General features: G+C 39.4%; 3 protein-coding genes across 3 annotated transcripts in view; 2 read left to right on the top strand and 1 right to left on the bottom strand.

The window, feature by feature from the left end:
• Positions 1-11,694: 11,694 nt before the first annotated feature.
• On the top strand, positions 11,695-44,562 carry ddx19b (DEAD-box helicase 19b). The gene is made up of 13 exons (XM_061985657.2): positions 11,695-11,910; positions 12,786-12,825; positions 15,775-15,864; positions 16,028-16,163; positions 19,756-19,848; positions 19,930-20,032; positions 21,798-21,912; positions 21,975-22,152; positions 25,166-25,403; positions 38,431-38,593; positions 38,777-38,968; positions 41,990-42,057; positions 43,886-44,562. Exons 1-12 carry the CDS (start codon positions 11,851-11,853, stop codon positions 42,049-42,051), a joined length of 1,470 nt encoding a protein of 489 aa, XP_061841641.1. The 5' UTR covers positions 11,695-11,850; the 3' UTR covers positions 42,052-42,057; positions 43,886-44,562.
• On the bottom strand, positions 44,482-73,784 carry pusl1 (pseudouridine synthase like 1). The gene is made up of 8 exons (XM_061985658.2): positions 73,461-73,784; positions 71,241-71,301; positions 65,044-65,231; positions 57,208-57,345; positions 49,545-49,715; positions 48,606-48,660; positions 48,287-48,449; positions 44,482-44,629 (listed from the first exon to the last, which is right to left on the bottom strand). The coding sequence occupies exons 1-8, from the start codon at positions 73,514-73,516 to the stop codon at positions 44,571-44,573; spliced, it is 891 nt and encodes a 296-aa protein (XP_061841642.1). The 5' UTR covers positions 73,517-73,784; the 3' UTR covers positions 44,482-44,570.
• Positions 73,785-89,152: 15,368 nt separating this feature from the next.
• Positions 89,153-133,263, top strand: part of LOC133622743 (arf-GAP with coiled-coil, ANK repeat and PH domain-containing protein 3-like) — a 129,738-nt gene continuing 85,627 nt past the window's right edge. Inside the window, exon 1 of the mRNA XM_072915884.1 lies at positions 89,153-89,296. Within this exon, the coding sequence (XP_072771985.1) occupies positions 89,250-89,296 (47 nt within the window). The 5' untranslated portion in view covers positions 89,153-89,249. The remainder of the gene's footprint in view (positions 89,297-133,263) is intronic.

Here is a 133,263-nt window from a genome sequence, read left to right as displayed (position 1 = left end):
CTACAAAAATGTGTCTCCTCAGTTCCCAAACCTTTACTGAGTGTTGTTAAAAGGAAAGGCCATGTAACACAGTGGTACAAATGCATTTTTTGCAATGTGTGGCTGCCATTAAATTCTAAGGTCATGATTATTTGAAAAAAAAAAAGAAGTTTCTCAAACATGAAATATATTTTCTTTGCAGTCTATTCAATTGAATATAAGTTGAAAAGGATTTGCAAATCATTGTATTCTCTTTTTATTTACCATTCACACAACGTGACAACTTCACTGCTTTTGGGGTTTGTAGTACATTATCAACACACAGTTCATAACAGTTTGAAAAAATGTTTTGGTTTATGATGAAGGTGCTTCATGTTCCAACTTGAAATATGAGATTGTTGACTGTCAAACTCTGCTTTGAAATTGTGGCAGGGGTGTGACCACCCCACCCTCTGTGGTGTTTCTCCGGTGTCCCCTAGTGTGCCCTCGTTTCGGGTGTTTCCACTACTAGCCCCTCACATGTGCTTTGTAGTGCAAGGTCTGTACACTGCACTCTCCCCAGGGAAGGGATGAGGGTAAGACGATCACAGGCTCCTCTCTCCCTCAGGTGAAAAACTGAGATGACAAACAAGATCGACAGTATACTGTAAATCTATATTAAAATGTATTAATTTATATATATATATATATATATATAATTATTTATATATATATTTATATATATATGTATATATATGTACATATGTGTATATATATATATACTGTATATATATATATATATATATATATATATATATATACTGTATATATATATATATATATATATATATATATATATATATATATATATATATATATATATATATATATATATATATATATATATATATATATATATATATAAAGGGTGTGACAAAAATCGATTGTCGAATGAATCGCGGTTCTTATGTTGTGTTTTATCATTCTCCTGCCTTCTCCTTTATTGTGATGTCTGCATTTTTGTCTTCAGTTCATTCGTCCTCGACGAGGGGCGGACCTTGAGGCACACCTGCTACTAATTAGCCCGCTAGTATTTAGGCTCGTCACTGACAGCTTGGCCTTGCCGGTTATTATCTCCTGAACTTCTCACGTTCATGCGCTTGCTTCACCTCGCCAGTCCTGGTACGTTTTCGCTCCTTAGTCCTGTAATCCCTAACCTCTTTGTGTTTGCTTCCTAGCCTCCCTGAGGTAAAGAGGATTCTTTGTTGGACTTTTTTTGCTGTGCTCAGTACGCCCTGGCCTTTTCCCCTGCTGACCACTGAGGAACCTGTTTTTGTCTGTGACACATGGTGTTCCGATGATCATTTTATCGATGAGTCAGTCATTAAAAGTTTTTCCATACCCGTCGCTAAATTACACAGACCTAGAGTTGTCCGATCCCTCGACGGGGACCACCTGGCGAGCGTTACTCATCAGACTCATCCGTTATCTCTTCAATTATCTGGAAACCATTTTAAGTCAATCGATTTTCTCGTCATTCCTTGTCGTTCTGCTCCTGTTGTGCTCGGGCTTACCTGGCTAGCTAAACACAATCCCCATATTGACTGGGCCAAGGCTACTATCTTTAACTGGGGGATCTTTTGTCATACCCACTATCTGCCCTCGCACAGGGTCCTCACATGTCGTAACCCAAGAAGTCATTGATTTGTCGGTTGTGCCCACTGCTTACCACGACCTTAAAGAAGTCTTTATCAAGGACCGCGCTTTGTCGTTACCTCCACACCGTCCCTATGATTGTTGTATTAATCTCCTCCCTGGTGCTACACTCCCTTCTTCCCGTCTTTACAACATTGCTAAACATGGAAGAGATTCACTTGAGGAATACAATCCCATTTCGCTCGCTTCTGGTCTCATCCGTTCCTCCAACTGGGGCGGTATAGCTCGGTTGGTAGAGTGCCTGTGCCAGCAACTTGAGGGTTCCAGGTTTGATCCCCGCTTCCGCCATCCTAGTCACTGTTGTTGTGTCCTTGGGCAAGACACTTTACCCACCTGCTCCCAGTGCCACCCACACTGGTTTAAATGCAACTTAGATATTGGGTTTCACTATGTAAAAGTACTTTGAGTCTCTAGAGAAAAGCGCTGTATAAATATAATTTACTTCACTTCACTTCATTTCTCCTCTAGCCGCCGTTTTTTTTTTGTGGAAAAGGATAAGACACACCGCCCTGGCATCAATTACCGTGCCCTTAATATTATTACTGTTAAAAATAAATATCCTCTCCCACTTCTCAACTCAGCTTTCAACCCACTACACACTGCTACACACCAAACTGAACCTCCGTAACGCATATCACATAGTCAGAATTAAGCAAGGAGATGAATGAAAGACCACATTTAACACACCACTAGGACACTTTGAACACCTGGTCATGCCTTTTGGCCTTTCCAATGCTGTTTTTCAGGGCCTCATCTATGATGTCTTGCATGACATGCTTGACTGTTTTGTGGTGGTCTTCTTGGATGATATCCTCGTTTTCTCACCTTCTCCCAAACTTCACGTCCAGCATGTTTGTTTAGTTATCCAACGTCTTCTCGTAAATTATCTTTATGTCAAGGCAGAGAAGTGTGTTTTTCCACTCTGAGTCCATTCTGTTCTTGGGTTTTATTGTGGAGAGGCGTCAACTCCGAGCGGATCCCGCGAAGATCCAGTCGGTAGTTAAATGGCCCACACCCATTTCTAGAGAACACCTCCAAAGGTTTTTAGGTTTTGCTAATTTTTATCGTTGTTTTATACGTAATTTTAGTCAGGTAACTGAACCATTAACTAGACTTACTTCCACTAAGCTTCCCTTTTTGTGGACCTCAGAAACGCAGACTTCCTTTGATAAACTCAAGTTATTGTTCACTTCTGCACCGGTTCTTGTTCACTCTAATGTTTCCTCTCAATTTTTTGTCGAGGTTGACGCATCCGACTCCGGCGTGGGGGCTGTTCTCTCCCAGCGCTTCACCTCCGACCAGAGACTGCACCCTGTGCCTTCTTCTCAACCCGCCTGACTCCAGCGGAATGCAATCATGACATTGGCAATAGAGAGCAACTCGCCGTTGTCTTGGCGCTGCAAGAATGGAGGCACTGGCTGGAGGGCTCGGAGACCCCGTTTGTGGTGTTCACAGACCATAAGAATCTGGCCTAGATTCGCACTGCTCAACGGCTCAACCCAAGACAAGCAAGGTGGGCGCTATTCCTCGCCCGATTTAACTTTACCATGACCTCCCGCCCCGGCTCCCAGAATGGTAAACCAGACGCCTTCATACTTGCCAACCTTGAGACCTCAGAATTAGGGAGATATTCAAAAGGCCCGCTGGGGGTCATATATATATATATATATATATATATATATATATATATATATATATATATATATATATATTTACACATATATATACACACATAATACTCCTCTACATGTGGTTGTATTTGAAGTTGCAATCATACTTGCCAACCTTGAGACCTCCGATTTCGGGGGGTGGGGGGGTGGGGGCGTGGTCGGGGGTGGGTCGGGGGCGTGGTTAAGATATATATATATATATAAGAAATACTTGACTTTCAGTGAATTCTAGCTATATATATATGTATATTTTATTACATATATATATATATATATATATATATATATATATATATATATATATATATATATATATATATATAAATAAAATAAATACTTGAATTTCAGTGTTCATTTATTTACACATTTACACACACATAACACTCATCTACTCATTGTTGAGTTAAGGGTTGAATTGTCCATCCTTGTTCTATTCTCTGTCACTATTTCAGAACACACACATTATACAAATATACATTATAAAATCAATAAGAAAACGGAAGCTCTAATTTGGGAGTCTGAATTAGGATCAGAAGTTCCTACATAAACATTGCGCACTCACGTCGCCTTTTTGTATTGATTACTGCAGCTGTGCACTGGATTCATTCACAAATACAAACTACAACTCACAAACACTTTAGAGTTAGGCTCCACCATCAGAATGTGTACTTAAACTTATAAAGATCACATGGATATTATTCAGTGAGTTGATTCACCAAAACTAACCTGTTATACAGGAGGAAAAAGCACACAGGACGTTTCAATTGTTCACAGACTGGTCGCGCTCATCAGAATGACAAGACACTTCCGGTCTGCAGGTGATAGCATTCAATTGGGAAGAAACGCCCTACCGCTCCCTACTGACCAATGTGAATACTGATAAATCTGCAATGACAGCTCCAAAAACGAATTCAAACCACAAAATGAAATAAATAAATCAACACAAAAATGTGACACATTATGGGTGGGTCACATATGCATGTACAGTAGATGGCAGTATTGTCCTGTTTAAAAGTGTCACAACATTGCTGTTTACGGCAGACGAACTGCTTTACTGTAGACAAAAACTTGACTGCTGTTGTTGTGTGTTGTTACCTGTCAATAATTGCTTCCCGAGGAAGATCTTCCCTGCCAAGCACTTGGTACTCCACTACTTCTTCCCTAAGGCTATCCAGGTCCAACCGCAGCTGCAGCAGACTTTTCCCTAGCTCTATAACTGCAAATGAAAATGAGCAAATTAAGCACAAGTGAGCTGGGGATATAAGTGTTTTCTCTGGTCTTATCCTCTATAACTTCTGAAGTTGATTATTAAACAACTACCACCATCAATTAAAAAAGGGGATGCACCTGAGTTTGGGGAAAATTGATGCCATGACTCTGGGTCCAACACGATCAGGTTTTGGAGGATGATGTTGTCGAGGGGGAATGCAGCCATCATCTCTGTGGTCACAGCTACAAAGAAGTCTCTCTCAAGTCTCTCACTGCCCTGTGATCAAAAATGACAGCCACTGTATGATGGGATATCAGTTAGTTAGCTCTTAGGAGGTAAGCTGATTTGGATAACACAATAATCATAATCTTTACTTGATCATCATTGGGACAGAGGAGGAAAGTTCATCCATGTTGTCCTCCAAGAGGCTTTGTCCAGCTGCTCCACGAAAGAGCTCGCTGTCTGGCAACTGTAGGCTCGCATCCTTAAACTTGATGTCCTTCAGTGGGACATCAGCAATAACCCTGGCAGGGAGAAATCTTCCCATTAATCTTCTCACCAGGCTGGTCATCTCCTGGTGCAGCCTATGAACCATCACTCCTTCAGCCTAGAAACACATGATGGATTATCAGCTATAAAAAAATGATGATAACAGCATTATTTATTATCATAATTATTTAAGTTTATCTTTTGATAGGCTGGCTGACCTGAAACATAACATTGAACTCTGCCAGTGGTTTCAGAGCCTGGGAGAGGAAGAGAAAGAAGAACTTTGTCTTCTTGCTGGTTAAATGCTCTGCCAGCATCTTCACCTTGCCAGGCTTCTCCACATCCTCATGTCTGGCAAAATATGCCTGCAGTGCATCCCACTGGTTGAGCACCCGGTTTATGCAAGTCAGCAAGCTGAGCCACCTGGTTGCACGGTATCGGAGTATCTTCAGAGTTTCTGAGTCTGTGAACTCTACAAACTCTTTGAAGATTTCACTACACTTGGCACTAAAGTTGAGAAAGGTTAAAAAAAAAGAAAAGAAAAAAAAAAAAGGAAAGAAATTGTTAAATAATGAAAATCCAGGGAACCAAAATGACATCCAATAACTGTCAAATTGTGGCACAGAGGCTCTCTTTTAACTTATGTGCAAGAGTAACGTGCGGCATATCAATATGCTTACCTGATGTCAAAGTGAGCATATATACTGCTGAGGATGTCTTCAATAGGCTGGCGTAGAGCCCTAATGCCACATCCTGTGGCCAGTTGGACAGATGCATCCCATTGTCATGATCCGTGGTCCAGATCATGTTTTGTTTAGTTATGTTCTGTTAGTTTTGGACTCCATACTTCCTGTTTGCGCTTCCTTGTTTGTTTTGTCACCATGGCAACTCATTAGTTTCACCTGCCTCATTTGTGCGGATCACACCTGTTGCTAATCATGAGATCACTATTTAAGTCTGCCTTTGTTAATCACTCGTTCTGGCTTCATTGTTTGTGTCACGCCTTTACCAAGTAAGTTTTCTTGTTCCATGCCATAGCTTCTGTTAAGTCTTAGCTTCACGTGTGTTAGGCACGCTTGCCTTTTTGTTGTTTTGCCTGTATGTTGGTAGTTTGGATGATTTGCAAAGATTAAGTCATATCCTACCTTCACGCTGTCGTCCGGAGCCGTCAGTATTGCATTCCGGGAGAACAAACCGCAGCAAGGTGCACCCCCGATCGTGACACCCATGTCAATTAGGGATGGCTGCATGTCTTTGATTCTGCTGACAACAGAATTGCGCTTCCCCTTCATGACACTGGCATTATCACTACTAAATGCCACAACGTTTCTCCAGTCAATTTTTCTGTCACTAGGAATAAACAAAGTACAACATTACTTATTAGTGGTCTGTCTCCTAGCATATTGCATACTTGCCAACCTTGAGACCTCCGAATCCGGGAGGTGGGGGGCGTGGTTGGGGCGAGGCTAAGAGGGGAGGAGTATATTTACAGCTAGAATTCACCAAGTCAAGTATTTCATATATATATATATATATATATATATATATATATGAGAAATACTTGACTTTCAGTGAATTCTAGCTATAAATATATATTTATTTTATTGTATGTATATATATATATATATATATATATATATATATATATATAAAAGAAATACTTGAATTTCAGTGTTCATTTATTTACACATATACTTGTTGAGTTAAGGGTTGAATTGTCCATCCTTGTTCTATTCTCTGTCACTATTTTTCTAACCATGCTGAACCAACAAACTCTGATGATGCATTGCTGTGTGGCACGCACAAAAGTGCTTTCATCAAATGCACTAGATTTTCGTATCGCAAACCCTGGCCAATATCACAAACTCCTTTAAGAAATATATACATATATATTTAGAGAGCAATTTTCACTGACAGCAGTCACAAAATGACTTTACAAGAGAAGTGCAAATACAAAATACATACTTTATCCGTGTTTCTGCTTGTGCTTTCATCACACATCAGACCAAAGGGTTGGTTTTGGCACAGTGCGATCGCTTCCTTGTCCAATTCCGGGGCAATGGCACCTATCAAATACACAGTAATGAAAACACAGTTGTTCTACTAACTGTTCTGTACTTGCTGCTTACTTAAACAAATATATATATATATTTAACAATTTAATCTTAAAATACGGGACATTTTAAGGGACGGGTGGCAACCCTATACACTCACCTTTCACTATTTGAGTAGCCTTTGTTCTGCCATTTGCGTACTGGTGAGCGATCTCTGAATCCGGGAACAAATCCTTCACGGATTTGTTGAAATTACCATGAATTGATTTACGTGGACCCCGACTTAAACAAGTTGAAAAACTTATTACCATTTAGTGGTCAATTGTACGGAATATGTACTGTACTGTGCAATCTACTAATAAAAGTTTCAAACAATCAATCAATCAAAACATCCGCAAATGAGAACGGGATGTAGCTTGTAGCTATCAGCATAGCCATCTTTGTCTCGGCATAAGTTACACCCTTAGGTCTCCATTTAGCAAGGTGGCCATAATACTGGGCTGTGACCGGCTTTGTGCTTCTCTGACCGTTCACGAGTGACTATATCCGTTCGGTCACCGTGTTCAATGGAGAAGTCTGATCTACAAAATTTGCAAGCAGCATACCTCTTCCCCTTCGAGCTGTCCTGGATGAACTGTAATTCTTTTTTCCAATCATTTTGGAACTTGCAAGCGTACTTCTTCTTCTTACTCGTCGTCGCCATGTCTCTTCTTCTGCTTCGTCTTCTTCATCTTCTGTTTTGATTGCCGCGCTTGACTTCGAGGTGTAACCGTTACTATTGTCCGGCCGGAAACGGCGCCCAGTGAAGGATGGTGTAGCAATATCGTTGTCCGGGTGGAAATCGGGAGAAATTCGTGAGAATGGTGGCCCCGGGAGATTTTTGGGAGGGGCACTGAAATTCGGGACTCTCCCAGGAAAATCGGGAGGGTTGGCAAGTATGGGAATGCCACATTTGGATCACATAGAACACATGCAGCTTTAACGGAACAAAATCTATAAAAATGGTTTACTTTCGAGAGCTGGGTCCAAGAGCCGGCTGGTGTTGGCTCCTACAATAGGGTGTAATGAAGGTCATAGCTTGTAAATGGAGCTTTGTTGGCAATTTGTTAAATGGCTTTATAGGGCTTTATTTATAGGAGGAACTAATGCATCCCCATCACCTGCATTGTTCGCCACCTCTTACTAACAGTTGTCCACTATTTAGAATGCAGATCAAAGGAAAATATATGTGTTTTTGTCTCAAGTATGGGTTGTAATTGATGGGCTAAATTTAAAAAAAGTGCAGTTCCCCTTTAAGAAGGACCCATCACTACTACAGTATGGTCTATTTCAATGACAAATTTGAAAAACAAGCAATACTGACAGAAAATATGACAGTCCATTGTCAAGTTAGCGGAAAAAAAAGCTAAGTCGTCAATTAGAAAAACAATTATGAAGACGTGACAAGACCGTAATGGAGGAGATGTTTTCATGATCAAGCTGCAAGTTGCTCCAAGATGTCTGGATGCAGAAATGAATGACTTGGTTGAGATTAGGACATAATGTGTTCTATAAAAAAATGTTTTTATTAGGCAAGCACGAGCCTGGGAAATGTGACAAATTTAATCAAACAGTAGAACATCTTATTTTATATTGCACCAAATGTGAAAAACAAAGAAAATGAATATGAATGAATATATTATATATATATATATATATATATATATATATATATATATATATATATATATATATATATATATATATATATATATATATACACATACTATGTATCAGTGACGTGCGGTCACTAGAGGCAGGTGAGGCGGGGCCTCACCTGCCATCATGGAAAGAAAAAAAATGTAAAAAGAAAAAAGATTAATTAAATTGTTATATCTATCCAGTGATTATACTATAAAGTTATTTTCCATTTAACTTCACCAGTTTTAGATTATTTTTATTCAAAATCGCTGAATTTTCACATTTGCCGTTCAAATACTGAGAAGAGACGGTGCGGTGATCAGCAGCCAGTTGAGGCACGTCACTCAATTGTGCCTCACCATAGATTGTGGACTCGACTAACTGCTGGCCTGCTGTGCAGTGAGACCGTATTGCTATATGAATTATATTATACATTTCCATAGTTTAGTTAGCTGAGGTATATAATGTACAGTGTATTTTGTCAACAACTGTATGTGTGTAACGTATTTCTTGTGCTGGGCGATCATAAAACTGCTGCGAAGACGCACTGGCTGAGGCTCGCGTAACCCCGCCTCCTGGTGCCGGTTAAGGCACCTAGCTTCGCCGCAGACTGCACCCCCCGACGGGAGCGCCACACCAACCAAAGCCCACACCCAAACCCTCCACGTGCAAGACCGAATCCACCCAAAAAAAGTCACTTAACAAGAAGCCAAAAAGTGCAAAAACAACTATGCTCGCGCCGGAGGAGCCGTGAACGAGGGGACACAACATTAGGTACACCTGCAGACTGCAGCACGGATTTCATATTTCATTCATTCACAACTCCTCCAACACGAACACCACTGTTCCCGCACTTATAAGTAAAGGTAAGACCATAATAACGTATTTTTATTAAATGTGCTTTTTTGTGTGCTACAGTTTGTATGTGTAAAGTTAAAGTTAAGTTAAAGCAGGGGCGTCACTAGCTTTTAAGGACAGGGGGGGCTTTGCCCCCAGGAGATGCACAGGATGCGAGCGAATGTTACGCACGAGCACAAAACTTCACAAACGGCTAACAAAGACTTAGAAATTATTCATTGTTATTATTATTTTTTTTTTTAAATGCACGGGACGAAATGAAATGCTCCCCGGGACGATGGCTTTTAACCATATATTTTCTTTTTCTTTTTATGTATTTATTCATTTTACATTTTATAGTAAATGTCTTGGTTTTTCCTCCCTCTGAAAATCCTATTAAATGTTTAACAAGCCATCCTATAATAATAAAACAGCTATTAATGTAACAATACAATAAAACAAATATATTTAATGATGTTTTTTTTCATTATTTTAACAATAGGCTTATGTATATTACTTTATATAGATTCTACAAGAAACACAAAACTTAAAAAATAAATGATTTACAATTGCACACACAATGTTTTGTGCAGCTTCACTCATTGTAAAGATAATGTGCTTCGTACACCTGCAGGACCGCAAGCAAGGTCGCAGAGAAAATGCGGGCTGGAATTTGAGTGATGTGGGCATTTTCTATATGAACAAGTGGAATGGATTGGATACCGACGCACGAAAGGGGCACTCTACCTTACGAAGTGAGGGGAAACTGAGTGAATAATAACAGGTTATATGATTATTTATTTAAACTCATATTTGGGCCACTTTATAATGAATATGTCGGCATTTATTTGTAAAAAAAAACAAAAAAAAACACCAAATTATTTAGGGGGGCTTAAGAATATTTTAGGGGGGCTTGAGCCCCCCTAAAATAGGCCTAACAACGCCAATGAGTTAAAGTACCAATGATTGTCACACACACTAGGTGTGGTGAAATTTGTCCTCTGCATTTGACCCATTCCCTTGATCACCCCCTGGGATGTGAGGGGAGCAGTGGGCAGCAGCGGCGCCGCGCCCGGGAATAATTGTTGGTGATTTAACCCCCAATTCCAACCCTTGATGCTGAGTGCCAAGCAGGGAAGAATGCTGGTATGAGCTTTTAAACATAACCCGTTAACTGCTGCCAATCAAATGGTGAATAAGATACTCTTTAGGGTTCATATGTTTGTAAATCTGACTGTGATGAAGTCAGTGCCTCACCAGTCATGAACCTCACCGCTTGTCACTGCTATGTATATATATATACATATATGCAGTATATGTATATATACAGTATTATACACGTCTAAATTTAGTCTAGCTTCAAGTAACAATATTCAAATACTAACATTGTTGGGTAAGACAGAATTTGGTTTTATTCTGAATCCAGTGAAACAGATTGGTGGTTTTAGCTGATATAAAGACTTCCAGGTGTTTCTGTATGTTTATGTTTAAGTATTTGGCAGACGCTTTTATCCAAAGCGACATACATAAAAAATGCATATAAAACAATCACTGTAAACATGATCATTTAAGGGAAAAATGTAATACAAAATATCAATACAAAGTGTCAAGACAGAATAAACTCTTTCCTGTTGCAGCAACAGAGATACAGTCTATAGATATATAGATATCTAATGTATTCATACATTGTTTATGTAGGATATACGCATGTATATAAAACCTAATCATATTGTTTCTTTAACTTCTAAATAGCTGACCGTTTTGTCCCCCCTTCTCTGGGATTATATTCCCAGTTTTGATCTCGGACGTCTGGTCACTTATAGCATATAAGAATATTCAAATACTGTTAAGCAAACTATGAATAATAAAACATGTGTCATTTATCATAGCTACACGTATGACAAAAAATCGCGTGAAAATCAGTGGTATTCAGTGAGGTAAAATTAATTAAATGTGCTGACAGTTCATTGCAGCGGATCACCACTCCAAGATGGCGGCCCCGCGTCTCGTCAATGCCAGTAGGCAGTAGCGCTCCATGCTGCGTACCCTTAGAACATGTCTATGGTAGGAACTCTTTCGCCTGCTTGGATTTCTCCTCGGTCGACTGAGTTGGTTGCACAACATCGCAAACGTTTTTCCATCCGCCATTGTGAGACTAGTCCTACTTCGCTAGCGAGGCGCTCGCCTTTTGTCACATCCTTTTAATTTCTTAACTATATCAACTAGCAAATACATAATGGCTTCAGACTCCTGGGCCCAGGCGGTTGACGAGCAAGAGGCGGCGGCGGCGGAATCGGTAAAGAATATGCTAGTTCTGGTTTGTTAGTAAAGAATATGCTAGTTCTGGTTAGTTAGTAAATAATACGCTAGTTCATGGTTAGCTAGTAAAGAATATGCTAGTTCTGGTTAGTGAATGAATAATATGCTAGTTTCTGGTTAGCTAGTAAATAATATGCTAGTTCTGGTTAGTTAGTGAATAGTATGCTAGTTCCTGGTTAGTTAGTAAATACTATGCTAGTTGTGGTTAGTGAGTAAATAATATGCTAGTTCTGGTCAGTTAGTAAAAACTATGCTAGTTCCTGGTTAGTGAGTAAATACTATGCTAGTTCTGGCTAGTGAGTGAATAATATGCTAGTTCTGGTTAGTGAGTGAATAATATGCTAGTTCCTGGTCAGTTAGCCCTTATAGACTATATGTTGTAGTCAGGGGCGCCGAAAAGGGGGGGTAAAGGAGACGGATTCTAGGGGCCCATGATGGAGGGGGGCCCAGAGAGGCCCCTAATGATGATGAAATTATAATACAGAAAAAATAATGACACTGTGTTGGGGGCCCTGTAAAGATTATTTTCATGGGGCCCAAAATCCCTAGCGGCGCCCCTGGTTGTAGTCACGGGCCTTGCTTTAGTGCAATGAACACTTAGTCTTGTGACGTGTAATGTCTATCCATTAGAAGGTAGAAGCATAACAAGCAAGTTGACTGTAAAGATGTGATGCATGCTTTTATCCTTGCTAGTTGAGCGGCTATTGGTCAGCTTTAACAGCGCACCATTTAAGCAGCTCCAAAATAGCTAAGCCGTTTACTTCTTAGTGTCTGCCACTCCTTTTGCCTTCCACAGGACTTAAATGTTCACAAGGTGTGTAAAATGTCTCCTCCATTTCTTCTTCTTTACAGATTGGCAGCCTTCAAATAAAAGAGAAGCCTGAGGAAAACGGTATGAAAACGGCTGTGACAGTTTGACTAAGTTTAAACATGCTCATTGTGTCAAATAAAGACAAAAGGAAACCAACCCGTATTATTCTTGCCAAGACGATTAGAGGTATCATTTTCTGTGATATACATTGTCTCACCCGCTGAAAATTTACTCATTTATGGTCAACCTCTTTTATACCAAGTCAATGGGGCTCAAGATTTTAGTTGTGACCTTTTTGCTACAAATGTCATAACTTTCTTAATATTTACTCCATTTTAAAAGTTAGCATTGTTAGAAAGCTTGTTAGACTAAGTAACAGAAAAAGAGGTTTTACAGTTAAAGGGGACTGCACTTTTTTGGAATGTTAGCCTATCGTTCACAATCATTATGAAAGACATGACGATAAACCAGTGTGATTTAAAAAAAAAAATACATTCTTACTCGTAAATAAAAGTCCGCTTCAATTACAAATACAAAAAATCCCCAAAACAACAGCTTTAAAACTCCCGACGGTTAGTATAACTGTATTGAATTAAAATGATCAAAGAACCGTCATTCATAACTGCACTTTGATACAGACTGGCGCTCGCTCGCCTAAATGTAAACAATTAACGTCATTCCCCAATCTAAACTTGTACAAACACATTACTGTTTGAACAAGTGAGCGACAGTATTCACATTAAACATAAAGGATGTGCTGTTTTTGCACAAGGTGATCAGTAAACTCGACAGTGTCAAGTTGAAACAACAGGAAGTGAACTCACGTGACGTCACACTAACAGGAAGTAGAACAACTGATCGCCCTTACAATTTACAGGAACATATTTAAACACACAAATACAAATATTGTGGCTCTTAAGAAGCCAGAACAATATTTTTACGGTTTCCTCTGCCAAAATATCTTCAACCGCTTATCCGGAATCGGGTCGCAGAGAAAGTGTATTGTCTTATTTATTTTAGTGATTAAAAAAATAAAACTTGGTTAAAAGATTTTAATGCATGTATGAGTACTTTTTGAGCACATTCAATAAAACCGTCATCTAGGGCTGGGCGATATACTCGATATATCGCGGGTTTGTCTCTGTGCGATATAGAAAATGACTATATCATGATATTCGAGTATACGTTCTCACGCAGTTGCTTTTAGCTGCGGGGCTTTAAACTGCATGCGTTTCTCACTCTTTCCTGTCTCTCCTTCTCACAGAGACTTAAAACAGGCACACCTTCTTACATACGTCACATAATGTCACGTGAGCAACGTCACACGCACCCGCGGAGCAGACAGGTAGCGACATGGTAACGTTAGCTGTGATGCTAACGGTGTGGTTTGAGTGGTAATACAAGAGAAAGAAGGTGCGAATCTGGTAACAAATGGAGGAATAATTAATTCCAAAGAAAAACAGCACGGGGTCCATAGTCTGACGGTGGTTTGGCTTCAAGCGGGAATATGTCTTTACATGTCAACATCTCCGTTCGGGGCCAAACCAACTAAATGCCGAAGCAACTATTTCCACATCAACACCGTAGGACATATACTATTTGATATGCAGCTCATTTTTATGTGACACTTATTGAAATATCTTGTGTGTCATCATGCACAAAAGTGCACTAATAGCTTGTTTTAAAATGTCTCTGACAATCTTGCACTTTCTGTTTTAGAAATGACATGAATGTTTGTGCCACTGCTTAATAACTTTAATAAATACACTTTTGCTAAATTGACTTAGTTGTGATTTCCCTCTCTGCATGAAAGTTTAAAATGAGCATATATTAATTAGGGCTGCAACTAACGATTCATTTGATAATCGATTAATCTGTCGATTATTACTTCGATTAATCGATTAATAATTGGATTAAAGAGACAAACTACATTTCTATCCTATCCAGTATTTTATTGAAAATAAACAGCATACTGGCACCATACTTATTTTGAATATTGTTTCTCAGCTGTTTGTAAATGTTGCAATTTATAAATAAAGGTTTATTAAAAAAAAAAAAAAAGAATAAATTAAAAGGCCTCTGCGCATGAGCATAGCATAGATCCAACGAATCGATTACTAAATTAATCGGCAACTGTTTTTATAATCGATTTTAATCGACTTAATCGATTAGTTGTTGCAGCCCTAATATTAATACAGTATGAACAAGAATGTTTTAATGTAGACACATAGAATCATCATACTGCTGTGATTATATGTATCAAGTGTTCATTCAAGGCTAAGGCAAAATATCGAGATATATATTGTGTATCGTGATATGGCCTAAAAATATTGAGATATTAAAAAAAGGCCATATCGCCCAGCCCTACAGTCATCATTTCGGTCATAATAACCTTATTCAGCCATTTTGTTGTTTATATTTGAGGTTCTCCCACCCCCTCCTTAACACAGACAGAACCTATTATATTGTGTTTAGTTGTACAATTTTGCTTTCCGACAGTATATTTCATTTTTTAATATGTTTTATTTAACTTCGTATTTAAGAGTCTACATTTCAATTAAGATATACGAGAAATACAAGTTTATTGCATTTGTAATGGTATATTTCCAATATTATTATGTATTGTCATTATATCAGTGGTTAATTTGGTCTCCGAAAATATTGGCAATAATATTGTTTATCGACAATAATTTGTAGGTCAATATATCGTCTAGCAAAATGAGTTATTAGCCCAGGCCTACATGTTGGTAGGTCAAACAAAGATAATTTTTTGATGCATCAGCATAGCCATTAGAGACATGATATTTTTAATCTGTGACAATATTAGCGCCACCATTTTTTAATACAGCAACAGAAGTGAATCTTTAAGGGAAGAATGAGCTGTGCCTGATTTTCCAAGACAAATGTCCTTACGACGATATGCGATTTTCCACATTTAATAGATTCTATTTTACTGGCCAATTGCGGGATTCTGTCTGTGATTGGGCTGCCTGTTCACCACTGTATTATTGTCATGAAATGTTTGTGCAGGCACACCGTCACTGTCAGCAGAAAGTGCAGCTGAAAACTCAGAGGCTGGAGGAGATAAGAAGACTACAGAAGAAGATGACACTGGTGTTGGTGAGATTATTTGACTGTCATCATTTCTCTTCGCATTGTTTCTCTGAGCTTGTGCATCAAAAGTTGGGAACTGTTACATTTTGCAGCACTGACCAATGTTGGTCAGTGCTTGATAATTTTTTAATGGGATTGTATTTTTTGTTGTCTATTTTTGTTTCCTCAGATGACAAAGCAGCTCAGTCGTTGTTGAACAAGCTGATCCGTAGTAATCTTGTCAACAACACTAATCAAGTAGAAGTTCTTCAAAAAGATCCTAACTCTCCGCTCTTCTCTGTGAAGTCCTTTGAGGAGTTACGACTGTACGTATCTCATTTATAAGCCATGCCAGTGGTTTTAGATCATCTGTAAATAATCATGTGGGCTAACAATCATATTACACTTATTGTGGGCAAAGTTATCGCTGTATTGTTGATAGTGCTCAAAAAGTACTTATAAACACACTGAAATCTTTCAACCAAGTTTTATTTTAAAAAATAGATATGAATTGACACACAAAATACTCTCTTAGCAGATTAAACATTACATATTGTTCTGGCTTAAGGGCCTTTTATTTTTATTTTTAAAGGGGAACTGCACTTTTTTTGGAATTCTGCCTATCGTTTATAATTATTTTTGAAAGACATGACGACGGATGTATTTTTTAAATATATTCTAAATGTTATATAAATGTCATTAAAGGTCAGTTTACAACAAAGCCTATTAAAGTAGCACTATTCTGCCTATAAATCCCTTAACAAAACATCCAAACACCTCCATTAAGGTTTTATATACATGATGTAAGTATATAGGTAATGTAGTAACATTCATAATAACATGTAATATATACATGATGTAAGTATATATGTAATGTAGTAACATTTATAATAACATGTAATATATACATGATGTAAGTATATATGTAATGTAGTAACATTTATAATAACATGTAATATATTCATGATGTAAGTATATAGTATGTCATGTAGTAACATTCATAATAACCTGTAATATATACATGATGTAAGTATATATGTATTGTAGTAACATTCATAATAACATGTAATATATACATGATGTAAGCATATACATGATGTAAGCATATACAGGTATGTAATGTAGTAACATGTAATATATACATGATGTAAGCATATACAGGTATGTAATGTAGTAACATGTAATATATACATGATGTAAGTATATATGTCATGTAGTAACATTTATAATAACATGTAATATATACATGATGTAAGTATATGTCATGTAGTAACATTCATAATAACCTGTAATATATACATGATGTAAGTATATATGTCATGTAGTAACATTCATAATAACATGTAATATATACATGATGTAAGTATATATGTAATGTAGTAACATTTATAATAACATGTAATATATTCATGATGTAAGTATATAGTATGTCATGTAGTAACATTCATAATAACCTGTAATATATACATGATGTAAGTATATATGTATTGTAGTAACATTCATAATAACATGTAATATATACATGATGTAAGCATATACATGATGTAAGCATATACAGGTATGTAATGTAGTAACATGTAATATATACATGATGTAAGCATATACATGATGTAAGCATATACAGGTATGTAATGTAGTAACATGTATAATAACATGTAATATATACATGATGTAAGTATATGTCATGTAGTAACATTCATAATAACCTGTAATATATACATGATGTAAGTATATATGTCATGTAGTAACATTCATAATAACATGTAATATATACATGATGTAAGTATATATGTCATGTAGTAACATTTATATTAACATGTAGTATATACATGATGTAAGTATATATGTCATGTAGTAACATTCATAATAACATGTAATATATACATGATGTAAGTATATATGTAATGTAGTAACATTCATAATAACATGTAATATATACATGATGTAAGTATATATGTAATGTAATAACATTCATAATAACATGTACGGTAATATATACATGATGTAAGTATATATGTAATGTAGTAACATTCATAATAACATGTAATATATACATGATGTAAGTATTTATGTAATGTAGTAACATTCATAATAACATGTAATATTTACATGATGTAAGTATTTATGTAATGTAGTAACATTCATAATAACATGTAATATATACATAATGTAAGTATATACTGTATGTCATATAGTAACATTCATAATAACGTAATATATACATGATGTAAGTATATATGTCATGTAGTAACATTCATAACATGTAATATATACATGATGTAAGTATATATGTAATGTAGTAACATTTATAATAACATTTAATATTTACGTATTTTGATCATTTTAAGCATACACAACGCATTAATTTCAAAACCACATCAGGACGTTCGTTTTTTTTCATCATCACTAATCACTGCTAACTGCAGATTTTATGAGAGCCAACAAACATACAAATCACTGACTGTACAAAGTCTGCTGTCATTAGGATGCTGACTGCTAGGATGTTCATATATTCCTAGATGAAGAATGACCTTTCCTAATCTTTGCCAAGAAAAAGGGGGTGGAGCCAAGACTCTCTTTGTGTAGTTCTCGCCATTACCGGGTCTAAATTGGCTGTCAAAGTGTACCAACTTGTCGGAATACATCTTCATCCTTCTGCTATTTAGGTGAGAGGCATAATTATGATCTAGAATAAAGTTTGACGAGCAAGGGAATAAGGAAGCAGCTGATAAGTCAATCATGTCAACATTGGCACACAGGAAGTGATCATGGCACTGCTATAAGTAGTCTGTGTTAGCGCTTATAATAACAATATCACTAATAGTTAATAATCAAGTCACCAAATGTATTGAGTATTGTTGGCCCTTTTGGATGTTTTTTATGGATTTTATGGCCAGAATAGGGGACCTTCAATTGGCTGCACTCTAAGCAGATTTTTATTTACGTTTAAGAGTTAGAATGCATTAAAAAAACATTCGTCATGTCTTTCTTAACGGTTGTGAACGATAGGCAAAATTCCCCCTAAAAAGCAGTTTCCCTACAAATATGTTAAGACTTAGACTTTATTGACAGTTTATTAGACTGTGTGGCTCAGATGGTAGAGCGGCTGTGCCAGCAACCTAAAGGTTCCTAGTTTGATCCCCAGCTTCTGCAGTCCAAGTCACGTCTGTGGTGTCCTTGAGCAAGACACTTCACCATTGGGCCTTGCATGGCAGCTCCCGCCATCAGTGTGTGAATGTGGAAAAAATCTCAAAGTGCTCTGAGTACCTTGAAGGTAGAAAAGTGCTATACGAGTATTTACCCTTTATTACTCCCCAACGGAAATTGATACAGTAGCTCAATTACAAAAGGAATGGATAATTCAAAGACTCACAAAAAGAGGAAGAAATAATAAAAATATCAACGCCTACAATATAAAAGCAATAGTATATCACAACAACAGCAATAGTATATGACGACTAAAAAATAGAATAAATTATAAGTAAATACAACTTAAATATACACTGAGCTAAATAACCTAGCTTAAATAACTAAGCTTCTTCTGTTTTAATTTGTAACGGTTTGACTTTTTATTTTTATGATAAAGGCAAAGTGAACGTTGGTTTATGCATGTGACTTTCTGTTGTAAACAGCGATGACGTATTCCCCTGCGTAAAGGTGGATCACTCAATGTGCAGTTGTTAGTTGCTCAGGCAGCAATGTGCATACAGCTTTTACATAGGCATGTAAGTCTGTAAGTTTATTCAAGTGCAGTTAGCAAGTTTTTTTAATACCTTTGATTTAAAACTAATACTATTTGTTTTACAGTTTATCATTGATATGGTTTATGTGGGCTTTATATAAATAATATTGATAATGTACATCTAGAAGATTGAGAATACATGTTTTAAATCAAGACATTTATTATTCTGGGTGCAGCAAACCACAGCTCCTTCAAGGTGTCTATGGCATGGGATTTAACCGGCCATCCAAAATCCAGGAGACTGCCTTACCCATGATGCTAGCTGAACCGTGAGTGTCAAAAATGTTACCTTTTTCTGTAAATGTACTGATGTTAGGACATTTGATACAAATTTTTCAATTTTTGCTTAGTCCACAGAATCTGATTGCCCAGTCCCAGTCAGGAACAGGCAAAACAGCTGCCTTTGTTCTCGCCATGCTCAGCCATGTTAATCCTGACCACAAGTATCCCCAGGTTGGTTTTTACCACATTTTTCGGTCATCTTTAATTGAGGTCTGGTATCAAGATTGCTTTGTGACTTACTGTATTTTCCCGACTATAGAGCGCACCAGTATATAAGCCGCACTCACTCAATTTTAGAAGAAAACAATATTTTACTAAACATTAGCTGCACCTGACTATAAGCCGCAGAAATATACATTGTGAAATTAGTTATTTACACAGAAAGATTTTTACATACCTTAATGCCGTTTGTTAACAATCTTGTACCAAATCTTGTGCTTGATTAGTCAATGTCTTTGGAGGGTCACTGTCGTCAACTGACCAAAAACTGTTTTTATCATCTCAGAAATATTTCTAAAGTGAGAAATTTGTTGTCAAAATTGGATCTCGAAATGATCATTCACGCGTTCATATAATCTCGCATTGATTATTGCAGTTCTCTCTTCACTCTTTTCAACAAGTCAACGCTAAAGAGACTTCAGACGGTACAAAATGCGTCTTCCCCTACTCTGCAGGGCGCATCCTCCGGTCTTCAGGCCAGGGTCTTCTAAAGATCCCGAAAACTCATTTTAAAACCCGTGGAGACCTGGCATTCCAGACTCTGGAACAATTTGCACCAGTCCCTCTGTGATCTTGACTGTATTGAAACTTTTAAGAAACATTTGAAAACTTCTCTTTTTAGTAAAGCTTTTAGTTAATGCACCTTTTAACTATAATTTTTAATCCACTTAGTATGCTTTTTATGATGTTGCCCCTGTTGTTTTAAATTGAATTGTTTTACTTTACCTATGTTTTGTACAGCGCTTTGTGATCTTATCTGTGAAAAGCGCTTTATAAATAAAATGTACTTACTTACTTAAAACGGCTGATGAAACAAAACAGAAGTCATGGACTTCTGTAGAAGCTAGCTCTCCAATCAGCTAGACACGGTCTCAATAACTCCACAGTGACGTTTCGCTGAATCTACTGAAGAATTTACGAAACTAAAACAATACAAAAAGAGTGCCGTTGTAAGTTAATAATACGAACACAGACACTCAACACTGGTGAATGAATTACAGGTGGTGGTCGGAGGGACCGTAGGCGCAAATTGGCAGCCACGTTTACCCCAGGGCAGCTGTGGTTACCAATGTCGTTTACCACCACCGAAGTGTGAATGTGAGCGCTTTGAGTATCTAGTTGCTAGAAAAGTGCTATATAAATCTAATCCATTATTATTATTATTAAAATTACTGGTAAACATGTTAACATTTTAACTAACGACGCTGGCATCATTACATGACGATAGCACATACAAATATGCATGAAAACACTCCTACAGACATCATACATGGGACGGTTTAGTAAGTATGAATAGTTTTAGTCATCTTGAAAAACTTGCCGACGTTGCTTTGAGTGATGAACGAAGAATCCATACGAATAGAAACGCGATTAGAAGAGGGAACGGCACTCGCACTACCTGTTCCAAGCTTTAAACAGCGGGGAACACAGTAGCCATTTATTAACCTGGCAGCAGTTGCAATGAGCGAACTAGTCCAAAAGATGGTGCCACAGCACAAACAATTTCAAAGTATTTGCATAACTTTTATGAAAATTATTTGCGTTATGGCCATCAGCGAAGAAAAATTCATAAATTAGCCTCACCATCTTATTATCAGCAGGGTTCAAAGCGTAGTGGCTTATAATGTAGGGTACTTTTCTGTCTTCGGGAGTTTCATTTCAATATGATGGCTTCAGTGTTTGACTTTGAAATCCCTTGTATCCTTTCCACCATCAGTGCCTGTGCTTGTCACCCACCTACGAGCTGGCGCTCCAGACTGGTAAAGTCATTGAGCAGATGGGCAAATACTATCCTGAGGTCAAGTTAGTCTATGCCATCCGAGGAAATAAACGTAAGCTTCATTGTTGTTCCTGACCTGGTACCTTTAGTTGATTGTCTGTGGGAATGTTGCAGTACAGCGAGGCGTGAAGTTGCAGGAGCAAATAGTCATCGGCACACCTGGCACCATGTTGGATTGGTGCAGCAAGTTGAAGTTCATAGATCCCAAGAAGATCCGGGTGTTTGTGCTGGACGAGGCTGACGTCATGATCGCAACACAAGGTCACAAAGACCATAGTATCCGGATTAAGAGGTAGGAATCTTTTTGTTTTCTGAAATATTGTATTTGCACACACAGAGAGAGAAAACAATATACAATGTAAAGCAAAAACATGTGGGAAAGGTTAAGAAGACCCTTGGAAATATAGCTCCCCCAAAAAGTCACAATTTTCACAGCTGCAAAAAAACAAGAGACAAAAGACAACATATATGCAGCAAACATCATCATCATCAGTTGGGGTAGAACCTTTATTGTCTAAAACAGGGGTGTCAAACTCATTTTAGCTCGGGCTGCATGGAGGAAAACCTATTCTCACTGATAAAATCATGGCATAATCATTTAAAAATAAACACAACTTCAAAATTGTTGTCTTTGTTGTACTTCGAACAAAAATAGAAGAAGCACATTCTGAAAATGTACATGTTACAAATAATCCTCTTTGTAAAACACTTGAAGTTAGTTGAAAATTCTGAGTAGATAATCAAAACACCATGAAGAACACAATGAACAGTGTATTTACAAAGCAATTCAACTTGAAGCACTTTCTGTTTAGCATTCTCATATTGACAGTTCAACATTAAAGATGTGCTTGGAAAAGCATCTACCTACCCAGTGGCCTAGTGGTTTAGAGTGTCCGCCCTGAGATCGGTAGGTTGTGAGTTCAAACCCCGGCCGAGTCATACCAAAGACTATAAAAATGGGACCCATTACCTCCCTGCTTGGCACTCAGCATCAAGGGTTGAAATTGGGGCTTAAATCACCAAAAAAGATTCCCGAAGGCGGCACCGCTGCTGCTCACTGCTCCCCTCACCTCCCAGGGGGTGATCAAGGGGATGGGTCAAATGCAGAGGACAAATTTCACCACACCGAGTGTGTGAGACAATCATTGGTACTTTAACTTTAACTTAACTTAACTGCCACAACACATTCATTTATTATCATTCAAATATTACAATATAATCAAAACAATTGTCAAAATGACACCATGATAGCCAAATGAAAGGAAATTTAACTACAAACATAATCAATTTGAACATAGTAGATCTAAGCATACAATAAAATAGAAGTACAAATGTAAAAACAAGGGATCAGGGTGTGCATCGTGCTGTCAATAAATTGTGAGTGCTGCACATAATTTTAATTCCAAAGATGGTCATGTTGACTTGAAGTCTTTGCATTTTACCCTTTGGTTATTTTATCTGTTGAGTGAATAATTTACAATAAAATGGATCGCACTGTAATTGCTATTGCGACATTTAGAACAGCAGTTTCTTTCATTCAAAAATTGCAATTAATTTTTATACTTAGCAAACTCATTTTGCAGGCCGAATGAAACCTGTATACGTTTGACACCCTGGTTTAAAACAATCTGGTCCTCATTTCACCATTGTGTCATACCAGACTTCTATAATTAAACTTTTTGTATTCAAACATCAATTCAATTTGATGCATGTTAGGCTCCAGCACCCCCGTGACCCCAAACGGGACAAGCGGTAGAAAATGGATGGATGGATGGATGGGTTATGTACTAAACAAATTCATGGGAAATTGGTAAATATGCATTAAAATATTTTTAAACATTTTTTAAACCTAAATTTGCAATCCTTTCTGACACAACTCTTGACCGGGGATGAAACCCAGTACGACTGACTTCTACGACCAACTTTATCAGTGTGCACCACGGGAGACATATCTAGTGAAATATAACTGTATACTTGTTGAAATCATTCTCTTTACTTGAGAATTTTATAAGAATTGACATTTTACATGCACTTCTTCACGCAAAACGCCCCCTCAATTGGGACTTTGGGCCCCAAACACAGCGTGTGATTTGCGTGTCGGGAGGAGCGGCTTTGCAAAAAATTCTCAAGAACAAGTTAAAGGTTTTGTTGGCAACATTTACACAGATGCACTGCAACAACGTCATTTCCCCATTGTGGGATAAATTCAAGTTTATCGGGAAGAAAGACGTCTCTGTGCATCGCTCTCAGCACCTGAGCGTGTTTAACAATAGAATTAACTGAACACAGTGAGCCCTCTTTTCATTCATTAACAATCTTTGTCTCGGTGGGCGGAGAGTAGGGCGCCAACTCTGCGCGCGCGCGCACACACACACACACACACACACAAACACACACACACGGGAAGCAGTAAGAAGTGCCGCAAAGTAACAGAAATTAAGAGGAGAAAATATGATTACAAAGCCGTTATTGGGGAATATTTCAGCTTCAAATCAGATGGGCAACATAAGCCCATCAACACGAATGAACGAGCAACAATGCCGCGATGGCAAGAAACAAAAAGCCAACGTCTGACCTTGTTTTTTTCCAACTGGGAAAAAATGCACTTTAAAATGTTCATTATTTATTACATTTTTGTTTACAGAAATTAAGTCCATTTGATTTTTTGTTTGATCTATTTAGAATAATTAACAGTTATTTACTTTCCAATTACAGTACAATGGTAAACAATTCTACAGTAATGAGAAATAAAAGTTTATATTATTACTTACGATATTATTATATAATATGATAACACTGTATAGTATTTATCGGTGGTTTCTTCAGTTTAAGGGCATGATGTAAACAAAAGCTCTGAGTGTCTGCATAAACCCAAATATTTTTCTAAGTAAATTATTGCAAATTGTTGTAATGTGTGGCACCTTGAGACAAAAATATGTTCATCATAATTTTGGAGAGAAAAATCCCGTTGATGTTTTTTCTCAATTGTGCATAACATGTTACAACATGACTGCAAAATTGTTTGTTGCTTCTCTCTGACACCAATCATTTTAGCTGGGCAATGTAATCCATTATTGTTTTTTACATCAACCTGGTAATTGTGAAAAATGTCGGACAACTGTTAAACAAATGTGTACTCTTAACCACCAATAGTAACACAAACTGGCCAATTTTGCTTAGAAAAATCTAACTGTGAGGTCCTTTTAATAAACTGAAATGTAGTCACTGTTTTCTTTCCAATTTGCCTTTGAATTTGAGGTTCTAATGTACTTGCATGCCATGTTTGTTTATCCCCTGCCACACAGGATGGTGCCCAATAACTGCCAGATGTTGTTGTTCTCAGCCACATTTGAGGAGACCGTGTGGGACTTTGCCAAGAGCATCGTGCCCGACCCCAACATCATCAAACTGAAGCGAGAGGAGGAGACCCTGGACACCATCAAACAGTACTATGTGTTGTGTAACACCAAGGAGGAGAAGTTTGAAGCCCTGTGCAATATCTACGGCGCCATCACCATCGCCCAGGCCATGATCTTCTGCCATGTGAGTTCCACCCCCAGGCACTTTCTCATTTAGACAAATAACACGTTTCCCAGACATGAGTTTATCTGTGGCGGCCCCAAATGGATTTGCCGCTGCCTGTTCGCCCTTGAAGGCATACGTCACTCCCCATATCCCCATTCGTTAAAAAGGTGGCAGTCGATGGGAACGTCTACGTGTAATAACTGCTATCATGGCCGAAGCTCCAAAACATACCAACGAAACGAAAAGTTTTCTCTGAAGAGACAAAATAGAAAAACAGAGCTTACTCAGTTAAAAGCACAGTCAAGATCAACATTGCCTCAGCTTTCACTCGCTGGCGTGAGTTCAAAGACTTCTTGGCTCTGTTCCCGCTAAACTACATTTTGATTTGTTCCATGCTCAAATCAAAATGATAATGCTAATGTTAGCTATCAGAAATGTGCGTGGTAGCAATAAATAGCCACCAGTGTGATAGTTTCACACTACTTCTTTCAAAAAAACTCTCCTGCCGGTCTTTCCTTGCTCCTGACCTGCATCCGTCCCGATACATTCTTGGTAGCAGCGTCATGTTTGTAGAACAATCCAAGATCATTTCTTGATAGTGTCTGCTATTTAACATCAGCATAGCCATTAGACACCTAATATTTGTGACAATATTACATCATGTCAGTGTGACGCTATAGGCGCTAGTTCTCATGGGAAATGTGGTCTTCTTCTGGCGCCGCCAAAATCAACCAAAACTGAAAGTTCCTAAGTGGGGCTCTTAACACCGCTCATATTCACCTGGTCTGCCAGAGAATAAGAAGACATAGCAGGAGAAATTGGTGTTGTTACATTTAGGGAGTATTCAGACCCCACTGGATAGTTTTTCAAAAAAGCGACTTGTGACAAATATAGTGACGTTCTCTGTTCTTATTGGAGACTAGCATTAAAGTACACTACATTGCCAAAAGTATTTGGTCACCTGCCTTGACTCACATATGAACTTGAAGTGCCATCCCATTCCTAACCCACATGGTTCAATATGATGTGGGTCCACCTTTTGCAGCTATTACAGCTTCAACTCTTCTGGGAAGGCTGTCCACAAGGTTGCAGAGTGTGTTTATAGCAATTTTCCACCATTCTTTTAAAAGCGCGTTGGTGAGGTCACACACTGATGTTGGTGGAAAAGGCCTGGCTCTCATTCTCCAGTCTAATTCATCCCAAAGGTGTTCTATTTGGTTCAGGTCAGAACTCTGTGCAGGCTAGTCAAGTTCATCCACACCAGACTCTGTCATCCATGTCTTTATGGACCTTGCTTTGTGCACTGGTGCACAGTCATGTTGGAAGAGGAAGGGGCCTGCTCCCAACTGTTCCCACAAGTTTGGGAGCATGGAATTGTCCAAAATGTTTTGCTATCCTGGAGCATTCAAAGTCCCTTTCACTGGAACTAAGGGGCCAAGCCCAACTCCTGAAAAACAACCCCACACCATGATTCCTCCATCACCAAATTTCACATACGGCACAATGCAGTCCGAAATGTAGCATTCTCCTGGCAACCTCCAAACCCAGACTGGTCCATCAGATTGCCAGATGGAAAAGCGTGATTCATTACTCCAGAAAAGGCGTCTCCACTGCTCTAGAGTCCAGTGGCGACGTGCTTTACACCACTGCACCCCACGCTTTGCTTTGGACTTGGTGATGTATGGTTTAGATCAGTGGTTCTTAACCTTGTTGGAGGTACCGAACCCCACCAGTTTCATATGCGAATTCACCGAAGCCTTCCTTAGTGAAAAATAAAATGTTTTTTTTTTTTCAAATTCAAGACAAAGTTATACGGTATGTTTTTGGTAACACTTTAGTATGGGGAACATATTCTAAGCAACAAAGACTTAATTTAGAGTTTTTTGGACACTAGGGGAACATATTCTAAGTAACAAAGACTTAATTTAGTTATTGGGTTAGGGTTAAGGTTAGAGGGTTAGTATAATAAGGCCATGCCGAATAAGGCATTAATAAGTAGTTAATAATGACTAGTTAAGAGCCAATATGTTACTAATTTGCATGTTAATAAGCAACTAATTAAGTGTGAATATGTTCCCCGTACTAAAGTGTTACCATGTTTTTTACTGGTGCACAAAATGAACCGTGCATGAACATCACCTTGTTCAAAGAACAAAACCAACACAGTGCATAAACTCACAACAAATTACACACCTGCAAATCAGTCTGACCTCTGCTGTTGCCGTATCCGTAATACGCAGATAGGGAGAAGTTTTTATTTACGCGATGAGTCGGGTGTGTCTTGACCTCCGCCGAACCCCTGAGCCCGACTCACCGGACCCCTAGGGTTCGATCGAACCCAGGTTAAGAACCACTGGCTTAGATGCAGCTGCTCGGCCATGGAAACCCATTCCATGAAGCTCTCTGCGTACTGTACGTGGGCTAATTGGAAGGTCACATGAGGTTTGGAGTTCTGTAGCAACTGACTGTGCAGAAAGTCTTAGCACTATGCGCTTTAGCATCCGCTGACCCCTCTGTCAGTTTACGTGACCCACTACTTGGTGGCTGAGTTGCTGTTGTTCCCAAACTCTTCACTTTTCTTATAATAAAGTTGACTTTGGAATATTTAAGAGCGAGGAAATTTCACGACTGGATTTGTTGCACAGGCGGCATCCTATGACAGTTCCACGCTGGAAATCACTGAGAGCGGTCCAATCTACTCAGTGGCCTAGTGGTTAGTGTGTCCGCCCTGAGATCGGTAGGTCGTGAGTTCAAACCCCGGCCGAGTCATACCAAAGACTATAAAAATGGGACCCATTACCTTCCTGCTTGGCACTCGGCATGAAGGGTTGGAATTGGGAGTTAAATCACCAAAAATGATTCCAGGGCACGGCCACCGCTGCAGATCACTGCTCCTCTCACCTCTCAGGGGGTGATCAAGGGTGATGGGTCAAATGCAGAGAACGATTTCGCCACACCTCGTGTGTGTGTGACAATCATTGGTTCTTTAACCTTTAACTTCTGTCACAAATGTTTGTAGAAACAGTCTCCATGCCTAAGTGCTTGATTTTATACACCAAGTGATTAGGACCCCTTTTTCTTATTATTTGGATTGTTCTTTTTGGATGGGTGGCCACCATACTTTTGGCAATATAGTGTATGTTTAATATAGCACATCTCAACAAGCAGCCAGTGCTGTTTCTATCTGCACGGTTGATTGTAGTGGCCTTTTTTTCTACTGCTTGGCAAACTTAGTCATAAAGTGCTTTTTGGATGTGGATCTACTCCTTGGGATGGATATTCTGTGTTCTGTCAAGGTTCTTATAACCCCTAACTTGTGTTCTACTGGGCAATAAGAGTCAAAGCCTAAATGCTGGGCTGTGTGGGTAGGTTTTATTTACCGTAAACGTTAACATAGATTCAACATTGAGGGTTGAATTACTGTACTGCAATAACCTAACTGCAAGAGGCTGAGTTTTGTTTTTACTTTCCGTCTTTTGAATTCAAATTGTCGAGCCTCCCGTCTTTGGCCTCCTGGCCAATCACAAGTGTTTACACTGCAAATCTATGTGCACTGCAGATGTGTGCTAATAACTTGTGTTGTTTTACTGTTGGGGATGTAACGATAAAAATGATAACCCCGGTAGAACTCCAAACAGTTGATATACTCCAAACAGTCGCCCAGGGGGGGTCCTCACATCTGCGGTCCCCTCCAAGGTTTCTCATTGTCATCCCATTGGGTTGAGTTTTTTCTTGCCCTGATGTGGGATCTGAGCCGAGGATGTCGTTGTGGCTTGTGCAGCCCTTTGAGACACTTGTGATTTAGGACTATATAAGTAAACATTGATTGATTGATTGATAGATACTGTATTAAATTGAAATTATCCAAAAAAAGTGATTGATATCTGCACTTGACTCATGGACCAACAAGCGCGAGCTCGCTAGCTAACTTAAATGCTAACATAAATACAAGACAAATTGGCATCTTACCACTAAGAAAAAACACAATTTTAAATGTGTATATACACATTGCTGTCTTTTTGTCCTGTCCAGCTTCCCAGGCAAACAATATAGATGATGTAGATGCCCATATCGACTGTACACATTTACTTTACAAAAGAGAAGTGTGTGATACTTCTCTTGTTGCCTTATTTGTATTTGACTTTATTTAAATGGATTTATATTACTATTTGGTGCAGCCGGGACGGAGCAGGAGGGGATAGAAAGAGGAAAAAAAGGAAGACGGGGGGAAATTGTGGGGACAAGAGGGAGATAAAATAAAGATACAACAACAGCAAACACAACAACAACAATATAACAATATCAGCAAATAGGATATGTACATATATAATGGTAAAAGTGATAGCAAAGAAGCAGTTAGTGAAATAAATAATAATACAGGAATGACAATGAACATTATTACACTACAAAAGGATCAATACAAATACCATTAGAAATAGCACTATTGATAATGAATAATAACAATAATTACCTCTATTGTCAACAATACAATTGTTCAGATGCAACAACACATATGTAATGATAAATTGAAATACAAAAGAAAGCAGATAAATGAAGGAGAAGAAAGAGAAGCAAACTATATTAACCTTGTAGATTGTTATAATAACAATAGGTTAAGCTTGACACATTGCTGTCTAAGCAACTAAGATATTTAATTGTGTACATTGAACCTACAGCTTGAGCTTCTAGAACAAAGTGATCATTATATACTCAAAGGAATCAGACTTTTAAAACAGAAAAGCACATCATGAACACAGATGGTGGTGTCTACAACAGGAAGTGAAGCCCTCTTTTCAGTCATTCACAATCTTTGTCTAGGTGGAAGCACGAGAGAGAGCCTCACAAGTAAGAAGTTCTATAAAGTCACAGAAGTTACATTATAAACTGTTTAGTTTTTATCGATTATTTCTTCACTTTAAGAGTCTGTCTGCATAAAGCCAAATATTTTTCTAAGTAAATGATTGCATTCTGTTGTAATGTGTGGCACCTTGAGACAAGAATATGTTGGGTTTATGTCTTCCTTTTACTTTCCCAGTTGTATGCCCTTTCATGTATAAAATCACAAATCCAATTGCAATTTTGAAAAGAAAGATCGCAATGAGGTTTTCTTTCTCAAAATGGTGTACAGCCCTTCTGCAGACAGTAGGCCTGAGTGGAGCTCGGTTCTTGTGCTGAAGAAGGTGAAAGGTCTTCAACAGGAGGAACTCTGTAAAATTACATAACACTACATATAGTTGCACTACAAATTATTCAAAGAGAACTGCACTTTTTTTCATATTTTGCCTAGTGTTCACAATCATTATGAGACACAAGAACACACGTCTTTTCTTCTTTTTTTTACGACTTTAAAGATGATTAAAAAAACTTTTGAAAGAAAATGCAAATGAAAGTTACCGTTGTAGCCTTCAAAGTCTCTAAAACAACTTCAAAACCCTCCAACGTTTTATATACACACTGCAAGTATATATAATGTAGTAAAAGACACCCTCATAACAATATGTAGTAATATGTACAATATACACACTGCAAGTATATATATAATGTAGTAACAGACACCTTCATAACAATATGTATTACCGTATTTTTCGGATTATAAGTCGCAGTTTTTTTCATAGTTTGGCCGGGGATGCGACATTTACTCTGGAGCGACTTATGTGTGAAATTATTAACACATTACTGTAAAATATCAAATAATATTATTTATCTCATTCGCGTAAGAGACGAATCAAATGTCCGCAATCGTCACACACGTCAACCAATAAGAATTCGGCAGAAGTGCATTGTTCGTCATTGGCAGAAGTGCATTGTGGGTCATGGGATGCTAACTGCTGCTACATCCGTAGCTATTAAAATGGATTATTTCCACTTTATAAAAACTGACAAGTGCTGAACTAAAATGGCACTAAAAAGGAAATCATATACTGCAGATTATAAGCCGGACGTAGTGAAATATGCTGCAGAAAACGGTGATCGAGCAGCAGAAAGAAAGGGAACGGCACATATCAGAGGCGACACTGGGGAGGAAGATTTCATGGGATTTAGCGATCGGGAGCGACAGATTGTTCGGTAAACGTATAGCATGTTCTATATGTTATAGTTATTTGAATGACTCTTGCCATGATGTGTTGCGTTAACATACCAGGCACGCTCTCAGTTGGTTATTTATGTGTCATATAACGTACACTTATTCAGCCTGTTGTTCACTATTCTTTATTTATTTTAAATTGCCTTTCAAATGTCTATTCTTGGTGTTGGATTTTATCAAATAAATTTCCCCCAAAAATGCGACTTATACTCCAGTGCGACGTATATATGTTTTTTTCCTTCTTTATTGTGCATTTTCGGCCGGTGCGACGTATACTCCGGAGCGACTTATTGTCCGAAAAATACGGTATGTACAATATACACACTGCAAGTATATATATATAATGTAGTAACAGACACCTTCATAACAATATGTAATATGTACAATATACACACTGCAAGTATATATATATAATGTAGTAACAGACACCTTCATAACAATATGTAATATGTACAATATACACACTGCAAGTATATATATAATGTAGTAATAGACACCTTCATAACAATATGTAATATGTACAATATACACACTGCAAGTATATGTATAATGTAGTAACAAACATCTTCATACCAATATGTTATATGTACAATATACTGTACACACTGCAAGTATATATATATAATGTAGTAACAGACACCTTCATAACAGTATGTAATATGTACAATATACACACTGCAAGTGTGTATATATATATATAAATGCAGTAACAGACATCTTCATAACAATGTCATATGTACAATATACTCACTGCAAATGTGTTTGTATATATATATATATATATATATATATATATACACACACACTGCAAGTATATATATATAATGTAGTACGAGACACCTTCATAACAATATGTAATGTGTACAATATACACACTGCAAGTATATATATAATGTAGTACGAGACACCTTCATAACAATATGTAATATGTACAACATACACACTGCAAGTATATACTGTATATAATGTAGTAACAGACACCTTCAAAACAATATGTAATATGTACAATATACACACTGCAAGTATATATATATAATGTAGTACGAGACACCTTCATAACAATATGTATTATGTACAATATACACACTGCAAGTATATATAATGTAGTAACAAACATCTTCATAACAATATGTTATATGTACAACATACACACTGCAAGTATATATACCGTATATATAATGTAGTAACGGACACCTTCATAACAATATGTAACATGTACAATATACACACTGCAAGTATATATATACAGTATATATAATGTAGTAACAGACACCTTTATAACTGTCACGACTTGATCTTGGGAGTTTGCTTTTCCAGGATGCAACGGAAAGTTGGCACGGGCGAGACGGGAATTAAGGTACATTTTTTTATTGAAACACTAGAACTAACTATAAATACAAAAAAAGGATCAAACAAAAAGCGCGCACAGTGGCGGAGAATAAACTATGAAAAAACAAAAAGACTATAAACATGGAACCAAAACTTACTGTGACAAGGGACATGAAGCAGGATCATAGAGGAATGGACAGAGCATAAATGTGGTGCGGTATGGGGTGCGAGGTCGTCAGAAAAACAAACTGAAAAACACTGAATTTAAATACTACAGACATGATTAACGAAAACAGGTGCGTGACTCAAGACGTGAAACAGGTGCGTGACTCAAGACGTGAAACAGGTGCGTGACGTGACAGGTGAAAACTAATGGTTGCTATGGTGACCAGACAAGGGAGTGAAAAGACGGAAACTAAACAAAACATGACTTAAAACAAAACATGATAATACAGACATGACAGAACCCCTCCCTTAAGGACAGATACCAGATGTCCAAGAAAAAAAAACTTAACAAAAGTCATGGGAGGGCGGGAGGGGGACATGGCGGTGGGTCGCCAGACCACGTGTCCCCGTATCCACCGGGGCAGTTAGGTGGCGGCGGCGAGTGGAACGCCGCTGCCGCAGGCGAGGCGGGCGCCCAGGGAATGGCCACATTCGTGGCCGACTGGGAGGTGGGCGCACTTGGCGTGGCGGGCGACCAGGTAGCGGCCATATCCGTGGCCGACGAGGGGGCAGGCGCGTCGTCATCGTGGCAGGCGTGGCTTGGCGTGGTGAGTCAGGCGGCGAAGCTCGGCGTGGGTCTTGGTATAGGTCTTGGTCTTGGCGTGGGTGTTGGTCTTGGTGTGGGTCTTGGCATGGCGGGTCTTGGTCTTGGCATGGCGGGTCTTGGTCTTGGCATGGCGGGTCTTGGTCTTGGCATGGCGGGTCTTGGTCTTGGCATGGCGAGTCTTGGTCTTGGCATGGCGAGTCTTGGTCTTGGCATGGCGAGTCTTGGTCTTGGCATGGCGAGTCTTGGTCTTGGCATGGCGAGTCTTGGTCTTGGCATGGCGAGTCTTGGTCTTGGCATGGCGAGTCTTGGTCTTGGCATGGCGAGTCTTGGTCTTGGCATGGCGAGTCTTGGTCTTGGCATGGCGAGTCTTGGTCTTGGCATGGCGAGTCTTGGTCTTGGCATGGCGAGTCTTGGTCTTGGCATGGCGTATCTTGGTCTTGGCATGGCGTATCTTGGTCTTGGCATGGCGTGTCTTGGTCTTGGCTTAGCGGGTCTTGGTCTTGGCTTAGCGGGTCTTGGTCTTGGACTTGTTGAGCTGGTACCGGAGCTTGGCGTCGTGGAGCTGGTACCGGAGCTTGGCGTCGTGGAGCTGGTACCGGAGCTTGGCGTCGTGGAGCTGGTACCGGAGCTTGGCGTCGTGGAGCTGGTACCGGAGCTTGGCGTCGTGGAGCTGGTACCGGAGCTTGACGTCGTGGAGCTGGTACCGGAGCTTGACGTCGTGGAGCTGGTACCGGAGCTTGGCGTCGTGGAGCTGGTACCGGAGCTTGGCGTCGTGGAGCTGGTACCGGAGCTTGGCGTCGTGGAGCTGGTAGTGCAGGTGGAGGTGGTCTTGCTGGGGGTTGCGGCTTGGCATGGTAAAAGACTGGTAAGGGCGGTCGTGCTGGAGGCTGTGGCTTGACAGGTCGGAAGACTGGTGGTGGCGGCCGTGAGGGAGGCTGTGACTTGACAAGGTGATGCTGATCCACCCCACCTGAACAATTCCCAGCCCTAGCCCCCCCCTCAAGGGGCGGATACCAGACGCGCTCCCTGCGGTCTGGAACTCTCTGTAGGGGTGGGCGGAGGAGGGCAGAAACTTCCCCATTAAATTGTCCAAATTGTTTTGTTTTTTTATCCCCCACCTGGGGTTGTGTGGGCGGAAAAAAAGAAAAAAATTGTGACGGGGGCGGGACTTGAGTCTTGGGGGGCGGGGCATGAGTCTTGGGGGGCGGGGCATGAAATATGGGACGTGGCTTGGACTGATTAGACCTGATCTCTAAAAACATGTTTTGATAATGATTTATCAAAGTCATGCCATTAGTGTCTTTTGTTGGAGGCGGGTGTTCAAAAGAAAAAGAGTTGGAAAAAAAATCCTGGGCTGTGATGTCATCCTGGGGAAGCCGGGCAGACTGCTGCTTGCTTCCGCCCGGAGGGGGAGGGGCTTGTGGGAGTGGCGTGTCCTGCCGGCTCGCGGAAGTCTTTCCCCGTCCTTGGTGACGTTTCCGGGACGGGAGCGACGCGCCGATCGGCACCAGCTTGCCTCCATTCCCCCACATCATCCCCCTGCGCTCCCTGGGGGAATAGCGAAGCGTCTCGGCTTCCATGGCGCGCAGGACCTCCCACGTTCCTTCGTCCAATCTATCCAACTCGGCCAACTTAGGTGGGGAAAAGCGGGTCTGCTGACGACCTACTGTCACGACTTGATCTTGGGACTTTGCTTTTCCAGGATGCAACGGAAAGTTGGCACGGGCGAGACGGGAATTAAGGTACATTTTTTTTATTGAAACACTAGAACTAACTATAAATACAAAAAAAGGATCAAACAAAAAGCGCGCACAGTGGCGGAGAATAAACTATGAAAAAACAAAAAGACTATAAACATGGAACTAAAACTTACTGTGACAAGGGACATGAAGCAGGATCATAGAGGAATGGACAGAGCATAAATGTGGTGCGGTATGGGGTGCGAGGTCGTCAGAAAAACAAACTGAAAAACACTGAACTTAAATACTACAGACATGATTAACGAAAACAGGTGCGTGACTCAAGACGTGAAACAGGTGCGTGACGTGACAGGTGAAAACTAATGGTTGCTATGGTGACCAGACAAGGGAGTGAAAAGACGGAAACTAAACAAAACATGACTTAAAACAAAACATGATAATACAGACATGACAATAACAATATGTAATATGTACAATATACACACTGCAATATATAATGTAGTAACAGACACCTTCATAACAATATGTAATATGTACAATATACACACTGCAAGTATATATATAATTTAGTAAGAGACATCTTCACAACAATATGTAATATGTGCAATATTTACTGTATTTTGATCATTTTAATCATTTCCAGGACTGATTTCTTCCACACATTGATTTCAGTTTCCATAGCAGCGCATGTCTGACAATGTGTGTTCCTACTTCCGGAATCAAACACCAGTGTTTTTTAATTATGCCAGACTTGGTAACAGACAACAAAGACGACTATTTTGGGACAAATGAGGATATACAACCTTATACTTTTGAAGCCGAGTATACTGCTGCTTCTAGAAGCGAGCACGAAGGAAAAGTGAAACGTTGGAGCAGATGGAAGCTGAGAGAGTGAGGTAAACGCGATTGTGACGCTATAAATATGGAACTTGAAGCAAAGTTATTTTGACATATATGGCGTGCTTCAACAAAATCAACTGGAAAAGTCCTGGGCCAGCTGTACCAGACAGACAACTGTCCATTGAGTGAGTCACTTTAATATCCAACATGATACACACAGCACGTCATGTGTGTTATTACAACTACACTGTCTGGCTAGCTGTGTACCAACAAAACATGAAATAATACTTTACAAATACTGTAATGTGATTGTTAATGTTTTTTACTCAGTACAGATTGGTGTTCTATCACAGTGTTGTGTTACAAACTTAAACGTGTTTCGTGTTGATGTAGAACAGGGGTGTCAAACTCAAATACAGAGTGGGCCAAAATTTAAAACTGAACAAAGCCAAGGTTGAACAAATTAACCTTTTAATAGGGACCCAAACAAGTTTTGCATTGAATATTGAACAAGCAAGGCATATATAACTTTATAGTGACATGCAAAATCGAGTTTCAAATAATAATAATAATAATTCTAAAATATCAATGGCATATCAAATACAATTTAAATAAAAATGGAATGCCTCTTTTCTATTTGCAGCCTTCTGAGGTAAATATCAACATTAACTTTATCCACAGGCTAATAAATTTGAAAATAAAATAACAATGAATAAAACAACCATTCAGGACTTTAAACTGCTCAGTTTGCAACACACTGATCTAATCTGATGTGCCCAAGCCAGATACCTGCCATCTTTTCTTGGTAGCTAGTTCATTAATGTCGGAGCTCAGGCTTTGAGCTGAGGCAACCTTCATTATCGAACAAAGGTGTTCATCAGTCATTATATCTCGTAGTCCACCCGGACCACAGTCTTGGGGGCGTGCCTTAAAGGAACTGCCTTTAACGTCCTCTACGAGCTGTCGCCACGTCCGCTTTTCATCTATTCTAACAACGTGCCGGCCCAGTCACAAGTTATGTGACTGGGCCGGCACACGCGAATGCAACGCATACTTGATCAACAGTGATACAGGTTACACTGAGGGTGGCCCTATAAACAACTTTAACACTGTTAGAATTATACGCCACACTGTGAATCCACACCAAACAAGAATGACAAACAAATTTCGGGAGAACATCCGTACCGTAACACAACATAAACACAACAGAACAAATACCCAGAACCCTTTGCAGCACTAACTCTTCCGGGACGCTACAAAACACACACACACACACACCCCACCCCACACACCTTGTAGCGTCCCGGAAGAGTTAGTGCTGTTAGTATATACGCCCACCCTCAGTGTAACCTGTATCGCTGTTGATCAAGTATGCGTTGCATTCACTTGTGTGTGCGTGCAGATGCCGCACATATTATGTGACTGGGCCAGCACTTGTTGGACTGGATGAAAAGCGGACGTGACGATTTTCAGGAGGGGCACTGAAATTTGGGAGTCTCCCGGAAGGGTTGGCAAGTATGAGAATTAGCGGTGAATGCGGTGTTACCGCGGCACCGCCGCTGTATATAATCGGCGGGCCAGTTCTAGTGTTAATTTGATATTGCCTCAAGGGCCAAGTGTATTACACGTAGGGCCAATTTTGGCCCGCGGGCCAGAGTTTGACACCATGATGTAAAAGCTAGCTTATCTCTTTATGCAGCTAGCTTTTACTGCTAATACCGTAGCATGGCGATGTGTTAGTACGCTAGAAAAATAGTTCCTGAGTGTTCACTCTTACAATAACAATGTTGTACAGTTTGGTTATTATACAGGTTACATACATGAAGTATTGTTGATAGTTTTTGAATACATTTTAAAGTGATTTCGAGGTAGAATTGATTGCTACCATTAGATGCATTGCTAGTCACCCAAAAAGAGACGATTTTTACATGTTAGAAAGCGGGGGGGGAAACTTTTTCTTCTTGTCTGTCATAATGATTGTGCACGACAGGCAACATTCCAAAAAAGTGCAGTTCCCCTCTTAAGCCCTCAGTAAATATAGAACTGTAAACAATTTACATTTTTTGTCACATTTAATTGTACGAATGCTCACCTATGAATGTACTGTATATTTTGTAAATAAATGTAACAAACAATGGAGTTGAATCATATCAAGTGTAAAATGTCCAGTGATAGCTGAAGTACTTGTAAAAATCCTTTCAACATTCCGGACTCTTACTAATTCAACTATTTAGTTTGTGTGTGTTAATGACTGTGTTTTTTACACAAATGTCAACTGCATGCCAAAGTGCTAACACTGCTTCCTTTTGGGTGGTCCAGACAAGGAAGACTGCAGGCTGGCTGGCAGGGGAACTTTCCAAAGAGAACCACCAGGTAGCACTGCTGAGCGGGGAGATGCAGGTGGAGCAGAGGGCTGCAGTGATCGAACGATTCCGAGACGGGAAGGAGAAGGTTCTTGTCACCACAAATGTCTGTGCTCGAGGTGAGGAAGACAAAAAGTAAATGGTAAATGGGTTGTACTTGTATAGCGCTTTTCTACCTTTTTAAGGAACTCAAAGCGCTTTGACACTATTTCCGCATTCACACACTGATGGATGAAGTAGATTCACATCATTTGAATGTCTCCTTCTCATGATGTACTCCTCTTTTCATGCTTGCCTATTAGGTATTGATGTGGAGCAGGTATCGGTGGTGATCAATTTTGACTTGCCAGTCGACCGGGATGGTAACCCAGACAACGAGACGTATCTCCACAGGATCGGCCGCACGGGCCGATTCGGCAAAAGAGGGTTGGCCATCAACATGGTGGACAGCAGGATGAGTATGAACATCCTCAACAGAATCCAGGATCATTTTAGTAAGTGTTACTTTTTTACAAGACATGCAGCTTCTTTAAATAATTGCGATGTTCAGAATATTGAACTAGCATATCAAATAAATGCTTATTGATATATTAGGGGTGTCTCATTCCAATATTGATATTGGTTCGATACCAGCATAAAAAGCAATATTTTTTATATACGCTGCGATACCCCGCCTTCCGCCCGATTGTAGCTGAGATAGGCTCCAGCGCCCCCCGCGACCCCAAAGGGAATAAGCGGTAGAAAATGGATGGATGGATACAAGCAGCCCTGCGGCACGCTGCTTGTGCAAAGCTGGACAGCCAGTTAACGTCTAAGGCAGGGTGTCACATTTATTTGAGCTCAGGGGCCGCATGGAGGAAAATGGGGTAAAATCATGGCATAATAACTTCAAAATACAACTGCAGACTGTTTTACTTGCGCCCAAAATAGAACAAGCACATTCTGAAAATTTTCATCCCGCAAATACCGTATTTTTCGGAGTATAAGTCGCACCGGCCGAAAATGCATAATGAAGGAAAAAACATATATAAGTCGCACTGGAGTATAAGTCGCATTTTTTTGGGGAAATTAATTTGATAAAACCCAACACCAAGAATAGACATTTGAAAGGCAATTTAAAATAAATAAAGAATAGTGAACAACAGGCTGAATAAGTGTACGTTATATGACACATAAATAACCAACTGAGAACGTGACTGGTATGTTAACGTAACATATTATGGTAAGAGTCATTCAAATAACTATAACATATAGAACATGCTATACGTTTACCAAACAACCTGTCACTCTTAATCGCTAAATCCCATAAAATCTTATACGTCTAGTCTCTTACGTGAATGAGCTAAATAATATTATTTGATATTTTACGGTAATGTGATAATAATTTCACACATAAGTCGCTCCTGAGTATAAGTCGCACCCACGGTCAAACAATGAAAAAAACTGCGATTTATAGTCCGAAAAATACGGTAATCCTCTTGACAAAACACTTAAAACTTAATCTCAGTGTATCTACAAAGCAATTCAACTTGAACTCACAGCCCATCTAGGATTGAACACAAAAAACCTCTTCTAATTTGTCATTTCCCCACACCTAGTGTGTGAGAGACAATCATTGGTACTTTATCTTTAATTTCTACACATTCATCCTGTGCTAACTCAACAAACTATTCAAGAGTTACTCCCTGCCTTCTAGGCATCACTGTGTACTGATAGAAAAATAATAGCTGTGTGTGAACAATTTCAACAAAGCAAAAATAAAAACCTCAAAGACTGACAGTATTGCAGTCAATCACACTCTTCAATTTCTTGACATTTTGCACATAACTATATCAATGTGTCTCATGCAGCATTTGAAGTTACCAATTGTTTATTTTACGTCGGGTCAAGGGGGAGGAGTCACTCTACTGTGTAACTCTTGCTCGCCCCGGTATCAACTATTTGCTTGCCTAACAGAATTGTTATTGCGACATCCAGTGGACACATTTAGAACAGCAGTTTCTTTCATTTAAAAATGCAGCTCAATTTGACACTTAGCTTTTACACTCATCTGCCATTGAACCTGTTCTATTTGACATCCCTGATTTAAGGCCTTGTTCACACTGCAGTTCAATTCCATATGCGACTGTATCACATTTGTTTATCAAATCAAATCAAATCAACTTTATTTATAGAGCACATTTAAAATTTACCACAGGGGTAGCCAAAGTGCTGTACAATGAACAGGTTAAAAGATAAAACGAGTACCGAGCAAACACAACACAACACAAACAGAACACGATAAAAAAATAAATAATTAAAATAGAATTAATAAAAACATAAAAACAGGATCACAGCAGGTGTATTATGGGGCGCCATTGCAGGATGGATATCACTCAGTGTTAAAAGCCATGGAATAAAAGTATGTTTTTAAGAGAGATTTAAAAACAGGAAGAGAGGAGGCTTGTCTAACACTCAGGGGTAGGTCGTTCCAGAGCTTGGGAGCAGCAACGGCGAAAGCTCTGTCACCTCTTATGTACAATTCTGATTTTTTTATATCTGACCGAGGCCTCTTTCGTATGTGGAAATATCCGAAATAAATCAGGTATAAATGCAATGCGTCCTCAATGCAAACGCTCTCGCGCTCAGGTCGCATTCATCCGACCAGAACGTCTTTAAAAAGCGATAAGCACTATAATTATTTGCCTAAATAGACTGTTGCAAAATAAGTAGTTGACAATGGAGCAGAAACCAGGTGAAAATAAAATGTTTTATATACTTGCAGTGTGTATATTGTACATATTACATCTTGTTATGAAGGTGTCTGTTACTACATTATATATAGACTTGCAGTGTGTATATTGTACATTTTACATATTGTTATGAAGGTGTCTGTTACTAAATTATATATATACTTGCAGTGTGTATATTGTACATATAACATATTGTTATGAAGGTGTCTCTTACTACATTCCAATTAGCTGCATCTTCCAAGCGTTTTTTTTTTATCATTAAAAAAAAGGGGTGTGTTCTTATCTCATAATGATTGTGAATGATTACAAAAAAAAAAAAAAAAGTGCAGTTCCCCTTTTACTCTTTTAGGTTCTACTTATATTTGATTTATTTAATAGAGACTTGCCGAGTTTCAAGAACTCGTAGACAATATAAAATGCAAATAATGTCAAGATAATAGTTAAATGGAAATAATAAACGTTAAAATTATATCAAACAAAGTAATCACTGCAAACTTCTGCGTTCTTCCACTCTGCTCCCTTGGACTAGAATGCGTCCTACTTTACTTTTTTGGTCAAATCTTGCACTCTTCCGAGGAACTCTGAAGAAACGTTTATCCTTTTGACCATTTGAACGGTTCCAACAGCCTAAAACAACGCAAGCATAGGGCATATTTCTTGGAGAAAGGCTAAATGGTGCCTTGAACACTACGACACTCCCTTGATACCACTTGGACCTGTCATGTTGCATTTTGTGTGATAGCAAACAAAGGACACCACTAACGCTGCACTTTGTCTTTGCAGATAAGAAAATTGAAAAGCTGGACACTCATGATCTGGACGAAATAGAGAAGATCGCCGGCTAAAATAAAGCAAGTGATGTACATTTCTACTATGTTTTAGGTTTCTCTTTTAGTTTCTGCACATTCACACATGACGGGGACTTGAGGCTACAGGTGTTTGGTGTGTGAAACATACCCCATTTCACTCTTTTTACATCTTGGAATAAAGTTGTAATCATACCTGCCAACATTTGAAATCAGAAAAACCTAGTAGCCAGGGTCCAGGGGCCGCAGGCCCCGGTAGGTCCAGGACAAAGTCCTGGTGGGGGGGTTCAGGCTTCGCCCCCCGACGCAAAATGATTATTAGCATTCAGACAGGTTAAAATGTTGCTAAAACCATCACTTTTCTATCAGTCACAGTGACTTTTCAAAACAAAAATATTACAGCAAAAATCATATGGGTTGATTGACATGTTTATTCTGTAAGCTAACTTCAATAGTTTGACATTATTTTGACAGTTAATGCCATTTATCACAAGACTTCAATTTGTTAATTGAAAGTATAAACAGTATAAACACTTTTTACAGTAAACAAATGGTAAAACAGTACTAAACAATTCCATTAAAAAAAAATTGGTGTCATTATTAACTTTCTGTCCAAGCTTGTATAATCTACTGCCTTGTTCAATTGTAAAAAATATTCTGTGCCTAAAATTCACATTTCTATCACAATTATCATACTGTAAACATGGTAAGCTAACTTCATTAAAATTAATAGTCCTGTCAATAGCATGGAATTACAATTCAAATGTAGTTTTTTTGTAAGCCTTTCAAAAGAATTCAAAATATGAAAAATTAATGAAAATTAATTTAAGCCATCAGACACTTGAAAAGTGGCACATCACATCTCTAATGTACCGGTAATCATTTTAACTTTTCAACAGAAATAGCACTGCAAAAATATTAAGGACATACTTCTGTATTTTGGTAGTTATGCTGTCAACATTTAACAAGATTTCTTCAACTTGGACTTGAAAGCATAAATAGTATTAACACTTTTAACAGTATAACAGTACTAAACAATTCCAATAGATAACATTGGTGTCATTACCTTTTTGTGGCTAAAATCCGAAAAACGTTGAAAGTTTTCCACTTGTATCGCTAGCAACGACATTAGACTTGTGTTTTTTTGTCCCAACGTGGTCTTTTACATCGCTAATTCCTCCGTGTCCGATCGAAAAATCTTGTCTGCACAAGGTGCAATTCGCGTAGTTTTCACCCTTTTTGGAACGGATAATTATTCCCGGATAGGCTCTTGAATATTCTTCACGGAATGACTGCAGTTTTCTTTTCGGTTTAAGACTCGTTTGCGATTTTTCTCCGGCTGATTCCACGATCGTTCGCTCGTTTGGAAACAATGGCAACAAGTGCCTCGTGCTTGGCAGCGGTGCTATAAATAGCCTCGCGCATTTAAAAAAAATTTTTTTTTTTTTAATTAATGAAAAACCGTATTTTTTATCACTGCAACCGTAACCCGGAATAGGTTGATGAAAACCGTACTAATTACGGGAAAACCGGAGTAGTTGGCAGGTATGTGTAATGCTTAAAAAGCGATGTATTTTGTACACGTCAAGATTCCCCCATCCAAAAAAAAGCAATTAGACACGGCGGTTCCTTTGGAGTGAATGTATCCTCCCTCCCAGGGCCACAGTAGGAAGGGTGAAGTTGGGTATGCTGCTGCTCGTACACCTGTGCTCACACCACACCAGATTCAGGGTGCATAGCCTCTTGTCAAAAAAGCTGCCGATAGAGATCACATTTCTGTCTCCATAACTTTATGCTAGCTTTTAGCTTTGAAACATTTTGCACATAAAGCTTTGGAGCATTCAGGTCTGATTTGTTTTCTCTCCTCAACCAGGGTTGGACTTTTCTTATTCACGCAACAACGACACACTTCGTGACCATTGTGAGAGATAAATACACCACTCAAGTGCATTATTTATACATATGATTTTTCTTATTGATGATCTCAAATATCGGGCTGAATAGGACTTAGTGTTTTCAATAAGGAATTCTCTTGAGACCAATGCTGATTTGAGGGATGTACCACACGGTCGTAACAAAAGCTGACATGTCGGCCTTTGAAATGATACAAAGTGTGATTGATTTATCCATTGGGTCACTTCTGAGAAGTGCAAAATAAGACCCACATTCAACTTTAATGGACATCAATTGTTCAAAGTGGGTTACTTAAAAGAGTTGCGGGTGTGAGTGAACCTTCAACAAACCTCATTTGACCATGGTGGTGGTCTGCTTTTATTCTATTCACTGTTTACGCTAGCAGGATTATCTGTGAACTCTTTTTAGGTGAGGAAAGTATGCAGTTTTATTGGCATGTATACTTTGTGAACAACTGTCTTCATGGTAGACAAACCTTTGCTAGTGTTACACTCCTTGTTTTGGTATGACAAGACACACCTATACGTGTAGCGAGGATGCACTCGTGTATGCTTTTAGTAGCAATGAAACATGTTTATCTGTGTCCTAAAACACATGCAGTATTAACCAATAAAGTGGCGTATACACTTGAAAGAATGACATTGTTACTCATCTGAGACTCCTGTGGAAGGATGAGTGGACCTTTGTGGGGACGAGAGGAGATCTGATGGGACATGCAGAAGTTAGTATCGCTTTATTGTACAGTATGTATTGTACACTTAAAGAGGAACTGCACTTTTTTTATTCACAATAATTGCACAAGAAAAGACTAAAGTTTCTTTTTTTTTTTGCATTCTAACATGTAAAAATCAGCTCTTTCTTGGTGTCTAGCAATGCAGTTAATGGTAGCAATCAGTTCTACCTCATAATCACTTAAAAATGCATTCAAAAACCCTCAACAATAATTTATAGGAAGTGTGGCTCGCAATATTAAAGTTGAGTTGTAAAGGAAAAAAAGATTTGCAAACCCCCCAAAATTATTTGCAATCAGAAGTTTTTGTTTGAATTTTTTTGTTATTTTTTTATTATTGTTTCGGGCTGCAAATCCATTATTTTAGTTTGGTTGCAAAAAAGACATGAGGAATGCTGATTGTATACAAACATTACCAGTAGTCAATTCAAAAAGAGAATAAGATAGACTTTTTTTTGTAATTATTTGTTATAAGTTCTTACTATTAAACATTTTCTGCCATCGGATTGAGCGCCTCACCAGCCATGAACCTCACAGCACGTAAAATAACTCCAGAATATATAGCCACATAATTATTTCCCCTCGGGGATTAATAAAATATTCACACCACTTTTGAATGTTTCTTTGCAGCCATTTGCTAAAATCTAAAAAGTTAATTTTAGTTCTCATTCATGTTCACTCAGATCTCAGCAAACAGAAATCTTTGCAAATGTATTAAAAATGGTAAAAATGACATGTACTTGAGTATTGACAGCCTTTGTTCAATACTTAGTTTATGCATCTTTGGCAGCAATTTCAGCCTATTTTTTTAACACAATGCCACCAGCTTGGCACACCTATCTTTGGACAGTTTCAACAGTTCCTCTTTCAGCACCTCTCAAGCTTCATCAGGTTTAATGAAGTGTTGGTTTTATCCAGGAACTCTCCCAAGTGTCTGAGTTCTTGCCGCTGAAAAGCATCCCCACACCATGATGCTGCCACCACCATGCTTCACTGTAGGGATGGTATTGGTGGTGATGAGCGGTGTCTGGTTTCCTCCAAACATTCACGCCAAAGGCTTCAATCTTTGTCTCATCAGACCAGAGAATTATACTTTCTCATGGTCTGAAAGTCTTTCAGGTTCATGTTGGCAAACTTTTGACTAAGAAATGACTTCCGTCTGACCACTATACCATACAGGCCTGATTGGTGGATTCCTGCAGATATGGTTGCATACCTGCCAACTACTCCGGTTTTCCCGTAATTAGTACGGTTTTCATCAACCTATTCCGGGTTACGGTTGCAGTGATAAAAAATACAGTTTTTCATTAATTAAATTTTTTTAATTTTTTTTTAAGTTTTATTCACGAAATCGCGTAACAACAATCACAATCGACACTGCTTCCCGTAACTTCCTATCGAGCCATTCCGAATGCCATGCGCGAGGCTATTTATAGCACCGCTGCCAAGCACGAGGCACCTGTTGCCCATTGTTTCCAAACGAGCGAACGATCATGGAATCAGCCGGAGAAAAATCGCAAACGAGTCTTAAACCGAAAAGAAAACTGCAGTCATTCCGTGAAGAATATTCAAAAGCCTATCCGGGAATAATTATCCGTTCCAAAAAGGGTGAAAACTACGCGAATTGCACCTTGTGCAGACAAGATTTTTCGATCGGACACGGAGGAATTGGCGATGTAAAAGACCACGTTGGGACAAAAAAACACAAGTCTAATGCCGTTGCTAAATTTGGATTTTAGCCACAAAAAGGTAATGACACCAATGTTATCTATTGGAATTGTTTAGTACTGTTATACTGTTAAAAGTGTTTATACTATTATTGCTTTCAAGTCCAAGTTGAAGAAATCTTGTTAAAAGTTGACAGCATAACTACCAAAATACAGAAGTATGTCCTTAATATTTTTGCAGTGCTATTTCTGTTGAAAAGTTAAAATGATTACATTAGAGATGTGATGTGCCACTTTTCAAGTGTCTGATGGCTTAAATTAATTTTCATGAATTTTTCATATTTTGAATTCTTTTGAAAGGCTTACAAAAAAACTACATTTGAATTGTAATTCCATGCTATTGACAGGTCTATTAATTTTAATGAAGTTAGTTTACCATGTTTACAGTATGATAATTGTGATAGAAATGTGAATTTTAGGCACATAATATTTTTTACAATTGAACAAGGCAGTAGATTATACAAGCTTGGACAGAAAGTTAATAATGACACCAATTTTTTTTTTTAATGGAATTGTTTAGTACTGTTTTACCATTTGTTTACTGTAAAAAGTGTTTATACTGTTTATACTTTCAATTAACAAATTGAAGTCTTGTGAAAGGTTGACAGGATAACTGGCATTAACTGTCAAAATAATTTCAAGCTATTGAAGTTAGCTTACAGAATAAACATGTCAATCAACCCATATGATTTTTGCTGTAATATTTTTGTTTTGAAAAGTCACTGTGACTGATAGAAAAGTGATGGTTTTAGCAACATTTTAACCTGTCTGAATGCAATCAATCATTTTGCGTCGGGGGGCCCCTGAACCCCCCACCAGGACTTTGTCCTGGACCTACCGGGGCCTGCGGCCCCTGGACCCTGGCTACTAGGTTTTTCTGATTTCAAAAGTTGGCAGGTATGTGGTTGTCCTTCTGGAAGGTTCTCCTCTCTCCACAGAGGAATGCTGTAGCTCTGACAGAGTGACCATCGTGTTCTTGGTCACCTCCCTGACGAGACTAAGATGAATGCAGCAATGTACGGAGACATCCTGAATGAAAACCAACACTTCCCATCCAACCTGATGGAGCTTGAGAGGTTGGGCAAAGATAAGTGTGCCAAGCTGGTGGCATCATATTCAAAAAGACTTGAGGATGTATTTTCTGCCAAAGGTGCATCAACAAAGTATTGTTTAAAGGCTGTCAATACTTACAGTCGTGGTCAAAAGTGTACATACACTTGTAAAGAACATAATGTCATCAATGTCTTGAGTTTCCAATCATTTCTACAATTCTTATTTTTTTGTGATATATTGATTGGAGCACATACTTGTTGGTCACAAAAAACATTCATGAAGTTTGCTTCTTTTATGAATTTATTATGGGTCTACTGAAAATGTGACCAAATATGCTGGGTCAAAAGTATACATACAGCAATGTTAATATTTGCTTATATGTCCTTTGGCAAGTTTCACTGCAATAAGGCGCTTTTGGTAGCCATCCAAAAGCTTCTGCTTGAGTTTTTGACCACTCCTCTTGACAAAATTGGTGCAGTTCAGCTAAATGTGTTGGTTTTCTGACATGGACTTGTTTCTTCAGCATTGTCCACACGTTTAAGTCAGGACTTTGGGAAGGCCATTCTAAAACCTTCATTCTAGCCTGATTTAGCCATTCCTTTACCACCTTTGATGTGATAAAATAAGAGTTGTATAAATGATTGGAGACTCAAGACAGCCATGACATTATGTTCTTTACAAGTGTATGTAAACTTTTGACCACTTTTGTGATTTTTTTAGTTTGTAATAAATGAGCAAAAATGTCAGTGTATTTTCTATCAAGGTGGGTGCTGAGTGCACATGACTGATAAATGAAATTAACTTTTTTGATTTTGGCAAACAAAGTGGGTAATGTTCCCATCCGACTTACCGGACTCTTTGTAGTTGACCCTGGTGAGGAAGAGGCCCTGAGGTGGAGCAGCCATGTTGGAAGGATAGACCAAAGAGTGGCGTGCCTCCATCATCTCTTTCAGTTTGGGAAGAGTGAGTCTCCCCTGGCCCACGGCCACCAGAGCACCGGTCATGCGACGCACCTACCATGACCACCAAATTTAATACGAGTCACATATACAACATGGACAGATTGTGTCTGGAAACAACTGATAGTGTTGTCTTAAGCACAACATGAAGACAACTCTGCCATGTATACCACCTAATATTTCTCATTTTCAGCAAATACTTGAACATACCTGCTTGTACAGAAAGGACTGGCTTTGAAAGGTCAGCTCCCACACTGGAATGTGTCTGCAAAACAATGTTCAGTTACGCTGCAGTACATAGTCAATATGAATATTATCTTTTAAATACCTTGATCACTCAACATTAGGTACACCTATTCAATTAATCTCATTCAAGTCGGCCTTTATAGACTTGAAATAAAAGTGATCATTTTAATCTACATTTCATTCATTTGCTTGTGTAGCTACGCTTTGCTGTAAATGTTGCTCACATTTATAGCCTACATGTTGACGGTGGAGGCCTTTTATACCGCAAATGAAACCACCTCCCTCTCCAGAAGTATCAAATACATTTTGATACAATAATTGATCACTGTTTAAATATATATCTTGTTGCTACTTTTTTCCCCAGACAAAAAACTTTATAAATGTTATATAGATTCACCCGGTCACAATTTTAGCAAAAAAATAGCATGTATGTATATTGCAAAACCATCACAATTTTATTTTAGCACAGCATAATTGTATGTTCATGTATTTTGGCCGAATTGTTTCTTAGTCCCGTTCTTATGCAATATATTTGGTTATTTGTTTTCTTATCAGCCTGACCAAATCCCAAGATTATGTGTCAAATCATCTTTGTGATTTTGACTGGGTTGAAGTACTTAGAAGTAGGTTAGATTTTAAATGTGATTCAAATGAAGAGTCAGATGACTAAATTCAGTGTTAATATGTGAGTGGGTCTTTATGTAGTGGAAACATTCATCATTCCTTTAGTTCTCAGGCTCCATGCACTCTCTCTCTCTGTCTGTCTGTCTCCCTCCCTCCACTGATTTTTATTCCAGCAGCTCTTCTATCACATTTGGACAACAGCACAGTTAGTGAACATTCAACACGCCGTGGCGTTGACCTTTGTCCAAAGAAAACAAACCTTCATGTGGTCAGTCCTACCTGTGGTAATGCTCACAGACGAAGGCCCTCCCGGGGTTTATCCTGACCACTTCCAGCGTCTTCACAGGGTTTTTAGAAGCTATGTCGGAGTTGATGGCCTGGAAGCTGCTGAAGTCGTGAGTCCCGACCAACATGGCAGCCGCCTCCCTCATGGCTCCGACATCCAGCTCCCTGAAGACAGACACGCTGGTAAGAAACACCTTTGACTTTTGGAACAGTTTGCACAAATAAGGTTGGTTGTCACACCACCAGAGGGTGCTGTCTCTCAGATTGTGCTATAAAAACCTACATAGTCCTTTCTACAGGGAGACACCAGAACATTTTCATCTCCTCAGTATTTGTCTTCTAGGCTTTTACACAAAAACAAGTTCTTCTGAAACAGTGCCAAGGGAAAGCTATAGTTTAGTTGATTATTAGCCAGCTAACTAGTTCTTACACGACCTTCATGCTATAGCAAAACAATGACAGTTGTCACATTTTCTTTGGGGTTGGTTGTCACATATATGTCTCATATATTCATACATATATACACATATACTTGCCTAACATGTGGTTCCTGGATGTAACACATCTCACGGTATGATACTATTGTGGTATATGTCCCAAAAATAAAACATATATACATAAATATATATACATACACATATACTATATATACATTTTGGATAACAAATATACGTATGTATATATATGTACTGTATACTCATTAACATATACTTGCCTAAAGATGTGTTTCCTGGGATGTAACGATATCAATATCAATAGTACGATACGATAATAAGTCCACGGTATGATATTATTGTGGTGTATGTACCCCAAAAAAACATATATATTTATAGATATCCATAAATATATATACATATAAATACATACGTATCTACATTTTGGATAACAAATATACATGTGTACATATATGCAATAAATTATATACTTTTGACTTCAGAGAAAGTGGAAAATGCTGGTTGCCTTAAAAGTTAGCAGACAATTTAGTGTTCAATAATGTAAGTACCTCACACATTGATGCTCGGCCCCTTGGCATCAAATATATATTCCAGGTAGCTTCTTATGTTACCTTTGTTGCTCGCAGTGCAACCAAACTTTTTCTTTGTCTGCTACTTCAAGCATAGGTAACGAATCCATTTGAACCAGGATTGATAGAATGTTGTTCAAAACAAATGTGGGTTCAAACTTGACAACTTCTGACTGGCTCTATGTGCAAACACTGCAGACGCAGACCAAAGAGGTTGTGTTTGTTAGCAACATCACTCAAAAAGTTACCCACAGATTTGAATGAAAACAATTCTTCCTCTCTCCTTTACGACCTCCCACACACGGACATGTAGAAAATGGATGGACGGCTCGTTAACTTCCAGACGGGCCAATTCAAAAGTATCAGCCAAGTTTTCCTTTCATGCCGTCACACGTCACGGGATTATTGGAGGACAACAACCATAATAAACACTGTTAAATATTTTTGGCATAATTTTGCCTCACCAGGTATTGCAGTTAAACAATCATTTGTTTTGGTCATTCTATTCTTACATCGGAAAAAAACTATAGAAAAAAAAGAAGAGAAAAAAATAGTATGTAATGAGAAAAAGTTGAAATGTTCTAAATGATAATAATGATTTACTGTAGTTAGTCACCTATAATACACATCTGACACAATATCTGTAAATGACAAACATATCAAAATAGCCCATGCATACTTTGACTTTTCACTATACAGACTTGGTGGAATAAGAGTCGATATGTTCATTTGAGAATTGATATTAGAGCGTAAAGATTTGATATCGGCGGTATCGATATCCATCACTAACCACCATGTGATGGCGTTGGTTGTCACAATGTGACTTTTATATTTGTTGCAATAGCATACCTGCCAACTACTCCGGTTTTCCCGTAATTAGTACGGTTTTCATCAACCTATTCCGGGTTACGGTTGCAGTGATAAAAAATACGGTTTTTCATTAATTAATTTATTTATTTATTTTTAAGTTTTATTCACGAAATCGCGTAACAACAATCACAATCGACACTGCTTCCCGTAACTTCCTATCGAGCCATTCCGAATGCCATGCGCGAGGCTATTTATAGCACCGCTGCCAAGCACGAGGCACCTGTTGCCCATTGTTTCCAAACGAGCGAACGATCATGGAATCAGCCGGAGAAAAATCGCAAACGAGTCTTAAACCGAAAAGAAAACTGCAGTCATTCCGTGAAGAATATTCAAAAGCCTATCCGGGAATAATTATCCGTTCCAAAAAGGGTGAAAACTACGCGAATTGCACCTTGTGCAGACAAGATTTTTCGATCGGACACGGAGGAATTGGCGATGTAAAAGACCACGTTGGGACAAAAAAACACAAGTCTAATGCCGTTGCTAAATTTGGATTTTAGCCACAAAAAGGTAATGACACCAATGTTATCTATTGGAATTGTTTAGTACTGTTATACTGTTAAAAGTGTTTATACTATTATTGTTTTCAAGTCCAAGTTGAAGAAATCTTGTTAAATGTTGACAGCATAACTACCAAAATACAGAAGTACTGTATGTCCTTAATATTTTTGCAGTGCTATTTCTGTTGAAAAGTTAAAATGATTACATTAGAGATGTGATGTGCCACTTTTCAAGTGTCTGATGGCTTAAATTAATTTTCATAAATTTTTCATATTTTGAATTCTTTTGAAAGGCTTACAAAAAACTACATTTGAATTGTAATTCCATGCTATTGACAGGTCTATTAATTTTAATGAAGTTAGTTTACCATGTTTACAGTATGATAATTGTGATAGAAATGTGAATTTTAGGCACAGAATATTTTTTACAATTGAACAAGGCAGTAGATTATACAAGCTTGGACAGAAAGTTAATAATGACACCAATTTTTTTTTTAATGGAATTGTTTAGTACTGTTTTACCATTTGTTTACTGTAAAAAGTGTTTATACTGTTTATACTTTCAATTAACAAATTGAAGTCTTGTGAAAGGTTGACAGGATAACTGGCATTAACTGTCAAAATAATTTCAAGCTATTGAAGTTAGCTTACAGAATAAACATGTCAAACAACCCATATGATTTTTGCTGTAATATTTTTGTTTTGAAAAGTCACTGTGGTTTAGCAACATTTTAACCTGTCTGAATGCAATCAATCATTTTGCGTCGGGGGGCAAAACCCCCCACCAGGACTTTGTCCTGGACCTACCGGGGCCTGCGGCCCCTGGACCCTGGCTACTAGGTTTTTCTGATTTCAAAAGTTGGCAGGTATGCAATAGGCCATAAAATTATATATTTCAAGCCATCACTAAATGTAATGGGAGAATAATGATGGTACAGTGGAGTAAAGAGTGTGTACAAGTACATTGATAAGAGGAGAAGATGCTGATGTTGCACAAATGAGAATGAAGCCAAGGTGCATGTATTTGGGATGCGGGAGGAAGTCCAAGTGTGCCCACAACAAACCCAAGCTGGGACCAGACTTGTAAACTCCACATGAAGATGTTTGAGCTCACAGCTGTGCGGCCAAAACAATGTGACCTTATATTCAAGCTTGGTTGGCGGTTAAATAATGCTACATCATGACGCAGTCTTTCTTACCCCCACCAGGGTTAGTCTGTCTATTAGGAACATAAGTCAAATAGTTGTGTTTTTAGGAAATGTCCAAAGAAACAATTCCTCTTATCGAGTACAAACACATTTCACTTCCACACCCCCACCTTGGAGGATTCTGGGAGATGTAGTCTATTTTCAGGCCCAGCCAACGATAAAGCGCCAGAAAAAAAACTACACCAAGATTTTTTTTTCCGTCCTGTCCAGACTTAGACAAATCCTATTGTTGATGTAGATCATGTCAAACTCTGGCCCGCGGGCCAAATTTGGCCCACCGTGTAATTTCACTTGGCCCTTGAGGGGATATCAAATTAACACTAGAGCTGGCCTGCCGATCATATACATGGGCGGGGCCACGGTAACACCGCATTTACCGCTAATTATCATACTTGCCAACCCTCCCGGGAGACTCACAAATTTCAGTGCCCCTCCCGAAAATCGTCCCGTCCGCTTTTCATCCAGTCCAACGAGTGCTGGCCCAGTCACATAATATGTGCGGCTTCTGCACGCACACACCATTGAATGCAAAACATACTTGATCAACAGTGATACAGGTTACACTGAGGGTGGCCGTATAAACAACTTTAACACTGTTAGAAATATACGCCACACTGTGAACCCACACCAAACAAGAATGACAAACACATTTCGGGAGAACATCCTCACCGTAACACAACATAAACACAACAGAACAAATACCCAGAATCCTTTGCAGCACTAACTCTTCCGGGACTCTACAAGGTGTGTGTGTTTGGGGGGGGTGTTGGTGGTAGCGGGGGTGTATTTTGTAGCGTCCCGGAAGAGTTAGTACTGCAAAGGGTTGTGGGTATTTGTTCTGTTGTGTTTATGTTGTGTTACGGTGCGGATGTTCTCCCGGAATGTGTTGGTCATTCTTGTTTGGTGTGGATTCACAGTGTGGCGTGTATTTCTAACAGTGTTAAAGTTGTTTATACGGCCACCCTCAGTGTAACCTGTATCGCTGTTGATCAAGTGTGAATTGCATTCACGTGTGTGTGCGTGCAGAAGCCGCACATATCTTGTGACTGGGCCGGCACGTTGTTATAATAGATGAAAAGCGGACGTGACGACAGCTCGTAGAGGACGTTAAAGGCAGTGCCTTTAAGGCACGCCCCCAAGACTGTGGTCCGGGTGGACTACGAGATATAATGACTGATGAACACCTTCGTTCGATAATGAAGGTTGCCTCAGCTCAAAGCTTGAGCCCTGACATTAATGAACTAGCATCCAAGAAAAGATGGCAGGTATCTGGCTTGGGCACATCAGATTAGATCAGTGTGTTGCAAACTGAGCAGTTTAAAGTCCTGAATGGTTGGTTTATTCATTGTTATTATATTTTCAAATTTATTAGCCTGTGGAAAAAGTTAATGTTGATAGTTACCTCAGAAGGCTGCAAATAGAAAAGAGGCATTCAATTTTTATTTAAATTGTATTTGATATGCCGATTGTAGCTGAGATAGGCTCCAGCGCCCCCCGCGACCCCAAAGGGAATAAGCGGTAGAAAATGGATGGATGGATGGATGGATGCCATTGATATTTTTTAATTATTATTATTATTATTATTTGAAACTCGATTTTACATGTCACTATAAAGTTATATAAGCCTTGCTTGTTCAATATTCAATGCAAAACTTGTTTGGGTCCCTATTAAAAGGTTAACTTGTTCAACCTTTGCCCGCGGCTTTGTTCAGTTTTAAATTTTGGCCCACTCTGTATTTGAGTTTGACACCCCTGATGTAGATTATCTATATCTGCTGTACACATTTACCGTATTTTCCAGACCATAGGGCGCACCGGATTAAAAGGTGCACTGCCAATGAGAGGGTTTTAGTCAGGTCTATTTTCATACCAAAGGCGCACCGGATTATAAGCCGCATTAAAGGGGTGGTTATTATGATTATTTTCTAAATGTAAAAGACTTCATTGTGGTCTACATAACATGTAATGGTGTTTCTTTGCTCAAAATGATGCATAGATGATGTTTTACAGATCATCTTCAAGTCACTTTCTGACAGTCTCTTCAGGATGCACCGTTTTGTGGGCGGTCTTATTTACGTGGCTCACCTTCGACAGCGTCTTTTCCCCGTCATCTTTGTTGTTGCGGTGTAGCGTGCAAGGACGGGAGTGGAAGAAGTGTCAAAAGATAGAGCTAACTGTTTTAATGACATTCAGACTTTACTTCAATCAATAACAGAGCAGCATCTCCTCATCCGTGGCTTACTAGTGCAACAACAACGCCCGAAATGTGTCCCGTGAAAAACTGTCCGAACGGAACTCTCTAATAACTAAAGTTCTTTGGGTGAATTATGTAAACTCACTACACCGGTATGTTTTAGTGCTTTCATGGTGAGTTTACTATCAGATATAAGTAAGAACTTTACTGTCAGGGTGTGTAGGTGACGAACCCCAAGATGCAGAGATGGCAGGCTTTGTCCAGGAAAACATGATTTAATGTTCATAAAATAAAAGTAAAAACACAAACCAGGAATTATGAATAGCCAAAACTGAAAACAGGAACCAGCAAACAGAAAAAACTGGAAACAGCTAATGGCTAACAAGAAAACACGAAACAAAAGAGCTAGGAGAAAGCAAACTACAAATAGCTAACAGGAACAGCTTACAGCGAAAACGACAGGTACAAGGACAAGTAGTAGCACGACAGGTAGTAGCTGTAACGATATCGACAGGTAGGAATGACAATAATCCAGCACTGACTGGAGGGGAAGGCAGGTTTAAATAGCAGCTGGCTGATTGACACCAGGTGTGGCCAGGTGCCAATCAGCCGCAGCTGAGGGGAAGCAGCACTGAGGAAGACAATCAGGAAATAACCAAAATAAGAGCGCTGACAGGAAATGACAGAGGAAAATCCAAAACATAACTAAACTGTCAGGGACAAGCCTGACATTTACACTACTTTATATTAGAAATGGCAACAGCGGAGGATGAATGTCCCATAACGAGAAGATAGATCATCACGGTATTATTGTGAAGACTTTGAAACTGAAATACCACGGTAGATACGATACCGTTACACCCCTAATGAAGAATCCATATGAGTAGAAACGCTATGGACAGCTAAAAGATGGAGCGGCAATTGTACTTCGAGTTAAAAGCTCTAAACAGAAGGGCACTGCAGCACCTGAGTGAGCAGACTTGTCCAAAAGATGGCGGCATAGCACAAACAATAACATACCTTTTTTTAAACTATTTGCATTATGGGCGTCAGCGAAGAAGAACCCATAAATTAGCTGCACTGTTTTGAAGCCGCAAGGTTCAAAGCATAGGAAAAGTAGCAGATTGCCAGCCATTTTAAGTCCTCAAATCAGCCATTAATAAAACAGTGCACAAAAATATTACTATCAGACTATCAAATTGAATCACTTTCCACCTTAATATTGAGTTATATAAACAGTTTACTTAGTTTTCCAAGGCTCAAACTGACTTCCTGAAATCTAAACAAATCAAGCGTAGTAATTTTCTATCGCCACAAAGTGTCAGTAAGAGTCTACAATCAAATGGCCTTCACATTTTGGAAGAAGAATCCATAGATTAGCTGCATTCTTTTGAAGCCGCAAGGGACAAAGCGGAGGAAAAAAGGTGATAGACTGGAATCTATGGTAATTCCTATTCTATTGTAATCATGCATATGGACCAAAGTTGTGTTGTTTTGTGTGATGCTGCCAAACAACACATCAATGGTGGAGGTAACAATATGCTTTGAGAGAGTATTTTTGAGTAGATGAAAGAGAGGTGGAAGGTGAAAATGTGAGGCGACACCAACATGTTCGCCACAGGAAGGAGCTCTGCATGAATATGAGCCTGCAGCTTCTCGTGGCCTACTTTCCCTCCTTCAAAACAAGAAGAAGACAAATGTGTTTCTTCACGCTCCTCCTTCCCATCACATCATCTCATCTCTTCTAGTCTCTGCTTTTTAGGACCTGGACTCACATCAAACTTGACTGGCCCTAATTTGCAGTTAGGACTGGCACATGTGGATTATTCGTGTGTGTGTGTGTGTGTGTTTGCGCACTCACGTGTGGTGGAGATTCCAGCACATGTTGCGCTCCACAAGGGGAAGCTGACAACCTAGGGCCACGCGATAGACGTAAGTGCGGGAAAGTGCGCGGTAACGGGCGCTGAAGTCAGCTGCCACTCGATAGGCTTGGTTGATGCTGGTGGAGGAGAAGACATATTTCATACATGTGAGTATGGTTGTCCCCACAACAATCATTTCCTACCACTACCAACATGTACATTCTTACTTTTACAAATAAAGGGAACTACTATTTTAACAGAAAATCTTACAATACAATAAACATATGTTTCCTATTGCATTTAAAGAACAATTGTACAAAGTTGGACAAAGTTTTGCAATTATGGAAAGGGAAATCCTTAACCTTGTATGGTAAAATATCTATTGTCAACTCGTGAATTATTCCTCAATTTATTTATTTGTTTTTGTCATTACCAGCTCCATCACAAAACTTTTTTAAGATTTATGAGCGGAGGGTCTTCGATTTTGTCTGGGACGGCAAACCAGAAAAGATTAAAAGAAAGGTTTTGAACGATGAGTATGAATATGGGGGCCTGAAACTTCTCAACCTTGAAGCTCTTTAAAAGCATCAATTGTTCCAAAGATGTATTTAAACACTGAGTGGTACACAAGTGTCCTGTTGGACAAAAAACATGTACTGTATCAAAAGAAATTGTATCCTTTTTTACAAGTGATCCCCTCCCATTTTTCTTATGTAGAGAGTCTGCTGGGAAACATGGCTGGGTTCATAATGGAAACAATCCACTCATGGTGGTGTTTTCAATTTTATGTGCCAGAAAAGAGACGATATTTTGCAGCAGATAATATGGATGAACTCTAATATTGTAATAGACGGAAAGCCTTTTTTTTGGAAAAATATGTTTGAAAGAGGAATCATTTTTGTCAATGATATTGTCAATGAGAATGGTAAGATTATGAAGTATGATGAATTTACAACTATGTATGGTGATGCTTGTTCAAGCTTTTCATTTAATCAACTAACTGGAGTCATTGGGAAAAGATGGAAACAAATAATTAATTATGGAACTACTAAATTATTACTTTGTAAACCTCTAATAAGAAATTCTTGTTGGCAAAAAGGAACTAAAATAAATAGAAAAATATATAATTTTTATTTAATAAAGAAACCTTTGAAGGCTGCCCCATACAACACAAATGGAAAATGGGAGGATTTTTTTGACTGCCCGTTGCCGTGGGATGCCATATTCAAACTAATCTATAAAACTACTATCGATGTGCAAAATCGTTATTTTCAAATTAAAATAATTTATAACTTCTTACCCACGGGGAGAATGTTAAAATTATGGAATATGACAGAATCAGATGACTGACGATTTTGTGTGATTTTGTGTTCCCTAATTTGAGTGACCTGGACATAATCTGGACAGTACATAAATGCTTTTTCTGAAAATGCAAATTTGTTTATATATTATATGCAATCTGTTGTGTTCCCTAATTTTTTATTTTTTTATTTTTTTCATTGTACATGAATGAAGGTGTGTGTTGCTGAGCCCGACTTGGACATTATCTGGACTGGACCTGGTTTTAAGAATCCCTTTAAACAAATCTAATTTCATTTAAAACCTGGTCTGGTGAAGATGGGGTCCTTTTCTTTTTTAAATAAAATAAAATAAGATAAATAAATAAATATTTTCTTGGATAAAAAAGAAAGTAAAACAATATAAAAATAATTACATAAAAAATAGTAATTAATGAAAATGCTAGTGTACCAGCAACACATACAATCATGTGTGCTTCAGGGACTGTGTCCCTTGCAGACGTGTTGTCCATGTTGTGGGAACCAGAATATTGGTAGCAGAAAGAAACAACCCCTTTAGTGTGAGTGGGTGTGGATGAGTGTGAATGGGGGAGGGAGTTTTTTTTGGGTTGATGCACTAGTTGAAAGTGCATTTTGTGTTTTTTCTATGTTGATTTAATAAAAAAATTAAAAAAAGAACAATTGTAGAAGGTTACAATATAAATTAAAGGGCATTAAACACATTCTTGTTGCACTGAAAGAACAATAGACAATTTTCCATATCACATATAGTCTGCCATAATCAAGGATTAGATACAAATATAATAAAACGCTTTATTGACATTATATTAAATGCTTCATGATTTATGGTTGCCACTCCTGGTCTGTGCTTTAAGAAAAATACAATTATTAGTAAGTACTAAAAACAAAACCATGGATAAATGTACACAGATAAGCCATGGAGCAGGTAAAACACACTTTTGTTACAATTTGTTACCAAATATAGTCATTCCACTTGCACTAGTTGACACTAATTGGGCAGTTTTAACTCCGCTAATATTTGGCATCAAGCCAAGCAGCTGTGTGTGTGTTACGTATCTACATGTTGCGTATCTACATGTCGCGTATGTACATGTCGCGTATCTACATGTCACGTATCTACTTGTTACGTATCTACATGTTTGGTATCTACATGTTAGGTATCTACATGTTGCGTATCTACATGTTACGTATCTACATGTTATGTATCTACATGTCACGTATCTACATGTCGCGTATCTACATGTTCGGTATCTACATGTTAGGTATCTACATGTTGCGTATCTACATGTTACGTATCTACATGTTACGTATCTACATGTTACGTATCTACATGTCACGTATCTACATGTTAGGTATTTACATGTTACGGAGCTAGCTACATGTTATGTATCTACATGTTACGTATCTACATGTTACGTATCTACATGTTACGTATCTACATGTTACGTATCTACATGTTACGTATCTACATGTCACGTATCTACATGTTAGGTATTTACATGTTACGGAGCTAGCTACATGTTATGTATCTACATGTTATGTATCTACAAAGCAGTGAAGTTGTCACATTGTGTAAATGATAAATAAAAAGAGAATACAACAAATCCTTTTCAACTTATATTCAATTGAATAGACTGCAAAGACAAGATATTTCATGTTCACACTGAGAAACTTTGTTATTTTTTGCAAATATGATCTCATTTGGAATTTGATGCCTGCAACATGTTTCAAAAAAGCTGGCACAAGTGGCAAAAAAGAGTGAGAAAGTTGAGGAATGCTCATCAAAGACTTATTTCGAACATCCCACAGGTGAACAGGCTAATTGGGAACAGGTGGGTGCCATGATTGGGTATAAAAGCATCTTCCATGAAATGCTCAGTCATTCACAAACAAGGATGGGGCGAGGGTCACCACTTTGTCAACAAATGCCTGAGCAAATTGTTTAAGAACAACATTTCTCAACCAGCTATTGCAAGGAATTTAGGGATTTCACCATCTACGTTCCGTAATATCAAAAGGTTCAGAGAATCTGGAGAAATCACTGCATGTAACATTGAATGCCCGTGACTTGGATGCCTCAGGCAGTACTGCATCAAAAAGCGACATTAGTGTGTAAAGGATATCACCATATGGGCTCAGGAACACTTCAGAAAACCACTGTCAGTAACTAAAGTTGGTCGCTACATCTGTAAGTGCAAGTTAAAACTCTACTATGCAAAGCCAAAGCCATTTATCAACAACACCCAGAAACGCTTAGCTGGGCCCGAGCTCATCTTAGATGGACTGATGCAAAGTGGAAAAGTGTTCTGTGGTCTGACGAGTCCACATTTCAAATTGTTTTCGGAAACTGTGGACTTTGTGTCCTCCGGACCAAAGAGGAAAAGAACCATCTGGATCTGGTTCTAGGGTCAAAGTGTAAAAGTCAGCATCTGTGATGGTATGGGGGTGTATTAGTGGCCAAGACATGGGTAACTTACACATCTGTGAAGGCACCATTAATGCTGAAAGGTACATACAGCTTTTGGAGCAACATATGTTGCCATCCAAGCAACGTTATCATGGACGCCCTTTTCAGCAAGACAATGCCAAGTCAGGTGTTACAACAGCATGGCTTCATAGTAAAAGAGTGCAGGTACTAGACTGGCCTGCCTGTAGTCCAGACCTGTCTCCCATTGAAAATGTGTGAAGGCTAAAATTGTGACGACCGGGGCGCATGGTGATGCGGGGGTTTCGTTCTCCCAGGATGCAACGGACTTCGGACACAGCGTGAAGGTAAAAGAAATGATTTATTTACGGAATAAATCAGAAGAAACAAAGAAAAGGGTGCTCATAGCACATAAGGTAAAAATTAAGGATGGCTAGCGTGGGAGCTAGCGAGTAACAGAGCCTAGCGTGGAAGCTAGCAGGTACAGAGCAAGAACAAAAGTCGTCTACTGTTGCAAAAAGCAAACTAGGAAGCAAGACAGAATGACAGGGAAGACAGGCTTAAATAACAATGTCAGTGATGACCAACAGGTGCGCGTCGGGAACACACGCGGCAGGTGAAAACAATAAGCAGCCATGGCAACAAACTCAGGTGTACAAAACAGGCACTCAAGGAGTCCAAAACTAACAAAAAACACAAGTACCTTGAAAACGTAAACAAAAATATGATCTGGGCAGCGGATCATAACAGTACCCCCCCCCCCCCCCCTTAAGGGACAGATTCCAGATGTCCCCTGGAAAAACTAAACCCCCCCAACTATTACAAAGTTCAAGAGTCAAGGGAGGGTGGAGGGAGGATTTGGCGAAGGGTCGCCAGGCCACGTGTCCCCGAATCCACCGGGGACGAGTCAGGTGGCGGCGGCCGGGGGTTGCGGCTTAGCACGCCGAAGGACTGGTGGTGGCGGCCGGGCAGGGGGTTACGGCTTAGCATGCCAGAGGACTGGTGATGGTGGCCTGGCAGGAGGTTGCGGCTTAGCACGCCGAACGACTGGTGGCGGTGGCCGAGCAGGAGGTTGCGGCTTAGCATGCCAAAGGGCTGGTGGCGGAGGCCGGGATGGAGGTTTGGGCTTGGCTGGGCGCAGCTGTGCCCGCCCACTAGCAAAGCACCCAGTACTAGCCCCCCCCCCTCAAGAAGCGGATCCCAGACGCGTCTTGTGCAGTCTGGAACAGTCTTTAGGAGTGGGTGGGGGGAGGTAAAGAGGGGGATAGACTCTTCGTCTTTTAATTGTCCAAATTGTCTATTCATCTCCCCAATATGGGACTGTAGGGATGACCAGGAGGGAGAAAACAGAGGAGTGGGTGGAGCTTGAGCCTTAGGGGGTGGGGCCAAAGTAATTGGGGGCTGAGCTTGAAAGTCAGAAGGTGAGTGGGACTGACTAGACCTAGAATTAACAAAAATGTCCTGATAGTGTTTAATTGTCGAATTAAAGTCATTAGGAAGTGGCTGACAGTAAGAATGAACAGAATGCAAAAAAATGTATTTTTCTATGACGTCATCAAAAGTGGACGGGGGCGTGTCCTCGGGGGGCGACAAGGGAATGACGTCATAGCTGCAGTCCCAGTGATTGACAGGCCAGTAGGAAAAATCTTTGGCAAAGTGATCGATTGAATTACCAGATAATTGAGGAGGGGAATCCTGGGCTGCTGGTAGGTGGCTGTGTTCCGGAGGGAAGAATTGCGGGGGTGGCGCGTCTATGTCGCGAGCTGAAGCCGTTTTGTGCGACTTCCGCCTTCGCTGACGCGTGCGAGCGGGCTGAGAGCGGACCTCTCCGGGCCAGATGGAGTCGATCGGGACCAGAACACCTCCAGGTCCCCAAATCATCTCGTCATCTGGATTACAGCGGAGCGTCTCTGCCTCCATCGCTCGGAGGACCATCCACGCACCTTCTTCATCAACCTCCGTCATGCCCGATGCGAGAGAACTTTTTCTTGCTTGCTTCCTACTGTGACGACCGGGGCACATGGTGATGCGGGGGTTTCGTTCTCCCAGGATGCAACGGACTTCGGACACAGCGTGAAGGTAAAAGAAATGATTTATTTACGGAATAAATCAGAAGAAACAAAGAAAAGGGTGCTCATAGCACATAAGGTAAAAACTAAGGATGGCTAGCATGGGAGCTAGCGAGTAACAGAGCCTAGCGTGGAAGCTAGCAGGTACAGAGCAAGAACAAAAGTCGTCTACTGTTGCAAAAAGCAAACTATGAAGCAAGACAGAATGACAGGGAAGGCAGGCTTAAATAACAATGTCAGTGATGACTAACAGGTGCGCGTCGGGAACACACGCGGCAGGTGAAAACAATAAGCAGCCGAGGCAACAAACTCAGGTGTACAAAACAGGCACTCAAGGAGTCCAAAACTAACAAAAAACACAAGTACCTTGAAAACGTAAACAAAAATATGATCCGGGCAGCGGATCATAACAAAAATATCAGAAGGGAGACTGTTGAACAACTTAAGCTGTACATCAAGCAAGAATGGGAAAGAATTCCACTTCAAAAATGTGTCTCCTCAGTTCCCAAACCTTTACTGAGTGTTGTTAAAAGGAAAGGCCATGTAACACAGTGGTAAAAATGCCTTTTTTGCAATGTGTTGCTGCCATTAAATTCTAAGTTCATGATTATTTGCAAAAAAATGAAGTTTCTCAGTGTGAACATGAAATATATTGTCTTTGCGGTCTATTCAATTGAATATAAGTTGAAAAGGATTTGTTGTATTCTCTTTTTATTTACCATTTACACAACGTGACAACTTCACTGCTTTTGTACATTGGTTTAGAAAAATAAGTAAATTACTAACATCCTGTAATTTGATTTTGATATTAATATTTGTCATCTTCTGATAGATTCAAAGTTAACACCAATGGGAACATTTTAAATCTCTGCCAGACTCAATTGCACCTATTTATTTGGCTGATGAACATTATCACATCATATATTCAGAAAGTATAAACAACCACAAATAAAGATAGGATACTATTAACATCTAAGTGTAAGAAAAAGCCATTATGATTTGTACATTTTCAGAATGTGCTTGGTCTATTTTTAAACAAAGAACACAACCTGAAGTTGTCTTCATTTTGAAGTAGCCATGCCATGATTTTAACAATCCGGCCCACTTGGGAATAGATTTTTCTCCATGTGGCCGCTGAGCTAAAGAGTTTGACACCCCCATCTAATTGCTGGAAAAAACAACAACAACCGCGATATTCAAATTTTTTGAGTTTCACCTGTATTTAGCCAGTACTATACCATTCATGCGTCAAATAAATCACCTGTATTTAGCCAGTACCATACCATTCATGTGTCAAATAAAGGGTACTTTAATGACCAGCACATTGTAAGTGCATATTGACTTAGACTTAGACTTCCTTTTTATTGTCATTCAAATTTGAACTTTACAGCACAGATAAGAACGAAATTTCGTTACATAAGCTCATGGTAGTGCAGGATAAAAAAGCAATAAGGTGCATATATAAATAAATAAATATACATAAATAATATATAAATATATATATTAAATAAATAAATATACTGTATATAAATATATATAAATAAATAAATAGATTACTGTACAGATAAATATATTGCACTTTTTCACATGCGTCCACATTTATGGATGTATGTTATATTGTCTTATATTATATATAATATATTACAGCTCTACATATGTACTAATGTAACAAACAGGGTCAATTATGTCTTGGAAATATGTATTATTGTTATAATTACACAACATGTGTAAAAATATTGTCAATATGTGGAAGCTGAACCTTGTTCCCCTACTGCATTAATTGTTGTGACACCTGCCTCTTTATGTGTGTTGGACACACCTTTCTACTTCCCTTTGTGTCCACCACATCTACCTGAGAGGTAGGCGGCCATGTGATGACAGAAAAGAGTATTTATGGAAGAACTCTAGCCATTATTCCTTTTTGTTTAGTATTGATTGTGGTGTTGTTGATATGATCAGATGCATGGTAGAAGTCAAACATAAATGTGTGTCATCCAGCATGAGGACTATTGGAACACTTACCTGATGTGCTCCCTGTCCAGCTTTAAATTGAGAGCCTTGACAAGGACATCTTCGGTAAATGGTGGCTTATCGTTTTTGCGTTGAAAATCAAAATGGGCGGAGTTGGAGAGGGCGTGGACGCCTGAATCTGTCCTGCTGGAGATGTAGAGGCGTACTGGGTGGAGTGGCTTCAGCCTCTCTATGGCATCCTGCAGGCATGGGAGAGTGAAATGAAGTATGTGAGCTTGGCCTGCAAACTTTTCTGTCCAACAACAAGCGCTGCACAGGCCTTAAAGGGGAAGTGCGCTTTTTTGGAATGTTGCCTATTGTTCACAATCATTCTGCAAGACATGACCACGGATGTATAACTTTTTTATGTATTCAAACTTCTAAATAAAAGTCTGTATACAGCGGAGGTCCTCTTTTCCGCCCTGAAAACCTAATAAAAAAACATCAACTATACTCCATTTACATTTGGTGACTTGAATTTTCACCTAATATTAGAAATATTGTTATTATTAGCGCTAACGCAGGCAAACTATTTATATAGCGGCGCCATGATCACTTCCTGTTTGCCGATGTTGACGTCATCGTCATGCTTCCTTTGCTCTCGAAAGTTTATTGAAGATCAAAAATCATGCCTCTCACCTGGGTAGTAGAAGGATGAGGATGTCTTCCAACAAGTTGGTACACTTTGACAGCCAATTTAGACCCGGAAATGGCGAGAACGACACAAAGACACTTGGTTCCACCCTGCTTTTTTTTGTAAGGATTATGAGTCATTTTTCATCTAAAACAGGAACTTTCAGATGAGAATCAGCACCTCCAAGTCCGAGTCCATGGTTCTCGCCCGGAAAAGGGTGGAGTGCCATCTCCGGGTTGGGGAGGAGATCTTGCCCCAAGTGGAGGAGTTCAAGTACCTCGGAGTCTTGTTCACGAGTGAGGGAAGAGTGGATCGTGAGATCGACAGGCGGATCGGTGCGGCGTCTTCAGTAATGCGGACGCTGTATCGATCCGTTGTGGTGAAGAAGGAGCTGAGCCGGAAGGCAAAGCTCTCAATTTACCGGTCGATCTACGTTCCCATCCTCACCTATGGTCATGAGCTTTGGGTTATGACCGAAAGGACAAGATCACGGGTACAAGCGGCCGAAATGAGTTTCCTCCGCCGGGTGGCGGGGCTCTCCCTTAGAGATAGGGTGAGAAGCTCTGTCATCCGGGGGGAGCTCAAAGTAAAGCCGCTGCTCCTCCGCATCGAGAGGAGCCAGATGAGGTGGTTCGGGCATCTGGTCAGGATGCCACCCGAGCGCCTCCCTAAGGAGGTGTTTAGGGCATGTCCGACCGGTAGGAGGCCACGAGGAAGACCCAGGACACGTTGGGAAGACTATGTCTCCCGGCTGGCCTGGGAACGCCTCGGGATCCCCCGGGAGGAGCTGGACGAAGTGGCTGGGGAGAGGGAAGTCTGGGCTTCCCTGCTTAGGCTGCTGCCCCCGCGACCCGACCTCGGATAAGCGGAAGAAGATGGATGGATGGATGGATGGAACAGGAACTTTCAGGCGGCATCCTAATGACCGCAGACCTTGTACAGTAAAGGCTGGAATATACTCTCGTGTTGCGTAGCTTGCGTACCCCCTGACGGCGTCTTGTTTGATTTATAGTTCAGGGTTTCCCGCAGCGTTTTTTTGTTAAGGCGCCCGCCTTAACAACAAAGAGCCACCGCCTAAACTAAGGTCTTAACAAGATCTCCAGCCACACGTGCGCATTTAAAAAACTATCTCTGTCCCCTAGCAAACGCATACACTGAGTGTCATACGCATGCCAAAATACTGGGGGCGCTGTAGCCTAGGACTTAAGACCATTTTAGCCAATCAGAAACATCCAAAACGTCATTTCCGGAGGCGGCATATAGCAAAAATGGCGGATCACAGCAAGAAAGAATTATATATGTGGACTGAACGAGAAGTACAGCTACTTTTAAGCATCATTTTGGAGTTCAAAGTTAACAAAACTCAACAAAGTGTTGACTGGAAAACTTGCCAGTCCAAGTATGGTGACATTCTTACCTATTTTGGAGCGGTACGGACTTGGAGGGACATCTGAGTAATTTCTTCATCGGAAACAGGACATCACAAAAACAACTATCGGCACTAAACTGAAAGCGATTCGTGGAAAGTACAGACAATCAGTCGACGCAAGAGGAAGAAGTGGTTACGGTAGAGTTGTTTTGCTGTACTTCCAACTATGCCAGCAGATCTCAGGCGGTTCTCCATCAACTACATCCATTCCATTTGGAATATAAACATCAGATATTGACAAGGTCTCACAGGAGTTCAGATTCTCCATTCACCCTTGACAGCCTGGTCACAGATGAAGATATGCCGAATGATGTACAAACCCCGTTTCCATATGAATTGGGAAATTGTGTTAGATGTAATTATAAATGGAATACAATGATTTGCAAATCATTTTCAACCCATATTCAGTTGAATATGCTACAAAGACAACATATTTGATGTTCAAACTGATAAAAAAAAAAATTTGTGCAAATAATCATTAACTTTAGAATTTGATGCCAGCAACATGTGACAAAGAAGTTGGGAAAGGTGGCAATAAATACTGATAAAGTTATGGTCTGTGGTCTGACGAGTCCACATTTCAAATTGTTTTGGGAAACTGTGGACGTCGTATCCTCCGGACCAAAGAGGAAAAGAACCATCTGGATTGTTATAGGCGCAAAGTTGAAAAGCCAGCATCTGTGATGGTATGGGGGTGTATTAGTGCCCAAGACATGGGTAACTTACACATCTGTGAAGGCGCCATTAATGCTGAAAGGTACATACAGGTTTTGGAGCAACATATGTTGCCATCCAAGCAACGTTACCATGGACGCCCCTGCTTATTTCAGCAAGACAATACAAAGCCACATGTTACATCAACGTGGCTTCATAGTAAAAGAGTGCGGGTACTAGACTGGCCTGCCTGTAGTCCAGACCTGTCTCCCATTGAAAATGTGTGGCGCATTATGAAGCCTAAAATACCACAACGGAGACCCCCGAACTGTTGAACAACTTAAGCTGTACATCAAGCAAGAATGGGAAAGAATTCCACCTGAGAAGCTTAAAAAATGTGTCTCCTCAGTTCCCAAACGTTTACTGAGTGTTGTTAAAAGGAAAGGCCATGTAACACAGTGGTGAACATGCCCTTTTCCAACTACTTTGGCACGTGTTGCAGCCATGAAATTCTAAGTTAATTATTATTTGCAAAAAAAAAATAAAGTTTATGAGTTTGAACATCAAATATGTTGTCTTTGTAGTGCATTCAATTGAATATGGGTTGAAAAGGATTTGCAAATCATTGTATTCCGTTTATATTTACATCTGACACAATTTCCCAACTCATATGGAAACGGGGTTTGTACAAGAGCAGCAAGATTCCAATGGGAGCAATCCACAATCTTCTGTGGTGAAAGAGAGAAGAGCTCTACTTCAGGTATGTGGGCGCTAACTTCATTGCTAGGAAGTAATATTGTTAAAAGGCAGATAGATGTTGTATATCTGGGGCATAAAAAACATTTTTATATGAACTGTACTGCAATTACAAATGCTCTCATATGACCACTTTTAACCATGTGGAATCATATTTTGCCCATTTGTTTGAATATGATCATTGTTTGACAACAGTGTGACAAAAATACTTGCTTTGGAATCAGAAGTCAAGATGGCAAGCATATATGAAAGTTCAGCTGTTTTAGATGTATTTAAATAGGGTTGTATTAAATGCTTTGAGTAGTTTCTTGTAATAAATAATATTGAGTCAAGTAAAACTGCAGTTGCATTAAATGTTGTTTTTTTCTGTCAAAATTAAAATACCTCGATGTGCTCCATTGACACACATTGTTTCCCGACATTGTTGAGGGCCAGTTGACATGTTGTAAATAACATGTCACTATCTTACACCTGTGCTTAAGTGGCTTTATCCCAAATAATGTATTCATGATTATTGAATGTAATTTTGTAAAAATCCTGATAAAATGTTTTTTTTTTTCACTAGGCAAAACTCAACAGCCACAAGCACGACAGACTAAAACGAAAACTTCCAATGGAGACAAAAATGCTGAATGTAGTAGAAGAAGACGTCTAGATAAAGAAGAGACTTCTGGACATGATGGAGACATCAGAGAAGCGATCGTCTGACAATTTAGACAAACCAACATCAATTTACTAAGTCAAAATATTGACTTACTAATAATGACATACCGTATTTTTTGGACTATAAGTCGCAGTTTTTTTCATAGTTTGGCCGGGCTCCAGTGAGACTTATATGTTTTTTTCCTTCTTTATTATGCATTTTCGGCAGGTGCGACTTATACTCCGGTGCGACCTATACTCCGGTGAGACTTATACTCCGAAAAATACGGTACTTAGTATCTCAGGTAACTAGGACTGTTTTGTGTTTTGTTTATACTTTACGGAAAAATATCGAGATATATATCGTTGGGAAGACTATGTCTCCCGGCTGGCCTGGGAACGCCTCGGGATCCCCCGGGAGGAGCTGGACGAAGTGGCTGGGGAGAGGGAAGTCTGGGCTTCCCTGCTTAGGCTGCTGCCCCCGCGACCCGACCTCGAATAAGCGGAAGAAGATGGATGGATGGATGGATATCGTATATCGCCATTCTGCAAATGGAGCGGAAAACACAACCAAAAATTGTGGGCGTCTTTATTTCTCTAATATTTGTATTTATTATAAGATATTATTTGGTTATTTTTTAATAAACAATGTGTTCAATGTAATCAGAGTCTGTAGTCTATTGCCCCCCCCAGGCTGTGGTGGCAGCGATGAGGTGGAGACGTGATGGCGACAGGCCGAGTTACACTGTTCCTTCCACCCACCCACCCCCTTCCCCGTCCTGCCGCCTATCCCGGGCAACGCCCTCTCCCACCACCTTAACTAACACATTTTCTGGGGGAAACACTGATAGTTCCTCCGTGGGGGGTGGTGCCAGACTTGTAATTCTCTTCCAAAACACTAAGGGGCACTAACTGCAGCTGTTGTTGACTAGATAGATAGTGTTTCCTTCCTGTGCCAAGTGACATCAACCATTGACCCACAACGTCTGCAGTGCAACTCATCATTCACAAACATCACTTGACTCTTAATGGAACTTTTAAAGTGCAGGAAAATACATTTGTGAAGACGGACTGCGCAACTTCTAAACCATTGGCGGCAGAGGACGCTGCTATTATCTGCAAGGCTATTCAGGACATGGCACCACACGTATCCAACATGTAAATAAAGAAAAGTGTTACAAGTTAACCACATGCTGGTAGATTCTGTATGGTGATGTTCGTAGTTGACAAATATTATGAAGTGAAGTGACTGAATGATTATTGACGCAGAATGACAAGTGTTTGAGAGAAAAAGCCGTGTGCGCACCACAAAGAATGTGTCGGAATTGATCCTGTTGTTGGCACAAGATTGACAATAAAAGTTAAAAAGAGTGTCGTACTTTGGGACTATTTCTGGGCGCAACAAGAACACAATACGCTGAAAAACGTCACATACAGTCATTCTTTTTAGAGCGCACCGAGATATTAAGTGCACAATATCAGTTGTTATGCCGTGATTGTTCTATTTCTCACAACCATTTGTGCGTTTCAAGCACAAAGTCTGCTCGCATGTGTCCAGGGACCCTCCTCGGCAAAAACAGACCAATCACAGCTCTGCGTCGCACACCTAGGCTTTTTGGGAGGTGCACGTGGGCTCCGCAGGTGTTAGGGGGCACCACGAGAGTATACACCAGACTTAAGTGATCTTTTATCATGTTGGCTGCCATGAGTAGTAATCTGTGAGGTTGTGGGGGAAAAAAGCTAAATGAATGCGCCGCATAGCCCTAAAAAGATCAAAATACGTAAATATTAAATTTTATTATAAATGTTACTACCTTACATATATACTTACATGTCTATAAAACTTAATGGAGGTGTGTTTAAGGGTTTTATAGGCAGAATAGAGCTACTGCCATTGTAAGCTGACCTTTGACGGCATGTATTTACTATTTAGAATGCATGAAAAGAAAGTATGTCCTTCAAAATGATTGTGAACAATAGGCAACATTCCAAAAAAGCGCACTTCCCCTTGAAGTCCCACAAATAACACTAAAACACACACCAGTTTACAAATGAAGTTTTGATACAAGTGTTATAATACATGAACTGTCTTACCTCGATGTGATCTTGGACTCCTTTGAGCGAGGTCTGTGTCGCAGGTACTTTGACTGCACCGCTGTGGAGAAGACAAGTTGTACAGGAAGTAAACACGTTAAGAAAGTAAAGTAACATACATGTATTTACTTCCAATGCATTTGAAAAAGACAACAAGTTGTACAGGAAGTAAACAAGTTGTACAGGAAGTAAACATGTTAAGAAAGTAAACTAAGATACATGTATTTACTTCCAATGTATTGGAAAAAGACAACAAGTTGTACAGGAAATAAACAAGTTGTACAGGAAGTAAACATGTTAAGAAAGTAAAGTAACATACATGTATTTACTTCCAATGTGTTGTAAAAAGACAACAAGTTGTACAGGAAGTAAACACGTTTTACATGAAGTAAACACATTAAGAAAGTAAAGTAACATATATGTATTTACTTCTAATGTGTTGGAAAAAGACAAAAAGTTGTACAGGAAGTAAACATGTTAAGAAAGTAAAGTAACATACATGTTTTTACTTCCAATGTGTTGGAAAAAACAACAAGTTGTACAGAAAGTAAACAAGTTGCACAGGAAGTAAACATGTTAAGAAAGTAAAGTAACATACATGTATTTACTTCCAATGTATTGGAAAAGACAAGAAGTTGTACAGGAAGTAAACATGTAAACAAAGTAAAGTAACATACCTGTATTTACTTCCAATGTATTGGAAAAGACAACAAGTTGTACAGGAAGTAAACATGTTGTACAGGAAGTAAACATGTTAAGAAAGTAAAGTAACATACATCAATGTATTGGAAAAAGATAACAAGTTGTACAGGAAGTAAACATGTTAAGAAAGTAAAGTAACATACATGTATTTACTTCCAATGTGTTGGAAAAGACAACAAGTTGTACAGGAAGTAAACATGTTGTACAGGAAGTAAACATGTTGTACAGGAAGTAAATATGTTGTACAGGAAGTAAACATGTTAAGAAAGTAAAGTAACATACATCAATGTATTGGAAAAAGATAAGTTGTACAAGAAGTAAAGATGTTAAGAAAGTAAAGTAACATACATGTATTTACTTCCAATGTATTGGAAAAAGACAACAAGTTGTACAGGAAGTAAACATGTTAAGAAAGTAAAGTAACATATATGTATATACTTCCAAAGTATTGGAAAAGACAACAAGTTGCACAGGAAGTAAACATGTTAACAAAGTAAAGTAACATGCATGTATTTATTTCCAATGTATTGGAAAAAGATAAGTTATACAGGAAGTAAACAAGCTGTACAGGAAGTAAACACGTTAAGAAAGTAAAGTAACATACCTGTATTTACTTCCAATGTATTGGAAAAGACAACAAGTTGTACAGGAAGTAAACACGTTAAGAAAGTAAAGTAACATACATGTATTTACTTCCAATGTATTGAAAAAAGACAAGTTGTACAGGAAGTAAACATGTTAAGAAAGTAAAGTAACATACATAATGTCTTTATCCAAAACATTATAAGTAAAAACATGTATGTTACCTTACTTTCTTAACATGTTTACTTCCTATAAAAAACTTGTTGTTTTTTTTCAACACATTGGAAGTAAATACATGTATGTTACTTTACTTTCTTAACATGTTTACCTTCTGTACAACTTGTTGTATTTGCCAATACATTGGAAGTAAATACAGGTATGTGACTTTACTTTCTTAACGTGTTTATTTCCTGTACAGCTTGTTTACTTCCTGTACAACTTGTTGTCTTTTTCCAATACATTGGAAGTAACAAGTTGTACAGGAAGTAAACATGTTAAGAAAGTAAAGTAACATACATGTATTTACTTCCAATGTATTGGAAAAGACAACAAGTTGTACAGGAAGTAAACAAGTTGCACAGGAAGTAAACATGTTAAGAAAGTAAAGTAACATACGTACATGTATTTACTTCCAATGTATTGGGAAAGACAAGTTGTACAGGAAGTAAACACGTTAAGAAAGTAAAGTAACATACATGTATTTACTTCCAATGTGTTGTAAAAGACAACAAGTTGTACAGGAAGTAAACATGTTAAGAAAGTAAAGTAACATACATGTATTTACTTCCAATGTATTGGAAAAGACAACAAGTTGTACAGGAAGTAAACATGTTAAGAAAGTAAAGTAACATACATGTATTTACTTCCAATGTATTGGAAAAGATAACAAGTTGTACAGGAAGTAAACACGTTAAGAAAGTAAAAGTATTAACATACCTGTATTTACTTCCAATGTACTGGAAAAAGATGAGGTAACGTGCCTGGTTTGACATGCTCGTTCTTTCTAGATCATTAGTTGTGCATTTTTACACGTGGCGATGTTTCATGATGACAACATTACTGCTGAAGGTCGTGACACACACACACACACACACATACACACAAACACACACACTCTGGTGTCTGTAGTCAGAAGTAGCGACTTCACGTCACACTGCAGATTAAAAGATAGTTTGAGGTCCATCTAAGGTTTTAATAGTCAGCCATCATTTCTCTAGTCTAACACTTATTTCAACAGCAAGCTTCGCGGGTCTTCTTTGCCGTCCCTTTTTGATGACGTCATCATATCCCGCTGTTGTTTATTTTTAAATAAATAATATACAAACAAATATACCATTTTCAGCACGGGCAGTTTATTTAACATCATAAAAAGCAAAACAAGGATAAAACAAACTAATAACTACAAAAATAATTTAAAAGCTAGACCATTATTTAATGGCTTTATTATCTGGTGAAATATAGCACCTTTCACTTAATAGTTTTAAATTAGTCCACCATTGTGAAGCAAATATTTATATGGATGACAATAATTATGAGATAAAACATGAGCTTGACTACTACATTTCAGGTATGAAATTATATAAGATTATTTTTAGTGTGTGCATGCCAGTTTGATAAAGCATTTTCAATATAATAAATGTGTATTTTTTTCATATTTTTCAAGAAACACATCACATGTTTTGCATTGTTATTATTACTATTGTTATTTTTCTACATATTTAAATTAAATCAAAAGCCAGCACATGTGGCTTTATTCCTTGATCCTGGTCAGAAAAGTCATAATGTGACAATTTCATTTTTAAATCAATCCATCATCCACCTAAACAGCGGAATTACTTATTTAATTTTCATTTATTTTGTTTGAAACACAACTGGCATCAAAAATAATACCCATTAAAATTATTTCAAACAAAATAGCACTACTAAAAAAAGGAGTCAAGGGGAAATGATACAAAAGCCAAAAGCAGTGAGGTCGTCACATTGTGTAAATGGTCAATAAAAAGAGAATACAATGATTTGCAAATCCTTTTCAACTTATATTCAATTGAATAGACTGCAAATACAAAATATTTCATGTTCACACTGAGAAACTTTTTTTTTTCCGCAAATAATTTAATGGCAGCAACATATTGCAAAAAAGGCATTTTCACCACTGTGTTACATGGCCTTTCCTTTTAACAACACTCAGCAAAGGTTTGGGAACTGAGGAGACACATTTTTGAAGTGCTTAAGTTGTTCAACAGTCTCCCTTCTGATATTTTAGCCTTCACGCATTTTCAATTTTCATTTCCTACAGGCAGGCCAGTCTAGTACCCGCACTCTTTTACTATGAAGCCACGCTGTTGTAACACGTGGTTTGGCATTGTCTTACTGAAATAAGCAGGGGCGTCCATGATAGCGTTGCTTGGATGGCAACATATGTTGCTCCAAAAGCTGTATGTACCTTTCAGCATTAATGGTGCCTTCACAGATGTGTAAGTTTGGCACTAATACACCCCCAACTGGGAACAAGGTGTGTACCAATGTGGGTGTCCCTGGGAACAAGGTGTGTGAAGGGTCTTATTGCCCTGGGGCTGGATTTGAACCAGGAACCCTCAAGTTTTGGTATGCTATACACTCAGACGTGCCGCCAATAGTTCCCTGCTTCACTCAGGTAAAGGTAATACAACTCCCTGTTCTTGCACAAAATACAGAATACTTTAAGGCCCCTATTTTAAGTGATGCTTTTACCCAGAATGCAACGGGACAGTTAAAATGGCTGCCACTGTGTACCCACATCACATTGCTCTTTTTGCTTTTTGGTTCATTTTATTTAATGTTATTTCTTTATGAAAATAAATTACCTAATTGTTTGGAATATTTACTTGCAAACAATGTTAGGTTGAGGACAACCAATGTTAAAACTATGATTGTAGTAAGTATTCTCAAACATTATTTAGTCTTTTTCATACAGTAATAAAAACAACCACTATTGTGAAGAAAGTGTGTGACAGGTGGCAGGCCCAGCCCTAACCAATCTGGCGCCCTAGGCAAGATTTTAGGTGGCGCCCCCCCCACATCGGCAGTGAAGTGTATATACTCACAAGAAACCGAATAGCTTTGTCTTTGACCTTTTTTTTACTTAAAGAAAGCAAATTAACAATCAGAATAGTTAACAAGATAAAAAAAATATGAATAAATAAATGAATGCAAAAAATAAAAAATGAATATATGAAATACAATATTTTTTACATACATATTGCTTAATTAACATTAATGATGTGCACTTTAACAACTAGGGTTACAACTATACCTAATATATAAAGGGGTGGAAAAGTGACTATACCTGCAGGGCAAACATTAGCTAACCAGAAGGCAATAACAATGTAAACAAAAAACACCTGCTTAAAAGATATAATACAAATGTCCCTGAGGAATGTAACCCGACGTTAAAACAGAACTAGCTATTTATTGATTAGCAATTGCCGAATCATGTAACATTAGCTTAATGCTAAAAAGCCAGGTTACTATCACATAACAGACAAATCATTTCATGTAGGCTAACGTTACCTACCTGCTACCTCTGTCTTTTTCTCGTTTCTCCTCCTCTTCTTTTCTCTTTTTTCTTCCCTGGGCACCTGACAGTTTTGGCCGTTTTGACATCTTGTGTTGATTTTTTGATGTGGTGACGTCCAAAAAGAGTCATGATACGGGAAGGGAGGGGGCGCACCGTGCGGGAGGGGGGGGGGGGGGGGGGGGGGGGGTAATGTTGTAACAAATAATATTTCTATTATATAGGCTTTACTTTGCATTTTAATTAACGTGGGATTATTTTTTGTATTTAGAAATAATAGTACCAACTTTTTTTTTTTTTCTCCAACATTTGTGGCACTGGCGTGGCGCCCCCTGATGGACGGCGCCCTTAGCATTTGCCTATACGGCCTATGCCACGGGCCGGCCCTGACAGGTGGTATAATTAATCAGTAAAGCATTGGGTGAACCAGCTAACTCTTGCCCACAGCACATCCAAGGTGATCCAAAGTGTCATCTATGGACTACAATGGAAATATTGCACTTACCAGAGATGCCTTGCTGGAAGTGGTCCTGATATACCTTTACTAATCTTACTCCAGAAGACATCCATGGATTGTGGACATTTTGCTCAGGTAATCAATCAGCTGCAGGTGTAGCACGCCAAATGTTCACAGGAGTTTGAAAAGTTGTTTACCAAATGTTTTCTTATGTCCTTTTCTCAATAGATCCAAGTTATTTTTTCCTTCTTACTTGTCTTCACCAGAAGATGAAGGTTTGTACTTGTGTAGTGACTGTAGTCGCTAAGACTTGGATGTGGTAGATCTTAACAATAATATGTGTAGTTGGGTGAGCTTACCGTTTAATAATACGAAAAGTTACAAAACAAAACTGTACTGATAAGAGAAATAAACACAAAAGTGCGAACAAAAAAACAAGGCATGATTCCCTTGTGGATCAATAAAGTTTGTCTAAGTTTATGATTCTCCACCTAACACCTGATTGCTAAAAGAGATGTTGGCAAACTTTCAACCATGAGAACCGATTGGCAGTTTTCATGCACATGAAAATATCACTCCACTGGCAGATGGACTAGAAAATGGACTAGAAAATGAGTCAAAGAAAACATTTGGATTCACTTTAAAAAAAAACATCATTTTTACTTTTAAATGTTTTATTTATTCATTTTTAACCACTTGTCTGGTTCATTATTCTCATATGGAAAGGAATTCAAGTGTAAACACAATTTTGTATTCACATGTATTATTATGTTAGTTTTATTATTACTTTTTATAATCATATATTTTATTCTTAGTTGTGTAAATGTAAATCAGTGCCGGCCCAAGCCTCCATGGGGCCCTAAGCAAAATTAGATTTTGGGGCCCTCTATTTCTGCCAATAATATTGATTGATCATTCACACACCTACTATAAACAGATTGCGGCTCTGGCAGTGTTGTTTACATTATCCTATTGTCAGCCTGGCATGTCTTTACAAATGGCATGTCATTTATAAAGATATGGGGGTGGCCCAGTTTATAACATAAATAATACCAATGAATGAACGAATGATGTCCAGAGTGCTACATATGGTTCCTAATCTTAAAATGTAGAAAACATTCAGCTACAAGAGTGGCCTGGGGTTGAACAGTCCAAGTGATAAAGCTTTGCATTTACGGTAAAAGTGTCATCTTGTCTCATCAGTCTTGTACATATTAGTCTTTAATTACTAGTTTATATTTTTAGTTAATTGTTCATATTTAATGTTTACTTTGTACAAAGAGAGCGCAGTCTACTGAAGTTAAATTCTCAATAGTTTTCCCCTTTGAAAGACGCAAGGGAAATTCCTTCCATTTCACCATGTTGCTACAATGATCTTCACTGTTTTCATGCTGTTTCAGCAGTGCACCTATGTTGACCCAATCCAGCTGTCCCTCGGCTGCCAGTTTTTAGGACTTTTTGGAAAATAATTTGCAGCAAAAGCAATAGACTGCATCTTTACTTCTTGAATAAGTCAGCCAGCTACGCTTGACTTTTTCCCCATTGACTAGCTGTCTGTAGGTATAATGATAATGAAAACGTCGGCCATCATGCCGTTTGGGGAATGAAAAGTTCTCCTTAATAGACAGTGGTCCTCTGATCACCTGCTCAGTCCTGTCTGAATCTGAGAGGAAAGAAGGCCACTCAGCTGGGTCAACTGGCGGAGCTGATGATGGTCCATGGTGTGAAGGGGACGTTGTGGTGGAAGTTGCTGAGGAAGTGACCAAAGAAAGACAATGACTAAAAAAGAAGGACCTATAAGGTCATTAAATTGCACTGTTGGACATAATTATTAATCTCAGAATGTTCTGCAGTACAATGAGCAATTACAAAGGGTGTTTTGCAGTTAACTTACTAGATAAATCAGCTGTGGTTTCAGACAGTGGGCACAGAGGGTGGAGGTGTGTGAGAGAGCACTGTAGAGGATGGAGATGGACCTAAGATGAAATACATACATACATACATACATATAGGCACACATATTAATGAGATACTTTGACTATATTAATTTCCCTTCAAGTGTAATGTTTATACTAAGAAATTAAATGTATACCGTGACAGTCTTTTCCTCACCTGATTCATCACTCACAGTTGAGCCTGAGGATGTGGACTGGCTCTGGGCTGATTCTGTGCCTCCAAAGTATTTTAACAATGCTCCTGGGGAAGTTTCACATAACTTATGAGTTGATGTAAAAAATAATGTTTATTTTACTCAAATAAATTACCGTGCTCTGCTGCAAACAATTTGTGCAAACAACATATCTCACTAGTAACCTGATGCTAAAAACATATTGCTAGCACCTGATGCTAAAAACATATTGCTAGCTAGCTAACGTCACCTAGCTAAAGCTAATTACAGCTACAAATCTCTTTGATAAACTTTTTATTACCAAGTCATGCAAACATACCTTTATCATGGCATTTTTTCTCCTCTTCCACTTTCTTCTTCTTCCTTTTTTCTGCACCTGAAGGATATGTCCTTTTTTGTGACATTGTTTTGCCTCTATCTGCGCTTTTGATGCCCAGTGCGCACTGGCATTGCACGGCGGGCGGCAAACGTCACAGGTGCAGCAGAGGCGCAGTTTTACATTTAAAGAGAGGCAGGAAGAATCACTAGGCCTAGATCAGCAGCAGCACTCTGTTGACCTAAAATTGTGTTTTTGTACAATAATATATCTTTGATCATTTAGAAATCATCAGTCAGACTCGTACATGCAAAAAATAAAAAATAAGAAATTTTTGTTAATTGCTTTTGGGGGCCCCCTGGTGGCCGCGGGGCCCTAAGCAAGCGCTTAGTACGCTTATGCCTTGGGCCGGCTCTGATGTAAATTGATCATTTCTGCATCTTGTTTTATAACTGCGACCTAACATTTGGATTGGCATATTCACATATTCATATTCACACATATTCATATTCACAGCAGAACATTCCAGATCATTACAAAGGAGGTTTAGGACCACACAAATAACGACTTGTTACTATAGTATGGGAAGCAAATTTCAAACATTTTAGTTAGTTTTATTTTCATTAGAAAATAATGTTTGAAGCACTTTACAATGGATTGCTTTTACTAGTTTTTAACAAAATATCAATAACAAATGTCCAAGTCCCCTTTCTTTGATTCCAGTTTGCTTGGGACTAGAAATATGTTTTATTGTCAGTGAATAATGTTATCCTTAGTCATGTTATTATTCATGTTAATATTCATGTTAAAATTCATGCTTTATTTGTTTTGAACATTTTACTCTCAGGAAGATGGCATGAAATAGGAGTGTAATCAAGCAGAGTTTATTCAATCCTGACCTTTCCTTTAGTTTCTCAACCTCCCGTGTTTATTAAATGTTGTCATTGGTCAAAGAAAAATAATGAATCATCTACAATAATAGATTATTCGTTAGTGAAATAAAGTCATCTGCAATAATAGATTATTCAGTAGTGAAATAAAGTGAGGGAAAGGCTCAACAAAACATAATTGATAAATAAAATAAGTATAAGAAATAAATCGATGGAAAATAAAAATAAAAAGTTTAAAATAAGAGCTTAAATATGAAGGAATAAAGAATAGATGATTGTGTTTACTTCTACAGTACTTGTAACTGGAAGTTACTGCACATTTGTTTTAAAGGTGTGCTATTTGGATTTACACTGGATGAAAAATCATTTGAAAAGGAAATTTACCTTTGCAAACACATTATACTATTGGCTAAGTTTTATATTCATAAATGTAAGTTTCTCAATACCCGACCTGTTTTTGTGTCTTTAAAAAATAATTTGAACTTTACTTTAAAACACTTACTTCCTCGAACAAGCAAAAAGCTGTGAAAACGATGATGCTATGTTCCACATTTAAATTATTTACACAACTTGTGTGAGCCTATAACATATTTATTTTTGTTACATATCTATATATATATATTTAAACTTTGTTACATATTAATATTTACATTTTGTTACATATTTATATATTTACACTTTGATACATATTTATATTTACACTTTGTTACATATTTATATTTACATTTTTATTACATATTTATATATTTACACTTTGTTACATATATTTTTACACTTTGTTACATATTTATATTTACATTTTGTTACATAGTTATATATTTACACTTTGTTACATATTTATATTTACACTTTGTTACATATATATATATATATATATATATATATATATATATATATATATATATATATATATATATATATATATCCATCCATCCATCCATCTTCTTCCGCTTATCCGAGGTCGGGTCGCGGGGGCAGCAGCCTAAGCAGGGAAGCCCAGACTTCCCTCTCCCCAGCCACTTCGTCCAGCTCCTCCCGGGGGATCCCGAGGCGTTCCCAGGCCAGCCGGGAGACATAGTCTTCCCAACGTGTCCTGGGTCTTCCTCGTGGCCTCCTACCGGTCGGACATGCCCTAAACACCTCCTTAGGGAGGCGCTCGGGTGGCATCCTGACCAGATGCCCGAACCACCTCATCTGGCTCCTCTCGATGCGGAGGAGCAGCGGCTTTACTTTGAGCTCCCCCCGGATGACAGAGCTTCTCACCCTATCTCTAAGGGAGAGCCCCGCCACCCGGCGGAGGAAACTCATTTCGGCCACTTGTACCCGTGATCTTGTCCTTTCGGTCATAACCCAAAGCTCATGACCATAGGTGAGGATGGGAACGTAGATCGACCGGTAAATTGAGAGCTTTGCCTTCCGGCTCAGCTCCTTCTTCACCACAACGGATCGATACAGCGTCCGCATTACTGAAGACGCCGCACCGATCCGCCTGTCGATCTCACGATCCACTCTTCCCTCACTCGTGAACAAGACTCCGAGGTACTTGAACTCCTCCACTTGGGGCAAGATCTCCTCCCCAACCCGGAGATGGCACTCCACCCTTTTCCGGGCGAGAACCATGGACTCGGACTTGGAGGTGCTGATTCTCATCCCAGTCGCTTCACACTCAGCTGCGAACCGATCCAGTGAGAGCTGAAGATCCTGGCCAGATGAAGCCATCAGGACCAAATCATCTGCAAAAAGCAGAGACCTAATCCTGCAGCCACCAAACCGGATCCCCTCAACGCCTTGACTGCGCCTAGAAATTCTGTCCATAAAAGTTATGAACAGAATCGGTGACAAAGGGCAGCCTTGGCGGAGTCCAACCCTCACCGGAAACGTGTCCGACTTACTGCCGGCAATGCGAACCAAGCTCTGACACTGATCATACAGGGAGCGGACCGCCACAATCAGACAGTCCGAAACCCCATACCTTCTGAGCACTCCCCACAGGACTTCCCGAGGGACACGGTCGAATGCTTTCTCCAAGTCCACAAAGCACATGTAGACTGGTTGGGCAAACTCCCATGCACCCTCAAGGACCCTGCCGAGAGTATAGAGCTGGTCCACAGTTCCACGACCAGGACGAAAACCACACTGTTCCTCCTGAATCCGAGGTTCGACTATCCGGCGTAGCCTCCTCTCCAGTACACCTGAATAGACCTTACCGGGAAGGCTGAGGAGTGTGATCCCACGATAGTTAGAACACACCCTCCGGTTCCCCTTTTTAAAGAGAGGAACCACCACCCCGGTCTGCCAATCCAGAGGTACTTCCCCCGATGTCCACGCGATGCTGCAGAGTCTTGTCAACCAAGACAGCCCTACAGCATCCAGAGCCTTAAGGAACTCCGGGCGGATCTCATCCACCCCCGGGGCCTTGCCACCGAGGAGCTTTTTAACTACCTCAGCAACCTCAGCCCCAGAAATAGGAGAGCCCACCACAGATTCCTCAGGCACTGCTTCCTCATAGGAAGACGTGTTGGTGGGATTGAGGAGGTCTTCGAAGTATTCCCTCCACCGATCCACAACTTCCGCAGTCGAGGTCAGCAGAACACCATCCGCACCATACACGGTGTTGGTAGTGCACTGCTTCCCCTTCCTGAGGCGGCGGATGGTGGTCCAGAATCGCTTCGAAGCCGTCCGGAAGTCGTTTTCCATGGCTTCCCCGAACTCCTCCCATGTCCGAGTTTTTGCCTCCGCGACCGCTGAAGCCGCACACCGCTTGGCCTGTCGGTACCTGTCCGCTGCCTCAGGAGTCCCATGAGCCAAAAGAACCCGATAGGACTCCTTCTTCAGCTTGACGGCATCCCTCACCGCCGGTGTCCACCAACGGGTTCTAGGATTACCGCCACGACAGGCACCAACTACCTTGCGGCCACAGCTCCAATCAGCCGCCTCGACAATAGAGGTGCGGAACATGGTCCACTCGGACTCAATGTCCAGCACCTCCCTCGTGACATGTTCAAAGTTCTTCCGGAGGTGGGAATTGAAACTCTCTCTGACAGGAGACTCTGCCAGACGTTCCCAGCAAACCCTCACAATGCGTTTGGGCCTGCCAGGTCTGTCCGGCATCCTCCCCCACCATCGCAGCCAACTCACCACCAGGTGGTGATCGGTAGAAAGCTCCGCCCCTCTCTTCACCCGAGTGTCCAAAACATGAGGCCGCAAATCCGATGACACAACTACAAAGTCGATCATAGAACTGCGGCCTAGGGTGTCCTGGTGCCAAGTGCACATATGGACACCCTTATGCTTGAACATGGTGTTCGTTATGGACAATCCGTGACGGGCACAAAAGTCCAATAACAAAACACCACTTGGGTTCAGATCCGGGCGGCCATTCTTCCCAATCACGCCTCTCCAGGTTTCACTGTCGTTGCCAATATGAGCGTTGAAGTCCCCCAGTAGAACGAGGGAATCACCCGGGGGAGCACTCTCAAGTATATATATATATATAAGTATATATATATATATATATTTATATTTATATTTATATATATATATATATTTATATATATATATATATATATATATATATATATATATATATATATATATATATATATATGCAGGGCCGGCCCGTGGCATAGGCCGTATAGGCAAATGCTAAGGGCGCCGTCCATCAGGGGGCGCCACGCCAGTGCCACAAATGTTGGAGAAAAAAAAAAAAGAAAAAAAAGTTGGTACTATTATTTCTAAATACAAAAAATAATCCCACGTTAATTAAAATGCAAAGTAAAGCCTATTTAATAGAAATATTATTTGTTACAACATTACGACCCCCCCCCCCCCCCTCCCGCGCACGGTGCGCCCCCTCCCTTCCCGTATCATGACTCTTTTTGGACGTCACCACATCAAAAAATTCAACACAAGATGTCAAAACGGCCAAAACTGTCAGGTGCCCAAGGAAGAAAAAAGAGAAAAGAAGAGAAGTAGAAACGAGAAAAGACAGAGGTAGCAGGTAGGTAACGTTAGCCTACATGAAATTATTTGTCTGTTACAGAATGTGATAGTAACCTGGCTTTTTAGCATTAAGCTAATGTTACATGATTCGGCAATTGCTAATCAATAAATAGCTAGTTCTGTTTTAACGTCGGGTTAATATTGTGGAGTGGGCTAAATTGTTATGGAAAATAATAATGTAACGTTAGGTAATTACAGTACTCCCACCTTACATTCCTCAGGGAGATTTGTATTAGATCTTTTAAGCAGGTGTTTTTTGTTTACATTGTTATTGCCTTCTGGTTAGCTAATGTTTGCCCTGCAGGTAATAGTCACTTGTCCACCCCTTTGTATATTAGGTATAGTTGTAAGTAAAAAAAAAGGTCAAAGACAAAGCTATTCGGTTTCTTGTGAGTATATACACTTCACTGACGATGTGGGGGGGCGCCACCTAAAATCTTGCCTAGGGCGCCAGATTGGTTAGGGCCGGGCCTGTATATATGTATATATATATTTACACTTTGTTACATATATATATATTTACACTTGTTACATATATGTACACTTTGTTACATATATATATATATATATATATATATATATATATATATATATATATATATATATATATATATATATTTACACTTTGTTACATATATATATATATATATATATATATATATATATATATATATATATATATATATATATATATATTTACACTTTGTTATATATATATATGTATGTATATATATTTACACTTTGTTACATATATATATTTACACTTTGTTACATATATATATATATATATATATATATATATATATATATATATATATTTACACTTTGTTACATATATATATATATATATATATATATATATATATATATATTTACACTTTGTTATATATATATATGTATGTATATATATTTACACTTTGTTACATATATATATTTACACTTTGTTACATATATACAGTATATTTACACTTTGTTACATACATTTATATTTACACTTTGTTACATACATATATTTACACTTTGTTACGTATTTATATATCTATACTTTGTTACATATATATATTTACACTTTGTTACATATTTATATATTTACACTTTGTTACATATATATATTTACACTTTGTTACTAGGGCTGCAACTAACGATTAATTTGATAATCGATTAATCTGTCAATTATTACTTCGATTAATCGAATAATAATTGGATAAAAGGGACAAACTACATTTCTATATTTTAATTATTGTTTCTCAGCTGTTTGTTCATGTTGCAGTTTGTAAATAAAGGTTTATAAAAAAATAAAAAATAAAACATAAAAAATACAATTAAAAAAAAGAATTACCTCTGCGCATGCGCAAAGCATAGATCCAACGAATCAATGACTAAATTAATCGCCAACTATTTTTGTAATCGATTTTATATATATAAAATATATATATATATATATATATATATATATATATATATATATATATATATATATATATATATATATATATATATATATATATATATATATATATACACTTTATTACATATATATATTTACACTTTGTTACCTATATATATATTTACACTAGGTTACATATATATATTAACACTTTGTTACATATATTTATATTCACACTTTGTTACATATATATATTTACACTTTGTTACATATATATATTTACACATTGTTACATATTTACATATTTACACTTTGTTATATATATATATATATATATATATATATATATATATATATATATATATGTAACAAAGTGTAAACATATATATGTAACAAAGTGTAAATATATATACATATATAAGTAACAACGTGTAAATATATATATATATATATATTGTAACAAAGTGTAAATATAAATATATGTAACAAAGTGTAAATATATATATGTAACCTAGTGTAAATATATATATAGGTAACAAAGTGTAAATATATATATATGTAACAAAGTTTAAATATATATATATGTAACAAAGTGTAAATATATATATATATATATATATATATATATATATATATATGTATATATATATATATATATATGTGTGTGTGTGTGTAACGAATTGTAAATATATATATATATATATATATATATATATATGTAACAAAGTGTGAATATAAATGTATGTAACAAAGTGTAAATATATATACAAATATATGTAACAACGTGTAAATATATATATATATATATATATATATGCAACAAAGTGTAAACATATATATGTAACAAAGTGTAAATATAAATATATGTGACAAAGTGTAAATATATATATATATATGTAACAAAGTGTAAATATATATACATATATATGTAACAACATGTAAATATATATATATATATATATATATATATATATATATATATATATATATATATATATGTGTGTGTGTAACAACGTGTAAATATATATATATATATATATGTATTTACACGTTACATATATATGTATATATATTTACACTTTGTTACATATATATATATTTACACTTTGTCACATATATTTATATTTACACTTTGTTACATATATATGTTTACACTTTGTTGCATATATATATATATATATATATATATATATATATATATATATATTTACACGTTGTTACATATATTTGTATATATATTTACACTTTGTCACATATATTTATATTTACACTTTGTTACATATATATGTTTACACTTTGTTGCATATATATATATATATATATATATATATATATATATATATATATATATATATATATATATTTACACGTTGTTACATATATTTGTATATATATTTACACTTTGTTACATACATTTATATCAATCAATCAATCAATCAATCTTTATTTATATAGCCCTAAATCACAAGTGTCTCAAAGGGCTGCACAAGCCACAACGACATCCTCGGTACAAAGCCCACATATAAATTCACACTAGGTTACATATATATATTTACACTTTGTTACATATATTTATATTTACACTTTGTTACATATATATATTTACACGTTGTTACATATATATATTTACACTTTGTTACATATTTATATATTTACACTTTGTTACAATATATATATACATTTACATGTTGTTACATATATATGTATATATATTTACACTTTGTTACATATATATTTACACTTTGTTACATATATTTATATTTACACTTTGTTACATATATATGTTTACACTTTGTTACATATATATATATATATATATATATATATATATATATATATATATATATATATATATATATATATATATATATTTACACTTTGTTACATATATATATATTTACACTTTGTTACCTATATATATATTTACACTAGGTTACATATATATATACATTTACACTTTGTTACATATATTTATATTTACACTTTGTTACATATATATTAGAGGTGCGCGGATAGGCAATTATTTCATCCGCAACCGCATCACAAAAGTCGTCAACCATCCGCATCCACCCGAACCAACATTTTATCAAAACCGCACCCGCCCGCACCCGCCCGTTGTTATATATCTAATATAGACGATGCAAGGCATTAGTGAGGTTATAAAGCTTTTGCCTGTTAAAGAAAGGAGACTGATCCAATGCAGCAGAGACATTCAATGCATGCCACGCTGTCACGGCCCAGACGCACACCAGTGCGCAATCATCTGGGAGCCGCGCTGAGCGCACCTCCAAGCGCGCTCGCGCGCTCGTCACTCAAACTGCTGCAGGCAGCTGCGTTCCATCTTCAATCAACACACCCGGCACTGATGAGAGGGACGACTACTTAAACAACCGCCACCAGAGATCCTCCTCCTGCCTGCCTCGCCCTTGTCTGACAGCACCGCTCTTCTCAACACGCACCTCCAACACTTACGGTAAAACCCTCCAGTTAAATTCCACACATAGTCTGACACCCATTTCCTGTTTGGTTACATACACATCTAATATATATATATATATATATATATATATATATATATATATATATATATATATATATATATGTTGATATATATAATATAATGTAGTATAATATAATATAATATATAGTATAATATCATATAATATATTCGATAATATATTGTATGAATTATACATATATATATATATTATTATTATTATTATTATTATTATTATATATATATATATTTATATAGAGATATATATAATTCCCTTTTGAATAAATACGCCCCAGGCTAAACGCTCTCCCTGTCTCAGTGCCGTCTTCTTCTACCCGGTATCATCACACACAAATTAATATCTCTTGGCCACGCATTCGTGGCTAAGAGATATTAATGCGTGATAATGTTATTTATCATTATTATAATATTATTGTCATTTCCATCAAGAAAGTGTTGACTATTGTTGCCAATGCCCTCAGATCAGGAGTGCGTTCCTCACACTTTGTGTGCGCAGTTCCAGCAAGCAGAACGAGGCTTTTAAGAAGTTAAAAAAATGTTTTAGAAAGACTAGGCCTATATTTTCGTTAGGTAAAAAAATGTTCTGAATTTATTTCAATGAATATTAACTTGTTAACATTATAATGCTCAAATAGGGACGAGGGCGGGGTGCACAGTGAAGCAGTGAACAATTTCGCGACAAAGATGAACCTTTATTGATTGATCTGCAGCCATGACAAAATATCAGACAATCTCCATTGTCAACAACAGGCAAGCAAATAAAGATAAACACATAGCCTATGTTCTAGGCATAGGCATAGGCTCATACGTTTTTAAGTTGAAATAAAAAAATAAATAAAAAATGTGCCTCATAAGCCTTAGGCTGTCAATAACGCGCACAAACTTAAATTATACAATAACATATGTATTTCCGAATTGGTTTAACCGCAACCCGCCCGCATCTATTTAAAATCTAATTTTTTTTAATTTCACCCGCCCGACCCGCGGATTATCCGCGGACTCCGCGGTTGTGTCCACAAACCGCGCATCTCTAATATATATATTTACACTTTGTTACATATTTACACTTTGTTACATATATATATATATATATATATTTACACGTTGTTACATATACATGTATATATATTTACACGTTGTTACATATATATATTTACACGTTGTTACATATATATATTTACACTTTGTTACATTGTGATGAACGACAAGGTGTTTTGTGATGAACGACAAAGTGAAGGTCAAGACAACAAATGGTCGCAGTACTGCAGCTCGCCGCCAGTCGGCGCCGCGCCTCTTCAGCGACGTCATCCTCATCTTCCTCCTCCTCTTACTCCTCCTCTTCCTCCACCTCGGCGGGTCGCAGTCTCTCCAGTCCCCGCATCAGCCAGCTCGTCACCGGGCAGATCCTCCGCATCCTCGGTGAGCGCGGGAGATGACACCGGAAGTGTGAGTGGACGACACGACGAGACGCAACATGACGGTGGACTTTGAAGAATGTATCAAAGATTCTCCCCGCTTCAGGTAAAACACACCTTCTTCTTTTCATTTTCTTCCTGCTGCCTGCTTCTTTTTTTTTTTTTTACCATGTTTCCACGAAGAGAGGCGATACATGATATATCATTTATCATTTATATACAATCCATCCATCCATCCATTTTCTACCGCTTGTCCCGTTCGGGGTCGCGGGGGGTGCTGGAGCCTATCTCAGCAACATTCGGGCGGAAGGCGGGGTACACCCTGGACAAGTCACCATCTCATTGCAGGACATGATATATCATTTATCATTTATATACACGCATATATCATGCGTAAATTATATATCATGCGTGTAAATGATATATCATGCGTGTAAATGATATATCATGCGTGTAAATGACATATCATGCGTGTAAATTGTATATCATTTATCATTTATATACACGCATGTATCATGCGTAAATGATATATCATGCGTGTAAATGATATATGCGTGTAAATGATATATCATGCGTGTAAATGATATATGCGTGTAAATGATATATCATGCGTGTAAATGACATATCATGCGTGTAAATTGTATATCATTTATCATTTATATACACGCATGTATCATGCGTAAATGATATATCATGCGTGTAAATGATATATGCGTGTAAATGATATATCATGCGTGTAAATGATATATGCGTGAAAATGATATATCATGCGTGTAAATGATTTATCATGCGTGTAAATTTTATATCATTTATCATTTATATACACGCATATATCATGCGTAAATGATATATCATGCGTGTAAATGATATATGCGTGTAAATGATATATCATGCGTGTAAATGATATATGCGTGTAAATGATATATCATGCGTGTAAATGATTTATCATGCGTGTAAATTTTATATCATTTATCATTTATATACACGCATATATCATGCGTAAATGATATATCATGCGTGTAAATGATATATGCGTGTAAATGATATATCATGCGTGTAAATGATATATCATGCGTGTAAATTTTATATCATTTATCATTTATATACACGCATATATCATGCGTAAATGATATATCATGCGTGTAAGTGATATATGCGTGTAAATGATATATCATGCGTGTAAATGATATATGCGTGTAAATGATATATCATGCGTGTAAATGATATATGCGTGTAAATGATATATCATGCGTGTAAATGATATATGCGTGTAAATGATATATCATGCGTGTAAATGATATATGCGTGTAAATGATATATCATGCGTGTAAATGATTTATCATGCGTGTAAATTTTATATCATTTATCATTTATATACACGCATATATCATGCGTAAATGATATATCATGCGTGTAAATGATATATGCGTGTAAATGATATATCATGCGTGTAAATGATATATCATGCGTGTAAATTTTATATCATTTATCATTTATATACACGCATATATCATGCGTAAATGATATATCATGCGTGTAAGTGATATATGCGTGTAAATGATATATCATGCGTGTAAATGATATATGCGTGTAAATGATATATCATGCGTGTAAATGATATATCATGCGTGTAAATTTTATATCATTTATCATTTATATACACGCATATATCATGCGTAAATGATATATCATGCGTGTAAGTGATATATGCGTGTAAATGATATATCATGCGTGTAAATGATATATGCGTGTAAATGATATATCATGCGTGTAAATGATTTATCATGCGTGTAAATTTTATATCATTTATCATTTATATACACGCATATATCATGCGTAAATGATATATCATGCGTGTAAATGATATATGCGTGTAAATGATATATCATGCGTGTAAATGATATATGCGTGTAAATGATATATCATGCGTGTAAATGATATATCATGCGTGTAAATTTTATATCATTTATCATTTATATACACGCATATATCATGCGTAAATGATATATCATGCGTGTAAGTGATATATGCGTGTAAATGATATATCATGCGTGTAAATGATATATGCGTGTAAATGATATATCATGCGTGTAAATGATATATCATGCGTGTAAATTTTATATCATTTATCATTTATATACACGCATATATCATGCGTAAATGATATATCATGCGTGTAAATGATATATGCGTGTAAATGATATATCATGCGTGTAAATGATATATGCGTGTAAATGATATATCATGCGTGTAAATGATATATCATGCGTGTAAATTTTATATCATTTATCATTTATATACACGCATATATCATGCGTAAATGATATATCATGCGTGTAAATGATATATGCGTGTAAATGATATATCATGCGTGTAAATGATATATGCGTGTAAATGATATATCATGCGTGTAAATGATTTATCATGCGTGTAAATTTTATATCATTTATCATTTATATACACGCATATATCATGCGTAAATGATATATCATGCGTGTAAGTGATATATGCGTGTAAATGATATATCATGCGTGTAAATGATATATGCGTGTAAATGATATATCATGCGTGTAAATGATATATCATGCGTGTAAATTTTATATCATTTATCATTTATATACACGCATATATCATGCGTAAATGATATATCATGCGTGTAAGTGATATATGCGTGTAAATGATATATCATGCGTGTAAATGATATATGCGTGTAAATGATATATCATGCGTGTAAATGATATATCATGCGTGTAAATGATATGTCATGCGTGTAAATGATATATCATGTGTGTAAATGATATATCATGTGATATATCATGCGTGTAACTGATATGTCATGTGTGTAAATGATATATCATGCGTGTAAATGATATATCATGCGTGTAAATGATATATCATGCGTGTAAATGATATATCTTGCATGTAAATGATATACCATGCGTGTAAATTATATATAATTCGTGTAAATTATAAATCATGCGTGGAAATGATATATCATACGTGTAAATTATATATTATGCGTGGAAATGATATATCATGCGTGGAATGATATACCATGCGTGTAAATTATATATAATGCGTGGAAATGATATGTCATGCGTGTAAATGACATATCATGCGTGTAAATGATATATCATGCGCGTAAATGATATATCATGTGTGTAAATAATACATCGTGCGTGTAAATGATATATCATGCGTTTAAATGATATATAATGCGTGTAAATGATTTATAATGCGTGTAAATGATATATCATGCGTGTAAATGATATATCATGCTTGTATATAATATATAATGCTTGTAAATGATAAATGAGGTGTGTATGTGTGGATCAGTGGGAATGTAAAGGTGTGGTGAGGGTGTGAACATGTGATGTATGAAGATGCTAAAGTCTTCATAAGTATGCTTATTAATCCATGTGGGGTGTTGTCACTCTTTTATATTTACATGTCAAGGTGTGTGTGTGTGCGTGTGTGTGTGTGTGTGTGTGTGTGTGTATGTGTGTGTGAGAGAAAGAGAGAGAAAAGGCCCTGTAGTCCCCAGCATTTATGAGAAAGTTCTTGCAGCATGGAGGTGTGACCATGTTCTTGCAGCATGGAGGTGTGACCATGTTCTTGCAGCATGGAGGTGTGGCCATGTTCTTGCAGCATGGAGGTGTGGCCACGTTCTTGCAGCATGGAGGTGTGGCCACGTTCTTGCAGCATGGAGGTGTGACCATGTTCTTGCAACATGGAGGTGTGTCCATGTTCTTGCAGCATGGAGGTGTGGCCATGTTCTTGCAGCATGGAGGTGTGACCATGTTCGTGCAGCATGGAGGTGACCATGTTCTTGCAGCATGGAGGTGTATCCATGTTCTTGCAGCATGGAGGTGTGGCCATGTTCTTGCAGCATGGAGGTGTGACCATGTTCTTGCAGCATGGAGGTGTGACCATGTTCTTGCAGCATGGAGGTGTGACCATGTTCTTGCAGCATGGAGGTGTGACCATGTTCTTGCAGCATGGAGGTGTGACCATGTTCTTGCAGCATGGAGGTGTGACCATGTTCTTGCAGCATGGAGGTGTGACCATGTTCTTGCAGCATGGAGGTGTGACCATGTTCTTGCAGCATGGAGGTGTGACCATGTTCTTGCAGCATGGAGGTGTGACCATGTTCTTGCAGCATGGTCCAGATGTTTGACCAGGGTGGTGTGTCGCTGCCCTCCATCCAGGTGCAAGAAGTAGTTTGGTGTGTTGCTTCCATCTTTAGTGGAAATGTGTGTGGAGGGATGAGGGTGATGAGAATGGATGAAAGAGACTCAGTGATGGTGAGGAGGAATGGTCACAGGAAGAGGCGGAGAAGGAGGGTTTTTTTTAGAGCACAATCCAAGTGACTGTTGTGAAGATTTGGAAAATTCCTTGGATGTTTGTGAGTGACAGCAAGTAACCATCATGAGGACTTTGAATATGACCAATGTATGATCCTGTAACTACTTGGTATCGGATCGATACCTAAATGTGTGGTATCATCCAAAACTAATGTCAAGTATCAAAGAAGAGAAGAATAAGGGATTATTACATTTTAGCAGAAGTGTAAATAGAACATGTTAAAACAGAAAATAAGCAGATATTAACAGTAAATGAACAAGTAGATTAATAACCAATTTTTACAGTTTGTCCCCTCATAATGTAGACAAAATAATAGGTAGATAAATGACACAATATGTTACTGCATACGTCAGCAGACTAATTAGGAGTCTTTGTTTGTTTACTTACTACTAAAAGACAAGTTGTCTAGTATGTTCACTATTTTAGTTAAGGACTAAATTACAATAATAAACATATGTTTCATGTACCCTAAGATATTTTGTTACAATAAAGACAATAATGAATTTTTTTGTGCTCCCCTTTATTTAGAAAAGTATCAAAGTACTGAAAAATATGGAAATACATTTTGGTGGTGGTACTAAAATATTGGTATGAGGACAAGACTAGACTGGAAGTATTGCCAATAGTGTTAATGTTAGTTCTATGTTCTCCACTTTGCACCAGCATGGTCTGCTCTAGGATCAAATGTGTCTCCCTGGTTCCTCTCCATTGTCGCGTGTCTTCTTCTGACTGATGTTTTCAACATGGCCTGTGGTTTATGACTTGGATCCAGTCCAAAGTCAAGTCCAGCGCAGCCATCTGGCATTGTGCTGGGGGGAAAGTCCCAGTCCTGTAAGACCCTGTGGTCCCCGCCGTAACGTACAGAACCAAGTCACAGCTCAACTGGACTGAAGGAAAGTCCTTCTGTCATGACTTGAACACATCCTGGTTTCTCATATCCGGCTTTCCACATCTTGGATGCTTGCATGCATCAGGTCAGCCAACTAAAGAGGAGGTGGTCTGTGACTGCAGAGGTTGGAATGTTTGAGATGTTCCTTCTCCATGGCTCTGCTTGTTGCGTCATTTCAGGAGAACCAATGATAAGAATACTCCCAGCAGGTCTTGACTTGTGCCACCTCCATCTTTCATTTTGTTCTGCATGACTGAGTGTGCATGAAGGGGTGTTTGTGCCTTGGTCCACACCTGCTGTAGGTGCACCTGCTCAATGTTTTGTCATCTGGCTTCATTTTCTTCACCACGGCTCGCTTTTCTTTCATTGCCATGCAGAGTTTCAGATTATTTAGATAGTATTTCATTGCATGCAACGTTTCAGACTAGTTAGATTTTGAGCAGACGATTGTGGCAACAACAAAAAAATGTGATTGATATTATAATCACGATTAATTACACAATTTAAAAACATTTTTGTACCACCAAAACGTAACTGTAATTATATATTTTTTAAAACCTGGATATAAATGAGTAATTAATAAACCACAACATGTAAAATAATAAAAGCAATAAACATCCATCCATCCATCCAGCCATCCATCCATCCATTCATCCATTTTTTACCGCTTATTCCCTTCGGGGTCGCGGGGGGCGCTGGAGCCTATCTCAGCTACAATCGGGCGGAAGGCAGGGTACACCCTGGATAAGTCGCCATCTCATCGCAGGGCCAACACAGATAGACAGACATATACCAAAACATTTAAATGTTTTGTTGTAAAAAAAACTAAAAAAAATTAGTTGTTCAATTGTAATTGTTTTTTATTCAGTTTTTTTTTACCTTTTACACTTATTTTACCACCACGGTGTGCGCTCTTTGTGTAACATAAAATATGATACAATGTTTGTTTGCTCACATTTACTTGTTTAGTACAATTTTGACCAGTATTTAGTACATTGTACTTGAGCAAGGCATTTATTCAACCTTTATTTTGTTGACGCAGTCAGACTGGATGTGGTGCACCGTGCTCTTATTGTGAAGGGGGAAGTGTGCTGTGCTGTTGTTGATATGTGAAAATGTATTGCTTTTCTTCTAGAATTTAGTGGGTGCAGCTTATATACCGGTGTGAGTCTGAAAAACTAGGGTATTTGGTATTTTGGTGGTGTAGGGCGTGTTCTCAGCTGGACGTATAAAGAGGCAACTCACTTGAGCTTGTTAAAAAACACAAAAGAGAGCCTGTCAGGTTGTGACTGTTGTTTGTACATTGATGTTACATCCATGATGTCGTTCACAACAACACAACAGATGAGATATGTTGTGTGTGTGTGATTGTTTGTACATTAATGTTACATCCATGATGTCGTTCACAACAACACAACAGATGAGATATGTTGTGTGTGTGTGATTGTTTGTACATTAATGTTACATCCATGATAGTGTTCACAACAACACAACAGATGAGATGTGTTGTGTGTGTATGATTGTTTGTACATTAATGTTACATCCATGATGTCGTTCACAACAACACATGAGATGTGTTGCGTGTGTATGATTGTTTGTACATTGATGTTACATGCATGATGTCGTTCACAACAACACAACAGATGAGATGTGTTGTGTGTGTATGATTGTTTGTACATTAATGTTACATCCATGATGTCGTTCACAACAACACAACAGATGACATGTGTTGTGTGTGTATGATTGTTTGTACATAGATGTTACATCCATGACGTCCTTCACAACAACACAAGAGATGAGATGTGTTATGTGTGTATGATTGCTTGTACATTAATGTTACATGCATGATATCCTTCACAACAACACAACAGATGACATGTGTTGTGTGTGTATGATTGTTTGTACATTGATGTTACAGCCATGATGTCCTTCACAACAACACAACAGATGAGATGTGTTGTGTGTGTATGATTGTTTGTACATTGATGTTACATCCATGATGTCGTTCACAACAACACAACAGATGACAGGTGTTGTGTGTATATGATTGTTTGTACATTGATGCTACATCTATGATGTCGTTCACAACAACACAACAGATGACAGGTGTTGTGTGTGTATGATTGTTTGTACATTGATGTTACATCTATGATGTCGTTCACAACAACACAACAGATGACAGGTGTTGTGTGTGTATGATTGTTTGTACATTGATGTTACATCCATGATGTCGTTCACAACAACACAACAGGTGAGATGTGTTGTGTGTGTATGATTGTTTGTACATTAATGTTACATCCATGATGTCGTTCACAACAACTACCTGCAGTCAAGGAAGCAGGGCGAAACTTTCTCACGGCGTGCAGCAACAGAGCGACCAGAGCGGCGTGTGCTGTGCCACTCGGGCGGGCATTAGCCCTTGAGTGCCCGGTAAAATAGTAAATTCCGGCGTCGCTAAGTGTCTACGTTGGTGTGGCTCGTTTCTAGCCTAGATCCAAGTTGCACTGCAGCCGGGCTCGGCTCACCTTCAGCCGTGGCCCAGGTTAGCATGGGTCTGAAGCCAAGGAGAGTGGTTAGCCCCCCTGAGGACGACATGGAAGAAATTAAGAAATCTCTTGAGTTCTTGTCGGCTGAGATCGCAACAATTGCTGACCAGCAAAAGAAAATTGTGGATCTGATGGGTGACATTCAGTCACTCAAAAGACTGAACACGGAGAAAGACAAAGCTATAAAAGTTTTGGAATGTCGCGTGGCCGACTTGGAGCAGTACTCCCGCATGAACAACGTGATCGTCAGCGGACTTAAGACCAAGCATCGGTCATACGCCAGTGTGGCAGCCCGGGAGAACGGTCCCGTAGGGCGGGAGGGAGTTCAATCGGAGTCAGAGGTGGAATCACTGGAGCAGCAGGTGGTCAGCTTTTTGGGGAGCAGGAGGATCTCCGTGGACAGGAGCGACATTGAAGCCTGTCACACCCTGCCTACGAGAACCAAAGGAGCAACACCAGCGATCATCATTCGCTTCACCAACAGAAAGAACAAGATCGCGATCCTAAAACAGGGTCGCAAATTAAAAGGAACGGAGGTGTACATTAACAAACACCTCACAAAAAGGAATGGTGAGATCGCCAGGCGCGCACGAATCCTGAGGAAGCAAAGCAAAATTCAGTCTACATGGACTGCCAGCTGTAAAGTGTTTATCAAGCTGAATGGTACCACCCCAGAAGAGGAGAAAGTCATGGTCATCAACGACATCAGTGATTTGGACAAATTCGATATCTGAGGAACTATCTGCGGCGAGGTAGGACCCCTGTGTCTACTCATGGACACTTTTCACACACACATCATGACTGTCACTCATTGTTTCCCTTTTTTATTCTTTAGTTTTTTTTATTCTTTAGTTGTTTGCTGCAGTTGCAGATGTCATGCCTATGTACTAGTTGGGCGTTGTTATATATGTCTACCTGTACGGCTTTTTAGGCCTCATAGCAGGCCTACACTACTGTGTTTCAGGGTTAATTGTAAAAAGCAATATAAGTCATCAATCGCTCTCTCTCTTCATCATGGTTTCATACAACCTTAAACTACTCGGCAAAGGCCTACTGATAGCTCATTTGAATATCTGTAGCTTAAGAAATAAAATCCCTGATTTATGTATGATAATGAAGTCTAATGATATACACATTATGGCAATATCTGAAACCCATCTTGACTCCTCTTTTGAGGATGATGAATTAGCTGTAGATGGATACACAATTTTTAGGAAGGATAGAACAAGATATGGTGGAGGTATAGCTGTGTATGTGCAGAGTCACATTCCTGTGAAAGTAAGACATGATTTAATGTTGGCTGATATTGAGGCCCTGTGGATCCAGGTTCACCTGCCACAGACCAAACCCATACTGGTTGGGTGCTGCTATAGACCACCTAGTGCCGATATAAAATACCTGGATTTAATATGAAAGATGTTGGATAAATCTAGTGATGAGAACAGAGAGATATATTTTACTGGGGACACAAACATTGATTGGTCTGCTATGTGCCCGCTGAAAAAGAAACTTATTGCTGTAACTAATGCCTGTAACCTCACACAGACTATTACACTACCAACCAGATCAACTATAAATAGAAATGGGCTAAAGTCATCCAAATGCATTGACCACCTATTCACTAATGTTCCTGATAAATGCACTAAAACAGTATCAATAGCTCTTGGCTTTACGGATCACAACTTAATTGCAATAAGGAGGAAGACCAAGCTCTCCAAAGCTCCTAGTGTGACTATACATAAAAGATCTTATAAATATTTTAATGAAGAAAAATTTATAGATGATGTGGAACATGTTAACTGGGAAAGTGTGTGTCTTGAGGAGGATCCCGAAGCTGCTTTGAGCACATTCATGAAGTTATTTTTGCAGATTGCAGATAAGCATGCTCCTGTCAGGAAAACAACTGTCAAGGCAAATGGCGCCCCTTGGTTAGGGAATGAGCTCAAAGCACTTATGAAGCAACGTAACCAGGCTAAAAAGTTGGCAGACTCTTCTGGTCTACTTTCTGATGCGATGATCTATCGTAAATTAAGAAATCGTGTAACTAAAATAAATAGAAGTAATAAAAAGGTATATTATCAGACAAAGATCTATGACTTTAGACATGATGGAAAACAATTGTGGACAATTTTAAATCAAATAATGGGAAGATCAGCATCATGTAAAACAAATTCGTATATAGAAGTTGATGGAGCTTACCTGACTAAGCCAATGGAAATTGCCACATATTTTAATAATTACTTCACAAACAAGGTGGAAAATCTGAGAGTGAATATGACGCCTTCTGATGGCTCCTCCTCATGCACATTAATTGAAAATCATATAATGAAGGGTAAAAACTGCAGGTTCCATTTTGTACCAGTTAGTAGTTCTGATATTGAGAAATTGTTGTTATCACTGCCATCTGATAAACCTGCTGGGACGGACATGCTAGATGGCAAATTGTTAAGAATTGCGGCATGCCATGTATCAACTCCGATTTGTCATATATTTAATAAATCATTAAGATATGGAGTCTTTCCTGGGGTTTGGAAGGAGGCTAAGGTCATCCCTCTACCCAAGGACAAAAATAAAGATTTTACTGGTAAAAACAGTAGACCAATAAGCATACTTCCTGTTCTTAGTAAATTGATGGAAAAAGTTGTTTTCAAACAAATTCAAGATTACTTTACCTACAACAAACTGATGTCGGGTTCCCAGCATGCTTATAGGCAAGGTCACTCAACATCTACTGCTCTAGCTCAGCTGACTGATGACTGGCTGTCACAAATGGATGTCAAGAAGATGGTTGGTACTGTCCTGATTGACTTTAGTGCGGCATTCGATGTCATAGATCACAACATAATGATCTCCAAACTGAGAAAATATGGTTTTAATAGTATGACATTTTTTTGGATGTTGAGCTATCTATCAGCAAGATCACAGAAAGTGTGTTTTAATGGTAGCCTATCTGAACGCAAGTACAATTACTGCGGCGTGCCTCAAGGAAGCTGCTTAGGTCCTTTACTTTTTATTATTTTTACTAATGATCTTCCCTGTGTTACAACAAACACCAATATGGTTATGTATGCAGATGACACAACTCTATACAGTACTGCCTCTACCTTAAATGACCTAGAAAACAACTTAAATCAGGACCTGGAGAGAGTGTCCCGCTGGGTAAATGATAGTAAACTTGTTGTGAATATTGACAAAACAAAAAGCATTCTTTTTGGATCCAGGCATATGCTTGTTGATGACCCACAGCTTCATATTTTAATGTCAGACATACGTATTGAGCAGGTCAAAAAAGCAAAATTGCTTGGTGTGCTATTAGACAGTCAACTGTCATGGTCCGATCATATTAATGGTATTTCAATGAAAATGGGAAGAGGTTTAGCCATGGTCAGGAGGTGCTCCACCTTCTTGACATCCTCAACAATGGCTCAAGTCATACAGTCCTTGGTTTTCTGTCATCTTCATTACTGTCCTATAATATGGTCCGCTACGACTAAGTCTGACCTGAACAAACTGCAACTTGTTCAGAACAGAGCGGCTAGACTGGTACTTAAATGTTCTTTGCACACTAATATTTCATTTATGCATTCACGCCTGTCCTGGTTGTCTGTTGAACAAAATATGCATTGTAGTCTCATTATGTTCTTTAGAACTATCATTTTAGATCAATCACCAGATTACTTTTACAAACAGTTTTTAAAATCAACTAACACACATATTCATGACACTAGGAATGCCAGCAATGGCTATTTGGCACTTCCTGCTCCCAGGACCAATCTCCTCAAACATACAGTCATGTATAGATGTACATCATTTTGGAATGGGTTGCCATCTCACATTAATCTCTCACAAAGTAAATTGTCATTCAAGACAGCTTTGAAGATACACCTATTGCAGCTGCCCACATGACGAGAATTTTTAATACTGGTTTTAACTAGCTTTTTATCTTATGTTGTATTTTTCCATTGTATAATGTCTGTTATTGCATGTATTCTTTGCATTTTTATTTTGTATGCTCCTATATGGACCCCAGGAAGACTAGCAGTCGCCTTGGCGTCAGCTAATGGGGATCCATTCAATAAACAATAAACAATAAACAACACAACAGATGAGATGTGTGTGTATGATTGTTTGTACATTGATGTTGCATCCACAATGTCGTTCACAACAACACCATTTTGATATTTTGTATTTAAAAAAACAGATGATATATATATTTAAAGACAAAACATTGTGTTTATAGGCAACTAAGTATATTATTATAATTCGTTTTTATTATTACTTTTATTTTTTATTTTTTACATTTTCACTGTTGTTTTTTAGATATGTTATTTGAAAATACACAACTTTTGAAGTTTTAGCAGACATTTGCACAAAGTATCGGTATGGACTCAGTATCACTGATACCAGCCTTGAGAGAAAATCGTTGGTATCGCACATGACTGCGTGTCAGTGGAGCAGAACCATGGTTGATATCTGCATCTGAAAGTTGTCCAACCTGCTGGATCGTCATCACTTCAAGTTTCAGCCCACATGGTCGCCAGTATCATTAGAAAAAATACATCTTGTTTTATTTTCCCAAAGCAGAAGAGGCTTTGAAATTTATGTTGTCGCATACTGAAAAGTCAAGTATGGGGGCGCCATATTGATATGTTTTTATTAAAAAAAGGTTATAAACAGAAAAATTATATATATTTAAAGACATGTTTATAGGTAACTAAATATATTATTATTAAATATTACTTTAAAAAAAATTCAGCTTTTTCTAATTATGTTCGGATTTTTCCTTTTTTTTTTTTCTTACATTTTTAAATTTTTTTTCCCCCATGTAAGAATAAAATAATTGTGTGACTGCATAATTGACTATGTCAAAAATTCGGAAACAGGAGTTATTTGTTCTTTTACTATTTCATCGTTGTATTAAGTTATAACATTATTTATATTTTCCAGTGTTCTCATGATTTGCTAACAAGGTCGGGTCCCGGCACCAAAATAATGCGTGTCCAACCCTGCACCAAATCCTCACGGATTAAGGGGATCTGGGTTCGAATCCCCGTTTGGAGTTTGCATGTGCGTGTGCAGATTTTCTCCAGGTACTCTGAGAATATACTGTAGAAACATGAAGTTGTCAATAGTTGTTGGTCTTTTCCCCAAAGTCACCTGGGATAGGCTCCAGCTTACTTCTCACTTTGGGCTAAGCACTACAAGCTTTGAACCAGTGAGGCTAATATGTGGAATTTTATTGGGAAACGGCCAAGCCCAAATGTGAAAAAGGTAAAAAATCCTCCCCGGGATGAGTCACAGGTTACCCGGGAAGAACAAGACAAAATGTAGAAAAAAGCCAAAAACGGTTCAAAATCACCCCAGGGGGTGACTTCCATATTGATTTGTATTCAGAAAGTGGTCATGCAACACCGACAGAGACACTGAAAAGATGTGTTGATGTCTGTCCTGTTTTGTGCCTTGAACCGGAAGTACAACCGTCCATAGCGTTAACGCTCCCAAGGAGTCTTCACTCCAATATAACTAAAACAATTCTTACTTGCTAGACCGTCCCATGTGTGATGTCTGTAGGAGTGTTTTCATGCATATTTATTAGCGTCGTTAGCACGTGTCTGTGTTAGTATTATTAACTTACAATTACATTATTTTTGTCTTGTTTCAGTTTTGTAAATTCACCAAAATGTCACAGTGGAGTTATTGAGTCTGTTTAGCTGATTGGAGAACTACCTTGCGCAGCTAGTGGGTCCATGACCAGGACTTCCGTTTTGTTTGATCAGCCGTTTTACTGCCGTGTTGCAGGAAACACGGTATCTATTTGCAAAATCTTTGGTACCGGCATATATCTGTGGCTTATAGTCCAGTGTGGCTAAAATATGTCAAAATATTTATTTCTCCTAAAATTGTGTGGGTGTGGTTTACGTACGGTAATATGTCCTCACTTCTGCCGTTCACACAAATAAATGTGAAACGAATCACTTCCAGCTACTAAAGTGTTTCATTAGCAGTTGGAATGGCAACTTCTGTCTCTTAGAACCAAATCATGTTTATAGAACACCTCTAGTCCAATAGGAACCAATCAATCAAAGATTACTAAAAAGTGCTTTTGTCGCCACCTTAGATTTGGTTTTCCTGGCATGACTTTAAAAGCTTGCGTCCGTTTATTGGCGGATGAAAGTGCTCTCCAGATATCTGTCTGGCGCCAAGCGTCTGGATTACTTCCTGCGTCACGGCTTTTAATCCTGCATATCTCCTCACCTGTCCCAGATAATCAGCCTGAAATGTGAAAAGGAGCCTGGGAAGTGAGGGAATAATGTAGAAAACATCTTTCAAATCCCCCAGTGGCCAAAATAGGCCTTCTGTGTCAACAAAACATGAAGAAGGATTTCAGACCTCCCCCTGTGGAACTATCACAGCATTAGCATCTACTTGCTCTATATCATGTACCAGCTCTATATCAGGTACCAGCTCTATCTCAGGTACCATCTCTATATCAGGGCGGCTGCCACACATTCTTTTAGAATGATTGATATTAAAAAAGGTGAAATGGAAGCAGAACAAACGGTTTATTGTTGTTGCTCAAAAAGTCATCATGAATCCAAATCAATGTTTAAGCTTTCTACTTTGAAATATGTTTTAGGAAAACAAGCTTGCATAGTTAATAAAGTTAATAAAGGGCATAGATCATTAATAAAAAGACAGTAGATGTGACATTGATGTGGTGGTCCAAACATTGGAAGTAAAGAAAGACAAATAAGATCTTTTTTAAACCTGTCCTTGTTCCACAAATATTCATGACTTATTGTTCACATCTATATTTCACTTTTGAGGGAAACATGGCATATTTGCATAAAAGACCCCCCCAAAAATGCAACTTTATATCGACAGATCCGGAGTTGATCTAAAGAATTAAGCGCTGAAAGTATAAAAAGTGTAAAGACAAGAATCACTTTAGTGACCGGGAGTCTTTCTGGTCCACAGGATCTTTAATGGAGGAAGTGCAAACAATTCTCTAAATGTTGCTTTTTAAATTGGGAAATATTGAAATCAAAAGTGAAAGTATCAGTGATTGTCACACACACACACACACACACACACACACACACACACACACACACACACACACACACACACACACACACACACAGACACACACACACACACGCACTCACTAGCTAGGTGTGGCCCCCGCATGCTTGGACTTTTCAGTATGTGGCCCTCGACACCCCTGCCATGTATCACATATGCCTTAACCAAGTCTGCATTTTCTCTAAATTGCACATTCCATAACTCTGTGCAAATACCAAGAATAAAATGTACGGTACTGGTCATCATCTCCAGGGATTTGTCCTTTGAAGGTATCTGGAGGTCTTCCTTTTTATGACCAGATTGTGTTTGTGTTGATTTCACTTAGTCTTTTTATGATCAGATTGTGTTTGTGTTGATTTCACTCAATCTTTTTATGATCAGATTGTGTTTGTGTTGATTTCACTTAGTCTTTTTGTCGGGTCTTGATCTGGTCGGTCAGACAGTGTTCCTAATAAAATACTCTTTGACTAGAATGCAAACATTCCAGCCAATCAGTGCCATTTACTTGTCCATCCATCCATCCATCCATCCATTTTCTACCGCTTGTCCCTTTTGGGGTGGCGGGGGTTGCTGGAGCCTATCCCAGCTGCACATGGGGGGAAGGCGGGGTACACCCTGGACAAGTCGCCACCTCATCACAGGCCATTATTTTGTTGTAACCTAAATGTCGGTCGTTTTTATCCCCAACTCTAAGTCTGTTGATGCCCACATTGAGCCATTCAAAATGTGTATTAGCCAATTTCAGGCAACTTTATTCAATTTGAATGCAAAGTTCCTAAAATAAAGATGACTCACTGTGTCACAAGTCTGAAAGTGACAGGAGTGAGTTTTTAGCATGGTTAGCAAACACAACTATAGCATGTTGACACTAAGCATATTATATTAGTGATTCCACAAAAACATTATTTTTAAATGATGAATAAACACTCAGTTGAAATGTCATCAAATATACTTACTTTTTTAGCTTCTGAATGATGCAACATACTGTAGACCATGGAACTCGTAGAATACTGTAGACCATGGGACTTGTAGAATACCATAGACCATGGCACTCGTGAAATACTGTAGACCATGGTACTCGTAGAATACTGTAGACCATGGGACTCGTAGAATACTGTAGACCATGGGACTCGTGGAATATTATAGACCATGGCACTCGTGGAATACTGTAGACCATGGTACTCGTGGAATACTGTAGACCATGGGACTTGTGGAATATTGTAGACAATGGGACTTGTGGAATGTTCCATGTTTTCAGAGGGTGCATGTAAAGTGTTAGGGTATGGAGTAACACAAATACTGTATTTTCCGGACTATAGTGCGCACCGGCAGATAAGCCGTACCCACTAAATAAATAAAAATATATGTTTCCATATATCAGCCCCACGGACTATAAGCCACAGACATAAACATGGGTTATTTACACAGAATATGTTTATTTACATACCTTCAGTGTTTCCAAACAGTGTCTGGGACACGGCAGTAAAATGGCTGATCAAACAAAACAGAAGTCATGGTCATGGACCGACGAGCTGCGCAAGCTAGCTTTCCAATAAGCTAAACAGACTCAATAACTCCACGCTGACCTTTTGGTGAATTTACTGAGGAATTTGTGAAAGTGAAACAATACAAAAAGAATGTAAGTTAATATTACTAACACAGACACTCGTCAACATCATTCTATCCATTTTCTACCGCTTGTCCCTTTCGGGTTAGCGGGGGGTGCTGGAGCCTATCCCAGACACATTCGGGCGCTAGACGGGGTACACCCTAGACAAGGAAGACGAGGTACACAAGGAAGGCGGGGTACACCCTGGACAAGTGAGACGAGGTATACAAGGAAGGCAGTGTACACCCTGGACAAGGAAGACGGGGTACACCCTGGACAAGCAAGATGGGGTACATCCTGGACAAGGAAGGCTGAGTACACCTTGGACAAGGGAGACGGGGTACACCCTGAACAAGCAAGACGGGGTACACCCTGGACAAGCAAGACGGGGTACACCCTAAACAAGCAAGACGGGGTACATCCTGGACAAGGAAGGCTGAGTACACCCTGGACAAAGAAGACGGCGTACACCCTGGACAAGGAAGACTGTGTACACCCTGGACAAGGAAGGCGGGTACACCCTGGACAAGGAAGATGGTGTACACCCTGGACAAGTGTCCACCTCATGGCAGGACCTTGGTATTGTGAGGCACATGCACTAACCACTGTTCCACCGTGCTGCAGCTTATAGTCCGGTGCGGCTAATATGTGGACAACTATTTTTGGACTTATAATTTAGTGGGTGTGGCTTATATATTGGTGCGCTCTATAGTCCAGAAAATACAGTATTAGCATTTTGGACAGACTAATACGATCATTATTGATGATGTGCAACTGATGTCATAATGACGGGGAAATGTTGGTGTGGCACTCATGGTTCTTCTGCTCAATACCACCACACTGCAGTGGAAACTAACAACCACCCCATTTTGTTCCATTTCACTCTCTGCCCTGGAAATGCCAAGTTTCCCTTCTGCACATGTTCTTGTTCCACCAATCATCTGTTAGCGCTTCTAGAAAGCAACATGAACCTGAAAGGAAAGAGAGTCCTCTGACCTTTTTCATGGCACAAAAAGCCAACACTGAGCCAAAAGTGTTTGGAAAAATATGAAGAAGCACTTTTCAGCAGAGCACATGGAGATGTTGAGAGAGTCCTCCATGGAACTGGTCTGAACCATCCCTGCTATTTCAAAGACTTGTGGACTGGAAGCGTCACATTGGTGACATCATCATCATCTACACCTGCACCTGCATGGCCAGGTGAGCACAGGACATGTTTAGAGATAAACATCTGACTACTGTAATCCAAACCACAGCTTGTAGTTACAAACTGATATCATTTTCCTAGAAAATGTACTTTTGAACACAAGCAATTGCTAAAACAAGCAACTCAAACAAATGTTTGGATACCCTAAGTTTTGTATTTTCACACATTAACATCAAGTCTTGTCCATAAAACAGTTTTGTATGAAGAGCTAGTTTGGTCAGAATGCTTCAATCACCAATAAATGTCTATCAATAATACAATTTTTGACCAAAACTATTTTGTTGATTTCTTTTGATGTTGTCATTTCTCCCATTCATTAGAATCTTTATTTTTGTGGATCCTCTATCAAGTCAGTGCATGCTTGCTAAGAGAGGAAGTAGATGTTATGTACCGTATTTTCCGCACTATAAGGCGCACCGGATTATTAGCCGCACCTTCAATGAATTACATATTTCATAACTTTGTCCACCAATAAGCCGCCCCGGATTATAAGCCGCGCCTACGCTGCGCTAAAGGGAATGTCAAAAAAACAGTCAGATAGTTCAGTCAAACTTTAATAATATATTGAAAACCAGCGTTCTAACAACTCTGTCCCAAAATGTACGCAAATGTGCAATCACAAACATAGTAAAATTCAAAATGGTGTAGAGCAATAGCAACATAATGTTGCTCGAACGTTAATGTCACAACACACAAAATAAACATAGCGCTCACCTTCTGAAGTTATTCTTCATTCGTAAATCCTTCGAATTCTTCGTCTTCGGTGTCCGAATTGAAAAGTTGCGCAAGCGTGGTATCCAAAATGGCCGGTTCCGTCTCGTCGAAGTCATCGGAGTCAGTGTCGCTGTTGTTCTGTGAATCCTGCCTTCCGGAAAGCTCGGACCACAGTTGTGACCGAAATATCTGCCCAGGCATTTACGATCCACTGGCAAATGTTGGCGTATGTCGTCCGGCGCTGTCTGCCCGTCTTAGTGAAGGTGTGTTCGCCTTCGGAGCTGTGTGAAAAAAGCCACCCGGCCTCTTCGCGTAAACTTCCCTTAACCACTCGCTCATCTTTTCTTCATCCATCCATCCCTTCGAGTTAGCTTTTATGATGACGCCGGCTGGAAAGGTCTCTTTTGGCAAGGTCTTCCTTTTGAATATCACCATGGGTGGAAGTTAGCATGGCAAGCTAGAACCACAGTGAAGGATGACTTCTCATTCCCTGTGGTGCGAATATTCACCGTACGTGCTCCCGTTCCACAGTGCGGTTCACAGGAATATCAGTTGCTGTGAAATACGGTAGTAATCCGTGTGCGGATGGAGAGATTGCGTCTTTTTATGAACCGGATCGCTTAGTAGGAGCCATTTTGTGGTCTTTACAGATGTAAACAGGAAATGAAACGTACGGTGATATCCGCGCGTTTTTTCTTCTTCTTCCGGGGGCGGGCGGTAGCTTACAGTAGAAGAAGAAGCGCTTCCTGTTCTATGGGGGCGGGTGCTTACCTTGGCGGTTGCTTGCGTAGAAGAAGAAGCGCTTCCTGTTCTACCGGGAAAAAAGATGGCGGCTGTTTACCGAAGTTGCGAGATCGAAACTTTATGAAAATGAATCGTAATAAAGCGCACCGGGTTATAAGGCGCACTGTTAGCTTTTGAGAAAATTTGTGGTTTTTAGGTGCGCCTTATAGTGCGGAAAATACGGTACTGAATTAAAGACGTGACAAAGCTTAATTGACTAAGTTTCTAGTGAAGCAGAATGAGTCCAACACCAGCCAAGGATGTTAAAATATCTTCTTTTCCCGACGAGAAGCCACTACTTTTTTTCCAACGCTTTAAATCCTGCGGCGTATAAAACAGTAATTGAGGGATTTTCCTTCGCTAACGGCCATGTTGTTTTGTGTTCAACAAAAAGGTTTCATATTACACCGACGAAGACACTAAAAAGATCTTTTGGACCAGTTTCCTGATTGGAGGTGCTGCGGGGTTTAAAATGTACTTCCTCTTGTGTGCCTTGAACCAGAAATATAACCGTTCTTAGCGTTTTTTACTCGTATAGAGTCTTTATTCATCAGTCCAAGTAACCTTTGTAAGTTTTACAATATAACTAAAACAATTCTTACTTACTAAACGTCCCATGTGTGATGTCTGTAGGAGTGTTTTCATGCATATTTGTACGTGCTATCGTAATGGAATCAAGCTTGTGTCGTTAGCATTTGCGAATATGCTAACACATTTACAAGTGTCTGTGTTAGTATAATTAACTTACAAAGTTATTATTTTTGTATTGTTTCAGTTTGGTAAATTCACCAGAACGTCACTGTGGAGTCATTGAGTCTGTTTAGCTGATTGGAGAGCCAGCTTGCGCAGCAAGTGGGTCCATGACCATGACTGACGTTTTGTTTAATCAGCCGTTTTACTGCCGCATTACCGGCACCGTTGGGAATGAATTTAAGGTATGTAAATACAAATCTTTTGTATATATCTGCGGCTAATATATGTAAAAATATGTTTTCTTCTAAATTTGCTGGGTACGGCTTGAATACCAATGCGCTCTATAGCCCGTAAAATAGGGTACTATCTAAATGGCGGACATTTATCCATAATAGTATGGAAAAGCTGCTGATACCAAGCTGGAAGGAGATACCATTGTTATGATCCGCTGCCCGGATCATATTTTTTGTTTACGTTTTCAAGACACTTGTGTTTTTTGTTAGTTTTGGACTCCTTGAGTGCCTGTTTTGTACACCTGAGTTTGTTGCCATGGCTGCTTATTATTTTCACCTGCCGCGTTTGTTCCCGACACGCACCTGTTTGTCATCATTGACATTATTATTTAAGCCTGCCTTCCCTGTCATTCGTTCTTGCTTCGTAGTTTGCTTTTTGCAACAGTTGACGACTTTTGTTCTGGCTCTGTACCTGTTAGCTTCCACGCTAGGTTCTGTTACTCGCTAGCTCCCACGCTAGTCTTCCTTAGTTTTACCTTATGTGCTATGAGCACCCTTTTCTTTGTTTCTTCTGAGTTATTCCGTAAATAAATCATTTCTTTTACTTTCACGCTGTGTCCGAAGTCCGTTGCATCCTGGGAGAACGAAACCCCGCATCACCATGCGCCCCGGTCGTCACAGTACGAAGCAAGCAAAGAGTTCTTTCGCATCGGGCATGACGGAGGTGGATGAAGAAGGTGCGTGGATGGTCCTCCGAGCTATGGAGGCAGAGACGCTCCGCTGCAATCCAGATGACGAGATGATATGGGGACCTGGAGGTGTTCTGGTCCCGATCGACTCCATCTGGCCCGGGGAGGTCCGCTCTCAGCCCGCTCGCACGCGTTAGCGAAGGCGGAAGTCGCACAAAACGGCTTCAGCTCGCGACAGAGACGCGCCACCCCCGCAATTCTTCCCTCGGGAACACAGCCAAGCAGCCCAGGATTCCCCTCCGCCGATGTTTGGTAATCCCATTACTCACTTTGCCAAACAGTTCACTGATTGGGCTGTCAGTCAGCTGGAGACCCGCGTGGATGACGTCATCCCGTCCACTGGTGATGACGTCATAGACGAAGACATTTTTTTAAATTCAGTCAACTCTTTCTGTCAGCCGCCTCCAAATGACTTTAATTCTACAATTAAGCATTATCAGGACATTTTTTTTAAATATAAGTCTAGTCAGTCCCAGTCACATTCTGGTTTTCAAGCCCCACCCCCTATGGCTCAAGCTCCGCCCACTCCTCGGTTTTCTCCCTCCTGGTCGTCCCTACAGTCCACTATTGAAGAGCAGAATAGACAATTTGGACAATCAAAAGGGGAGGAGCCTACCCACCTCCTCACCTCCTCCCTCCCACCCCTAAAGACTGTTCCAGACTGCACAAGACGCGTCTGGGATCCGCTTCTTGAGGGGGGGGCTAGTACTGGGTGCTAGTGGGCGGGCACAGCTGCGCCCAGCCAAGCCCAAACCTCCATGCCGGCCTCCGCCACCAGACCTTCGGCATGCTAAGCCGCAACCCCCGGCCAGGCCACCTCCGCCAAAGTCACGCCCAGCACCTGCTCCAAGGCTGGTTCTCGCACCAGCACCGAATCCAAGTCTGGTTTCCACACCAGCACCGACTCCAAGTCTGGTTTCCGCACCAGCACCTGTTTCCACGGCAACGACAACGACAGCCCGGACGCCTGCCACTCTGACGCCACCATCAACCCTGGTGGTCCTGCAAACACCATCCTCTCCACCTCCTGCTCCATCGCTGCAAAGCACACGAGACCCCGCAGTGACCGACCAAGTAAAAAGGGCATTGCACCAACAGGCCAAACAACTTGGACAACAGGAGGAACAGTTTGGCGTTCTTGGGGCTTGCGTCAACGCCATGGCGGAACGCCAAGACGCCCGCCTTGACGCTTTGGAGAAACAGCTGGGAAGTATACTCACCGCTCTGCAGGTGATGATTCCCCCTACGGCCAACCCAGCAGTCCAGCTGAGACATTCACCACCCGCAGATACTCCGTTGCCTGATTCGCCCTTGGCTCCGCCCACGCCGACAGACGAGCCGCCTGCTCCGCCTCTGGCTCCGCCCACGCCGACAGGCGAGCCGCCTGCTCCGCCTCTGGCTCCGCCCACGCCGACAGACGAGCCGCCTGCTCCGCCCACGCCGACAGACGAGCCGCCTGCTCCGCCTCTGGCTCCGCCCACGCCGACAGACGAGCCGCCTGCTCCGCCTCTGGCTCCGCCCACGCCGACAGACGAGCCGCCTGCTCCGCCCACGCCGACAGCGACGCTGCCTCCTGTTTTCACGGCGACGACGCTTCCTGTTTCCACGGCGACGACGCTTCCTGTTTCCACGGCGACGACGCTTCCTGTTTCCATGGCGACGACGCTTCCTGCTTCCACGGCGACAACGCTTCCTGCTTCCACAGCGACGACGACTCCTCCTGCTTCCACGGCGACGACGACTCCTCCTGCTTCCACGGCGACGACGACTCCTCCTGCTTCCACGGCGACGACGACTCCTCCTGCTTCCACGGCGACGACGACTCCTCCTGCTTCCACGGCGACGTCTGCTCTCTCCTCGTCTCCGTTGGACCTTTCCAGGGCGCCGCCACCTTCCTCGCCCTCATCGTCATCTCAGCGACCTCGAGTGGTCTGGCTGCGCAAGCGGCGCTCTCGGAGGTTAGAGTATGGACGCCAGTGGCGCAAACAGCAGCGACACCCGAGACGTAGTCGCAGAACTCTCCGGCTGCTGAACTTCTGGCGCCACTCACGCCCACCTTCTCGGCAGCCACGAATGTGGCCTTTCCGTGGTCGCCCGCCTTGCCTCCGGCAGCGGCGTTCCATTCGCCGCCGCCACCTGACTCGTCCCCGGTGGATTCGGGGACACGTGGCCTGGCGACCCTCCGCCAAATCCTCCCTCCACCCTCCCTTGACTCTTGAACTTTGTTATCGCTGGGGGGGTATTAGTTTCTCCAGGGGACATCTGGAATCTGTCCCTTAAGGGGGGGGTACTGTTATGATCCGCTGCCCGGATCATATTTTTTGTTTACGTTTTCAAGACACTTGTGTTTTTTGTTAGTTTTGGACTCCTTGAGTGCCTGTTTTGTACACCTGAGTTTGTTGCCATGGCTGCTTATTATTTTCACCTGCCGCGTTTGTTCCCGACACGCACCTGTTTGTCATCACTGACATTATTATTTAAGCCTGCCTTCCCTGTCATTCGTTCTTGCTTCGTAGTTTGCTTTTTGCAACAGTTGACGACTTTTGTTCTTGCTCTGTACCTGTTAGCTTCCACGCTAGGTTCTGTTACTCGCTAGCTCCCACGTTAGTCTTCCTTAGTTGTACCTTATGTGCTATGAGCACCCTTTTCTTTGTTTCTTCTGAGTTATTCCGTAAATAAATCATTTATTTTACCTTCACGCTGTGTCCGAAGTCCGTTGCATCCTGGGAGAACGAAACCCCGCATCACCATGCGCCCCGGTCGTCACAACCATAGTGGACTCTCACATTATTATTACATCATAAAACTACTGTAGTACATTTTACTGTATTGTTTTCAACAATATTTCTTATCTAAATGTTTGGGTGGGCCAAGAAGCAGTTAGCTTATTTCAATTTATTTCAGTGGGAGACGTTTTGAGATACAAGTGTTTTGAGTTAAGAGTGCTGTCACAGAACCAATCAAGCTTGTAAGTTGAGGTATGTCATGTTGTGCAATAATAATAATGGCTGCCCACCAAACCTGCTTTGCAGTAATAAGCCAATGACTTATTGTGGCTTTATGACTACAAAGACTAAAAAGTATGAATATGTGTTTTGAAGAATGAGACTTCAGCCTTTTGAAGATGTCACTGATGATTGATTGAAGTCAGTGCACAGTGCAACAACCTGTCACAAAGTTTTTCATGTTCTGCCAGCCCCCAAACAATCCTATCCATCCATCTTACAGCAGAGGCTGGAGCTTATCCCAGTTGACTTAGTGACTCAGGTAGTGTCTTCATTGGTATTCATGTTGTAGGGCTAAAGTTCCTTCCTATGTTTACTTTTTGCTTTATTGAGCACCGTTCTCTGCACCTGCTTTAGTTTAGTGATGGGTGTTTCCACCTGCTGTCTCCACTAATCATGCCCCTTTTTGGTGCCCGTCTCGGCCTTCTTTGGACGCTGGACCATTCAACGCTCTATACCTTTGTTTAGTACGCTACATTAAGTGACTTTGAGTTTCGCAAGGCAATGCTTCTGGAGGACTTCCTAGTTTCATGACCCATTTGTATTTGCCTTGTTTGCACGCTGCTTCCTGTCGTCATTTTGCATCTTGAGAACATAACCATATATATATATATATATATATATATATATATATATATATATATATATATATATATATATATATATATATATATATATATATAAAAGTTAAAGTTAATGTACCAATGATTGTCACACACACACTAGGTGTAGTGAAATTTGTCCCCTGCATTTGACCCATTCCCTTGTTCACTCCCTGGGAGGTGAGGAGAGCAGTGAGCAGCAGTGGTGGCCGCGCCCAGGAATCATTTTGGGTGATTTATCTCCCAATTCCAACCCTTGATGCTGAGTGCCAAGCAGGGAGGTAATAGGTCCCTTTTATATATATATATATATATATATATATATATATATATATATATATATATATATATATATATATATATATATATATATATCCATCCATCCATCCATCCATCTTCTTCCACTTATCCGAGGTCGGGTCGCGGGGGCAGCAGCTTAAGCAGGGAAGCCCAGACTTCCCTCTCCCCAGCCACTCCGTCCAGCTCCTCCCGGGGGATCCCGAGGCGTTCCCAGGCCAGCCGGGAGAGATAGTCTTCCCAGCGTGTCCTGGGTCTTCCCCGTGGCCTCCTACCGGTCGGACGTGCCCGAAACACCTTCCTAGGGAGGCGTTCGGGTGGCATCCTGACCAGATGCCCGAACCACCTCATCTGGCTCCTCTCGATGTGGAGGAGCAGCGGCTTTACTTTGAGCTCCCCCCGAATGACAGAGCTTCTCACCCTATCTCTAAGGGAGAGCCCCGCCACTCGGTGGAGGAAACTCATTTCAGCCGCTTGTACCCGTGATCTTGTCCTTTCGGTCATGACCCAAAGCTCATGACCATAGGTGAGGATGGGAACGTAGATCGACCGGTAAATCGAGAGCTTTGCCTTCCGGCTCAGCTCCTTCTTCACCACAACGGATCGATACAGCGTCCGCATTACTGAAGACGCCGCACCGATCCGCCTGTCGATCTCACGATCCACTCTTCCCCCACTCGTGAACAAGACTCCGAGGTACTTGAACTCCTCCACTTGGGGCAAGATCTCCTCCCCAATCCGGAGATGGCACTCCACCCTTTTCCGGGAGAGAACCATGGACTCGGACTTGGAGGTGCTGATTCCCATCCCAGTCGCTTCACACTCGGCTGCGAACCGATCCAGTGAGAGCTGAAGATCTTGGCCGGAGGAAGCCATCAGGACCACATCATCTGCAAATAGCAGTGACCTAATATATATATATATATATATATATATATATATATATATATATATTGTGAACGTCTCTTGCTTCTGGGTTCGTTGGACCACCCCCCAAGGACATGACAGCTGCATTCATGGTCTTGAACAGTGTTTTATTTTTCAATAAAATGTCCTTTTTGTCCATTCCAGCCATCAACTTCTTCGCTCGCTCACGCTCGCTCTTCCCCCACCTGAGCCCACGAATGGTTTTCCTATTTGCTTTTCAGCCAGCGTCTTTTGTGTCTGTCTGTCAATTTCGCTCGCACTCTCGGCGTGCTCTGCCAACCACCAACAACACCCCTCTCCTTCCCGACTGCTTCCTTTAACAGAGCGACAGGTGATCAGACAAACACTCACAGCTGTGTCATCTACAAACCTGTCGCTAATTTCGAGACCAATCCTGACACGCCCCGCTTCTCCGCAGGCCCGCAGGCCACGCCCCCCCACATATATATATATATATATATATATATATATATATATATATATATATATATATATTCCCCTAAACTGCCATGATACCTGTGGTTATGGGCGTGGTCGCAATGACGTCATCAAATAATTTGCTATGATGATATGATTCTTATAGGTTGATTGGCAACACTAAGTTGTCCCTAGTGTGTGAATGTGAGTGTGAATGTTGTCTGTCTATCTGTGTTGGCCCTGTGATGAGCTGGCGACTTGTCCAGGGTGTACCCCGCCTTCCGCCCGAATGCAGCTGAGATAGGCTCCAGCACTTGCAACCCCAAAAGGGACAAGCGGTAGTAAATGGATGATGGATGGATGTAAATATGTATATATGTATGTATATATGTACAAACCCCGTTTCCATATGAGTTAGAAAATTGTGTTAGATGTAAATATAAACGGAATACAATGATTTGCAAATCCTTTTTAACCCATATTCAATTGAATGCACTACAAAGACAACATATTTGATGTTCAAACTCATAAACTTTTTTTTTTTTTTTGCAAATAATCATTAACTTAGAATTTCATGGCTGCAACACGTGCCAAAGTAGTTGGTAAAGGGCATGTTCACCACTGTGTTACATGGCCTTTCCTTTTAACAACACTCTGTAAACGTTTGGGAACTGAGGAGACACATTTTTTAAGCTTCTCAGGTGGAATTCTTTCCCATTCTTGCTTGATGTACAGCTTAAGTTGTTCAACAGTCCGGGGGTCTCAGTTGTGGTATTTTAGACTTCATAATGCGCCACACATTTTCAATGGGAGACAGGTCTGGACTACAGGCAGGCCAGTCTAGTACCCGCACTCTTTTACTATGAAGCCACATTGATGTAACACGTGGCTTGGCATTGTCTTGCTGAAATAAGCAGTGGCGCCCATGGTAACGTTGCTTGGATGGCAACATATGTTGCTCCAATACCTGTATGTACCTTTCAGCATTAATGGCGCCTTCACAGATGTGTAAGTTACCCATGTCTTGGGCACTTATACACCCCCATACCATCACACATACTGGCTTTTCAACTTTGCGCCTATAACAATCCAGATGGTTCTTTTCCTCTTTGGTCCGGAGGACACGACGTCCACAGTTTCCAAAACAATTTGAAATGTGATATCGTCAGACCACAGAACACTTTTCCACTTTGTATCAGTCCATCTTAGATGAGCTCAGGCCCAGCGAAGCTGACGGCGTTTCTGGGTGTTGTTGATAAACGGTTTTCGCCTTGCATAGGAGAGTTATAACTTGCACTTACAGATGTAGCGACCAACTGTAGTTACTGACAGTGGGTTTCTGAAGTGTTCCTGAGCCCATGTGGTGATATCCTTTACACACTGATGTCGCTTGTTGATGCAGTACAGCCTGAGGGATCGAAGCTCACAGGCTTAGCTGCTTACGTGCAGTGATTTCTCCAGATTCTCTGAACCCTTTGATGATATTACGGACCGTAGATGGTGAGGTCCCTAAATTCCTTGCAATAGTTTGGTTGACAAAGGTTTTTCTTAAACTGTTCAACAATTTGCTCACGCATTTGTCGACAAAGTGGTGACCTTCGCCCAATCCTTGTTTGTGAATGACTGACCATTTCATGGAATCTACTTTTATACCCAATCATGGCACCCACCTGTTCCCAATGTGCCTGTTCACCTGTGGGATGTTCCAAATAAGTGTTTGATGAGCATTCCTCAACTTTATCAGTATTTATTGCAACCTTTCCCAACTTCTTTGTCACGTGTTGCTGGCATCAAATTCCAAAGTTAATGATTATTTGCAAAAAGAAAAATGTTTATCAGTTTGAACATCAAATATGTTGTCTTTGTAGCATATTCAACTGAATATGGGTTGAAAATGATTTGCAAATCATTGTATTCCGTTTATATTTACATCTAACACAATTTCCCAACTCATATGGAAACGGGGTTTGTAGGTATATGTATGTATGTGTGTGTGTTTGTGTGTGTGTGTGTGTGTATATATATATATATATATATATATATATATATATATATCTCCTGATGATTGAGGGTACCCCCCCCTCATGAAACAGGCCTGTAGAGTGTGTGTGTGACAATCATTGGTACTTTAACTTTAACTTTAAATAGTCTTGTGATTTTTTTCCCACACATACATATATATATATATATATATATATTTATATATATATATATATATATATATATATATATATATATATATATATATATATATATATATATATATATATATGTATGTACTGTATGTATATATATATATATATATATATATATATATATATATATATAAATATATATATATATATATCCATCCATCCATTTTCTACCGCTTATTCCCTTTGGGGTCGCAGGGGGCGCTGGAGCCTATCTCAGCTACAATCGGGCGGAAGGCAGGGTACACCCTGGACAAGTCGCCACCTCATCGCAGGGCCAACACAGATAGACAGACAACATTCACACTCACATCCACACACTAGGGCCAATTTTTAGTGTTGCCAATCAACTTATCCCCAGGTGCATGTCTTTGCACCTGGGGATATATATATATATATATATATATATATATATATATATATATATATATTTTTTTTTTTTTTTTTTACATGTTTTTCCTGCTGAGTGGACACATCATTCTAGCACACCATGGGCATCATTCTAGGACACAGTGGGCATCATTCTAGCACACAGTGGGCATCATTCTAAGACACAGTGGGCATAATTCTAGCACACAGTGGGCATCATTCTAGGACACAGTGGGCATCCTTCTAGTGCACAGTGGGCATCCTTCTAGCACACAGTGGGCATCATTCTAGGACACAGTGGACATCATTCTAGCACAAAGTGGGCATCATTCTAGCACGTGCATGAAGCAGCTTTCCCACCACTCTGCTGCAGGACTTAGTATGGAAGCCATATATGAAATAGGATTATCAGATGAAATCTCCTGGCTCGTCCACATGAGCCCTCACACTCACTGTCACCTTTTTATAGACTCACACTTCACACTTTTTATAGACTCACACTTCACACTTTTTATAGACTCACACTTCACTCTTTTTATAGACTCACACTTCACACTTTTTATAGACTCACACTTCACTCTTTTTATAGACTCATACTTCACTCTTTTTATAGACTCACACTTCATTATTTTTTATAGACTCACACTTCACTCTTATTATAGACCAGTGGTTCTTAACCTTGTTGGAGGTACCGAACCCCACCAGTTTCATATGCGCATTCACTTCTTATTTTTCACTTCTTTAGTGAAAAATAAAACGTTTTTTTTTTTTTTTCAAATTCAAGATAAAGTTCCATGTTTTTTTACTGGTGCACAAAATGAACCGTGCATGAACATCACCTTGTTCAAAGAACAAAACCTACACAGTCCATGAACTCACAACAAATTACACACCTGCAAATCAGATGGAAAATTAGAGGGAACATTGTTTGGGGGTATGCATAATACGCCGATAGGGAGAAGTTTTTATTACACGATGAGTCGGGTGTGGCTTGACGGCGGAGGCTCCACCGAACCCCTGAGGCCGACTCACCGAACCCCTAGGGTTCGATCGAACCCACGTTAAGAACCACTGTTATAGACTCACACTTCACTCTCAATCTACACGTTACTCCATGTTGCCATCATTTGTCAGTGATGGCTTCAGTTCTTCATCTTGTTTAGCACATAGAATCCCAATTATTGGTATGTTGACACACATAGGACATTCACACATAGGACATTCACACATTGGACATTCGCACATAGGACATTTACACATAGGACATTTACACATAGGACATTCACACATAGGACATTTACACATAGGGCATTCACACATAGGACATTCACATATAGGACATTCACACATAGGACATTTACCCATTGGACAGTCACACATAGAACATTCACACATAGGACATTCACACATAGGACATGATTTACACATAGGACATTCACACATAGGACATTCACACAAAGGACATTTACACACAGTTCCTCCCCAAATAGCAAATCATAGTGGTTAATATAGTTTTTGGCTTAGACGGTTGAGTCTACCACTGGACCAAGGTAACATTGGACTTGGGGGACTAGGTAGGACCAGCAAGGTTTGTCCAGGTCCTAGGAACTTGTGCAGATTGTGTTTCAGGTCCTAGGAACTAGTGCAGATTGTGTTTCAGGTCCTCGGAACTAGTGCAGATTGTGTTTCAGGTCCTAAGAACTAGTGCAGATTGTGTTTCAGGTCTTCGGAACTAGTGCAGATTGTGTTTCAGGTCCTCGGAACTAGTGCAGATTGTGTTTCAAGTGACAACATGTTAGTTTGTCAGGAAGACGTTTCCAAACATTCCTCTTGCTCTTTTATTGCAGCTCTTCAGTGAAGACATCTGAGTCATGAATGGACTCTTTTTTTTCTTCCGGGTTTTTTTCCAGCCCAACTGCGACCTCAGACCCTCCGTGACCTCAGGCCCTCCGTGACCTCAGGCCCTCCGTGACCTGTGAACTCCCAAACTGTCCGTGAAGATGGGACTTTCCAGGAAGTGTTTAAAGAGCAATGGGCGTGTACTATGTGGAGTGTATGCACGTTGTTGACGGTCACACTCAGGACTGAACATGCTGAGGAAACATCATCAAGGTGTGATACATTTCTACCTGAGGTCATTAAAGGTCAAGCTTACATTTAGGACACAGTACAGCTTAGTCCTTTGTACGCCAACAAAATGCATCTTTTCCATAAAAAAGAATGCGAATGGGAATAACCTAAACACATTTTTATAGAGCATAAATCTATGGATGAAATAACATTTCACACCTTCCTACTTTGCTGCAAGTTCTTTCTTCAATTTCTCACCTTCTTTATCAAAGTCTTTGCACTCGCAATCTTCTCTGGCCCCATGAAGGCTTGTCTTGCAGCTCTCCTCAATAAGAAGACTTGCTGTGTTGATGACACATCCAGAAAGTATTCACACCTTCCACATTTTATCTTACAGCCTTATTCCAAAATTGAATACATTCCCCTCCCCCCCAAACTTCTACAATGTGAACGTTTTTCCTTTAATTTTGGAAACCAAAAACAAATGACATGTACATGAGTATTTAGACCCTTTGATCAATACTTAGTTGATGCACCTTTGGCAGCCATTACATCTTCAAGTCTTTGAACAAGATGCCACCAGCTTGGCACACCTATCTTTGGGCAGCACCTCTCATTCCTCTTTGCAGCACTTCTCAAGCTCCATCAGGTTGGATGAAGTGTTGGTTTTCACCCGGGATGTCTCTGTACATTGCTGCATTCATCATTCCCTCTATCCTGACTAGTCTCTCAGTTCCTGCTACTGAAAACAGCAGTTGTGTAACGGTACGTGGGCAAACGCTCAAGTTTGGCCATATGATCGCCGAGATGGTGTATGAAAGTTTTGGCACGGTCAACAAGCGAACCATACGAGAGGCGTATGCAAACGGAGTCTGGTGGTTTTGTTTGTTTGGAGCTTTTCAAACACGTTTTTTGTGCTGTGCATAAGAATTGTGTCATCTTGTGGGTCTGTGTGAACCTTCTCATAACGTCAACATCAACTTGATTTAGTTGTGGATCTTGGTTCTGGTTCTGGTTCTGCTTGACAATTCCTCAGGCATACACGTACCGTATTTTCCGCACTATAAGGCGCACCTAAAAACCACAAATTTTCTCAAAAGCTGACAGTGCGCCTTATATATGGGTTAATATTAATATTAATTTTCATAAAGTTTCGGTCTCGCAACTACGGTAAACAGCCGCCATCTTTTTTCCCCGTAGAAGAAGAAGAAGCGCGCGGTGCATGCTGGGATATGTGACGTTTCATTTCCATTTGTGTGTTTATGTAAAGACCCCAAAATGGCTCCTATTAAGTGTGTTGTCTGTCTAATTATAAATAATGCAGACGAGGCGTGTTAACTGAGTTCTCAACGTTTACTCACAGCGTGCTCATAACCACATTCTAACTGCCAGCATACAACAACGCTTCTCAGGGCTACCGCGCATGCTCGTCACTATCGTTGCATGCTGGGTAGTGTAGTTGTTATATTTGCTAGCTCATAACATCACATTAAGAGACACGCTTACGCGCTTAATTCAATACTCGCCGTCATTCCGGGTGGATTGACAAAAGACCTCCAGCCGCTAGATATTGGTGTCAACAGGGCATTCGAAGCTAGACTGCTAACTGCGTGGGAACAGTGGATGACAGAAGGCGAACACACGTGACGTTCACCAAGACAGGGAGACAGCGCCAGACGACATACGCCACTATCTGCCAGTGGATCGTAAATGCCTGGGCTGATTCAGTCTCATCTGTGGTCCGAGCTTTCAGGAAGGCAGGAATTGTCACTGAACTAATAAACGGCAACGACACTGACTCCATTAATGTCGACTTCGACGAGACGGAGCCGGCCATGTTGGATGCCGTATTCGCTCAACTGTTTAATTCGGACACTGAAGAGGAAGAATTCGAGGGATTTGTGAATGAGCTATAACTTCATAAAGTGAGCTTTACATTTTTATTTAGTGTGTTGTGTTGTGTGACATTAACGTTTGAGCAACGTTGAGTTATTGATATATTGTTATTGCTCTGCACTATTTCACGTGTTACTATATTGTGATTGCACGTTTGATTTACGTAACACGAGTAAATCAGCTGTTTATTCATTTTGGGAGTGAACGGAGTTGTCAGAACGCTGGTTTGTTATCTATTAATAAAGTTTGACTGACCTATCTGACTGTTTTGTTGACATAGGTGCGCCTTATAATCCGGTGCGCCTTATATATGAACAAAGTTTTGAAATATGCCATTCATTGAAGGTGCGCCTTATAATCCGATGCGCCTTATAGTGCGGAAAATACGGTATTTGTTGCTGTAAGTAATGCCAGCCTCTGACGTTGTTGTTATTGACTTTAAGAATGAAGAGAAGTCCTCCCTCTTTTTGATTCTTTGGCCATAACGAGGGACGCAACACTGTGAAGATGTATGCTGATGAAAGTTATCACAGTTATTATTATTATTATTATTCATGCGCTACAGTTGAATGAAGTACTTATACACACACTGAAAATTTTTGACCAAGTATTTTCTTTTTAAACAAATGAGAAGGTCCACTATTGTGCATGTTTTGTGTTTCTTATCCTTGTCTCAGTCTTTCATCTGTTTTAATAGCTAAGCTTTTATTGTTTAGATACTGGTTTGTACTGGAATGGAAAGTGCGTAACAAATACAATTATTGATTTTTTTCCAGTGTTTGGAAAATGACTTTAAAAAGAAAATACCGGTAGGTCATTATGATTATTACTCTCCCCAAAAAGTAATTGAAATCCAAACAAAATACTCTTGAATGAATGTAATTACTTATTAGGGAAAGTTATTTATTATTTATATTTTTTCATGTGAACTGCTGGACATCCTACCCGCAGGGTTGTGAACATACCTTAATGCTGCTCACCTTGCTAAGGTAGCAGTGAAAACCTGGACTGGATTGTGAGTCTAGTACTGCTGTGGTTACTCATGGAGCGGATTGGATTAGATATTAAACTCTTCAACTCATAATGTGTATTTCAATTCATATTCCTGCATATTTGTATAACGCCGCCAAGGATCCTGTTCATATGTTCTTTGTCCAGATGTATCTGCTGTTTAGTTGGGAACTCTTTCCTCACGTCTGCGTTTTCATGTGGATGATTTCTCACCTGTGTTTCCATACCAAGTGAACACGGTTGCTTCCTCGGCTGATATCAAGTGGTTGGATGTTTGGGTTGCTCTTTGGCGTGTCGTCACGACCGCTGGCACTGATCCGAAAAAATGGTGGCGCCAAAAGCACACGTGTGATTGACATTTTATAAACAATACAACTGCTGATGTTTCTCCTAAAAAACCTTCTCACTACATTGTCCAACTGCCATCTCTGTTGAAGGCCTTCTTCCCCAAAGAAAACATTCCCATATGCTGAGTCAGCTATCCCACACTGTCTTCCATCCATCATTCCCTCGCGGCTTCCTGGTTTTTGGATGGATGGCCCGTCCGATACAAGTAGAACCAGCTGAGGCTCAGTCAGTCTGAGCAGGAAGTGAGTAATATGCCGTTCCATTGGTATGTGCCTGCAGAGTTACATTTGTATGTGCCTGCAGAGTTACATTGGTATGTGCGTGCAGAGTTACATTGGTATGTGCCTGCACAGTTACATTGGTATGTGCCTGCACAGTTACATTGGTATGTGCGTGCACAGTTACATTGGTATGTGCCTGCACAGTTACATTGGTATGTGCCTGCAGTTACATTGGTATGTGCCTGCACAGTTACATTGGTATGTGCGTGCACAGTTACATGTGTATGTGCCTGCACAGTTACATTGGTATGTGCCTGCAGTTACATTGGTATGTGCCTGCACAGTTACATTGGTATGTGCGTGCAGTTACATTGGTATGTGCGTGCAGAGTTACATTGGTATGTGCGTGCAGAGTTACATTGGTATGTGCCGGCACAGTTACATTGGTATGTACGTGCAGAGTTACATTCGTATGTGTCTGCACAGTTACATTGGTATGTGCCTGCACAGTTACATTGGTATGAGCGTGCAGAGTTACATTGGTATGTGCGTGCAGAGTTACATTGGTATGTGCCTGCACAGTTACATTGGTATGTGCGTGCAGAGTTACATTGGTATGTGCCTGCAGAGTTACATTGGTATGTGCGTGCACAGTTACATTGGTATGTGCCTGCAGAGTTACATTGGTATGTGCCTGCAGAGTTACATTGGTATGTGCCTGCAGTTGCATTGGTATGTGCCTGCAGTTACATTGGTATGTGCCTGCAGAGTTACATTGGTATGTGCCTGCAGTTACATTGGTATGTGCCTGCAGAGTTACATTGGTATGTGCCTGCAGAGTTACATTGGTATGTGCCTGCAGTTACATTGGTATGTGCCTGCAGAGTTACATTGGTATGTGCCTGCAGAGTTACATTGGTATGTGCCTGCAGAGTTACATTGGTATGTGCCTGCAGATTTACATTTGTATGTGCGTGCAGAGTTACATTGGTATGTGCGTGCAGAGTTACATTGGTATGTGCCTGCAGAGTTACATTGGTATGTGCGTGCAGAGTTACATTGGAATGTGCCTGCAGAGTTACATTGGTGTGTGCCTGCAGTTACATTGGTATGTGCGTGCAGAGTTACATTGGTATGTGCCTGCAGAATTACATTGGTATGTGCCTGCAGAGTTACATTGGTGTGTGCCTGCAGTTACATTGGTATGTGTGTGCAGAGTTACATTGGTATGTGCGTGCACAGTTACATTGGTATGTGCCTGCAGAGTTACATTGGTATGTGCCTGCACAGTTACATTGGTATGTGCGTGCACAGTTACATTGGTATGTGCCTGCACAGTTACATTGGTATGTGCCTGCAGTTACATTGGTATGTGCCTGCACAGTTACATTGGTATGTGCGTGCACAGTTACATGTGTATGTGCCTGCACAGTTACATTGGTATGTGCCTGCAGTTACATTGGTATGTGCCTGCACAGTTACATTGGTATGTGCGTGCAGTTACATTGGTATGTGCGTGCAGAGTTACATTGGTATGTGCGTGCAGAGTTACATTGGTATGTGCCGGCACAGTTACATTGGTATGTACGTGCAGAGTTACATTCGTATGTGTCTGCACAGTTACATTGGTATGTGCCTGCACAGTTACATTGGTATGAGCATGCAGAGTTACATTGGTATGTGCGTGCAGAGTTACATTGGTATGTGCCTGCACAGTTACATTGGTATGTGCGTGCAGAGTTACATTGGTATGTGTGTGCACAGTTACATTGGTATGTGCGTGCACAGTTACATTGGTATGTGCCTGCAGAGTTACATTGGTATATGCCTGCAGAGTTACATTGGTATGTGCCTGCAGAGTTACATTGGTATGTGCGTGCAGAGTTACATTGGTATGTGCCTGCAGAGTTACATTGGTATGTGCCTGCAGAGTTACATTGGTGTGTGCTTGCAGTTACATTGGTATGTGCGTGCAGAGTTACATTGGTATGTGCCTGCAGAGTTACATTAGTATGTAAGCACATGGAAGTTGTCATTGGACCTCAGCGCCAGAACCCAGACCAGGACAAGGGCGATTAAGTGCAGCTGCATTGATTGTGCGAGTAGAATCATTTAAAAGGTTTACATCCACTAGAGTCGGTACAAAATAGAATAGTTTAAATTGTTTACATCCCCTAGAGTCGGTGCATAGTAGAATAGTTTGAAAAGTTTACGTCCACTAGAGTTGGCACTAAGTAGAATAGTTTAAATTGTTTACATCCACTATAGCCGGCACAAAGTAGAATAGTTAGACATGTTTACATCCACTCGAGTCAGCGACTAGAGTCGGCATAAAGTAGAATAGTTTAAATTGTTTACATCCATTAGAGTCGGTACAAAGTAGAATAGTTTGAAATGTTTACGTCCACTAGAGTCGGCGCTAAGTAGAATAGTTAGAAATGTTTACATCCATTAGAGTCGGCACAAAGTAGAATGAAATGTTTACATCCACGAGAGTCGGCGCTAAGTAGAATAGTTTGAAATGTTTACATCGACTAGAGTCGGCATAAAGTAGAATAGTTTAAATTGTTTACATCCATTAGAGTCGGTACAAAGTAGAATAGTTTGAAATGTTTACGTCCACTAGAGTCGGCACAAAGTAGAATAGTTTGAAATGTTTACATCCACTAGAGCAAAGATTTTCAGGGCCCAGAGTCACATGTTGTTTGTCACAACTGAAGGAATGGTTGGAATGTGGCGGGTCCATTTAGGATGTCATCTGGCGCTGACAGCTGATCCTGGCGTGTAAACAAGAAGAAGGGTGCGCCAAGACAGGATGTTCAAAGTTCTGAGGGCCAACATGTTGTCTAGATCAATTCCAAATGTAAGATTATTCATAAATTGCATGGAGAGTAATCCTTTTTTGAACCATTTTGAGTCTGCAAAATAAACTCCTCCTCCGACTTAGTCGACATGGGAGAGTTGGGTCATAGGAGAATGACAGTTGTCCTTTTCAAAAAACACATTTTAAAAACTGTACAGACCGTAGAGAGGAGGTGTCCAGACTTTGGTTGAGGGCTGAAAGCCGACTGCGTGTAAAGAAACTGTGTGTGTGTGTGTGTGTATGTATATATATGTGTATATACATACAGTACTGGCCAAAAGTTTGGACACACCTTCTCATTCAATGTGTTTTCTTTATTTTCATGACTATTTACATTGTAGATTGTCACATCAAAACTATGAATGTGGAGTTATATACTTAACAAAAAAAAGGGAAATAACTGAAAACATGTTTTATATTCTAGTTTCTACAAAATAGCCACCCTTTGCTCTGATTACTGCTTTGCACACTCTTGGCATTCTCTCCATGAGCTTCAAGCACACCAAACCTTTTTAGGTTTTCACTTACCTCTTGTAGCTCATCATATATATATATATATATATATATATATATATATATATATATATATATATATATATATATATATATATATATATATATAAAATGGATATATTATTAATATAATTGGATGTGAAAGTTCGACTCCATTCTTGTTTATTTATGTGACGACACCCTCAAATTTTGTAAACAATCAGAGATATCAAGCAGCTAAAATGTACCACACATGGATAAGTGTGGAGAGTGTTTTGCATTTTTCCCATTTGATTGATTGATTGAAGCTCTTATTAGTAGGTTGCACAGTACATATTCCGTACAATTGACCACTAAATGGTAACACCCGAATAAGTTTTTCAACTTGTTTAAGTCAGGGTCCACTTAAATCGATTCATGATACAGATATATACTGTCATGATCCGTGGTCCGGATCATGTTTTGTTTAGTTATGTTCTGTTAGTTTTGGACTTCTTTAGTTCCCGTTTAGGCTTCCTTGTTTGCTTTTGTCACCATGGCGACTTATTGTGTTCACCTGTCTCTGATTAGTGCTCGCCCGCTCACCTGCTTCCCGAGCACTAATCAGAGGCATTATTTAAGTTGCCTTTGCCAGTCAGTCGGCCTGGCTTCATTGATTATGTCACACTGTTTACGTCACGTTCTGACCAAGTAAGTTACCTTGTCCATGCCATAGCTTCTGCTAAATAGTAGCTCCATGTGTTTTAGGCACGCTTGCCTTTTTTGTTGTGTTGTTTGTGTTTTTGGTAGTTGAGTGATTTATGTTACCGTATTTTCCGCACTATAAGGCGCACCGGATTATTAGCCGCACCTTCTATGAATTACATATTTCATAATTTTGTCCACCAATAAGCCGCCCCGGACTATAAGCCGCGCCTACGCTGCGCTAAAGTGAATGTCAAAAAAACGCTGCGCTAAAGTGAATGTCAAAAAAACAGTCAGATAGTTCAGTCAAACTTTAATAATATATTGAAAACCAGCGTTCTAACAACTCTGTCCCAAAATGTACGCAAATGTGCAATCACAAACATAGTAAAATTCAAAATGGTGTAGAGCAATAGTAACATAATGTTGCTCGAACGTTACTGTCACAACACACAAAATAAACATAGCGCTCACCTTCTGAAGTTATTCTTCATTCGTAAATCCTTCGAATTCTTCGTCTTCGGTGTCCGAATTGAAAAGTTGCGCAAGCGTGGTATCCAAAATGGCCGGTTCCGTCTCGTCGAAGTCATCGGGAGTCAGTGTCGCTGTTGTTCTGTGAATCCTGCCTTCCGGAAAGCTCGGACCACAGTTGTGACCGAAATATCTGCCCAAGCATTTACGATCCACTGGCAAATTTTGGCGTATGTCGTCCGGCGCTGTCTGCCCGTCTTAGTGAAGGTGTGTTCGCCTTCGGAGCTGTGTGAAAAAAGCCACCCGGCCTCTTCGCGTAAACTTCCCTTAACCACTCGCTCATCTTTTCTTCATCCATCCATCCCTTCGAGTTAGCTTTTATGATGACGCCGGCTGGAAAGGTCTCTTTTGGCAAGGTCTTCCTTTTGAATATCACCATGGGTGGAAGTTAGCATGGCAAGCTAGAACCACAGTGAAGGATGACTTCTCATTCCCTGTGGTGCGAATATTCACCGTACGTGCTCCCGTTCCACAGTGCGGTTCACAGGAATATCAGTTGCTGTGAAATACGGTAGTAATCCGTGTGCGGATGGAGAGATTGCGTCTTTTTATGAACCGGATCCTTTTCGCTTAGTAGGAGCCATTTTGTGGTCTTTACAGATGTAAACAGGAAATGAAACGTACGGTGATATCCGCGCGTTTTTTCTTCTTCTTCCGGGGGCGGGTGGTTGCTTACAGTAGAAGAAGAAGCGCTTCCTGTTCTATGGGGGCGGGTGCTTACCTTGGCGGTTGCTTGCGTAGAAGAAGAAGCGCTTCCTGTTCTACCGGGAAAAAAGATGGCGGCTGTTTACCGAAGTTGCGAGATCGAAACTTTATGAAAATGAATCGTAATAAAGCGCACCGGGTTATAAGGCGCACTGTCAGCTTTTGAGAAAATTTGTGGTTTTTAGGTGCGCCTTATAGTGCGGAAAATACGGTAATAAATCCAAGCCTACCTTTACGCCTTCGTCCGGAGCCGTCTTTTGCATCGAGAGAACGAACCGCAGCAAGCTGCAACCCTCACGTGACATATACTATTAAATATATACTAACATCATAATACAGTCATCACACAAGATAATCATCAGAGTATATACATTGAATTATTTACATTATTTACATTATTTAAAATCCGGGGTGTGGGATATGAAGGGGGGGGGGGGGGGGTGGGTGGGTTATGTTTGGTTGGTATCAACACTTCAGTCATCAACAATCAGCATCAACAATTGCATCATCAGAGAAATGGACATTGAAACAGTGTAGGACTGACTTGGTAGGATATGTACAGCAAGTGATGGACATAGAGAGAGAGATCAGAAAGTATAAGAAAAAGTGTCTCCATTCGATTATTTATATTTGATTATTTACATTCCGAAGAGGTATTATGTGGAAGGGAGGGTGTTAGTTTAGGGTTGTAGTTGCCTGGAGGTGTTCTTTTAGTGCGGTTTTGAAGGAGGATAGAGATGCCCTTTCTTTTACACCTGTTGGGAGTGCATTCCATATTGATGTGGCATAGAAAGAGAATGAGTTAAGACCTTTGTTAGTTTGGAATCTGGGTTTAACGTGGTTAGTGGAGCTCCCTCTGGTGTTGTGGTTATGGCGGTCATTTACGTTAAGGAAGTAGTTTGACATGTACTTCGGTATTAGGGAGGTGTAGCGGATTTTATAGACTAGGCTCAGTGCAAGTTGTTTTACTCTGTTCTCCACCCTGAGCCAGACCACTTTGGAGAAGTGGGTAAGAGTGAGGTGTGATCATTCTTTGTAATGGATTTAAATGGATGTAATTTTTTTTTTTTTTTACGGTGCATGAACATTTTATCATGTCCACAAAGTTCAGTGAGCAGGTTGTGTGGTTGCAGTTTATTTTATTTATTTATTTTTTTGCACCATGACTAGGGAATGTTGTTTGCATTGGGTCATATACGTGATTGCTACACACATTTTACTTAAGCGCATAATTACAATTAATGTATTACGTTGTCCACTAGATGTTTACATATAAACAACATCAAAATTGTCAAACTATTAAAAGAAATTAAATCTCCCTGTGGGTAAAATTCCTTATTTAAAACATGACATCTGCAGGCCAAATGAAAGACTCCTAACGTAGAGCCTCCAATGTCTATTTGCCCTCTGACTGTACCTTCATAGGTGGTCCAGTCAGACTACATGCTTTCTTCCTGTGTTTATGGAAAGCTGCTGCTGCATTCTTCCACTTTGTCTCTCCCACATACTCTACACTTGATTTACTAACACCTGCAAACTTGATAGCAAGCACAAAGCTGATCTACTAAGAGTGGATTGTGTCTGTTAAGTGAGCACAAAAAGGCGTGCAATCCATTTTGCGTCTTTGTCTTCATGAATACGCGGAATATCATCAAAACGCCCTCAATACTGGGAGGAGGAGATGCAAATGTCAATAATACAGCACGCTAATATGATTTATCGACACTCATAGATAGATTTTTTAAAGGAGTTTTTGACTTGGGATGAAGCAGTCTAGCACTGAAAATGCTCCTCTGGCTCTGCAGAGGGTGACTGCCATCATCCATGATATGATGCTCACTACTTTTGTGAGCGCTATTCGGTGCTCGTACTGCAAAGACAGACTGACAGAGAATCCTCTGCTGTACACGTGTGTGTCGACATATTTGCATGTTCATATTGTCTATTCAGCAACATCCTTTTATAATTTCATAGCTGCATGCTGGTTGACTTAAAGGGTAACTGCAATTTTTTTTTTTTCTAACCCCATTTTTTTTTAAATTGTTGCCTATCATTCACAATCATTGAAGACATGACGACCAAAGTTTTTTTGAATGCATTGTAAACATTCAATGAATGCGATCAAAAGTCTGCTTACAATGAAGCCTATAGAAGACGCTCTATTCTGCCTATAAATCGCTTAAAAGAACATCCAAACACCTCCATCAGGTTTTATATACATGATGTAAGTATATATGTAATACAGTAACATTCAAATATTATCCTTAGCTCCACCAATGACTGAATAAAAACAAAAAAATAAATAAATACAAAACTAATATAAAAACAATATAAAAATAAATATGATTAAAAACGATTTTAAAGGGTAGAATCAATTAAAACAATGAATAGAAATCTCAATTTAAAAAAAGTTATTTGCTATAAATGTTGCATAGATTATGTTTTTCAACCTTTTCTGAGCTAAGGCACATTTTTTTAATTGAAAAAATCCCGAGGCACACCACCAGCAGAAAACATAAAAAAATTGTTCTCACAAATTTAGGATATGAATTCAAACCATAACCAAGCATGCATCACTATAGCTCTTGTCTCAAAGTAGATCCACTTGTCACAACACACCCTGACTTATTTGGCCTTGTTTGCTCTTTTCCTGTGTGTAGTGTTTTACTTCTTGTCTTGCACTCCTATTTTGGTGGCTTTTTCTATTTTTTTGGTATTTTCCTGGAGCAGTTTCATGTCTTCCTTTGAGCGATCTACTTTGTTTTAGCAATCAAGAATATTTCACTTGTTTTTATCCTTCTTTGTGGGGACATTGTTGATTGTCATGTCATGTTTGGATGTACTTTGTGGACGCCGTCTTTGCTCCACGGTAAGTCTTTGCTGTCGTCCAGCATTCTGTTTTTGTTTACTTTGTAGCCAGTTCAGTGCATTGCCTTCCCTAAGCTTCAATGCCTTTTCTTAGGGGCACTCACCTTTTGTTTATTTTTGGTTTAAGCATTAGACACTTTTTTACCTGCTCACTGCCTACCGACGTTTCCGACATCTACAAAGCAATTAGCTGCCGGCTGCCACCTACTGATATGGAAGAGTATTACACGGTTACTCTGCCGAGCTCTAGACAGCGCCGACACTCAACAACAACACATCATTTGCAGACTATAATTACTGGTTTGCAAAAAATATTTTTAACCCAAATAGGTGAAATTAGATAATCTCCCACGCCACACAAGACTGTATCTCACGGCATACTAGTGTGCCACGGCACAGTGGTTGAAAAATACTGGCATAGATTATGTTTTACAGACCATCTTTAATTAGCTTTCTGACAGTCTCTTCAGGATGCGCCGTTTTGTGGGCTGGTCTTATTTACATGCCTCCACTTCGACAGCGTCTTCTTCCCGTCATCTTTGTTGTAGTTTTTAGCGCTTTCATAGCGAGTCTACTGACAGATATAAATTAGAACTGTACGCTACTTTATATTAGAAATGGCAACAGCGGAGGATGCATGTGCATGTACGAGCCAGTCTGCCCCACAACAAGAAGATAGAGGAAAAAGGAGCAGCTTATTGACTACAATGGCAGACGTGTGCACATTTTCGGGACTCCCAAATACACATCAGCAGGTATCAATAGGTAATAAAAGTTGTTTTTGCATAATATTGCAAAACAAAACGCCAGATGATGTCTCCTAATAGGTGTTATTTTGGGGTCCTTATACACACACCTTAATAATATTGTATGTTGAAGCACAGTATGTCTGACTATGGTAGTCAGACGATGTGGCTTCATAGCTTACCAAAGTCGTACTAAAACATATTGACAGATCACTGTGTGTAAATGTTCTATATTCTCAATGAAACATTGTTTTGGTGTCGCTTGCTTGCGGGTACTTGCTAGCGTCATTTATTGAACAGGCGTCTACTTGCAGTCCACGCGTATCATCTTCTGTGTGACTGCCATCTACTGGTCGCAATCATCATTACACCATGTACCAAATAAAATTGCTTTAAGGTCGGTAAGCACAACCAGAATTAACACATACATAAGGCGCATAAGGCTATAAGGCGCACTGTCCATTTTTGAGAAAAGCAAAGGATTTTGCACACGCATTATAGTCTGAAAAATACGGTATATTCGACGTAAACTATGCCTTGTGTATTGCACATTAGCTTAGTTTGTCAGTTAATGATAGCAATTTGTCAAAGTTGAATTACCAACGTTAGCTATCATTGAATGTGTATTCTACAGAGGTGGGACCAAGTCATTGTTTTGCAAGTCACAAGTAAGTCTCAAGTCTTTGCCCTCAAGTCCGAGTCAAGTCCCGAGTCAAGACAGGCAAGCCCCGAGTCAAGTCCAAAGTCAAGACTGGAAAGTCTCAAGTCAAGTCCTAAGTCCTGCATTTTGAGTTTCGAATCCTTTCAAGTCCTTTTAACCACAGACTAATATATTAACACAGATTGTGTATGCTTTTCAAACGCTGTATTTATTTATTAAAACAAGTGCATTTTAAATTGCAGGAAAGAAAATTGTGCTAACATTGCACTTTATAATAGCACTATTAACCAGTCA

This window comes from Nerophis lumbriciformis, linkage group LG23 (assembly GCF_033978685.3).
Source record: "Nerophis lumbriciformis linkage group LG23, RoL_Nlum_v2.1, whole genome shotgun sequence".
Lineage (NCBI taxonomy): Eukaryota > Metazoa > Chordata > Actinopteri > Syngnathiformes > Syngnathidae > Nerophis > Nerophis lumbriciformis.
The sequence above is the reverse complement of the archived record's forward strand: the minus strand, read 5'-3'. Positions and strand labels throughout refer to the sequence as shown.

Bases quoted from the DNA above. Each gene is read 5' to 3' on its own strand.
- ddx19b (XM_061985657.2), top strand. From the start codon at position 11,851: ATGGCTTCAGACTCCTGGGCCCAGGCGGTTGACGAGCAAGAGGCGGCG. The intron at 19,849-19,929 runs GTGAGTGTCAAA...ATTTTTGCTTAG, and splicing joins CCCATGATGCTAGCTGAACC to TCCACAGAATCTGATTGCCC. The intron at 22,153-25,165 runs GTAGGAATCTTT...CCTGCCACACAG, and splicing joins CATAGTATCCGGATTAAGAG to GATGGTGCCCAATAACTGCC.
- pusl1 (XM_061985658.2), bottom strand. From the start codon at position 73,516: ATGTCAAACCAGGCACGTTACCTCATCTTTTTCCAGTACATTGGAAGT. The intron at 48,661-49,544 runs GTAGGACTGACC...ATTGTTTTGCAG, and splicing joins GTCTGTGAGCATTACCACAG to ACACATTCCAGTGTGGGAGC. The intron at 48,450-48,605 runs GTATGTTCAAGT...TGGTCATGGTAG, and splicing joins AGTCCTTTCTGTACAAGCAG to GTGCGTCGCATGACCGGTGC.